Source organism: Streptopelia decaocto (assembly GCF_964273445.1).
Source record: "Streptopelia decaocto genome assembly, chromosome: 1".
Classification (NCBI taxonomy): domain Eukaryota; kingdom Metazoa; phylum Chordata; class Aves; order Columbiformes; family Columbidae; genus Streptopelia; species Streptopelia decaocto.
The window spans coordinates 192861190-192996419 of NC_138663.1; the positions used below are offsets into that span (position 1 = coordinate 192861190).

The 135230-nt window shown below is 41.5% G+C and overlaps 3 protein-coding genes across 3 annotated transcripts; 2 read left to right on the top strand and 1 right to left on the bottom strand.

Annotated features, from left to right (window-relative positions):
- Positions 1-2014: 2014 nt before the first annotated feature.
- On the top strand, positions 2015-84649 carry XPO4 (exportin 4). The gene is made up of 23 exons (XM_082047794.1): positions 2015-2419; positions 25381-25486; positions 29093-29234; positions 29484-29622; positions 41046-41162; positions 41952-42105; positions 51029-51141; positions 53533-53690; positions 53972-54146; positions 58722-58898; positions 61073-61215; positions 61332-61477; positions 63002-63179; positions 64870-65029; positions 66690-66859; positions 67756-67930; positions 68665-68958; positions 69640-69820; positions 71327-71445; positions 72270-72400; positions 73170-73287; positions 74507-74599; positions 79216-84649. The coding sequence occupies exons 1-23, from the start codon at positions 2342-2344 to the stop codon at positions 79411-79413; spliced, it is 3465 nt and encodes a 1154-aa protein (XP_081903920.1). The 5' UTR covers positions 2015-2341; the 3' UTR covers positions 79414-84649.
- A 6203-nt stretch (positions 84650-90852) lies between these two features.
- EEF1AKMT1 (EEF1A lysine methyltransferase 1) lies at positions 90853-102159 on the top strand. The gene is made up of 5 exons (XM_082076314.1): positions 90853-90978; positions 97894-98050; positions 98950-99032; positions 99611-99891; positions 101243-102159. The coding sequence occupies exons 2-5, from the start codon at positions 97898-97900 to the stop codon at positions 101368-101370; spliced, it is 645 nt and encodes a 214-aa protein (XP_081932440.1). The 5' UTR covers positions 90853-90978; positions 97894-97897; the 3' UTR covers positions 101371-102159.
- Positions 102160-102299: 140 nt separating this feature from the next.
- Positions 102300-122241, bottom strand: IL17D (interleukin 17D). The gene is made up of 3 exons (XM_082076315.1): positions 122178-122241; positions 121752-122050; positions 102300-109137 (listed from the first exon to the last, which is right to left on the bottom strand). Exons 1-3 carry the CDS (start codon positions 122190-122192, stop codon positions 108822-108824), a joined length of 630 nt encoding a protein of 209 aa, XP_081932441.1. The 5' UTR covers positions 122193-122241; the 3' UTR covers positions 102300-108821.
- Positions 122242-135230: the final 12989 nt, after the last annotated feature.

Here is a 135230-nt window from a genome sequence, read left to right on the forward strand (position 1 = left end):
CCTGAGTATGAGAAAGAAGTTCACAAATTGCAGGGAGTGCTGCTGAGGGCAATCAGGATGGTGAGGGGGTGGGAGCACATGCCTTGTGAGGAGAGGCTGAGTGAACTGTGCTCAGTCAGAAGGCCTGAAGGGAAGCCAAGGGCTTCCTTCCAGAACCTGAGATTATCGAGAAAATGGAGCAAAACTCTCTATGGGGGTGCATGGCAGCAGGATGAGAGGCAACAGTCATATGAGCAGATTCTGATTTAAGGGGCAAAAACTTCACCATGACAACTATCAAGCACTGGCACAGGTTGCCTAGATAACCTGTACACTCTCCATTCTTGGAGGTTTTCAAGACCCAGCTGAACAAAGCCCTAAGAACCTAGTCAGAAGGCTGAAAGAAACAGAAATTTGGCCTAGACAGCTCTTGAGACCCCCAACCCAAACAATACTATGCTATTTCTATTGCTCCCACGGCTATGCAAGTGTGCTGCTGAACACACAAGTCCACAGGAGAATGAAGGACCTTTGAACATGCTGAAGAAGTTGTTGAAGAATCTCATTTTGAATACGAGCTACAAGTACAGAAATACTCCACTGAAGTAGTCCTTCACCAAACACAAAATACTTTAAAATAACTTTTCTCATACTCTTCAAAGTTTTTTGACATTACCTCTTCGTACACAAACTTCTAAGTCTTCAGCTCTTGTTTTACTGTTCCTTAGAGTAAGACTCATTGTACATTGCATTGTTTGCCCAATAAACACACTTCAGGACTTAAGTGTGTTGTCACACTTTCACTACCTTTGAACTCCGCCAGCTCTGATTGTTGGTTCAGTTTTCCTTATAGTCCTCTCTCTTTTCAGCCCTGCTGATCTCCCCACATTCTCCTCCAACAGTGAAGCTGAATGTTACACTGAAATACATTTAACGTTTTGGCATGAATTACATAACCTACTAGGTAAACCACGAAATTAATCTTTTACATGGTTCCATTGCTACTTCCAATCTTGTTCAGCAGTGAGCCCACTTCAGCACTGAAAGCTCATATTTCTTGGGAGTAAAATACTTTTACTCTTGTTTCGAATAGGTAAGATGTGTCTCTTTCTGGAATCCTCTTCCTTTGATCCTTTCTTCTGCCTTTGGCTGTTACGTTGTATCACCCGCATGGAAACACCGGACACTTACACTGGAACAGCCTGTGAACATTCATGCCTCTGATCAGCCAGCTCAGCCAATACCTTCTAAACTTTGCACAACTTCAGGACCAGAGGTCAGGTAATGGCTTCTCGAGGTTGGGAGGATGGAAGAACTATGTTTGGAAACACCAGACTGTTGTAGCACCAGAGTGGTCTAGCGGGACCTGGGGAACAAAGAGCCGATGCTGCCCAGTGGTCCACGCTGCGAGGGATGTGCTCCAAAGGACCTGGAGCATGGTCCTGTGCACTGAACACTCCTCAGTGGTTGCAGATACCATGAGAAGGTATCAAAGCCTGCACACCCTCGGACTGCTCCGAAGTGCAAAATGAAGTGGAAACCATCAGGCTTGCTTAAAAAGCAAACTCCTAAACCAAAATAAAATGCCAGTGAATGCACAATCTGAGGGTTCTCTTGCTCCTACAGGTGCACAACAACGCTCTCTTCAGCATATTTTTCAGAGGTGACATTGGCTTGTAACTCACATCCAATAACCTGAGGTGAGCTCCAGATGGAGTTATGTCAGAAAAAATGCATTTTAGATCACTTTTAAACCTTGGCTGCCATCAAGCAGTTCAATTTGGGAAGATGCTGGCCACCTTCTCCACCTTCCCACACTCCCTTTCTATGCTGTATTTTAAAAACTAGTCCTCATCCCACTAAAAATCTGCAAGCACCGCTAAGCACAAGGAACCGAAGGCAAGTGATGCCCGAGGTCACTGGCGCGCACCAGGAAGCGTGACGGAACCGGGCAGCACCCAAACACGGCTCACGCTCCGGCCTCACCCGACACCACCATCCCAGCCGGCTCCCCCCGACCGGCCCGGGAGGCCTCTCTGCATTCGTCCACCCACACCCGGGCCCCGGCAGGTGCGGCGGCCTCGAGGCGGCGCCGGGCCCCGCCCCGGGGCTCCGCAGGTCCCGCCGCGTCGCCGTGCCCGCCCCGGAGGCGGGCGGGCAGCGGGAGGGGAGGGGGCGGAGGGCGGCGCGCAGGGCGGAGGTGTCTCGGCGGGCCCCTGGCTGGCGGCCGGCGGTCACGCTGCGGCGGCGCCGCCGCTTCGCCTCCGCGCCGGGGCCGAGCCGGGTCGCGCCGCGCCCGGGATTGGCTGCGCGGCCGCCTCGTCCCAGAATGCAGCGCATGGCGCGTCATTGAAGAGAGACCATGATGGCGGCGGCCGCGGCGGCGGGGGGGGCCCCCGAGGTGATCGCCCAGCTGGAGAACGCGGCCAAAGTGCTGATGGTGAGGCGGGCAGCGCCGCGCCCGGAGCGGCGCCTCGCGGCGGGAACCCCACGCCGGCCCCTTCCCCTCTCCCGCCGCCCTCGCCCCTCAGGCGCGGGGCTCGGGGTGCAGCCCGCCGGGGCGCGGCGCCTCCGCCGCCCCCTCCCCGCGTCCTCCCGCTCCCCGGTCGGTCTCCTTCTTCGCGGGCGGCCGCCGCCGCGCCGGCTCGTCCCTGTCACCCCGCAGCCGGGGTTGGCCCCGCCGCGCACGCCGCGCCGCTCCTCCATGTGCCGCCCGCTCTCCGCCGCCCCGGGCGGGCTGCCCCGAGCTTCCCGCCCCAACGGGCTGTCCCGTCCTATCCCCCAGGTTCCTAGCCCCCGCACCGCCATTGTTCGCCGGGGAAACCCGCGCCGAAGTTGCAAGTGAGCAACTCTCCCTCCCGGCGGCGGGGCCGGGGCCCGGGGCCCCTCCCGCGGCGGCGGGGCGGGCGGAGGTCGCGCCCCCTCCCCGGCCCAGCGTGGAACCCGGGGCACGGTCGGCAGCGTGGGGGCGACTCAGAGGTGCCGTGAGCGCCGCGGGCTTCCAGAGTGTTCCTTCCAGTGGCCGAGCACGGGGCAGCCGGCGGCTCCCGGTGCTGCCGCGCTGAAGCGAAGCGATTAGCGGTGGCCTAAATCGTTTTGTTGTCTGTTACCTGTTTGTGCTGACCGTGAGCATCTTGTGTGTCATCTTCCATGATTGCACGGAAAAGAAAGTCCACACGGCAAAGATCAGAACTGCAATGGGGCTGAATACCTGCAGCGACTGTTGGTGTTGGAACGTCGTAGTCGTGCATCCTTGTAAAAGTTTTTCATTCCTTTGAATGAAAAGCTTCATGTTGGCCTGTGCCGTTTACAGGTCTTACTTACAGATCTTCTAAAAATGGCTGGCTTAAAGTCTTCCCCACAAAATTTATCTTACCAAAATGTGATTCCAACAGAAATAAAGTTTGTAAGTTGTTGATACTGGAGAGATTTCAGAAGAGTCAAACAAATAACAGGAAAGTTTGCCTCATATTGATAACTGATCGACAGCCTGGATCGTTGTGAGTTTACTGCTTAGCTGAAGCAGCCTGACTGTAAAGCGACAGGCAATTAGCTTTACTTGCAGGTATCCTCATCAAAATACTTGTGTGTGAAATTGAAGCCTGAAAAACATTGACTGTGTTTCCAAACAGGAATGTAAAGCCAGATAGATTAGCAACACGCACTAATCCTTTTAGAAGAGAAATTGGAAGTATGTGAACGGTGATGCATTTTAAGCTTTGAGTTCCTTTTGATTCATTCATGCCCTTGCAAAATAGAACTGTGTTGATTATTGAAAATCCTTACAGTGTCTGTGCATCTCAGTTTTAAAAATAACCCAGTTGCTGTAATTACCAGAAGTGTTTGACTGCGTAGGGGAAATATGTAATAAGTGTTAGTATGAGGCAGAACACGTGTGTGGAAGGAAGCTGGCGGTTAGGTAGTTTTCAGTATCAAACTGATAGCACACAGTGCAGCATCTCCAAAGTTTTGCATGTGTGCTAGAAAACTTAATGTTACTTTTGTTGGCATAGTTTCCCTAGCCTAGCCCTTCTGCCATCATGAGGGAAATGCAACTTAATGTGGAGTTTAAGTAAATAAAAATGTTAATATAGTGAAAAGATGCAAGCCTTTTATGGTAATGTTTGTACTTCTGTGAAGAATAGGTAGTAAACTTGCTGGTAAAACTAAGCACGTGGTTGTTAGGATCTCTGTTGAATTTCTAGGTTCTTCTCTCCTTCTGGCCTCTGACAGTGTGAGAGCTGACTACTTGTGATTATTACCATTTTCTTGTTCTTTTTTTCTTTTCCACAGCTGCTCTTGGAATTCCCATAGACAAAGCTGAACTGACAAGAACTAGTTAGATGGCACTTCCTGAGGAAGCTGCATAAAACAGAGATATTTACTAAAGCTATTCGTGAGACTGAGGACCCAGAATCAGGCTTTGAGCTGGTTTGGCTGTAGAAGAGTTGTGAGAACTGCTTAGGGTTAGTGCTCCGTGTTTCTTCTCAAAACTCGTGAGGTTTTTGGCGTGACAAAGGAGAGCAGACCGCAGCTCGCTGTGTATGCTGCCTTACAAAGGTGGATGTGAGACCCCCGAGACTGAAAGGGTTATGCGCTCTGCTCCTCTTCTTTCTCATTAGCAACTGTGGAAAAACATGAACTGAATTGTGTATCATGACTGCACCTGCACAGTGATGATCTTAATTTAGTTTAGCCAGAGGACTGCACTGTTTGGTAAAATCTGCTAAAACATTTACTTGGCTGTGAGGGCAAGAAGTAACTGTATGTGGCAGGAGGTGTGAACTGATCAAGCAAACTGGTGGGATCACTTAGAAAGGTATTTATGTAAAAATCTGAGGACTTGCGAGAGTTTGGTGAACCTGGTGCTGGTAATGGAGGTCATGAGGTTGGCATCTTGCAGTGGAGCGATGGGGAAGGGCAGAGCTGTGAATGGTCTGACAACAGATGGCAGCAAGTTGCAGCTGCGCAGGGAGCACTGGAGGGGTTCAGCGAGATTTTCTTGCAGCAGCTGAGACGGTAGCAATCTGCACAAAGTACAGTTGGCCAGGGAGGCATCAAAGGTGCTGCAACTTATCTGAGGATGGAGCTGGGAGTGGTGGTGGTTTCTGTGGTACTTGGTCTTGATTTCAAACTGAAATGCTGAGCCTTAGGGGAGAATAATGGACTGGAGGAATCCAGGCATGCTAATAAAAAAACCCAACTGTGTTTAATTAACTTGCCCTGAGGGTAAGTATAGATTACCATGAGCTCTCTCAATCTTTGATAAGTATTTTCGTAGGTGTTATTTTTTATTGCTCTGGATTAGTTGAGTTTTAGTTGTTTATATGTCAGATAAGAGATATGTTAGTTCTGATCTCATAAATTGCTGATCTTTATGGACTGTGCAAGCCATGGTACACAGTGGATGAAAACTGGAAAGATTCCTTCTCTTCTTTCACCAGGCTCCTCTGCAGTTGTATAGAAATCATTTTCCTTTGTTACCACTAACATCTTTCAACAGATTCTAGGTAGCCCATATTGAAAAGGCTTAGTTTTGAAAATGATTGAAATTTTGTGTAAATTGAAGAGTTGTTATACAAAATGACACCTGAGTTGTCATTAGCTGCCAAATACAGCTTTGAATGCTGGTCCCCTGGCAGTTTTCTTTGGTGTATGTAAGAGTGTTTGCTATATTAAAAGTATGCGCTTTTTGGGTACTTAATGCCTTTCGAACAAATCTAATACAGTTAGCTTGAAGTAAGGTCCCCATAGCGCCTTGTAACTTCAAGTGTAAAATTCTGTGCAATCAGACAGTTCCCCAAGTTGATTTACCCCTATCTATAATATATATAATGTATTGGAAGGAAGCATGCATAAGACTGGTCAATTATTGCTGGGAGTTTATTAAAGCAGGTTGAAATTGTTTAGCACATGATATTCTGTGACACCTAAATCTAAATTCACAGGTTGTTCTCCCTGTTCACCTCCAAAAAGGGGTGCTCTGCTCCTACCTGCAGCTCCACTTTTTCCCTTGTGACCCGGTGATGAACATATTAATATTGCTGAGATGACACATGAATTAAACAAGGGAATGGATTTCTGTCAAGCCAGCAAGATGGATTGACTATCTGTGCAGCCGTTTAAGTTGCAGAGCTATAGCACAGGGTGGCTGCGATTAGATTGTTGGATGTGTACTGGTCTGGTCTGCCACGTTAGCAGTGGTGAGCTGTCAGGTTGGCTCAAGTGTATCATATACCTTCACTGTCCAATTTACTTGCTAACTCAGACTGTGTTGTTATTAGAAATGCCAGACTGTTCTCAGAGAACAGTACACAGTGAAATGACAGGAGGTTGTAAGTTTCAGAATGAGAAATTCCAGCTGGAGTAAAGGCAAAAAAAAAGCATTATGTGTGGTTGGTGAAGGCAGTGGAAGAGGCTACCTGGAGAGGCTATGGGATCTCTCATCTTTGGAGGTTCTTAAAACTTGACTGAACAAGGCCCCGAATGACATGATCTAACTTTGAAATGAGTTCTCATTTGGGCAGGGATTGAGCGAAGTGAGGTCCAGAGGTCCCTGTCACCCTAAGGTCTTCTAAACAGAATGGGTCTGGGTAGCATCAACAGGTTCAAGAACAGTTGAACAAAGGCTTTTGTGGAAGAATTCCCTTATTTAGAAGTTTGTAAATGTTCTTGTTTCATTGTGGTCTGTTTTGGGGGTGGAGGGGTTTTCACACATTACAATCATCTTGGGGTACTACTTATTTTGTGGCTTATCCTGCCATTCTGAGAGAGATTTCAGGCTAAAGGATAGTTTAACACTGGTCATACAAAATTCTCTTTCAGATATCCAAATAAGGTTATAGAATAAGAGCATAAGGGAGCATGGTAGTATCCTTAAAATCCAATAACAAATCGTTTATATTGCCTACCCCAACAATTTGTATGATTGGCTTTTTTTTTACCTGCCTTTCTTGAAGTTCAGGACCATGAAAACCCTCCCTCCAGGAGGAGGTTCAGTTTCTCATTGCAGCCCGTCTTCATTGCAGAGCAGTTTTTCAGACTGTGAAGCATGACTTTAGTGAAAGGGTCTAAAAAATAAGGATAATCCTTTCACTAACATACACTTTACCTTGTTTGAATTAGTAATTTCCTGAGCTCAGGGTAGCATTGTTGTGTTTGATTGCTGATCAACTTTTCTTCCATGAATGTGTCCAGTTATTTCCAGAATGCCTTTATATTTTTATTTTCTTTCATTTTTATATTATACTTCTCTGATAGTAATGAGTTTCACGGGTGTTTTTGGAAAAGAATTCAATATTATTTGAGAGAAGCCTGCTGTTTGATCATATAATTTGAGAATGAATGAAGAGAAATACCATTGTTCTGACTTTTCTTCTATGGTATCCCTTGTGATTTTTAGGGCTCTCTATCATATTGCATCCTCCAGACATCTCTTGGCTAAGCTGAAGGGTCTTGTCAGTTTTTCATGTGGGAGGTTCCTCATACATCTAATCATCCCTGTACTCCTCTGTAGCTTTTTAGGTTTATGATACTGTTTTTGAGATGGACTGACCAGAACTGCATTCTTTTGTGATGTGGGTACATGAGGATTTTAGGTGGTTGTAAATTTTTTGTATTCGTCTCTATTCTTTCCATAATAGTACTTAACACTCTGCTTTTCTTTATTACTTCAGAAGACCAAGATGATGTTTTCAGAGGACTATGCCCAAGCACTCCAAATGTTTTTCTGGTGCAGTGCTATGTTACTTAGAGTCTGTAATGTGTATGTAGAGTTTTTATTCCTTTTGCTTAAGAACTGGTGTGGTTGGTGCATTATACAGGCACACAGTTCACATTACAACTTGGGAGATAAGTACGTGCAGTGCACAGCACACTAATGAAACTTACCTGGGCGCTGAGAACAAACGTGCATGGAGCATACCTGAAGCACATAGTACTGAGGATGAGGAGCTGGAAATAGGAATGTGATGCTAGTTAAATCTAGTTAAATGAGATTCTTCATGCTTAGGGTTTATTTCCCCTGATTGTTTCACAGAGGGAGTATTCATCTTTGAATCAAGATGATGTTTCACGCTCATTGACATGTCACCATTGCATTGGCACATTTCTATATTTTGCTCTGAGTTGCTGATGAAAATACTTTGTGTCTGCTCCTAGGTTATTCCGCTGGGGAGCTTCATTAGTCCATAACTCCATCTGGATAATTATTCTTCAGGCACTACCTACTGCTGTCTTCCCTTTAACCTGCTTCCTAAGAGTCTTATCGTTGTTATGCTAATCTGTGTTCATTAGTTAATTAACAGCTTTCCATATGGAAGGGCAGAAGAAATCCTCTTGATTGTTGAGCTGATGCTGTCACAAGCAGCTAAGTAATATATTCCTTTTAATAAAATTCAGACACTGTCTAGGTGTGAAAAAGTCTGTCTGCATTAGGTATGCATCAGATCTCCACTTCTGTGTCCTGGCGATGTAGGGGTAGAATTCTGTTTTTTGTGGATTATGTCCTTTTCAGTTTTACCAGGGGGAAATGTGTTCTTCGTATACATCTCCTTTCCTGCTCTCCAGGTTTCCTTGGCTTCCCCAGCACAAAAGAAAAGTAGAACCGATGCCTGTGTTGGTGCAGTGACCTCGTAAAGGGAATGCGGTAACATCTGGAGCAATTTTGATGCATGGTGGGGTGTATGAGTAGCATGAAACCACTTGTGTGCTGGGAAGCACACAGCATAGAAGGGAGTGTGGTAGATCTGAGCTGTAGGAGATATTGATGTGGACTTCAGTTCTTTTTCATCCCTTTAAAGTCTGTCTAAAACGTCCTGATGAATAGGGAGTAATTGTTTGAATAGGGGGTTTGAGAAACGGAGGAGAGATATATTTTTAAAAGTCCTTCTTCTTTCCCTTCCCTGCCTCCCAAAAAGGAAAACCCCAGACTTGCCTGTTTCTGGGACTTAAGGACAAGTGGCAGCTGTACAATGCTGCCTTTGGCTCTACCAAAACACCCACCTGCCCGGCCGTGTGCTGAACTGCATTGAGAAGTGGCTGTAAGAGGGGGAGTTTTTTTAAACTCTGGTAATTTTTACTATGTTGCATTTTAAACAATTTTGCTACCTTGACTGAGATGAAAGAGCTTGCCTGTGCTCCTAAAGAAAACTTTGGTCAAATTATGCTGTTAAACCTCTTTGGATAATTTTATCTTCAGATCAAGACTGATTTTTCAGAAATGGAAAATACACTTAAAGTTATTTGGATTCATATGGGAGCAAGTGAATGAAGTTTTATTGCTTTTGCTACTCTAGAAGTCAGATAAGTTGGATTACTGGTGCCTATCAAATTCAAAATTTACAGAACTATAAAAGTGAGCATGAAGAATGACTAAAGAGATGCCATGGTTTGTGCTGAAATTATGAATTTCAGTATTTATCCTCATGTAGTCCAGCTGTGTTATATGCAGCTGTGCAAAACGGTAGAGGCACAGCTGCAGTAGTGTTGAAAGTAAGCCTTATGCCAGGGTCTGTTGAAGGCTTTGTATAGTTAATTCGTGTCTGTGAAATCAGTAAAGTGCATAAAGGTATTTTGCCGTGGAATTTTACTGTTTATGATGGTGGTCCCTGGGATTTTGAAAGGCTTGGCCGGGGTGACGAACATTGGCAGTCCCAGGCTTGTATGTGTGATGCAAACATAAGCTGTGTTTTCGCAGAAGCCTAAGCCAGCCTAACAGTGAGTGCCTGAGGAAAACTATTACTTGTCTTTTTGCTGGATTATCTGCTAGTTTAGTGAGCCAGACTGGCTTATGGAAGGACCTGCTAGTTGCTGAAACTGGCATGAGATAATGTTAATATTATGTGTCTAGAAGTCTAGAGGAGTTAGTGTGGTTGGAAGGAGAGGAGGAAGGTCTCTATCTCTGCATTGCCTCTCCAGGAACCACAGCTGTGGAGTTCTGCAGCCCCTGTTAACTTAGACTAGGATCCTGTTGTGACAAAGGAAAAGAATAATACCAGCATCCTTCACTAATATGTTTCGAAATCTGCTCATGGGAAGAGCTGCAGAAAAGTTACATGATATTTGTCTTTTTGAGTACTGAAGTATTCCGTTTTCCTGGTAAGAGTGGACTGTAATGGTTAGAGTGGTGGTGTTTGGGGGGTTTGCTGCAGTATGCCATTGAGGCTGTACTGGAGTGGGTGGTATATTCCTTGACTTTTTATTTCCAGTTTTTCAGCAATGGGTAACTCGATAGCTTTTAAGACACCAACAGGTGGTTGAACCACTTTCAATCCATTCTTCAGGCTGCTTTAGAAGGACCTTGAATTTGGCTCTTTTCACATTACAAGTGAATATCCTGGCTGTTGATGTCTTTGCTCCAACAACAGGTGAAGGAAGGCAGAGGCAGTTTGTAGAATTCACAAACCGGTTTGCAGCATCATTAACACAGTCTGAAAATCTCATAGCTGGGTGTACTCCAGAGGCCTGTGCCACAGGGTGTCTGTGGCTCTGGAAGTGAAGTGTTTCTACAGAGGTCAATCGGATGGTAACCAATACTGAGTTATACGATCCTTTATTATTATAAAACAATATTCCAGCTATTGGTAATTGTGGTATTAGTGGTGATATGCAAACACTATCAAGGTTAGCAACAGAAACAATGGCATAAACGCAAACCACAGTGGCTCGCTTATGCAGTCCTTGATGAGTTACTCCAGAAGTGCCACCTTTCTGTCACGTGGCAGCAGAAGTCATATCTCCATGCAGGGCTGGGGACAGAGGAGGATTCCCACCCTGGTGATGTAGGGGCATGTGTCATCAATCTGGGGGGTCCTCTCTGGGCCAGGATCTACATGTGTAGCTTCTCTGTCTTGGGCATGCAGCTAAGGCAGGGTCTTCTTTTTGCTGATTTTGTCTGGCTCTGCAGAGAGGTGGTCTTCAAGGTTTGGAGTGAACTTCCCCAAACTTGATCTGCCACAGCTTTGGCTTGTATCGGTGGTCGTGGCATCTTTTGGGCCCTTCAGTCAGTTCCTCATTTGTCTTGTGGTGACTTTACCTGGGCATGGTTGGCGCTGGTGGACCCTGCCTGCCTGCTGTGGGTTTCACCTTACAGCTCAGTTGGTTTCCTCTTAGGTTACATCTCTTGTCATAAAGCTATATTTTAGCTTTAGCTGGTAGATTTCATGAGGACTCCTCCACAGCACCTATATTCAAATATATGTATACAATAACTGGAGATCCCCAAATGGGACACTGGATCTGTATCTCTGTTGCAACAGGACTGCAGCCCTAAGGTGAAAAAGAATATGTTCCCCCTTGCAGCTACAGATGCTGGTTTGATATTAGGTGCCTTAAAGCTGAGTTTGTGTGGCTTTAAGGCAGTGGTTGAAAAGCATTGCTTTGAAACTTCACTGATCTTATGTGCAAACACAGCTTTGGGTGTTTTCTGCGCTGACCATAGTTGTTTTTTTCTGTTAAGCTTAGTTAGTTTTTTTCATTTAGCTGAGCTCTATCATCTCTTCGGTCACTGACTTCTACTATTTGCTTTGCTACTAATGTTGCCATTCTTTGACTTTTCTATCAACCATGCTTTTTTGGTATCTTCCCAGATGGCTGCAGTCTTGCATCTTTATTGAGAACATGTGCAAATAGGTTTACAAAACATGCACACTCCTCTCTGGTGAAGAAAACCATGAATAGCACTTTCCTTACCTGTCAACAACAGCAAAAGCCCAACTCCGAACAAGTTTCTTCCTGAGTGAACTAGGGGGCTTAGCTGAAAAACCTTTTTTTTGGTGAGGTTGGTTTAAGTGGGATTGAGAACAGATGCTGTGTAGCTTTGGGATGATGAATTGTTTAGCGGGGAATATATGAATATTAAATTCTAATATCCAGAGAAAGGGCAATATTGTTTCTGGAGCTGTTCTCCTGTTCATGTTACAATAACATCCCCTCTAACAGCACTAAGAATAAAATACGTAATTATGAACACATTTCTCCACAATTATTTTTCGGTGAGTATGTGGGGCCCTGTTACTGTTCAGAGTTTGAGACTTAGCTGATTCATGCAGGTTCTTAGAGTGAAGTCGGGCACTTTACTTGGGAGTCTTAAAAATTGCCTCTTCTAAACAAAACTCCAAATTATGGGTATGTGGAATAAAAAAAAAAATCTTAATGAGATGCTTTTAGAAGAGGATCTCTCAAAATATGTATTGTGTGTCTGCTCATTTGTATACTGGAGGATGAATACAGAGATTTGACTTTGGTAATGCGGTTCAGGCTGTATCTGCAAGAGCAGAACAGATTAGTGAAACAAGGTAAATGGCATCCTACCTTCTCAGGTCTGTACAATTTTAGATATATTTTTGCCATTTCCCACTGCTGGGCAAAATGTTGGGCAAAGGAGCTTTTTCTAGGTGTTTGGTGAAAGTCCAGAATTTTTCCTGGTTTTGAGTGAAAGAACTTATTAACTTCACAAAATATTTTCAGTTTCGTGGCTCATCTTGGCTTCTTTATCCTGCAGGCTGGCTTAGGTGCTGAGCTTCCTCCTCTGGCCTCTATCCCGTTGCTCTTTTTCTACTAAATCTTGATTTCATGTTCCCTGTAGTTACATTTTTGTTTACTTACATGATTCACTTATTGTGTTTCATGTGTATTTTACTTGTATCTGTCTGTAAGTTTCCATTAATGTGCTAACAGGTAAAAGCTCTTCATAAAGGTGGGTGTTTCATGCCATGCCATTTTGAAAGTACACTCAACCAAAGGAGGTTTCCATGTCAAATTTAGTTAAACTTTCAAAACTTAAAAAAAAAAAAAAAAAAAAAAAAAAAAAAAAAAATCCTTATCTCACTTTTAATCAGCTCCTTCCAAATAACTATGCTGGGTTTGGAAATTTTAGCAAGATTGATGGAGGAGGAAGTGCTAAAACCTGAAATTTGGCAGGGAAGCTGGCTACCCTGTGTGCCTGCCTTTCTTCATTAGCTTGTTGGGAGCAAACACTTTTGTGATAGGAGACAAAGCCTAAAACTCTCAGAAACCAAAATGCATTGTTATCTCAGTTTAAATCTTTCACGGAGTGATGACTGTTGACTTCTGTGTTGGGGGGTGTTTCTGTGGGGGGATGGGAGGTGATCCTGTTGCCCCTGTGATGTCCTACTCTATCTGCACATGCTTACTGTTGAAGGCTACCTGCAAGTAAAAGTAATGCTACCTCTGTAACAGTGGGTGGTTATAGCTTTAGTTGCAGCAAGTTTATTTTGAAATTGGACAACAGAAAAGAATAGATACTACAAGATACTTCTTCACATTCGGGTAATATTAAAGTTTCTCTTGCAGCAGGAGAGCAGTTGCTGACAATATTTGATGTACAATGAGCCTGATAAATAGGTTATATGTGAGCTACATCTGAAGTTGTGAGCTTTGGAACATGCGTACGGCCATTACCAGCATTATTGTGATCTGCTGTCTAGTAAGAGAGGAGTCACAGTGGTTCTTCTTAACTTAAAACTTTGTCTGGAAATTCACTGTCACAGTCCTGGCTAATAGGTACAGAAACTGACAGTACTGAGATCAGCTCCTTGAATCTTGTGATTGAGTTGTGCTTTCAGGGGCTGTGTGAATGGGCTAGGGTCCTGTCTCTTGCTGGAGAACAAGGATCTTTCATGGGGACAGTCTGCCCGGCAGTGCAGGCTGCAGTGTCAGTTGATGCTGAGACTCCTCTCCTTCCCACCCTCTAGAATAACAGACTCAGGACCTGAACTTAAGACCCATTTATCTTCCATGCTGCTTTGCATGGGAAAGAAAGAAGCACCTGTAATTCACAGGAGCTGAGGGAGAAGTTTGGTCCGTTTCCACCAACCCTTCTCCTTGCTGCCAGGTGAGGAGGCCAAGTTCAGTCCAGCTCCAGGAGCGTGGTCAGAGGCAGAACACAGGAGAGCACGACTCGAGGCGAGTGCAGTTGTAGTGAGGCCATTTCATTACTTTTTATATTCCTTTAGTAACATATATTTTTAGGGTTCTTGTGCTACTGTGGCAGTGATGTTTCATTCCTGCCGCAGTCAAAGCAACATGATTTATTTCTTAACATTAAATGGCTTAGAAAGTTTTAGAACAAGGAGGTTTTCCATAACTGTTCTCTGTAGTTATGATGTTTTTCTTATCTTTGCCCTTTGCCCTGTATTGAGTTGCACTTTTTCTCTCTTGGCTGGGCTCTTTCTCTGGTCTTCATGGGTTGACTTCTTGTTGCTTTATAGGGTCTTACTGACTTCAAGGGACTGTGTGTGGATTTGCCCGTTGCCATCAGCCGAGCATTTTACAGAAATCGCTTTGCTAGACGGAACTGCCTGTCGGACCTCGCTTGTGTTTTGAAATGTTACAACAGTGAATGTCGAGGTTAGGAAATAAATAACGTTATTTAAAGGTCTGAACTGCAACCTTGTGCCAGCATTCATCTTCTGGCTGCCCACAGCTAGATTACTGTAAGCTAAATGTCCATTATAGGACATTTCTCAGATTTATCTGTTGTCAGTGTGCTTCACCTGATGTCCTAACTGCAGTTATGGAGGAAACAGTTACAAATAGCTATAAAGTGCACACATAATTTTCTGAAGTGTTTTGTCTTCATTTCTGTGTTATGCTGTATCCTGGTTTTCATTTCGTAAACTTGGAGAGGTGAAAGACTGTTAAAGTTTACACCGAATTTTTGTGGAACCTATTTGAAACATTTTCTTGACCCAGAGATTATAAAGCAAGCATTAAGATTTAAAAAGAAAACCAGATCTTGACTGTGGTGTCTGTAAGGTCTGTGACAATTGCGTGTGCTGCTATCGTGATCCCTTTACATGAGGCTCTGTAAGTTGGGTCCAACACTGACAGGTTTAAACTTTTAACTCTTGGGATGTGCAGAATTTCCCATGCAGAATTCGGTCTTTTTTCTGAATTCTGCTGGAGCAATCATCTATAGGGTGGATGGAGTCTGGGCTGATCCTGTTCCCCTAATGCTTCCAGAAGGTTGGCATGAGTCAATGTACTTGTTAGTTTAGTTGAATTTGTGGATTTTGTTGTTGAGCAATGTGCACAGTTGTCAGAAAAGAGAAAGTCCTGAATGAATCCTGTAAGGAAACTGATAACTGTCAGAGCCGATAGTGAACGAACAGTTCACATAAATACACAGACCAGCTACAGTCATCTGTTTGTCAGTGTCCTACCACAGCTACTTGAGGGCTGTGCCTTCAACATCCTCTGTTCTTTTCTCTTGCTCCTCTCTGGTCCTGTTTCCTCAAAGATTCCACACCACCCTCTTCCCTTTTGCCTGTCAAGTCCTACCCGCTCTTCTTCAAGCAGCAGGTCACAGGTACTTGTTTTGATGCTGAGAAGCAGATGCGGGCAGTGGAAGCCGTATCCTCATACAGTGAGCATAGTTCATCTGCAGACTGGTTACCACGAGTCATGTATCTGAAGTGTATTGTGCAGGTAAATGAATGGTAATTTCAGTGCAGAACCTGTAGTTGACCGTCTTTGAGGGTCAAGTTTTTAGCAGAGGGGTAAAATCTTGGTAGGGTTTTTTTTTGCTTATTTCGGAGAGGAAGTCTTATCTCAGAAGAGAGTTTGATATTGATGGTAATGATTTACTTTGGCTCTCTAGTCAATTAATGTATGTATATATTATGTTATATGAGACCATGTCAAAACTGAGAATACATCTTATCACAAACCACAGTATACCTCCTGTTTTATTTGCAAAAACTTAATAAAGTACTTCAGCTCCAAAATACAAAGCAAAAACTCATATGAAGACCAAAAAAAAAATCTTTCTTTCCTATTGTTAAGCCTCTTCATGAAAGCAAGACGTGAGTAGGTGTGTAGGAGGTAATTCCTCCAGCAGTCATGCATATGTTCCAAATATATGCTGAAAAATACTGGGCACTCTGGGGTTTAAATAATTTAAATTATAATCACTTTTGAGAAAGACTTTTTTTTTTTTTTTTTAATCAAATGAAGTACTTGTTCAGAAAGTCTTAAATTTCCACCATGCTGCCTCTTTTACAAGTCTGATCAGAAGCCATTTACTGCATCTTTCCTACCTATTCAAAAATAATCTTGGGTGTCTTTTAAGTTGGGAGATGAGTTACTGCTGTCATTTAAATGATTATTCCAAAAAGCAAGTGCGAAGGAAGCAGTTGGAACACAGCTCAAGTTGTTTATTGTGCTAGTTGGGTTTTCTGCAGTAACTCAGCTCTCACTCAAGGCTGTGTTAGTCCTGCAATGACAGGTCTGAACTGGGCAGCAGAAGCTGCTCCTGATACCGTCCGGTGCCTGAGGCAGGAACGTCTGATCCCTTGTGGAGCCGTTGCCGAACGCTGCGGGGCTGAGCATCCTGCTGTAGCCTCCACTGCTGGCCGGTGGCATCTGCTGCACAAGCGTGTCAGACACCCCTGTGCCAGGTATCGGCGTCTGACAGGGACTGGGGTGAGCAGCCGAGACCAAAGTGTGGCTGGTCACCTGGTTCTCTGTGCCTGTCCCCGTGTTTGATCTCTCTGATTAGCCATTAATAAGGCAAGTGACGCTCACTGAATGTGCTGTGGTATGCTGTAGGAAGAAGCTTATTTAAAACACTTGAAAAGTGTTACTGATAAAACTAGGGTGGAAGCTTCTTATGGCTTTGACTCCACTGAAGTCATGGTCATACGTTCTTGGGGCCTGTTGCTTTATGTGACTTTGCTGGAGTTAAACTTGGAATCTGCTTATTTTGAGATTCTGAATCTTTTATTACTCACCTGTAGAGTAGAACTGTGCTAGGGAGTAATTATCTTAATGTAATTTTTGTTATTTAAGAAATAGAAATCTGTTTTTTAGGCGGGTTTGCGCATCTTGGTAGAAGAGCACAGCCAGTTCAGATTTCATGACTTTTGATTATGTAGGTATGTCGCAGCTTTAACAATTGCTTACACAGAGTAATATATTTAGCTGTCCTGAATGCAGTAGTTGCACTAGTTAAAAATCATTGCTTGCCATTGTGTTTTGGTTTTGTTTTGTTTTTTTAAATCCCTTTCTCCATCTATTTTTGCCCATACTCCTCAGCTGGGTTATCACCATCACATGGTGTTCCCCTGCACATGCTTCTCGAGTTCCCTCCTGATCTCTCCGTTGCATATGCCTCACTGTTGCCTGCCTTCCTGCCTGCTGGGAGATGCTGGGAGCCATCTGGGCTGCTTTTGTTCCTTGCTTCTCCGAGCGTGTCTCGCCTGATGGTGGCTGTCAGCAAGGTCCAGACCCAGCAGTGCCATTGCCGTCTGTGGTGGCTTTTGCTTATCCTTGTATATTCATAGAGATTCAGTTTCTTATTCTCGTGTCTGTTGGGCGTCCAGGCTTTCTGCGGCACAGAGTCTAGACACCATTCTGAAGAAAGCTAATGTGTTTAATTGGGTTTTTTGTAAGGCGGTAATGGCCCACAGACCGGAGTTCAGGATCAGTTTTATTTTATCTCTTGACTACAGGGAAGGCCAGATTCCCCTACATATTTTGGGAAGCTCAGTTTGAGAGTTTGTGGTGAATTTTATGAAGGTTCTATCCTTGTTGAATTTGTAATGTACTTCACTTGGAGACATAAACATTGCCTTTGGCAAGAAAGCTCCTTCTTGGCTCTAGTAGTAGCAGGTACAAGCAATGTGAACTTTTTTTTAAACCCAAGAAAGTTCTCTTAGTAGGTATGTTTGCCTTTCCATAATCCTACTAGTGTTTAGGCTGTACTGTTCATAGGGGACCGTTTTTGTAGGTGGGAACACTGTGGGTGTCAGCTTAAAACACTCTGCTGCACTATCTCTGTGTTCTCTTAAGCAGCAAAATCTGAAGGAGTGCGTGACTGTTCTTTGTGACATGCTAATTTGAAGATTTCCCCCAGTGTAATCACAGAAAAATGCTGAATTTGGTCGTATTCAGTGCTGTCTTGCTGTAGCAAAAGTCTGAAAAATCAGAATGTGTCCCTAGCAAACTTTTCTGTCTTCAAGGAATGAATGCTGTTCCTCCCGTCCTTTATTATACACTATCACGGACAGGACTTTTCTTAGCAAAAGTATGATGCAGAGATTATGGTGCAAACTTGGTAACTAAATAATACTTAAATAAAAAACTATTCTATTATTTATTTTTAATAATATTGTCACTTGAATATTAGAAGTTGTTGACTTTAAGATGGTCACTGTCCACAAGTGACCAGTAAGTAATATTCTCTGGCATCTAAAATCATTAAGAAAATAATGTCACTTCTAAAATATGATCAAAAATATTGTATTTTGTATGCCTATGATGATCAACATGGAACTGCCTGAGGAGAATCACTTGTGAGGGGTGGGATTTGATATATATATATATTTTTTTTTTTTAAGGCAAAAAGTGTTTTCAGAAATAAGGAGAAGGAGCTAAGAAAACAGACACACCACTTCAAATGTGGATGTGGTGTTACTGCTTCAGACTGTTACTGGAAAATACACAGTGACTTCAACTTTAGTCTTATTGCAAAAGCATCTGATATTTGCAGCCTATTTGCCACCTTTCTCATGTCTCTGTTACCTTTGTTGCTGGGCACTCTCCATCCTGACAAGTCATAATTATGTATGCATCTAACTACTTCTATTTAAAACATTCCCCTGCAGCCCCCTTATTTTTATTACATGTACCTTCACTAGATGTTTCTTGGTCATGTGTGTATTTTCCAAATGACAGCTGGTCTAACCCTTCCTCATATCTACTTCTTTCCTGTTCTGAGTGTCACCATGAATTAATATTTTAAATTATTTGTAGTATCTGTTTGTGATAATCAGTTTCTGCCTACGGTAACGTATGTCAAAGTTTTAGCCTTTTTAATTGTTCCCACTTGTGCTGTCCTTTCTTGTAGCATCAGTGAATAAGGGGATGTCATTTAAATAGATGGTGTACCATCACGGGAGGAGCAGACACCAGAGTTAGAGATGAGAAATTTGTGTTATATGAGGAAGAAATAAAGATGGGTTATTTTGGAAAGGAAAAAAGTGGCAATATATAAACTTAGGGAATTAAACGGTGCTTCTGTATCAGGTGCTGTTCTTTATTTTCCCATGGTACAAAACAATGGTCGCGGGCAGTAAGAATGGGAAAGCTGGTTAAAAACCTACCAGTGCTCTTGTGGCTGTTGAGGAACTCGTGCTGTTTGGAGGGTTTAATATTGTTAATTTGTTGTGTTTGTGATTTCTGCATTTTTTCAGGTCACTGGATTGCTTGTACTAAGATTGCCAGAGGTAAATAGTTAGGACCAACGTTGGTGCACCTCTGGTTTTGTTGGTAGGGAGGGGGTCGATGCAGCTTCTCGCAATGTTCTCCTAGTGGTAAGAAGGGGGAGAAAAAGGATTTAAAGTGGGTGCGCTGACCTTGGACTCAGTGAGGAGCAACTTTTATTTCTGATGGAAAGTCTTGTTTTTATGAGGTTCTCCACGGGAAAGAAAATGATGCATGGAAGCTATGTTTGGATTTTTGTGCAGTATCTGGTCTAATAGTCAAAGAAGGCAAAACCTGATTTGGGATTAATTTTATAAGATAGTCTGTCCTCCCAAAATAATTGTCTCATTGCAGTAATACCCATGAAAGCTGAGATAGATTATCTTCTGAGAATGGGCTGATTTTATTGTGGTGTTTGTTTTAATGTACAAAAGGTGAAAAAACAAATGTAGGGTGATTTGTGTGTCTGTGAAAGGAAACCATTAAGAATCTGATCAAGGATATAAGAGCCTAATCCTTCTCTCTTCCTGCCACTGGAGTTCGCTGCCCAACTTTTGAAACATTTGCCTGCGTCTGAGATGGAGACTGAGGGACTGACTCTTGGTAGAACTGATCTCTATGTACAGGAGGAGCTATTCCCTGTGCATTTAGTCTTCATAAAGAAAGTTGGAGCATGCTTACACCACACCAGAAAAATGTGTTTGTACGTATGGCTTGGACAGCTTTTCTGTTTGGCTGATCTGTGCCAACACATTCCTTCAAACTGCATCAGTCTGCTTGTATCCCAAGTATAAGAGAGATGCTGACTGCTGAGGACTCAGTCCTGCATTTACAATAATATGGAGAACCTCCATCTCCATCTCTTTTTTCTTCTTTTTTTTCCCATTCCTCTTTTTGACTGGGGGTTGTAAAGGAGATTTTTACACTTGATTTCACAGGCTGTTTTCTCCTAAAGGTTACAGTTTCTGCTCTTTTCAAAAACATTATTTTTTTTCCCACTGGCTGATTTACTGTCAGTGGCTTGAGGAGAATCATCACAATTGTCTGTGTTCTTCCAAGAAGAAGAGAAGGGAAGCGAAGACCTTGACTTTCCCATGTTCTTTCCGTGAACAGACAAAACACAGTAAAGGTTTTTCACAACCACACAGAGAAAGTATGGGATTTTTGTAAGCACATGCAGGATTTAGATCTTCTAACATGCTTATTTGCTTTGTTACAATTTTGTCATCAAATAATTTACCTCAATTTTTCTCTCTTATTTTTTGTTTCGTTCAGACTAGTGATAGCGGGACATAATGAAGTAGAACAAACTATGGTTTATTGTTTTGTTTGTTTGTTTTATGAACTGCTTAAAATGAAAGGGAGGAAGGAGTTACATTACTTTCTTATTAGTTGTCCAGGCTTTCAGTTAAGTTTAGTGGTCCTGAAAGTATTAGTGCTAGTCTGCCAGAGTGTTTCTAGTCTTTTGTCAGTTTCTCTTTCCCTTGCATGAATAATCGCCATTTGAGTCAGTCATAGAATCATAGAATGGTTTGGGTTGGAAGGGACCTTTAAAGCTCATCCAGTCCAACCCCCCTGCAATGAGCAGGGACATCCTCAACTAGATCAGGTTGCTCAGAGCCCCGTCCAGCCTGGCCTGGAATGTCTCCAGGGAGGGGACATCTACCACCTCTCTGGGCAATGTTCCAGTGTTTTGCCAATAGTCCTGCTGGATCTGGTCAGTAGGTGCTGCGGTTGCTGTTCCTGTTCTGTATCTAGACAGCCTGGGTAGCTGAAAAGGATGTAATTTTATTTATAATTCGTGTTATCTAGGAACTCTGTTTTTACAGGGCAGTATCTTGCTGTGCTAAAACCAGATCTTTGTCCTGTAGAACTTTTTTATAGGTTTCTCGTAAGAGAGAGCAGGTGGGCGTTGGCAGTACCATCAGGCAGTGCAGAAAGGAAGGCGGTGTAGCTGGAAATTGTTTCAGCATGCCAGGAGAATCTGACCATTATCACACTGATTTTTAATTCCCTGTAATCTGGGTGACACAGAAGAGTTTGAAGCAGACAATTAGAAAGAAAACAGTGGACGTGTAGGTACTTTGGGAGGTTCTTCCAAGTGCAATGGGCACCTAGGGTACATTTCTAACCCTGATGTGCCAAGGGGATGCTGCACGCTGTCTTCAGGGACCTCGGGCTCCCCTAAGCCAGTGTTCTTGTAATTTGAAATTTGTGCACAGAAGCCTTTGAAGCCTTAAATTAGCTGCACTTCAAAATATAGTACTTTCATTGTAGGGATAACTGCTGTTTGCATGCAGTAAAGACAGCAGGCTGTGAGCTTTAAGCTCCCTCTGGTGGCTGTATAGCACAGTTGAAAGCTTATTTGTTGCACAGGTCTGTTCTGGACAGTTTTGAGAGTCTAAATGCATAAAAATTATTGTGATTTTTAAAATCCATAGAGGAATATGATGTGCCATATGCCTTTCCAGGGTGTCAAAGGTCTTCCATAATCAGAGTTCAGAAAAGTAGAAGAGTTAAAATAATGTAAAGACAGAGGTCTCTTTTCTAGTTAATGTAAGCACAAGGGGGTATTTCCCTTAAAACCTTAAGTTTCTTTTCTCTTTTAGTGGTGCCATGATTTGCTGCTGATGTCCCTGGAAGTGCCCTTAAGTGTTACAAAACAATGTCCTGTAGAGATCATACCTGTTTTCAAACTCAAATATGCCTTGATAATGCAAAATAGGTTCAAAATCAGGTAGTCTTGATTTGCTCTTCTTGCTCTAAGAATGTGAATATAAATGACCCCAGACTTGCAAGATGTTATGCTTTGTCACTCATACCCAAAGGATTGTTTCTGGCTTGGCTGCAGTTAGTGATGCTTCCCGAGACTGCGGAGCTGGGAGCTGCAAGGTCAGCGCTGCGGGAAGGGCAGTGTCACTCCACTCCTTTTCTCCCCGTCCTTGGGCTGGCTCTGGCACTTGTCTGACTTCTTGGTATTTACTGAAGTAACAAAAGAGTGTTTATTACCTTTTTTTTTTTTTTGTGGGCTAGTTGATAGAAGGGCTAAAGCAAGGAGATCACAAGTCCATGCAGGTGAGAGTAAGAAAGGAGTGGGACCTCTCTTTTTGGTAGCAGAGAGTTACTAAAATAAGTCACTTGACTCAAGGAATTTTATTCTTAGTTCTCACAAAACTTCATGGACCAAAGCTGTGTGTTACTTGAGACTTGAGAGTATTCCGGTGGCATTGCACAATACCAGAGGCTGTAGATTAAATGTGCCTTGAATGGTGACTGGTGCTGACAAAAGCAGCGTGTCACCAGCCATTACATCCTGTGCTGTGCTGGCATAAGGTCCTGTGCAGGCTTGTGGTGAACCAGGTTGGGGGACTGGTCCAGAAGTAAAATAACCTGCCTTTGGTGGGATGCCTTTTGGTGATCACTTCCTCAGTCTGGTTCTCTGTGCATTGGCACAAATGCTTGCCCATGCAGTGTGGGGGGGGGGAAAGTGGAGGCAGCTTTTTTGTTTGCTTGTTCTGGTTTATTTGCAATAGGACTGACTGAAGTGCATGTTGGGCTGTGGCTGTATAGGTCATTCCTGTGTTTTTGATAACCTGCTCCAAATATTCTTCTGACATTCAATACAGCTGGCTCTGTTGCAGTTAGAGCCCACACAGAGAACTACTGTCCTTGAAACTGCAGAAAGCAGGGTGGCTGGGAACAGTCAAATAAGTTTTTATCACAGAAGTGTCATGTGCCCCAATTCAGTGAGGCAGCTTCTTTACAGGTTTAAATTTGCTTAAAAAGTTATTAGAAGTTTGTGTTTTTGCATTGGGAGTTCGCTGAAGCTCAGTGTCCTGGAAGGGTTTGGGTGATTAGGAGCCTAGAACACTTTTCTTATGAGGAGAGACTGAGAGAGCTGTGTCTGTTCAGCCTGGAGAAGAGAAGCCTGAGGGGGGATCTCATCAATGTTTATAAATATCTCAAAGGTGGGTGTCAAGAGGATGGACCAGACTCTCTTCAGTGGTGCCCAACGATAGGAAGAGGAGCAACGGGCACAGATTGAAGCACAGGAGGATCCATCTGAATGTGAGGAAAAACTTCTTTGAGGGTGTCAGAGCACTGGAACAGGCTGCCCAGAGAGGTGGCGGAGTCTCCTTCTCTGGAGACACTGAAGACCCGCCTGGGCACATTCCTGTATGATCTGCTCTGGTGAACCTGCTTTAGCAGGTGGGTTGGACTAGATGATCTCCAGAGGTCCCTTCCAACCCCATCCATTCTGTGATCCTGTGGGTACCACCACGGAGCTTATTTCTTTGTCAGTTGTTCAGCAGCATGTAATGCCCCAAATATGCAGAAGCGTTGCTGTGCGTGGGTCTGCATGCAGCCTGCTGTCCGAGCCCGTGGACGATGGGCTCACGCCGAAGGCACGCTGCCATCCCGGGGTGTGCACAGCCCAGCGCCATCCGCCGCCAGCCCACAACTGCGCAGGGACAAACCCTCCTTTGTCCCCAGAGCTGGTAGGTTGAGCTGTCCTGTATATGCTCAAATCGCTGTCCAGGGAGGGTCTGCCAAGAACTGGCTGTAGCAGAGCAGGTTTGTGAAAGAACAGAGCATTTATTCTGCATCCACGAGGCTTTTTTGCAGCCTTCCTCATCCACTTATTTTGCTCCCTTCCCAAGGCATTTATGACATCTGCGCTGGAAAAGTTGTGAGTGTCAGAAATTTGCTGTGTAAGGAGGAGCAGAGCTGTTTGTTAGGACCCCTTTGATCTGAGGATCAGCTATCTGCTTTCCCGTGCTTCCATTAGTCAGATTATTGAAGAAATGATTGAGGAGCAGCAGCTTTAATCTGTGGTGTTATTAGCTCGTATTTGAATCTTCTGTTGTCTGTGTTTTGTCAAGGGTGAAAGAATTAAATCAGATTTGTTATGTTTTATTTAGTGGGAAATATTTCTCCTAACTTAAAAACCTTGGTCTTTATGCTAAGGTCTTTGTGCTTTTATTCCTAAAGCAGCAGGTATAAATCAAAACCAAAAGATATGTGGCACATACATTCTCCTTGGATTGCCAGGGACAGGAGTTGAATTGGGAAGTTCAGTTGCAGTTCGGTAACCTCCTCTGTCACCTCGACCCAGCTCTGCAGTTTGTAGTCAATCTTTCTACGCGTGCACGTTGCTTTCTCAAAGACATATCAGTTCAGCTTATGCTGCCTTGTGGTATCAATCCCCTCTAAGAGTATTTTGTAATGTGGGCTTGTTCACATAAATCCCAAATAGCAGAAATTGGAGAATATTAATGGCAAAAGCAGAGATCAGCATGGTCTTGTGAAAGCTGATGTTTTCTGCAGGGTTGTTTTTACCTTGTGGGACAGCAGGGGTGATCTTGGGGTTGCTCGGTGAGGTGGGGCTGCAATACAGGCGGCAGCTCTCATCTCTGCTCTGTCAACGATATCACATCTTGCAGTGATCCAGGTTACTGCTTAGTTTTGTGCTTTACCTGTAGGTGATTTTCAGGTAGAAGCCACCACGGAGCTGCCTTTTGGCAGCAGTGGAGCAGTGGGTGCTACCTGGCAAGGTGCCCTTGCTGTAAGGGATGGGTCTGCAAGAGGATGGGTGTAGGCGGCTGGGGGAACCGCTGTAGCCATCCCCAAACAAGCTGACCCCTCTCCCAAATCGAAGCACTCACTCAGGCTTTAAGAGATCACCTTCAATGTCAAACACTAGAGGGTAGTATGTTACTACCAATGTTCTATTTTAGAAGTTATCCATAGTCATGATTTGTACTCCCATGAATTTGTTACGCAAATCAGTATTTTTAAACAAGAGTAGAACTTTGTAGTAGTACTTTGTTTCTGTGGCGGTGAGCATGGTGTGCAATGATATTTTTGGTTTGAGTAGAAAAAGGATTGGGTTGAATGTAGATCTGGCTTTTATCTTTCTTCAGAAGCGTCATTAGGAAGACAGTACTTTGAATTATTCACTCTGCCTGATGTCTCAGTTATGTGACAAAACATAAATACACAGCAGTATCTAAGAAGAGACCGTGACTGAGAAAGAACAGGCAGTTTTACCAAGAGATACTTGGTTTTGATGTTTAACGAGGCAAATATTGATAAGTTCATGACATTGTTCATATGTATTTACAATTGGGGTGAGGTTTTAATACTCAAATAGCTTTTTTTTTTCTCTTTCAGGCACCACCTTCCATGGTCAATAATGAACAACGCCAACATGCCGAGCACATATTCTTATCATTTAGAAAATCAAAATCACCATTTGCTGTTTGCAAACACATTTTGGGTAAGCTTTAATAAGTGAAGCATATACCTGTTTTTATAACTGGAACTGTGGTGCTCTTCTGCAGCTGGGAATACAAACATCAGTTTTGATACTTTTTGCTGGAGCATGAAGCCTATTGCTGCCCTTTGGTTTTGTTTCTGGTATCTTTAAAGCCTGCAATGTGCATCCTTGTGTAGTAAAGTTCCTAAACTGATTTAATAGATCCAAGTTTGCTCTGCTACATGATTATTGTAATACTGTGTAATCTGTGGAGCTTGTAGAACTGCCTGTAGTGTGATCGCTTGGCTTCATGCTTCCCATTGAGTCAACCCATGATGCAGTTTTATATACTTTTGCCAGATTTTGCACTAGAGCTAAACTTTTCCATTATGAGCATTTATTTCAGGTTGAATGTCTTAGTAAATTGCTGTTAACGGCCCAACTGTTATCTTAAAAAAGAAAAAAATAGAAAAGTTTCTGTCCACCTCTAGAAGCAATAGAGTATTGACTCATATTTTTGTGTGATTATACGGGTGGAGAAAGGGAAGAGATAATAGGTATTACCTTTTATCAGAAGTTTATTGGGTTTTGACAGAAATGCTCTAAATGTGGTTGCGTTCTAAGCCTTTAAAAAGAAATCTGTTTTTGCAGGTGCAATAGACACTTATTAGAGTTTGGCAGCTAAATAATGTGAAAATGGCAGGAGCAGTGAGCGTGTCAGATCCCGCTCAGCACCGCTGTACCCACCAGATGTGGGTGCTGGGGGACCAAGGGGCAGTTTCAGTGAAAGCTGCCTCTGAAACCTGGTGAGGAAAACCTGTACCTTTGTGGAAAAGAGCACAGGCCAAAACAACAAAAAGCAACTTTTCCTTCAAAGAATTTGCCAGAATGAACGGGGAAATATTAGAGTTATGTTTAAAATATTATTTTCTTGATTGCACAGTAACTTTTTAAAGTTATTTCTAAATTTACTGGATTAGAGACACGCAATTCATGAACAATGTGATGTTGATGTTGCAGCCCTAGGACTGTGTTATTAAATTACACTGTGATATATAGACCAGGTTGTGGTTTGTTTCCTACACCCACTCCCCAACCAAAATTTTTTCTACAAATGAGTTTCTTCTAGATTTAGTATATTATGTTAGTACTTCATCTGGTCCTGAAGACTGTAAACACACTTTTTGCCTTATGGGTTTGCAAAATTGATGCTTTCTATTTTCACATTGATTTTTAGATAATTCTAAGTGGGCGAAAGAACATCCTTAAGTAACTTTTGGTCTCTCATAAGTGATACATTTGTCACTGCTCAGAAGTAAATAACAGAAACTTATAAGTACCTGGTAGTGCTGTAGTGCTAAGGGATACATCACTGCATCTTGTTTTCAAAGAAAGGAATACAATTTAGCATTGATAATGAAATACCACTGCAGACCTTTTTTTCTCCTGAACTGTGGCTGGTTGAAAGGAATACGATCTTGTTTTTAACACCTTTTGGATGTCTAGAAATATTGCTCGTGTGCTATCCCCATTGAGAAAGCAGCATGTTTCCACGTGGCGCAGGTTTTTCCTGGCAGCGGCAGTTATGATGCTGAGACCTGGAACCAAGAGACTTTCCCTGAAACTTTGTGCTTTGTGAGTAATTGTTTGTGCAGTCTGGGCAGAAAGAACAGCTGGTCAACACTTGGGAGGTGAGAAGAGAGAGGCAATGATTATGAAATCAGGAACCGGGCAGAGAAACAAGCTGTTTGTGATGGATAAAAGAGTTAAAGTGCACTAAAGGGATATGTGCAGGTAAGGAAGGGTAGGAGCTCGAGGATCAGAGTAGATGGGTTTAAAAAGAGACAGGGAAAAAAAGTGGTCAGGACAGGAATTGGAGTGGACGTAGAGATGACAAGGATGTGGATTGTGTTTGTGGAGAGCAGAGCACACGGACAATGCAGGGAGAGCCATGGAGAGGATGAGCGTAAGTACCATGCGGCTTCTTTAGGAACCTGGCGCTGAACCCAGGAAGCATGAGGCCCAACGTTCTTCTGCTGTGAGCTTATAGCCCTTAAATGTACTGGCACAACTCGTCCTGTGTTTCTTTAGTAACTTCATGCGGAGGATAGTGGCGCTCTGACTAGTTCTAAGCTCACACTGAGCGCTGAACGTGTCTGCTGTTAATGACTGCGGTTGTGCATCTGCAGTACTTGACGCAAAGGAGAAATTGCATCCTCTTTTCTTTTTCTTGTTAATAACATTCTCTTTTTGTGTGAGCTTTGTGCAGTTTGAAAAGCCAAAGACACAGAAAATGCCACAATTAAAATTCCCATATCTGTGCGTGTTAGACATAAACGTTAATCTTTTAATTAAGTGGTTACTTAGTTTTTCAAATTAAGCCATGTAGATTTAAAGGTGCTTTATTTTGATTTAAGCATGTTTGCCTGTGTAGAGTTTAGATTTGGAGCCTGATGAAATTACCTAAAAACATTTTAGCAAATTGGCCACTATGTTTAATACAGAACTTGCATGGGAAGGAAATATATATTCTGAATTTTTGTGTATATAATCAGGGGAAGAAAGTTTATTTTGTGGTCATTTAAAGCCTGTCATCCCCTGACTGAGGCTTTCGTGAATAAACCCAGTTTTTCTAGTCCTGGCAGGCTGCCCACCGTACCTCAAACCCCGCTTCTTCTTCAGGAATTTTATTTCACCATTTAGTAATTTTATGCTTTTGCCACCCTGTGGCTGCACCTTTTCTGAATGCTCTTTCTGTGTTTCCTACAGAGCTTCGAATGTTTTCAAACTCGCTACTGAGATACTACCTGCTATTTCTAAGTTATTTTTTTTTAATAGCAAAGGAACAAAAAAAAATTCTCTGTATCTTTCTGTCATCACATAAATTAAATTCAAGTTCCAGTTTTTTTCCATAATTATATTTTTTTAGTAATGCAAACTGTCACCTTTTTCCATAACATCTTTTTCTAGTTTCTTTAGTGCATTTATATAGAAAGCAGTCAGATATTCAGATAATAAGGGCCAGCAATTCCTACACTTTGTTAGAAAGCTGTATTTTGATTATCTCAAATAAATGCAGAAGCTTGAAAATAACGTAGAAAATGTTAAACACACAAAACTTTTGCTGTAGTAATTAAACGCAAGTTTTATCTTTATGTGTTACTGGACTTGCTTCTCACTACCATCCATAAAATACACGTAATTTTATGCCCTGTTGATTGCAAAGGCAAGCACACGAATGACAGAAGAATCTTCGGTTCTGTCATGTCTGACAATTTCATCGTATCTTAATGTATTCTGATAAATCTGTCTTTTTTTACTTCATTTTTTTCCACAGTTGTGTTAGCGTTCTTGTTCTTGATTTTTGGCCAGTGTCCTCACACAGCCAACTTTTCTTCCTGAGTCTCTGACTCAAATAACATTGGACAATTTCATAATCGGGTTATTGGTTTCCTCTGCATTTTGAGGTATAAATTCTTTATCTGATTTCATAACAAAAAAAAATCCATTTAATAATAAGTTAACTAGCAGTAAATTCCATCAACTTTTTTTTTTTGTTAGAAATATATACAAGCTAAACACATCTATGTCTTCTGATACTCAAGTTGCCTTTCTTTTTCCCCACAGAAACTAGTAAAGTGGACTATGTCCTTTTTCAAGCTGCCACAGCGATAATGGAAGCAGTTGTAAGAGAATGGATTCTCTTGGAAAAAACTAGCATTGAGTCACTGCGAACATTCCTTCTAACCTATGTCTTACAAAGGCCTAAGTAAGTATAGAAAAACCACCTCTGAACATGTGGCAATCTGTATAAAGTCCAGGTTACCCTTTTGTTTCCACGGGTAGCAGCGGAAGACCATTTCAACGATAATTTATCTGCCATTCTTAACACCTAGTTGACTTCTGTAGAGTTGTCAGCTTTCTCTTAGGAATTCACACAAAACGTTTGAAAAATAAATGAGTTTAAAATTTTCTTGAGCACTGATTTGCAAACATATTTTTGCAATGTTGTTTACAGCCTTCAAAAGTACGTTCGGGAGCAGATTCTCTTAGCAGTAGCGGTGATAGTGAAACGGGGATCATTAGACAAATCAATTGACTGCAAAAGCATTTTTCATGAAGTCAGCCAGCTGATCAGCAGTGGTAACCCCACTGTGGTAAGTATTTTATTTTCTTCTCCAAATTTAAGCAATCTGTATCAGCAGCATAAGCTACATACTTAGTGACTATAAAATCTTGTCTACTTCTTTTATCTAAAAATAAAAATCAATAATAAAGTTGATAGCTATTCAAGCAATCAGTTACTGAGTTGGAGATTTTTGAATAAGAATGTTTCGGAACTAATAGTAGTTTGTGTAGTTCTTTGGCACACAATTACACCATATTTTTTAGGGAGTAGGTTTCTCTTAATAGCTGTCGCTAATGCGATGGTTTGGGTTTTTGTCCGCTTTTCTAATTAAATAGCGTGACCCAGAATGGATTTTCTGGCAGGTCCTCCACACGCTCCGCTCCCCTCGTGTCTGTGCTCAGCTGTCGGAACAGGCCCCGCCGCAGGCACAGGCCTCTGCTGTTCTCGGGGGGACGGGTAGGGGGAGAGAAAGGGGCGCGAGGAAGCGAAACGTGGAATGGAAATACAAAACTTACTCTAGATTTAATGTCACACTACTAGGGGTAAGTGTTACCTTCCATACGGAGCTCAAAGTGGAAACAAGGTGTCCAATATCTATCTGTGCATTTAGTCAAATTCCGTTTGCTATGCCAGGAGATAAGTTTAGAATAGGTCATAATAGAGGCATGTAACTAGAGATTAAAGAGAGGTGATTTTTCTCCTACCAAATGCAAATCAAGATTATGTAGATTCCATGCTGAAACTTTTAACCAAAGCTTTTCTTGAACAAAAGAAACCTTGAGGGAATGGACTCCTAACATTGCCGAGCATTTAGAGCGGCAGTTGTAGTGGATGTGAGCGGCAAATGTTTAACTCTGAAAATTCGATCAAAGTGTGCTAGAAGTAATGCAGCTCATGTCATGGTCCTAAAAATAGTGTGTCACCTCTGAGCACAAGTGATATCCCTCCAGGGTATGGAAATTTCAGTTACACTTCTAAACTTTAATTTCACTCTTATTTAGCTTAAGGAGAACATTTCGGCCATTTTTGGTTGTGCATAATTGGGATAGGAATGGGTATTTTTTTAGGAGAACAATGTTAAGTTTATGCTTTTTTTCCAGGGAACATAGCCTTGTTATTAAAACAGAATTAAAACTGAAGATTTCAATGTTTTTTTGCATGCTGGTGTGCATGCTTATGTAGTTCGTACGATCTTTATAGAAAGACGCAAAAGTGAAGTGACTAGAAACCTGGCTGTTGGCAGAGAAGTCCCCTCTGAACGAACTTTTGCACAGCGCAGCCTCTGCAGTATATTCTGTACGTGCACGCTGCCCCGCACACAGCGCACAGCGAGCGGGGGCCGCCAGCTGCAAGGCCGTCACCCTGGGCTGCTGCACAGGAGCTCTGCCGGGGAAGGGACAGTATTTCACTCTTTCACTCGCTGCCACCGTACAGAGACCAAATTTGGCTCAGCTTTTTGTTTCCCTTTATCCACCCCTCTTCACAAGTATTACTTTCTCCATAGTTTTTCCAAAGTATTTGTGTTCAGGTTTTAAACGGCATATTTAAAACCTCTTTAGTATATAAAGATATTTTCTATTCCAGTATGCTAATACAATATACTAGCAAAAAATGACACCGAGTGCTGCTGGAACATCTTTTCTGTAAGACACAGTATATGTTTGTTAGTCTTTGGCAAGCTTGTTTTAGACACATGCTCCCATGTACTTATGAAGTTTTAAATTATGAAATATTTCTCATCCATAGTAATGTTCTTGTAATCTTCTGAGACTTTGCTGCGAGAGAAACTCTGGTACTGGCACAGCTTCATGTGACCAAGGACTTGGCATATGAAATAATAAGCAGTAATAAAATTGTTTGTTAGCGCAGTACCAGCCACAGCTGAGCTCTCGGTGGGTTCAGGGCACGCCTCTTGCCTAAATATATAGTAAGTTTGAGAGGCTGTGTGAAATTATTCACACAATGAGTTATCCAGTTCTCAAATATGAGTGGATGTTTTTATTGGTGTCCCTGTAGCATTCAGCCGTGCCAATCAGGCTGCCCCACTGCCCGGCAGGGTCTCAGCTGTGGGCGCTCAGGGTACGGTGTGGAGCCAAGGGGTGGTACTGCCATCCAGACCCAACATCCCCTGTCAGGACAGTGTCACAGAGGTGTCTGCACTTCACTGGACAGGTGTTTACATTAGTTATTTATAAAAACATGCCTCCACCCAAGTCAGGGAGGAGGCCAGGACATGGGCAATGGGAGAGATCAGCAGATGTTTTCCAGCACTCTGTGCCTCCCTGGCTTCTTCCACATTTTTTATCAAGTCTTTCCTGTGATGTACTGTGCACTCTTGACTCCAGCGTTGTGCTCCCAAGTTTCAGGAGTCTGTCACACCTTTGTGACTCCCAGTTCTCTATTGAGTCCCTTGGTTCCTTTCCATGTCCTTCCCAGACTTCTGCTTTATGTTCTCTTCTCATCTACTGCCCACCTGCTTGTGTTCTCCTACCTGAGGTTCACTCCAGCAGCTGCAGAAGAAACATGTGGCATCAGCAGCAGGTCGCTTCTTATTTAAATATGCTTAAAGCTTTCAACATGACTCTTAGCCATTGGTAATGGGTTTCTATGTGTGTTAAGCTGAGTCAGGCCCATGAGGTAACAGGGAAAGAGTGGATGGAAAACTCTTAAAAAGAATGCATTTTGTCACCACAGTAGGGAAAAGACACTTTTTGGCCTGTTTGGAAAGGGAATGTAAAGAACTGGAGGCTGTATATGATTGAAAGGGCTGGCTTAAGCTGCAGGTTTAGCTGGATAATTTACGTAACAGTTTGTAATTGAAAGTAATTTTTAAAAAAGCAAAGTGGTCTCTTACCTGCTTGCCGTTTGCTTTCTCCTCTCTGCTGGCTCTGAAGCTTCTTGGCCCTCCTTTATCTTACAAGAAGAAAGTAGGTACTTAATCTTTTCCATTCTCTGCAACCCTACACCCAGTTCCTGTCAAACATCTGTACTGGTTTTGTGTTTGTTACACTGATGATCCATAAAATCTTTGGGACTTTTCAGTTATGTGTTGTGTTAGATAGGTGTAACGAGGAGAACAGTGAATGTCGATAGTACTAGGTCTTTTGCGTGTGTCCTTTTGCAGGATTTGGTATGCTTGATATCTTGAGTATTAGTTAAAAATACTTCTTGGATATTAGCTTAAAATATCTTTAGAAATGGATACATTTTGAGGATGGAACTTGAAAGTATGTTGAGTAATGTGCCAAACTGACATGGGAGCAAGACTGGTGGATGAACTGTTGAGAATGAAAATACGGAAAGGAGTTTGAAAGGAAGAGAAGGAGAGGAATCATGATGAGAGGAAAAAAACAGAGGTTCTGGTTTTGTTTTTCCTGGCTCCTCCTGTAACATCAATACAAGCCATCTTCCTGCTCATGAAGGAGAGTCTGTGATCTCCCTCCAATAGCAATTTCAGGATCTCTTTTTAAAATCTTTATCTCTGGGGTACAGAGCTTCTGGCAGCAGACACAGTGTCACGGGCCAATCTTAAAACGCTAAATACATGGTTTCTATCACTCATTTCAAGATTTTGGAGAAATGTCTGGGCCAAGTTCTTCTCAGCTATAAATGCCTTCAATTTCTTGGCCTTTTCTTTTTTGTTTAGAATACTTGGCTTTTCATAGCTGAAGGATTTTGCATGTCCTTCATCCCTGCCAGAAGGACAGGGATCCTGGCAGCTAAGGTGACTGATTCCCAGGAGGAGGAACCAGTCTGCATGTGAACACAATCTGATGGACTTTGTTTAAAACTGGACTGGGATATGGGTCGCACCTAGATTTCTTCCAGAATATGAGTAGCCAGATGCAGAGGGGTCCATCTGCTGTAGTTTTTTAAGAACTACAACACATACAGGGGAATGTATTATAATATACCATATATATACCATACCTGAAGCCCAAATTTTCCTGTATGACTTGTCAAGACTTACTGGAAAGGCTCTGGGATCCTAACAGTTCCTTCCCTCTTGAAAGTCTGTTGGTCTGTTCCCCAATGTTGATGGTTGGGCTAGAGAGGAGAATTCAGATGCTTCAGGTTACCCAAAAATTGCTCAGGGATGTGCCGTGGGTGGATCCATATGAACAGTGGGAAGTTTTCATAAGCAGAACTCTAGGCATTCATCTTCATTGAAATTAATCTATCAGTAATAATGGCTGCATAGATAAGTAGTTACATTTATTTAGCATGTATGGTTTTTATTTCTATCCTTTAAGATGAATTTTACTTCTGCATCCCTGTCCAGCTTTTTCTCTCTCATGTGGTAGGGTAGGAGTTGGAGAGGCTGTCATGGCTTTGTATTTTGACAAAAACATGTATTATTTTCACCCCTCTACCCTCAGCTGTATCTCCTGGTGTAATAAAATTATTACCTTGTCCCATGAACCTTACTGCCCTTGAGACAAGCTGAGTATAAAAACCAGATGGTAAACCAGGATATTTAAGCTGTTTCCTTTATTCTGACAAGTGCTTTATAAACGCTTCAGTTAATGCGTTAAAGATTGGTTTGGGAATTTTAGGGATCCAGAAACTACTCCAAATATGAGGTTAAAACTTGGTAATAGAAATGTAAGAGAACTTTAGAACATAAGTATTTTTAGTAGTTGCATTAACCAGGGTGCCTTTTAGAGTTTTCCGATTTTTCTTTTGAATAAGAGCCTACTTTACCAGAGATGCAGTTGATCAAAACCACAACTTAGTTGCTTAATAATGTTAATATTAGAAATTGATAGCTCCCAGTTTCCTCATTTATAATAGAGCTACAGTTTCAAAGACTGAGCTGGGAAGTGAGAAGAGACGATCCAGAAGAGAGATGCGTGTCCCATTTTCTATGTACAGCATCCCGGACTCTTCCTTAATTCTGCTGTCTCGTGAGGTGTGCAGACATGCACACCTGTACACATCAGGGACTCACTGGGAAGAAAGAAATTATGCCTTTCTATGTGTTATAGGTATATTTCTCTTATTACTCTGGTAACACACAAATAAACAGGCTTGAGGGGAAAAGCCTCTTTAAGAAGTGCAGTGACCATAGCTGCTCATTCTTTAGTGTGTCTTCCTCTCAGAGGTACCGCCCTTCTGAGTAGATAGAATCAGTAATAAACTGGATCTGTGTGGGAGTTTACTTGAAAACAATGAGCCTTTTCCCTTTTAACCCTTTCTTTTGGCAGATGAGCTGTGGAGCACAGCCATGGAACGCAGCTCAGTTGGTGTATCTGGCAGGATGGTGGGCAAGAACAACCAGGAGAAGTGGGGGGATAGGGGTCCCCTTGCCCACCAAAAAGCACTCGCCAGGGTGATGTACGTTTAGAGCTGGGTGATACTGATGTTGAGCTGCATGGCTAGTCTTACTATTCATTATTTTGAACTTAATTGAAAGTCTTGGATTTGTTCATGCAATTACCATAGGATTGGAGATTCAACTGGTACTTTTCAGACCTAGAGAAAGGATATGTTACCTCTAGATAAATGGTTTTCAGACCTTTTTTTTTCTTGAGGTTACTTTTTCTCCTCTTCTTGATTTCTGCTTCACAACTTTCCCTGTCCCCAGAGGAAATAAAAAAAAAAAAAAATAAAAGCATGTTTTGCACCCAAAGCTTCAGCAAACTCTGCCTGGACCTTTTCCACTATTAGTAGACGCTGCTACTTCCCTTCTCCCTTTGGCCAAAGCCTGCATGCTTCACATGCCACAAGATCATCTTCCTGTGGCCCCCAGTGATTCACAGAGGAATTGGTTTTCTCTTTCTCCAGTTGATTTCCCTTGCTTGGTTTGCCTGGTTCTCCCCAAGGAAGGATCAGGGTCTCCCCGTTGTGCCGCTGTAGCTGCGGTGTGTTAACCTGGTGCTGCTCATCCGTCTTTGCCCGGTGGCAGAATGGGAATGGGAGGAAAGGGGTGCGCTGCCCAGCCAGCTCCTTACTGCTGACAGCACAAAACTGCAGCTGTGGGTCCTATTCCTATCATCCTGTCCCTGCTCTACAGCTTTTTTCCATCAGTTGGCTCATTTGGGAAGGATCAAGTGGATAAAATCCAGTGGGTTCTTCCTGCTGCTTGCTTATATTTCTTCAGAATATATTCTGGTTTTCTTTGGTTGGAAACTACTACTGCAGCTCCTGGGCTCCCTTCCCACTCCCCCTCCATTGCAATACTCACAAATTGAAAAGCTGGAGTGGTCCCAGTTACTCTGTGTACATAATGGTGTTTCTTTTGGTCCTGTGGCCATCCTGTTAACCTTTCCATTTGGAGTTGCAGCTTACGTTCTGGGGATTTAGATACTCTGAAAATGTAGTAAGTACAGCTGTGCTTATTCAAGGAAGAAGTATATTACTGCCTCTAGAAAGGAAGTCTTGCATTAAACAATTTCTTCAGTAAAATTGCTTTTGACACATTCTCACTGGGGAATTTTACCACCTATGAACAGCACAGCAAATTCTGCCTCTGATAGATTTACTCTTTGATTCTTCCTGCTCTTGTGCAACCTAAAATTAGGTGGTTTAGGGATATTATTAAATGCTTCTTGTGGCTTCCCTTTGGTTTCAGTAGCAGAGTTGATGTTACATGAATGGAAGCAGAAAGTCATCTAAATGAATACTGAGGCTGGCAGTGATTTAATGTGACAGGGTAGATGTTATTACTTGCCCTGTTTGGGTGAAACCTTTGTTCCTTTAGATATACCCATATGATTCTGTTTTCTATAGGTATAAATGATACTTGCAGAAGGTGGGGGGTGGTGCTTGATAGTTTAGGTTTTGTAAAATGAATTATTTAATCAAGCCTCTGACAACCTGGCTGTATCTCTGCTCTGAATTTCAGAAAGAAGGAAACACTTTTGGTGTTGTAGGTCATTCTGCTTTGTCTGTTGGCTTTTCTGCCTTGGAGCTGGTGAACCACATGTCCATTTTTTCCTAAGCTGTATTTGAACTCTTCTGCCTTTCAGATGCTTTGTAACCCAACTACCCTCAAATGAAGCTGTTCACTTATTCCATGGGCAGTCCAGGCACAAGTGTGAAATCCCCTCAAACATTATGGCTTTAACTTTTGTTGTAGGGGACATTCCATTTGGAGGAATAAGTTGCATTTACCTTCTGTGTCTGAGTTTTGTGAATGATATATAAATGTTTACTGTTGAAATGTTGCATGATCTTTCTGTACTGTCTGTGTTTTATTAGAGTGATTTTAAAAAGAAAACCACTAAACCGATGTTAGTACCGGGTGTCTGATTGCCAAGTTAATCTCTTATCACAAGTCCCATTGATCTTCTGTTTGAGCAGCTGAGACTCTATTTTATGTATAGCCATCTTTCATAAAGTTTATTCCTGGTAATAAAGCTAACTGGGGTGAATGCCAAGCTATTCTCAGAGGCAGTCTGCTCTCAACAAGAGAAGTATTTTATTTTGTTAGATGGGGTTATTGTTTGGGTATGTACTTGTGGCAGAACTAGTGAAATTGCTAGCGAGTGAGTCAAACTAGGTTCAGAGGTTTACTCTTACTGGTATGAAGTTAATAGCATTACTGCGTAATAGACACTCAGAGCTGACTTTTAATATGATGCCCAGAATCACATGCATTTTCTACTTATTACTGTATGGTATTATTAAATCGGATTCTTAATCTCTTCTGTGGCATGGTAAAAACTTTTAAAAGAAACACACTACCAAACAAACAAAACTTACACCCTCAAACTTTACCTGTATTAAGTGCTTTCAATTTTTTTATGTATAAGAGGAAGTAATTTCATTTCGCAGAGCACAACCGTATTGGTTTAAATGAAATGATCTTGTTTTTCAGATTTTTGAAATCTTTGTTCTAATAGCCTGCATTTGTATTGAGGATACTTAAAGTGTCTTCATACCAAACATACTTGTAAATTAAGAAAATATATTTCAAAATATTAGTAGTTAACCTTCAGTAGAGTTACTTTGCATAAAGTAAAATTTTACATTTATCCAAGTTCACTTAAGCTTTATTCCAGAGTTTCTGACATACTGTTTTTTTCAGAACAGTTCAAGAGGTGGCAGGGCACATGTTATTTTATGTTAATTAGTTTGTTAATATTCATATGAAAATGGCATTCTTAGTGCTATGCTCAATGATCTATATAAATTCCTATAGTCTTATGGCAGTTTTGTGAAGCAGCGGTGGTTTTGTATACAGGTCTATGCAAAGGCTTGAGATTGCAAGGACAAGTTATAGGTCTCAATCTGTTCCTCTGCTCCTGTCTGTGAGCCAGACTCTGGGGGTTGGCACCTGCCTTCTAGGAAACCCGTCTCAAGCAATCTCCTCTCAGCCTGTTGCAGGGAATTTGTTGTTCTCATGCTTTGTTGACCTGGATACACTGGTGCACTTACCCCTCGTGGATGCAGGGGGTAAGCGCAGATGAGTGATGGGAGGGCATGGATGTGCACCTTTCTGATGGTGAGGGAATGGGGCAGGATTTGCACCCCAGATATCCAAATACCAAGATGAGGGAGCTGGGGGGATGCTGGGAATCCGGTGGGAGGGAGGAGAGTAGAGGGCTGTGCCCCAGTGTTTGCTGTGAGCAGGGCTGCTGGGGGGGAATACAGTAAATCTCAAGTAAATTCCTTTCATGCTCAAAGCAGGTACTGATGTCAGAACTACCTCACATAGCTCGTACTGAAATCAAGGGGCCGGCCGCTGCTCACACTGCCTTATCAGGCTCTTAGCAGATTCACTCGGCCTAGCTGCATCCATTGTTCTTTATATCTTTGAAGAGATTTCTTTATAATTAATCATCTAATCCTCCTTTTAAATTTCTCCTTGAAATCAGGAGAAAAGCGCAGACACACAAAAAAGCACACACTTCTGTCATGCAATAGCACATTACTATCCAAACAGAAAGGATAAATTATTATATACCACATAAACAAACTGGAGAAAATGGAAGGAGAAAGTGTCTATTATTTCAGCTAATATTAACTGTTTGTAACCACAGTGGGAACAAACATTATTTTCCTACTGCTCCTTACCTGTCATTCAAACTTACTGATTTGTTTTCCAGTAATTGGCAACCAGCTGCAAATGATGGTGGACTTCATTGCTGCCCTGCTTGTCCCATGTTGGGCTGGATGGTGGCGTGGTCTGAAGGTCTTTGCACGATAAAGCAGAAGCAGTGTAGATTTAGCCAGGCTCTTGTAGTGTTGTAATCATCAATGACGTATGGTGATCATGGGGTGTTATAGAGCATCAAACTGTAGGGATTTGTAATTGTAACTACTGATGTCTTTACATTGTGGCTTCTCCAAGCTGAAAAGTATCAGTGTGTCAGTAATTCACGCATAGAAGCCTGAATTTTAAAGTCTTTAGAGAGCCTTGTGAGAGACCTCTGCATCTCCTGGCACATGATGAAACTGGCCAGTGTTCTCTGGCTACTTTGCTTTATTCCTCTCTAAACATGTATTTTTGTCTGAAGCATTGTTCTAGAGTCAAGCTTGGGGGTGGGTGTGCAGAGGAGGGTGTTTGGTTTTGGTTGGATTTGGTGGTGTTTTGTTTTGGTTTTTTGTCTCCAGATTCTTTACATATGGAACTTCTAATGTCGGATTAAAAACTTAGTGTTAGCCTACACTATTTCTTTTTAATATTGGATCAAATCTGGACTTTCTCTAAATAAAAAATTCTGCTTACACAGAAATTCAGAAATGAAAGACTGAAATGTTTGAGCCAATTTGAGATATTTCTAAGTCTAGTATAGAACTGTCAAACTGTTTTTGTTGAAGTAGTTTAAAATGTAATGCTGTTTTTCACCAGCTAAATGTTGCTTTTATCATGTGTGATGTGTGACAGTGGTGACTGTAGATGAAAAATAGTCCACTTGAAGTAAACAGTTATTTCTTTAAAATGGGAAAACTTTGATTTAGCCAACTGATCAGCAATATTCAAGCCCACTGTACAACTTTATTGTACAGTGTAAGAGAAAACCCATCTGTTATCACAAAGCCACTATGTTTGATCTATCTGGGACTTACTTAGCAAGTAAGAATGTTAATTTAGTGTATAGTGGCGAAGATAACTAGTTGTCTGGAGGGTCAAGGTACTGACTTCAGAGGCATTTCTGAACAAAGATGTTGCAGTTGGTGGGTGGATGGCACTGGTCTCAGCTGTTGTATGAGCTTGCATAAATAGTATCATCTCCACTTTAATCTTTCGGGTGTTCAGAGGTAGTGTGCATATTTCTGTTTAACCCCTGGACACTTGCTGGCATGCATGACCCTTTAACAATTCCTATCCCTCTGTCCATCCCTGGCACCTTGGCTCCAAACAGTCTGGGAGGATAGTCAGTAATTTTGAAGGTTTTCGTTAAGAGCGTCTCTTTAACAAAAAGTGTTTTCGTCTTATCAGTATACAGTTTCTATTGTGCTGGTTACAGCAGCGTGTGGCACGCTTCTGAAGTACTCTTTGCATCTCCATCATACAATAGTTACTCCCCTTTGTGTGTAACGATCAGTTAAAAAAATATATTAAAACTGGTGATGATGGTTACTGGACTTTGGCATCAGGAAAAAAAGCTTTTTTTTATTTCAGAAAACAGCAACAAAGGCTGGAGCAGTGTGTTCCATAAAGGAAGGCTGGTTTTGAAGTGGTTTTTTAGGATAAGCATTTGATTTACCTTACCTTCATTTCTGAGAATGAAAGAGATACTTAAAGCTTCACTCTTCGTGGATCTCTTCTTTAAAAATTAACATCCCTTTTTATCACCAATTTTTATATAGCTTCAGAGACATCATTCTAATAGTGTAGTTGAAAGGTAATTTCTGAGGCTAGTGGATGTTGTCCTTTGAAAGGAATTATCCGAAAGCTTTAAAGCATCAGAGCTTTCTGTGTATTTCTCTCTTCTTTTTTTTTTCATGGGGGTAGAGGGAAAAGATGTAGTAGATGGTGTATTGCAGGTGTTGTTTTTCATCAGCTTTTATTGCTTTCAGTGGTATAAATTTAATCACAATCTGATACCAAGCCGGTAAGTGTAGCAAATGCAAAGAAGGGCCAAAACAAACTTCAGAGTGATCTGAACTATTAGATCAATAGCAATAAGTGGAAACTAAATCTTCCCTGAAATTAATACTTGTAAAGCCTGGTGTACAGGGAGAGGAAGTAAACGGCAAGGCTGGGACATGGATTGCAATAAGTGGTTTTCCATTTTGTAGTGATGATCATACAGTTTCTAGCTTACATGTTGCTCAAATACTTGAATTTCTTTTGTGAGGATGGAGCCTGGATGATTCCAGAGGTGGCTCACCCAAGGATCTATCCTCCTGAAAGTTCAAGTTGTTCTAGTTTGTGTTAGAAGAAACTGAACTAACAGTCATAGAAAGATGCCAGTAAAATAATTTAAGGACAATGGAGGTGGTATTGTGTTATTAGACATCTTTTAGTTATGTTATTCCCCCTTATTTTTTTTATAGCAAACTTTGGCCTGTTCCATTTTAACGGCGTTGTTGAGCGAGTTCTCAAGTTCAAGTAAAACCAGCAACATTGGACTAAGCATGGAGTTCCATGGTAACTGTAAACGTATATTTCAGGTAAACTAGTTCTGTATCAATATATGCTACCTGTCTTTTCTAAAATTTAAATATTGAAAGCAGAAGTACTTCCTTGTTCCAGGTGCATTCATTTACAGTATGAATCTAACAGCATTTAATAGCACAAATATTATATTATGAATGCAGATACTGGATATTTCAAGAAAGTTGATCATGTATTTTAAAAAAACCAACCTCATATCAAAAAGGTGCAATCCCTTTTGCCCATTTTATGAATGCAGAGCTACAGATCTTTATGCTGGACTCTTTAATTCCTTGGCTACCAATTGCAAACAAAACTAATACTCTGTGGAACAATGATAGTCTTAAATATAGCTTTGGTTTAAAGCCAAGGAGAGCTATGTATTTAAAAATATTATTGCAGATGGTGTAGTCTGGTTGTCTCAGATGTATTGTTTGGCCAGGCAGAAATGTTTTTGTGAAGGCATTGCTTTAAACTGACTGTTGTGGAACAACTTACCAACTTTTTTTTCATGCCAAAGACCAACCCTCTCCTCCACCAGTTGTTAAAAAACGTATTAAGTTTTTCTTTTAATGACTAGCATTTATAAGAAGATTTTTGTTCTTATTCTTTACAAACACAATCTATTAATTTTGGCGAAAATGTGTGGAGGTTCTGACTGACAGCTTCCGAATATTTTCTATATTTTAATGAAAAGTAGGGTGAAACCAGAAAATTATTTTCTCTTTGGAAAAGTATTTCTTTTTAATCAACATTTTAATTGATGACTGAGAGGCTCTAATATATTGTGTTCATCCTGACTATAGGAGGACAATCTGCGGCAGATCTTCATGCTCACAGTAGAGGTACTTCAGGAATTCAGCAGACGGGAAAACCTCAGTGCTCAGATGTCTTCAGTGTTTCAGCGTTATCTTGCACTAGCCAATCAGGTCTTAAGCTGGAACTTCCTTCCTCCAAATTATATCCTTTTAATGGCAGGCCCTTTATTTCAGCTGACATGGGTCATTTCCACCAGGTGATAAGTCTTTATGAGGAGAAAAAATTGTAAAACATACAAGCCTTATATTTGGCCCCTGATTGACGTTTTTTTTCCATTAGTGTTCTGGGTCACCCCCATGCTTGCTAACAGATGCTTACATGCAGAAGCTGCTCTTGCTCTTCATTAAAGTTTTAAAGTATTTTATATAAAAGGCAAAACTAGTTCAGCAGACCAGCCCCCAGTTACAGGTTGGTGATCTCTCTGTTTGGTGCAGGGGAGAGGAAAAGTGTAATGGTGCAATCATGGAATGGTTTGGGTTGGAAGGGACCTTAAAGATCATCTAGTTCCAACCCCGCTGCCATAGGCAGGAACACCTGTCATTAGGCCAGGTTGCTCAAAGCCCCGTTCAACCTGGCCTTGAACACTTCCAGGGATGGAGCATCCACAGCTTCTCTGGGCAGCCTGTTCCAGTGCCTCACCACCCTCATGGGGAAGAATTTCTTCACTGCGTCTAATCTAAATCTACACTCTTTCAGTTTAAAGATTTTACCCCATGCTGCTTTAGTGCAGAACCAAATGGTGAAGAAGTCTAAGCTCTGTTGAATTTTTATGCAGAGGTCTGATCTGTCCTACTTTTCTCCTTCAGAGAAGAGGAGAGGGCAGGTAAATGCCCTGTGATCTAGGAGTGCGCCTGCTCAACTGACTCCCCATAAAAGAGCATGGTCATATACTATAACATGTAATAGGTTCTCCTGGGTCTGAAGAAAAAGTATTTGCTAGCTGAGAGCAGAAATGACATCTACTTTTTTGGCAATACACAGGTACCATTGCTTCCATTTTGACATCTTTGTGATGTGTGCTGATAATGGAAGTCCAGAGAAAGACAGAGATGGAAAGTAGAGGAGGAAATAGGAATCAGAAAGAGTCTGAGTGAGGGAGAGAAGAAAAAAAGATAAAAATATGCTCAGCCCAAAAAACAGGCTAGAAGAATTTTGTAGAAATAATCACATTCTGTATTTAATAGAGGGTTAAGGCACTACTTGCAGTAGTACTTTTACTAGCTAGACTGGCTTTAAGATGCTCAGCAAACTTTCCAAGAGCCAAATTTTTAGACTTAAAAAACCTTTTTTTTTCTTTTAAACTTATATAAGCTTTTTTCTTAAAACCTTTTGAAATTGCTACTAAGTTATACATACTGCAAGAATCTGGATGTTGCCCTCAAATCCACTGTAAATTATTCTGTTTGCTTTCCAGACGGCGATATCTGTTGTCTTTGATTCTGTTCCTTATGCAGTGGGCAGCAAAAGTGAAATTTATTTGAAACTGGATATACACATCTGCAAAGCAGAATGCCAGTTATACTGTCTTTATATAAGATGCCATGGATTAAAAGTAAATATCTGACTCCTATTAATCACTGAAATGATTTGGTAGGAGTCCAGAGAGGTTTTAGTGCATGTACGTACAGGACTGAGACTGGTGTTAAATTATTCCATCTTATAAAAGTTTTAGAAGTGGACTTGGGATTTGTGAGAAATCAAATAATCTGTGAACAGTGGTTTTTTTTCCTCAGTTGTAATCTTAAATAGAGAGGAAATGCTCTTGTGGTGTGATGGGTAGAGGTGGTTCCTTCTGAATTGTAGTCTTGCTCTCTGCAAACCTCTGACGTAGTCCCAAATACTTATGTTGTTACGGCTTGAAAGTGAAGGCTCTAGTTCTTCATGAGCACTTTATCCTAGGCTAAGGTTTGCAGTGGCAGAGTTGGATACATACAAGCAAGATGCGAAGTCTTGGGAGTTCCAGCTTTTGTTTGTAACTGTATAATAAGTGGTTTAGTCTATAGATGCTAGTAAATAAGTGTTAACTGAAATAGCTATGCAAGCCATACTGCTGCTTAAGGTTACGGGTGGTTTCTGCTATTTGGCCTACTTGAGGTACTACAGCTCTTAAACAAATTCTGGCCCTTCTGGAGATCAGATGCACATTTAGTCTGAACCAGCACAAGCGCTCTTACGTGACTCTATTTCAAATCTTTTCATGACTTCTGCTCCACTTGATACCATCTTTTTGTTTTCTACTGCTGGACATTTATTTTTGCTGTAAGAATTATAGCACCAGCTTGGGTCTCTCCCCTCTATAATATTAATAGCAACCAGTTTCCACAGAAGCTGGAATGGCTTTAATCATCCTTATAGAAGTATTGGGGTTTACAGCACCATGTTGATTATATCGTGGCATAAATATCTTCCCTCAGAAGACTGGTTTTAAAGTAACTGTTGATTGCTGGCCCATGAACAGTGGAACTTAACTTGGTTACAGTTTCTAAATAGGTAGCACATTACATGAGAACATAGGAATTGCTGTGTTGATTGATCAGTTGGTGTCCTTTTGGTATCCTCTTTCTAAACCTTGACAGTACATATGCTAAAACAATGGGCATAAATTTAATACTTGAAGCATGGAGTAAAACGATCCATTGTATCCACAGATGTGTGGTTTTTTTCCTTTAGTTGGTATTTCCCCTGGCAAGATAGTATTGTTTCTCAGTATTCCCTACAGCATAACAGTAGCTGCAGTATTTGTATATAATGTTTAGCAAGATTCTTCTATCTCCAAAAAAAGGCAGTGGCATAAATGTGCATTAACTCTACAGAGACCATCACCAAGAGGCACACTATTTAAATCACTAAGTTGCAAGAATTACATCAAAACATATAACTTCTCAAGAGTCCTAGTGCTGTTACAGGATACCAGTATATGTTGCATTGTTAAATGAACAGTGCTGGCACCCATTATAACAGAAGAGTTGTATTAAGTCTCTGTCTATTGCTAGCAAGAAGAGCTGGCATGAAAGATGCGTTCTGGAATAGTGGTTTCATCGGAGCAACAAAAGAAGAGAGGCTGGGACATATGCACTTTTGGGTTTGGACTCAGTTTTTTAATGTCTTGGGATGTGGTGCCTGCAGTAGGAAGGGCTTCCTTTCAGTCATGTGCAGTTTCTTCCATTTCATTTTCTAACACACAGGCCATGATCTATTGTTATTTTTATCTGTTGCCTCAAGGTTATTAGTTCATCTGGTGTTTGCGGATGCTTCAGAGGTTTTTGGCAGAACTGTTGGAAATGACAATAACATAGGATACCTATGGCAGTCTGTTTTGGCATGTTGACTTCTGTAGTTTCTTTTTTCAGTGCTGTTACAGCACTATTAAATATTGCTTACTTGGATGGAACTAGCTTTAACTGAATTTTTTCTTACATTAATGTTTTTACTAATTAAGAAGGTGCGAGTGATCAGTATTAAGAGGTACAGCTCTCTCCTTTACAAGAGCGCGGGCAGGGATCTCACTCCTAGTACACTGTCAGTGTCCAAAGTCTCCAGTTAAGGAGCTGAATGTTGTTGGGCTTTACTGCAGCTTGATATGGACATATATTACATCCTGTGGAGTCAGGATGTAATTATAATTTATATTCTTTTACTTCCAGAGATGTTTCTCACTTCTTCTTGACTTTGGGGTTTATCTGTTCTTGGCAGCCACATTCTAATGGACTTTGAATGAATGTCCTCAGATGCAAAAGTTCTTAAACAGAACACAATATTTTTGTCCAGCTGTCTCCCATCTACAAAAAGGTGTCTATTATCTGTCATTACGAGCTGTCATTGAACTATTTATCCCTTATTCATTAGTATATAGAGTATCATATGAGAATAAAGAGGAACTTGAGCTTTAGTTCTTGTTTTGGATTTGGTGCCTCTGCTTGCTTCGAGGCAAGCTGGCAAATGTTCAAGTGAATGTAGCATAGGGAATTGGATTTAAAATACAGGTTACGTAAACCTAGCGGGATGCACTCCACAAATGTGCATTGTTGGTGTTCCATTGAAATAATGGTGTGATGGCAATTGGATGAACTGACTGAAGATTTTGTCTGATCTGAAAACTTTTCTTTTAGGTATGTGTGTTCCTTGGCCACACAGTTAGAGGAACAAGCTCTTCATATCTGTTTTGAAAATGTCTTTTAAACCTCAAGCCAGAATGAGACACCTTTCTGGGAGATCCTGTGAACCATATAGTTCAGCAGACTTTCAAGATCTGAACTTGGTCCAGCCCAGATTGGTAGCATCTGTTCTGTGTAGTGGAAGTGCATGAAAAACATACAGAATGCTCCAGAAAACTTGAGGTTTGTTTTGAGGAATGATTTGAGTTGGAGTTGCTGCTGAATAAGCATCCTGCCTTAGCACCTCCCGTGAGCATAATACTGAGCAGGGAACCACCTGGCTGAAAACTTATAGTCAGTAGACTGAGGTCCCCAGTTCAGTTTGTTCGCAGCTACAGAAATGATTGAAACTGTACCAAGGACCAACAGCACAGGTTTCCTTCAGCAGCAAGGCTGCTCTCCTTAGGCCCTATGTTTGTTAGCAGCCTGGGATTATCCTGAATTTACTACAGCAATCTGACCTTATCTGAAAGATGAAGGGTTGAGGTACTATCTTGGCTATTTTTGGGATATAAAGAAAAATTCAGTGTAACTAAAATAGCTGTATTTAAGAGAGAGCTGCGTTTTACTTGTCACTCTTAAGTGAAAACTAACCTGACTTGGAAATCCCTTATGTTTAGAAATTACTTCTAGGGTGCTGTGTGTTTTCTTGACAATCCTTTCTTGCAACTTTGTTCTTAAAAAGTTGAGCAAAACCCAGATTGACAGAATGAAGATTGATAGAACACCTGAATTTGGTCATAATTGCACTAAAGATGTTTGTATTGATATTGAACTTTTTAACAATTAGTGTTTCATCATTCAGGTTTTCCTGAGTGATTTTTGAAATCAGTTTGCAATGTAAGGACATCTCAAAAGCATTAATATCAGAAGAGGAAAAAAGACTAGTAGTGACCCTTTTTATGAAGGAGAACTGATGAAATATGTAGGTTTTTTCCTCTTCTGCTCTCTTGCCCCAATGGCTTTTAGTTTCCAGTTTTGCAGTGCTTTGTCATCAGCTTCCCAGATGGCAGCCAGTGTAGTGGAAAGGAGGGACTCTTGGCCTGCATCTGCATGGTGGTCTCTTCTGCATAGGTGCTTTAAGTGTAAGTTGGGCTTAAAGCGATTAGCTTGGTGCTATTAGCTGTAGAACCATGGCAGCAAAATGTAGCAGGAGCTGCAGAATCTACTTGAGTGGTCAACATGAGGCTTGGCACTGGCCTGGCTGCACTGCCGGCGGCTCCGGAACAGGACAGGTTTAAAATTAGGTTGGGTCTTCCTACACTTCCTATGCTTTTTGCTGCAATCTGAGTCCAGTGTCTCCAACACAAAATAGTTGTTTCATTCTTGTGACAGTTAAGAATACTTGTGTTTCATAATTAAATATTTAAGCTACGTACCTTCTCCTGAAAGCTGGGCATGTTTGCTGAGAGTGTAGGTTATAGAAGGGCTTGTGGAGCATTTCTCCATAGGGGGCAGCAAGCCTCTGCATCAGTTCCGGACAGTTGCTCCTAGACTCATGGCATGTGCTAGGCTGATTAGCTAGCAAGCCACAGGAGGTCTTAAAAATGCAAAAAAAACCAGTATGTTAGCATTATAACACTGGACGGCAGATTTACAAGCAGTTACTTTTCTAATGCAGTTTTTTGTTAGTAAAATAGAAGTCTAAGACTGACACAAAGCTCTCTAGAAGTGTTCCAAACAGCAAAGGTAGAGTGGTTAAAATAACTTTTGAGGAAGATATTTGAGCCTTAGCATTCTAGGAGTTTTCCCACCATTTCAGAGTTGTTCTTCACTCCTGTAGACAAATTTGTGAATTAGGGGCCTGGCAGAAGAAATCTCAGCTTTGATTTTTGAGTTCCTAGTTTACTGCTTTGTGGAAGAGCAAACCTTGCCTTGTAAGAAAAAGACTGTGGGATCTATTCTCAGACACTGGACTTTGTGGGAAGTCCTAAAGTGAAATGTTATAATCCCTTGTGGCTGCCTTAGGATATGAAATATTTTGATACTCATCTTGACCCATCAGTCCCTTCCTGGAACAGAGGCAAAGAGTGGGAGGAAAACTAGACATTTATTTATCTTTAATTTTCTTGGTTTAATATATTCCTCCAAGAAGCATCTCTCTCTCTCTCTCTCTCTCTCCCTCTCTCTCTATATATATATATATAAATGTATATTTTTTTTTTACAAATAACAATTTTAAAATTCCAAATTTATAATTTAAAAAAAGATTACTCTTATTTCTCCAGCTCATGAAACAAAAACAAGCGTGGAGCTACGTACGTAAATTTAGGCAGAGATATAAGAAAATCTGTCTTAAACATTATGGTATTTTCCTCTTCCTCACCAGGCACTAATTAGTGAATGTATGATCCTTGTCATACATGGAGGCATCTAGTTATATTCTTATGCTTCTCAGCAGAGTTTGGTACATGTTATTGAATAATCTGTTCTGCTTCAAGCAGAAGTTTCTGGTCTGTGTAGGAGTCAGTTTCCCAAGTTTTGTGAGCTGGATGAAGTGTTGCTCTGTTTCTGGTAGCTGTTTCCTACCTTGGATTTCTGTGTCATTCAAAGTGAACTGTAATAAGAGTTACTCATTCTTCAGTAAAATTGGAAACAAACAAAAACAAACCCTCCGGGATGTCACAGTGGATGGATCTATGCTTATCAAAGCTCTACATTGTGCTAGTCCCGTTTTGTTCCCCCATAAGTATTGATGAATAAATTAATTTTGATGATGAAGACTGCATTTGTCCTATGTGCACCCATGTCCTAGATAATTTAGTGCCATTTTTTTCAGATCTGGCATAACTGGGCTGCTGCTAATAAGGCTGAACCACAGCACAGGATAAGTTGAGGTATTTCATGGCAGCAAGCATCTCCACAGCCAACTTCCACTAAATTTTGCATACATCTAGTATGTGACGGAAAACCGGTGTAAGATCTCCATGATAGGTTCAGGCATAATTTGTATTGTCCAGCTAACAAATATTTTACCCACAAATCTGCTATAGTCAGATGTGTCATCAGTCCATTAGTGTGAGAAAGAGTACTAAAAATAACAGGATAGGGCTGCTAAATACTGAGGCTTGTTAAAATAGTGACAGCAAACTAGCCCTTCTTTCATTCCATGTGAAAAGTGTTATGGAGCTGGTCCTATCTGTAGACTCCACCTAGTGAACAGCAAATTGATTTTCAGAGATTGATAATGTATCTATGATCATCTTTCACACATATTTCCAAGCCAATTGTTTATTGGAGAGTTATAGCAAAGCACACTCTTGTCAAGGACAATTTTTAAATACCATTTTTTCTAAAACATTCCAAATGAAAAGGAAAAAAAATATAGTTTAATTTGTCAGATAAAGTTAGTTTTTATTTGTAATATTACTCCTGATAAAGTGTGTTTGCATGTGATAATTCCATGCCTGTATTTTTTTTTTTTTAATCTGGGAGAACTGAAGGATTTTTGATCATTTAAATGACAACTGTATTTCAGATGGAACTAAAACGGACAATTTGTGATTTTTAGTTTTTCCCCATCTGAAATAATGCACATCTAGTATGGTTCAGCACACATGGATAATTTTGAAAATGGTGAAACTGGTTTTGTTTTGCACTAATGTGAAAATCCCTGGTTGTTCTTATGCATGATAATGTGCTGACACCAGTTCTGGACACATACCACCAGTGAAGGTCCACATGGTACTTTGCTCTGGAAAATGTTGCTTTTTTGGAATGCGGTTCTGCACAGCGGTGTTAGGAATTTCTGGTTTTGGCAGAACTCAGAAGGCAAGTGTAAATAAACTAAAATTGTGTGTTCTGCCTTGTGCCACAGTCGTTCTTATTAAGCTAGATATTTGCTTCAGAAGTTAAGGGATCTGCTTTCAAATGATACCATTGTGAAATTTATTTTCTCTAGACATACAAATACTTTGTGACACATGTTTTTTATAATACCTGATGACTTACAGTGCAACAGTTAATGCAGTTCATTACAAATAAGTCAGTTACATGCAGCTGAGCATGCTGTTACTTATTCTGGTGGTTGGGTTAGAAAGAGATCAGAGAGGATACAAAGGGTTTAAAAGAGACAAATGAAAATGCAAGTTGCTGAGTTAACACGGTTTTACTACTACTACTTGGATTGGGGGGTGTCGTAGAAAAAAGCACATTCAAAAATGTTTGATAAACACTCTTCTGCATGATCAGACTGAAGAGGAATGTAACCTGCCTCTTTAAATGTTTTTGCTCATGTGTCTGTTCTTTCTGTACTAGAGCATTTGCCGAATTTTGTAAATTAAGTTACACCAAAACAAGTGGTAAGAATTGAGTGCAGCAATATCCTGGCTTCATGGTGTGCGCATTCTTCTTGTGCGTCTCCTACACATGTGTTTAATGTGACGATGCTTTGTGGTGCCTTATGCTTTTGTTCTTCACAGTGCGATTAAAAAATGTAGATTAATGCAGGGATAACATATCTGCATTCTGTGATGCATATCTGGCTATTTAGAAAAATAGGATATAGATTTCAATGAGCTATCTTTAGCTATCGTAAGGCCTTTTTAAAAGCTGCCAGGAAAATTTTTTAGGAAATGATTTCCCATTTTGCATAAATTTTAACACCTGTTAATTGCGGTTGCTTTTTTCCCTTCTCGCTGTGTCACATTAGACACCCTGGTTATCAAAGTGATCGTATCACTATGGTATGTCTCATAATTATGATCAAACTGTTATCTAACATTCCTGGAGCATTCTTTTTTTCAATACTTAATACCTTTTATTCCTTGGCCTCATGCATGAATTATGCTGTGTATGTGAAGAGGCTTAAAGTTTGTTTCCATTACATTCTTTCTGAATGGATCCTGTTGTATCTAGGATTTTTTTAAAGCCAAGTAGGAATGTTATTGTTGACCTTGACACCAGATAACTGGGCAGACATTATATAGCTATGTTTGAATCCTCACAAAATGTGATGCTAAAGCCAACAGAATCCTGGCGTGAGACCCTCCTGGACAGCAGAGTTATGGAGCTTTTCTTTACAGTAAGTTTCTTTCTTCAACTTTCGTAGTCCAGACCACAGGGAAAGCAGCTCCTTCCTGTTCTAAAACTGTGTTCTTGGACTCTTCCTTTGCATCAGGTAGGACTGATTCTGTTACCTTCAGCTAGCTTATCAAAGCAAACAGAAATATTTTTCCTAGGTTTCTGAATATGTATTTTGCCTACAAATTGCCTCAAATTGATGACCATTAACAAAAGAAGAAAGGTGTGTAGTTATCTAAACTTTTATGCATTTAATACTGTTGGACCATGTATTCATCAAATGAAAACGAATGTGGTGAGCAGTAGCAGAATGTTTCAGATACGGTGTGATGGCTCTTGAAAAAGATCAAATGAACAGTGTGGGTTTGCTGATCTTAAAGCATTTGCTCAACAGAACAGCTGAAAATAAGTAACGTAATTGCAGTTTTCTAGCCAGTTTCAGCCTAGAGAATCCTGCATTTCTTTTCTCAGCAGAAGGTAAATCCAAACAAGTTAAAATAGATGAAGTTAGGAGGGATGGGAAAGAGGTAGAGTTGGGTTAGGAGAATATAATATTCAATTTCTGTAGCTTAAAAACCTCATTATATTAAGAGTGGATAAAATTAGTATTGTTTTCTTTCTGCCACTGTTGGAGGGAGAAGTTAGTGGTCTTTGCTCAGCTAGAAGTTACTGCAGCAACAACATATATTGGCTTATAAATTTGTTTACTATGTTTATCTTATGTTGCATCTCTTGGGACCTGAAAATTCAGCATTATCAGGCTATTTTCATTTTTGCAAAGCAAAGAGATAATGTGCTCAAAACTTGGATAAAGTCTCTACTACACAAAGTAAATATAACTCTGCAGTGCTGCTTGAGAGTAACCTGATATGTGCTTGGATACATGTCCTTCCTTTATAGGATTTTTTGATACATTAGATTTTTTTTTTTTTTACTGCAAGTTTGTCTGTTCCAGCAGTTTTGAAAAGGCGAAAAAAAATCACTGCCAGAACTCTTAGCAGCTACACACAATCTGAACAGCTGTCTAGACTATCCAGACAGTTGCTACTGTCAGCTGTGAACCTCTACATGCAAATAACTTTTTGGCTTACATATTAACCCTTCCTCGTTTTATAGCATGAAGTTCTCCGAGTCAGATATCTGTTTCTTTAGTTGGTTTATAATTCTTCTTCATTGTAAGAATAATGTTTTGAATAACATGCAGAATTATCTTAATACTTTTGCATTTTATTTAATACTAACCAAAACCTGCCTGTGTTGGATTATTTTTGAGTGAGAGCTTGCCAGGGCAGCATACTGTCAGCTTTGGTTTTAGATGCCCGATTTGCAATGGTTGAGGCTTGTAGTATTAGTTTACTATTTGAAGTAATGTAAGTGAACGGTAGCAATTTATTTTCATTTATCCGATGTGAGAAATTTTAAGAACCTTGCAGAAGTTGGCAGGACTGCCATGTTAATCTCAGCCTAGTGTGGGACGTCTATTAGGAGGGGCATTTCTGTTGAGGGGTTTGTTTCTTCTGCGAGTTTGGTCTTTCAGAGATTAACTGTGCAGCTAATCCAACTAGTTATGAGTTGGGTGAAATTGCACCTGTAACGCCACAGAGAAACGGTCAGTGTTTTGACTGTGTAATAACTTTATAATATTGCTGAAATAATTTAACTAAGTTTGCTTCTGGATGAAAAAGCTACCCTGTATTTATTTATTCAGCAAATATTATGTGAAAAATAGGTGGCATTAGCATAAGAAAATTCTTTATATCCATACTTGATAAATAAGTATGTGAGAATATGATTCCTGAAATAGTAAGATTTGACTCTAGAAAGTCTCAGCAGCAGAAGTAATGACATAGCAGTTCACAGAAATGCAGGAAGATTATTGTTGGCCTTGTATAATGTAAGGTGTTGCCAAGGAAGTGATGCATTCCTTTTTGTATATGCCTTCAGTGTTTACCTCTGCTAAAGAAGCTTCTATATAATCTTGATTGAACTTGTTGACTAACTTTAGCAAGACTCCATAGCCTAGGCATAGTTAGCATAATAGAGATGACTGTCATTATTGCTGTTTTTAGAAGGAGCAGTATGTCTGACTGGCTGGCATCTGTTTCTCTCTTTAAGACATAACGTTCAGTATACAGTTCAATTTCAACATGTAGGTGAGACTTAACTAAATGTTAGTTTCAGTGAGTTAATTCCAGGCTTGCGTCTTCTTGAGCTGAGACACGATCTTGACATTTGCTATGGTTTAGAGAGTTGTAGAAACCCTTGCGTTTCAGACTGAATGGAAGTTATAGTAAGCTTTTTTTGGTGTGTGCTCTTTTGGATTGAGAGCCATGTGACTGTTATAAGAACACCCTATTTTCCTTGTATTATTAACTATCTCACGTCCTGAAAGGTACATCGAAAAATCAGAGAAGATACAGATATGGCCCAAGATTCATTACAGTGTCTGGCACAGCTGGCGTCTTTGCACGGGCCAGTCTTTCCTGACGAAGGTTCACAAGTTGATTACCTGGCACACTTCATTGAGGGATTACTGAATACGATCAATGGGTATGTATGCCTGCTCTCTAAATTTAGATGGCATCTTTTAATCTTTCGTTTGGAGTGCAGCGTGTCTGTGTGGAGACCTGGTATGGCTTGCTTATTTCTGGGTATAATTTGTGCTTACTGTTGGATTACTGAAATTAAGAAAAGACAGTTTAAAGTAGTTGCTTCTTCAGTAATATGAAATAGATATATTGATTGAAAAATGTATCAACAAAATCAATAAATCAATTCACTTTTACAATTTTTCTTAATGGCAAAAAACTAACTGCTATTTCTATCTATAGAATTGAAATAGAAGACTCTGAAGCAGTGGGAATTTCCAGTATTATCAGCAACCTGATAACTGTATTTCCTCGCAATATTTTAACTGCCATTCCAAATGAACTTTTCTCTTCATTTGTTAACTGCCTTGCGCACCTCACGTGTTCTTTTGGAAGAAGTGCTGCCTTGGAAGAAGTGGTAAGTATCCACTTTCAAATAGTAGGTAGTCTATTTTTGTTTCTATTTGGGATAAGCATAAGCGACGTGAGATTTTGGCTGTTTTAGTAGTAACTGTTGTGAATTCAGTGGTTTTCTTCTAGATATTTCTGAAAGCTCATCTGAGAGGATTTTCTTTTTGTTTCAAGCAGCATAATGAACATAATTAACACCATGTGTATCTTTCAGATTTGTTTTGTTTTAAAGCATCCGTTTCATATTTGCATTTTTAAAAGAACAAATTAATTTTAAAATACTAAAGTCTTTAAATATTGCTGACTTGCTCTTGTAGGACTTCTCTGAAAACTGTTGTAGGTAACGAACGAGCTACAGTCCTGAAAGCTTAATGGTTATAAGAACATATGCACTCACTGAAAATTAACTGCTCTCAGGAGTTGTGAGTCAGGAGCTTCTGTTTTGAGGGAATGTCTCTGTTAAGGTCTGGTGTTAACCCCATGCTTCTAAGCTGTTCAAATCATCCCTTCGTTGCTGACACAATTCAAATGGTAATTCTATATACAAATCTAGCACACAAATTCAGAGGATTTTCTTTTGTTTGTTTACTTCTTTCAAACTTTGGTTGTAACATTAAAGAGCAATTGGGATAGTCAGTAAATCTTCTGCTTCTAAATGAAGGACACCTAGTTTAAAGAAAGATGACCATAAGAATTAAGGCAAATAATGTTGCACTTGAGCTATGTAGGTGCAGTAGCTATTGGTTTAAAATGATACTATCAAGATATTAGCCAGTATTTCCCCATTATCATTAAAAAGTATGAGATTTTGCCAGTCTTGTTATCTTGACTGGGCTTAATTACCTGAGTTGGAAAATAATTATCAAAGTATTTAGCTAAAAAGTTGATGGGTGTGTTTCTTTGAGATCACAAGTATGTTTAATGAGCGTTCATTGCAGAGGATTAGATCATGGCTTTGCAATGTTAAAATGTATTACATTCAGCCCAGTGCTCACTTAAACTTTCAAGTGTGTTCATGTCTTAATCGAGAAATTGATGATTAAATATAGAATCTAAAATACAGCTGCTTTCCAAACCCTATTGGTCAAAACTTGTCCTGCTTTTTAGGTTATTTAGTAGAACATTGAACAGATGTTCTGGTGCTCACCATGACATTTAGGAGAATGTTCCTGAAGCCTTTATAGAAAAGATTCAGCAAAACCATAGATACTTATCATTTAAATTAAAGGGACTAAAGGGATGTTTTTTCCTTGATTACCTTCTTGTTACTTGAGATCTAGAATATATAACCGTGTTTAATGAAAGCAGTGCTCAACATAACACTATTCAAAACACTTAATCTCTCAGCAAAAGCTTATGGGAGCTTGTACCACTGTCTGGTACAAAGAGGTTTTTTTGGAAATGATGGGCTAAGTTATGCCTATTAAACTGTAGCTGCCTATACTTGTATAATCCCATAGTTTTTGGTGAAGAAAGTATTTTCAGTATTAAACTTAAATGTTCTCAGATTCAGCAACATCAGAAAGAGTGCAAGATTTTTTTTCTTTTAAGAATTTTCTCACTGTCCTTGTAACTTTAAATCATTCTGTGGAAAGAGAAACATCACACTTTCACCACTTCCATTCTGTCACAGCTCTTACAGATATCTCAACTTCACACTGTTTCCCCAGTTTCCAGAATCATACAGGATTCTGTGGTGGTGGGCATTCAAAAAAAATTTCTTACACCTTGAGAGTGTGTCAGCAGTAAGGCGTGCTGCTGAGACTTAACCTATGGCTGACAATCCAGATGGCATAAACACACAGTGTGCTGTGCCTGTAGAAATATTACTTTGCATCCCTGAAGACAATCTTTTGGCTTAGCAGTGTCCCAGCCATGGATAATGCCTTCCCCAAGCTGCTTGCTTAGACTGGTTGTAGTGATGCCTTCGGGGAGCTCATGTGCTGGCTGTCATTAAGAGGTTTTGATAGATGAAATACTGTTTGCATTAGACTCGGTGGAGTCCTGAGATAATATTCCTGCGTTTCAGAAATCTGAAGTGCAGGAGAACGCAGGCAGGCATACTCCATAAGCTTTGTTTTCCCCATATTTCTGCCAATTCATATGCCAGCAGAATGGCTCATGTGAACATTGCACAAGGGATCTACTTAGCTGAAGACCTGCTATGGAAACTGTCAAAATCGGGAGGTTCTGAACCATAATACACAAACCACTTCAAAGCAGCTAATAATGATTTTCAACCAAGGATGGAAATCCCACAATCCAAACATCCTGTTCAAACCTGCCGGTTGGGGTTGGGGAGATTGGCTGAATTGTTGGGGCATATTCCTGAATGGCTGCACTGGTGGAGGGCAGCAAGCTTCAGCAATGCTGGGGGTTAGTTCATGGTGCAAGTCGGACCACTGATCTCTTCCTTTAATAGCACTGGATGGGAGAGAAGGTGATTGTCCAACCCTTCTGCAGAAGTAGAAATCAAGTAGTCCATCTGAATTAGTGAAGAGTATGAACAAGATGTTGGATGAAGAGTCACATAGAAATATATCAATTATATCAAAGTGAATCTTAATGCACTGTTCCTGTTTCATGGTATTTTTAAAAAATATGTGATGGGAGAGATCACTGAATTTAGTCCTCTCTGCTGTGCTTCCAGCTCTTACCAGCTTGTTGCTGCTTGCCAGGGTTTCAAAGTGTTCTGTCTTCAGAGGCTCAGCAGACTGTGAAGGAAGAAGTACCAATTTTCTTTTTGTTTCCCATACTAGAGAAATTCAGCATTTTTTCTTTGACTTCACTGGTTGTATTTTGCCTCCCCATAAGATCTGAGTGCTGAACCGGGCTCTGCTGTTGCTTCTGCTGAATCCACCAGAAGGATTCAGCTCCCCAGTCTGCAGCATGTCACTTTACATGTGTGACATCTCGGGTAGCCCAGCTGTAGCTAATCTGAAATAAGGATTGGGGATTTTTATTAAGGTTCTTTTGTAACCCAATTTGTTCAGGACAAACTCTTTCTACTATTTGGGCACATACTTTATGAAGTACTTATTAATCCTAGCTTCTTTATGAGAATATCATAAAGTGTTGAAAACTTTTTTTTCATGGCATTAGCTTCTCTATTAGCTCCTCAAATAAATGAATTTGATAGATTTGAGTTCATAAGAACACATCTGTTTATTGGTTTATGCTCTGGATTCCTGTCAAAATATTTCAGGATTGAATGACTGTCTATGAATTTGCATGTCCTTTAGCCAAGTTTTAAAAAGACCTTGCGGTGTCCATCCTGAATTTGTGGCTTATGTTAGTGTTGAATACAATTTTCCCTCTCTCCTTCAGCTTTTGTTTTCACACTTGCATCAGTGTGTCCCATATTTTAGCTTCTGTAAATATGACCACTTTGCAGTTATAAAATGATTCTGTGATGCTATCTTGAAATGCTTCCAATGTGATATCAGTTTTCCCTGTTCATCAGTCATCCAGCCAGTGTTTTCTTTTCCTTGGCTGTTCATCCAGCCGTGTTTGTAACTTCACTGAAAGTCAGGAATTTTTCTGTCTGGAACATGATTAAGGCCTTAATATCTCTTTATTTCATTAAGGAATCATTTTACTAAGATCTGCTATCTCAAAGTAACTTTTGTGATCAATCCTCTTGGTTAAAACTTGAGAAGGCTTCTTAGAAGAAACAAACATCCTGCTTTAGGAGCATGTTTATCCTTCCAGTCACAAAATCATTTGAAGTTGGATATGTTTACTAAAGTTCAATTTTTGCATCAAATCAAAAAGGTGATAGGTGCATTATAATACTTTTAAAAAGAAATGTCCTCTTTGCTATCTGTGTTCTTTAGTTTGCCTGTAACCCCAGACTTTGTATTTTTTCAGGTATGTTATTTCCTTTTGCAATGTTATATGCTGTGTAGAAACACATATGAATAACCAAAACCAGGAAGCATCAGTTAAAATGCACTAAGCAATTGGACGTGCAAGCTTATTCTGTGGAATTCTCCTCAGTTTTTATTTGTTCATAGAATGAGAAGTTGCATATCATCAGAACTGGCTGCCTGTAATAGGGTTTCTTGAACACGTGCAATCTTACAATAGTTTCCTCTGGAAGACAGAGTCATCATACTTTCTCTCTTTATTTCAGAAATTGTGGAATACATATAAATCTAATGCATATGTTCTATATTTGTCTAATTAAAAAGAAAAGGCTCAATTCTTTGTGTTACTAATAAGACCTGAGATGCTTGCTATCTTTGCGGTAAAAGCTCAGTAGCTCCTGTATTTAGGTAATTATGCATTAAAGCCTTAATGTAACACTTGTTTTAGTTTTGAACATCACATGAAGAGAAATAACTAAATGCTTTGACTGGTTTTTAAAGCAAACATGAAAGCTGCATTTACGCTTTGGATGCATTGCTTCAGTTCATTCTGGTATTTTCTTGGCTATCCTTACATGGGGTTTGTGACTGATGCTTTTGTTTGTTTTCTTCAACATTAGAAGAACATCTGTTAAATAATAATGAATATAAGTATGCTCTTCTGATTTAGTTTAGGATTAAGGTTTTTGTTGTGTTTCTTTTATCTCTTTCAGCTTGACAAAGATGACATGGTATATATGGAAGCATATGATAAGTTGCTGGAATCTTGGCTTACTTTGGTACAAGATGACAAACATTTCCATAAAGGTTTCTTTACCCAACATGCTGTTCAGGTCTTTAATTCCTACATTCAGTGCCATCTAGCTGCTCCTGATGGTACAAGGAATTTGGTAAGCCTTCATTCTAGTAGCTCTTGATGATGATATATAGTAACTAGCCCATGTGTTTTAGGGTGTACTATTTTAGGTAGCTCAAGGGAGCTAGTGTAGAATTACTATTTATGATTTTGGAAGTGAAAAACTTTCTGAATTTGTTACTCGGATGTCGTTTTTCCAGTCTGTTTCTCTTAATCTGAAGAGGAAATAAAATAATACAAAGTTGGAAATCACTTTATTGAAGTAGGAAAAAAAAAAAGGAAAGGTGTTGCTCAGATCAATGTGCATTTTACTGTTATTCCCACAGTTGCAGTGACTAAACTTTTAGCCATCTTCTCTGGTCTAGGGTCCTAGTTAAAATTCCCAATTAAACTGCAAGCCTTTTATATGGTTACCTCTCATACATTACGTTCAAAGTACACTCTCAAAGTACAATTGACATGCATAAATACCTAAAAAATGTAGAATGACTATGCTCAGACTAGAAGAAACTTGCAATAGTATGTGGTTCTTTTGTATAAAATGATACATGAATTCCCAATTGAATTTTTGAGGTGACTGTTGTAAAGAAAACCTAAAAGTACCTCAGGTATCTCTTGAACTATTGAGAAAGAAAGCAGTTTAGTCTCTTGCCCGGGAGTGTTGATCTTACTAAAATAGATTCTTATACAGAAAGTTGGATGTAGATGTTGGATGAATTAATTATTACATAGATCAATAACTGTATAAAATCTCTGTTTAATTTGATGCTGTGCAAAGATCTCAAAGATACTGCATTCTAAAAAGTACCATATAAAACTTAATTCTGCTATCTCAGTATGTAACAGATGGTAATAACAGTGCCCAAACAGTGCGAAATATTTCACCAGAGGACTTTGAATTCGTGTCAAGCGGTCTTGACATAACTTGTATACAGAGGTTAATTCATGTCATTCTGTGAGATAAGTCGTTTATCCCATGGGTAACCTTTTAAAAGCCACAGCTGGCATTTTAGAATGCTGCTTGTTCAATATCAAAGCAGTAGCAGGAACTTTCAGTCTCCGCTTTGAGAGCAGAGGCTCACTCCTCAGTAAGCAGCTGCAACTTTGAAGTTGCCAAAAAAGAATGATTTGCTGGGTTACTTAAAGAAAAGATGGGTTAAAAGCACTTTGGATAAGGAATTGTGTGAGGATTCAGTTTTCCAGAGCCTTTGTAGAAACAAAGTAGACTGATAGCTTCCTCTGTCACTTGCATTTTACTTTGTTAATTGTGTAAATTTTATGATTCTTTAAGAGATTTTTTTAAAAAACATTTTAACATTGATACTTAGTTTCTACATATGGTTCATCTCTTCAAGGAATAATGTCTGACTACTATTTTAGTTTTATAATGCAGCCAATTGAGAAAGCTTTGAGAAATCAAACATGGCAACTTCTGCATCAGCAGGAAATAAAACTGAGATGATGACAATGATGATTTGTATTAGCGTTCTGTTTTCGTGTGGTTATAACATTGACTTTCTAAAGCTTTTTCCCCATGAACAATGGGTTATGGAAAATCATTAATGAAAGAGATTATTTTCATTTTACCATGGAAAATACTACTTGTTCTGTGATTTATGTAAGCTGTCAGACAACTGAGAATATCTTCGACTAATGAATAGGGAAAGCGTGGAAGTTCCAGTGTTTAAAATGGTTCTTGGTCTGCTCCGTGATTTGCAATGCAAATGTACTTCAGCAATTTTCTGACCACTGGGTTTGCAGCCAGTCTGTGAGCCAGTAATTCAGTACCTTGTATTGCACTTCTAGCAGTGGGTGCTCGACAGAGCAGATTTATACCCCCTCTCGTATAAGAAGTTGGTTTGCTATTGTCCAGCCTGTGCTTATCCTACTAATAACAATTATCAATTTTCATAACTCTTATCCTTGTCCTCTTATCCTCTTATCCAGTGAATATTTTTACTTGTTAAATCTACAATTAACTGAATGTGGCATTTTGCTAATGAGTGTGTGAAAGGTTGATTTCTAAATGACATGAAGCCGTGTTTACTCCTGTTTAACTCTTGTGCCTAATTTAGTGTAAGTCTGTTGTTCATTCATGCAAAACAACTTGACAGAAGAAACCAAAATCATGTAGAAAATTATGGTGATGACAATTTAACAAGCATAACCATAACTGATTGCTTCTAATTTTGTTGAAATATAACCAAGACTGCCAATGGTGTGGCCTCTCGGGAAGAAGAAGAAATAAGTGAACTGCAGGAAGATGACAGAGACCAGTTCTGTGACCAGCTGGCCAGCGTAGGCATGCTGGGGAGAATTGCTGCAGAACACTGTATACCTCTTCTTACAAGGTATAAAAAACCCCAGTCATTAATGCAAGTCAGTAAAACCATTCAAATATGAAAAGCCTGACTTTGCCAAGACAATTTAAAAACAGTGAAGTTATTTTATTATTATTTATCCACAGTTTATTAGAAGACCGAGTGACGAGGCTCCATGGGCAGTTGCAAAGACACCAGCAGCAGTTACTCGCCTCACCGGCATCAGGCACAATTGACAATAAAGTGCTTGATGATTTGTATGAGGATATTCATTGGCTTATTTTAGTCACAGGTTAGTGAACAGCTTTAAATGGTGTTTATTGTGTTATTCTTATTGCAGCTGGTACACCTCAGGGGAAAAAAAAAATCCCTGTATATCAACTACTCTTAATTGACTATAAATTGTATCCTTTATGATGCTTTCATCTTAAAGACTTTGCGAATAGCATATGTGTTTTACTTCATCTGCCTTGATTAACATGAACATTATCTTTAAAAGATTGATGGAACGTTTACATGAGGTTTGTCCTTTGGAAATTCCTGCAACTGATTTTGTTAGAGATTTTTTGAGATGTGTTAGCAGTCAACCTATTCAAGAAATTAGTCTGTTCATGGTATCAGTTGTATTGTCTGGGGGCACATGACTTTATAAGGGAATCAACATGAGATCAGGATAATGGTATTACTCAGAATCAAATAAGTTCCACAGTCTCTCAGTGCTGATGAGATCCATGTCCTTCCATTTTGTTCACGTCTCAGGCAACTTGAATTTTGAACCTTTTTGGTTTTGATTTTTAGATAGAACTGTTTTGCACCTGTTTGCAAAACATAATAACAACAAAGACAGTGTCTGTACTTTGTTAGGAGAAATGTATACTTTATGAAATATTTTGTGGGATCTTCTTGAACATCTGAATGTTTTAGTCACTCTCAGATGTTGACATGAATGTGTTTGTAATATTTTTGTATCACTGTGGGATGGAGTTTGTATAAGTAGTGCACAGATGGCTGTGAGATCAGACACTGAAGACTGTGACTAAAGCTGGGATTAATATTAATTATCTGGACACCAGAGTATGGTATCAAAACCCATGCTTCACCTGATCTGCAGTTGCTATGCAAGGAAAACTGTATTATAGCACATGTGCTTGGTGTCTGAAAGCCTCTGACAGACATGAAATGTTAGCAGAGCAGAAGTCCCAAATGAGAGGGACTTGGTGGAGAAGCTGTAAAACCAAGGCCTTTTAGTCACATAACAGAAGGAGAAAAAACTGACAAAATGATTGGTTGGTTGGTTTTCCCCTCAATAGTTCAACTGACTGTAGTACTTCTATATGAAGCAAAGCTTATCTCATTTTATCTCATTTTATCTCATTTTATCTCATTTTATCTCATTTTATCTCATTTTATCTCATTTTATCTCATTTTATCTCATTTTATCTCATTTTATCTCATTTTATCTCATTTTATCTCATTTTATCTCATTTTATCTCATTTTATCTCATTTTATCTCATTTTATCTCATTTTATTTTATTTTTTTTATTTTTTTTATTTTTATTTTTATTTTTATTTTTAATTTTATTTTTAATTTTTTTTTTTAATTTGGTGGTTTCTTTTCCAGACTTAGTTTCTTGTTGCTTTGGCTTTAAAGATTCTAAAGTTAACTTACATGTATTTAAACAGGCTAGTCACGGTTTGTATAAACGTTTGATTCTGGTGTGGTGTCTGCAGTTAAGCCAATCGATTCTCTAATCAAAAAGCCATAAGTTAATATAGGGTAGAAAGTTGTGATCACTCTTTCTTTTTTAATGTAAGGCTACCTCTTGGCTAATGATACTCAGGGAGAGACTCCGCTAATACCTCCAGAAGTAATGGAATACTCCATTAAACATTCAACTGAGGTTGACATCAATACAACACTTCAGATTCTGGGATCTCCAGGAGAAAAGGCCTCTTCCATCCCAGGGTACAACAGAACTGATTCTGTAATTAGGTAAGGATGCATCTTGTGCTACTAAGTGTGTTACATACTTTTTCAGGGAAAAAAAAAATGTGAGAACGTGAGTGGACTTCTGTGAATTTGAAAAGTAAATAAGCAATTTGTAAATACTGAACACTGGAAAATAAATCTCTCTCCTAACTAGTATTAAAATAAGGGCAAGTAATTTATAAGAATGGTTTTATAACAGACATATTAAGACAATGCTATAAAAGAGAGATTAAGAAAGGATGAAGTGTTGTGGGTTTGGGGTTTGTTGTTTGGTTTTGTTTTTAGCTTAAAGAAAGGCAGGATAAATACATATGGTATTTCAAGCCAAGGTGATCCAGGGGAGGACTGAGAAGAAAAATGAGACTAAGGCATCAAAACAGATAAAACTGAGCCAAGATGGGAAGGCTGAAATTAGTAGATTGATGACCTAATAGTCTTAACAGGGGACATGAGCAAAAGACTTGGAGATAAACAAACGGTTTTGTATCTCTACTGAAAACCCATCTTTGATCTACTTATTACAGAAAGTCCTTAAAATTACTTCAGTTGTAAATTACCAGTATATCAAATTATTTAGATAATATCCTATGCGTTCTATAATTCATTCAGCTCGTGTACAGTTTAAGCAAGCGCCTTCCGGAGCATCAGTGAGCTTGTCTACTTGGCACATGAGTTACTGCCCCAGCCTGGCAGTAGCAGCTCAATTGATTCTTGGTGCAGGAGGAATTGTTGTCACTTGTGTGCATCTGTCACTCACTATTAGACTATACAAGAAGCAGGAGAGGGGATCTCTGTTCTCGTTTCACAAGAAGGCTGATGCCCACAATACCTCAATTTGAATCCTCACACTTCAGAAGGTTGAATTCCACTTTTAATTGACATGGAAGATTCTTCACCCAAGATTAGTTGTTCTGTACTTAACGTTTTCTTCTTCTGGAAGAGGCTAGAAAAAAAGGTTCTTCATTAGCAATTATGTGCCAGATATTATTGGCAGCTTCAGGCAGTGGCCAACAAACAGGATTTCTTGATGCAGTGTCCCAGTGGTGACAGGAAAAAAAACTAAACAAGGTGCTCTGGCAATAGCTCTGAAATGTCTTCAAGAACTAGACTGTCAGCTCCTGAATTCCTTGTGCACTATCACATTCTTACCAAATTGGATTGATATACCACAAACCTAATATTTAATGTAGTGTTATGGACTGATGGTATTAATAGGATCACCTGGTTAGCTGCTATTTCACGCTGTTTCTCTGCAGTAATGCAAATGAAATAACTGGTCCTTTCTGTATTTGTTGTTTGATGTGCATCACACTGCAAAAGCTGCACCATTAGGCCCCACTTGGTCACCAAGCTTGATGATGCAAGGAAGGAAGAATCCATTTGTCCTCATTCCCTCAATGTCAGAATGCTCGTGAGGATTCTTTGTTGCAGTGATTTTGATGACAGAAATAATCACCTTATCTTTTCATGCATATTCTGACTTTTTAAAAGATATTTGCCAGCCTATCCTGTCTCTGTCTCCTTGCATTTAAAGAAACACGAAATTCAGGTGCTTTTTACTTCCTTAGAGTTGAACTATTCTGTGTTATCCTGTTCTTTCTGTCATATTTCCTGAAAAATTACAGTGTGTGGTAGTTGCATTCCTTCTCCAAAAACCCATTTTCAGTGTCCTCATTGTATTCTAAATCTGCAGGTTGTTGTCTGCTATTTTAAGAGTGTCAGAAGTAGAATCCAGAGCAATAAGGGCAAATCTCACACACCTCCTGAGCCCCCAGATGGGCAAAGACATTGTATGGTTCCTCAAGCGCTGGGCAAAGACTTACCTCCTAGTAGATGAAAAGCTGTATGATCAGGTAAGGATATAAATTTTATGAATTAATTGGTCTGTTTTAGCAGTAATATTATCCTGTGGATGCAGAAATCAGTGTAGCTATTTTAAAGTGCAATGATAAAGGATTTTTAATGCTAAATGGGTTATGATTTATTTTTGAATTTGTTCAAAAGTTGTTGGTTTTTGCAACTTTTTATTTAGAAATATAAGTTGTATGGGGACCCTTCTTGCACATTTTGGTGTAAATGTGATCGATGGTTTTTTTTGTGCCTATTGCCAAAGCAGAATAGCATAGTGCACTCTGAGACTGCATAGTGGGTGAAACTCACTGTCTTCAGCAATTTTATAAGCTACTTCTCACCATCCATCAGATCTTACAGCCCATCTCTAACACCGTGGTTGCCCTAGATGGATGATGTAGTGAGTAACCTAGTCATGATTCTGAATTAGATATTTAACACCATCACAAAGTAGTATGCATTAGCTAATGTCATGCTACTTTCTCTCCTCTCCCAGTTCTCATATGTTCTCATTGTATATATCATGATTTCAACAGTGCATTTTTTGTAAACAGCAACTTCTTATTGTGTTTGAACAGCACTAATCATGATTAGACCTCAGTCCTGATTTTGCTTCTAGAACTAACTGTAATCCAGCCAGCTGACAGAGGCCACTCATCCTGAGGAGGTCTGTTGGCTCTAACTTTTGAGAAGGAAGCCTCCTCCTTCCCTTTATTTCCACTACTGAAGCAACTAAGAATACTAACGTTTCAGGAGACCCCTCCTTAATGAAAATAGGTATACCATAGACTTGTAAATATTTAGAATCATATTCAGCTCGTAGTTACAGCAAAGCTAAGAATTTGTAAAGGTACTAGTTGGGGAAGAACTGGAGGACATACAAGGAGGAGATCCACATGAAAAACTATGTGAAAACCAAAGTAAAGTATATAGGAAATGCACACATTTAGTTTGTGTTGACATGTGAAAGTGATTGAAACCTCTGTTTAAACCTCATGCCCAGTCACGTATATATCATGGGTTCCAAAGTTAGAAGTGTTAGTGGTGTGCTGGCAGGAAGCCCCCTGTACAATTATTACAAAATCCTTGGATTTCACTCTTGAGGATTTTTTTTTAAAGATAGGAGAACAGGCAATTTCGAGGAAGCATATTTTATTGTGCCAGGCCCAGAATGTGACATCTTTCCTAAAAGATATATAGATTGAACCATTTGCAGAAAGCAGATGCAGAAAAATTGCGATGAAAATAAGTTTTTACAGGTTCAATCTAGACCAACAGCTGGGCTTTATTTCTAGTAACTTATATCACTGAATTTTGAGGAATTTCATTGGAAATTCACAGAAACACTTACAGGAGATGGTTTTGGGGTCTTTCTTTTAGTTTTGGAGCTTTCAAATTTTAATTGGTGTTAAAAGCTAGACATACTTAAACCTGATTTCGTAATGAGGTCTAAACTTTTGGTTTAGGTGTTGTGCTTAAAGTTGCAAGATAAATTTGGCAAAGATTTTTCTATTCCAGGTATTCTCTGCCTTTGATGTAACATTTGTGTATTTTAAGTAGGAAAGAAGTGACACTCTGAAAGGAATTTGCTGACAATGATTACCATACACTTTGGGGTTCTGGCTTCTGTAAAACTCACTCATTTTAATGCTTTTCTTATAGATAAGTCTGCCATTTAGTACAGCATTTGGTGCTGATACAGAGGGTTCCCAGTGGATTGTGGGTTACCTTTTAGAAAAAGTGATCAGTAACCTGGCAGTGTGGAGTTCAGAGCAGGACCTTGCAAATGATACTGTACAACTGCTAGTAACATTAGTGGAAAGGAGAGAGCGGTAAGTTGCTATACCTCTGGAAGTCAAAAAATTTCTTTTGCTTCCTTTTAAATTTTTTTGGCCAAGGTAATCCAGATATAGGGCACTTCATGTCTCTGTAAGTCAAATTACTTTAACATACTGTAAATGGGAAAAAAAAAAAGTCTGACTAAGTGAGGAGTGAGACCTATATTTGACAAAACAACCTAATTTTTATTATTGTTTAGAAGTGCACTCTCCTTCCCCTACCTTTGTGCCCCACTCTTAAACAGTGAGAAAGGAAAACTCTCCTGGTCTCCACTCTTATTGCAAGGATTTTTCATTGTTGTTTATTTTTGTTGAACACGTTCTTCCGGATTAAGAGTTCAGATACTGGCTAAGCCAGTATAAAATGTGTTTCGTAAACATTTTTTTAAATCCAGGATTTGGTGGATTCAGACAATTTTAAAAGTTACCTTTAGTATTACAAACTGTGAAGCAGGAAATTCTTAAATGTTTTACTTTTGTGAATTGACACACTATTATATATGCAGTCATGAATTCAGTCTGCTGAGAGACTTCTGAAGTTCAAGGAGTTAAACGCTTGAGGAGTGGAATAAACTGCTTATTTTATCATGACATAATGAGACTAAGCTTTTAATCCATGCAATATGTCCATTAACTCTGTGTGTATGTGTGTAAAACTAAAGCACTTCCCTGCTTTTCTCCTGTATGGACTGAGCTATTTTCAAAGTATATACTTTAGAAAACTTAGAGGTGGGGCATTAAAAAGGTGAAAATCAAAAGGCAATTTAGCCTTAGTATAAAGGAATTAAAATAATAGTTTAAAAAAATCTTCTGACAGCTGCTAGCAACCTGATGTGCTCTGTTCAACAATTTTGTGAAGTCTTTAATTAAACTGTTTTTCCCTCTTCTAGGGCAAATTTAGTTATTCAGTGTGAAAACTGGTGGAATTTAGCTAAACAATTTGCAAGGCGAAGCCCTCCTCTTCACTATTTGTCCAGTTCTGTGCAGAGAACACTAATGAAAGCTTTAGTTTTAGGAGGTTTTGCTCATATGGATACAGAAACAAAGCAACAATACTGGACAGAGGTAAGCTATCTTGATACTTCTATTACCTTCATTTAGCAAGTAGTACAAACAAGTTAGTTTAGGGAATTTTATGGTGACATGAAATCAACCCCTACACAATCTTTTGGTTTTGAACGTCTAATGTTGATAATTTTTTAAATTATTCTCTCTTTGAAAGTCAGTAGTTGTATGGCACCCATAAGCTGCCAAAAATTATATCTAAAACACCACAACCTAAACTCAACCAACCAATAACTACCTGGAGGATTAGTGAAAGAGCCAGTATAGCAGTATGCTTGACAGAGGCTAGTACAAAAGGTTAAGAATTTCCCTTGAAACTGTGTAATTTCTTTCTTTTATTTTAATTTGGTAGTGTTACAAATTATTTAATTATTCACTTAATGACAGTAAGTAAAAAGCTAATGTGGGACATAATGAAGAGCCTTGACCAGCTTTTTATGCCCTGGCTCCATTAAAATTCCGATATTTAATACCAGAAAGGTTGGTGCTAAAAGTAGCTGAAATGTGATCAGGAAGCACTGCATGAGTTTGTAAAGCACTGGACTTCTGAAAGAAAGTTTTTATTAAAAAAGCTATGAAAATAGCGATTGAAGGTAATACTAGAATGCACTGGAAGTGATTGATTCTTGTATTGCCATGCCAAAAGCAACCCATGAGCTCGCTAAATTACTTAAACCTCACATCTCCTGTAGTAATGTGCTTATCTTAATGTGACTTTTCTAAAAAATTTTAAGGTTCTTCAGCCACTTCAGCAGCGATTCTTGAATGTGATAAACCAGGAAAACTTTCAACAGATCTGTCAGGAGGAGGAAGTGAAACAGGAAATCACGGCTACATTAGAAGCACTCTGTGGCATTGCTGAGGCTACCCAGATCGATAACGTAGCAATTCTCTTCAATTTCCTAATGGACTTCCTTAATAATTGCATTGGATTGATGGAAGTATACAAAAACACACCAGAGACTGTTAATCTCATAATAGAAGTCTTTGTTGAAGTTGCACATAAACAAATTTGCTATCTTGGAGAGGTAAATACAGCCAGAGGGGGAAGAAGAGGAAGAGTGCGTGTGTGTGCGCATGTATATACAGGGATATCCCTTAAACAAAATAAGTGTAGTGATTTTTAGATTCTATAAAGGAAGAAGTGCTATATGGTCACATCTGTTAAAGGAGTTCCTTTGTTTAAAAACATACACTTGCAAAGATTAAAAGCAGGACATCTAGACTATTCTTACACCAATAAACTTAACCACAATTCATCACTGATCTAGCTGTATGCATGGGTAGCAAAAGAGTGCAAACCACGTTAAGTACTTTTTGGAACCATTTCCAGCTTCTCTGAAGGGTAGGCTGGGTTTGCACAGTGTGTTGTGGCTGCAAATGTCGATAGCTGAGGCGAGTCCCCAGGGCATTTTCTTGGTAATCTAGTTTGTGTGGTTAGTGAAATGTGTCAGCCTGTCTCAAGCCACTCTTGTCTTTTTTTGCTAAGACTGTTTTAATCAGTACCACATCAATATCTGGCTGTAATTGTTCTTATTGTTTAAGGTGGCTGTGTCCTTGATGATTTTTGTGTTCAGTTGTTACAGAAAGTGGTTACGTAACTGCAATTAAAATCTTGAGGTATCATCAACCAAGTAACACCATCTTAGAGCAAAGTGTGTCACTTTCAGCATACAGAAGTTTTCTTATTATCTAACATTGTCTTATAGGCCAAAGCCATGAACTTGTACGAGGCCTGCCTCACTCTGCTTCAGGTGTATTCCAAGAATAATCTAGGCCGACAACGGATAGATGTTACAGCAGAAGAAGATCAGTACCAGGATCTCCTTCTTATTATGGAGCTTCTCACTAATCTTCTATCAAAAGAATTCATAGATTTCAGTGATACAGGTATGAAGAAATTGGTAACTGCTGAACCATAACTTGTGCTCTAAACTGTAAAAACCATTGTGGGGCATGTGTTCAATCCAGGTAAAATGAAAACCGAAGTTTAGACTTTGATTAGATCAGGAAATGGAAATTGCTATTTAATGTGCCAGTAGCAAAGGAAGGACTTTTCACAGTATTCTAGCATCTGAAATGTTGCTCTCGTAAAATAAATAGGGTGTGTATGAAACATGTTGAAATATGAATGTTGGAATTCTGAACATGTAGTAGCAGCAGTTATATAACAAAAAACCCACAGGGAAGTCAGAATAGTAAATTTAACTGCAAGAGGGCAGGTGGGTTATCTTCTTAGTACAAGATGCAACTTTTGTGAAATGCTGAATTCATTAAAATTCCACCAGGTTTGAAGGTTTTCTGTATTCCTCATTCATAGAACATGCTTTATGGTGTGTGGCTGTGGTAAAGGGTTCTGTTTTGCATCCCAGCCTGTTACTTTCTTCTGTATATTTGCCACTTCAAATTGCAGTAGTCCTGAATATGATCTGCCATTTCTAGCTTGGCTGTGCCACGCTGCTTTTGAATAAGTTGAAAGGCACTTGCGTGATTCATGTTTTGCCATGTCCTGTACAGTTGGCACAGAAAACGCTCAGTAACAAACTGAATCTGCCTATGTTTTTGTTCATGGCTTTTCTGAGGTACCTCTTGAAAGAGAGAACCTTGTACTCCAAAATTCAGTGCCTCGGTTTATTTTTTTGTCATTCATGCACAACACTAATTCAGAATCAGATTTAGATTTTGTCCGTTGAATGGACAACTCAATGCCATGTCACATATTCTGTTTGAGGTCAGGTATTGGAAGTTAGTTGCATGGAAAACACTGTAAAATACTTCCATGAAACTAAGGAATCTGAGCACAAATGTAATGGCCAGAGATCAAATGTATTGCAAGCTGTGTGGATACTGTCGCTGACTCAATGCAGGAATTATTAAAGTAAAGTTGTGAGTTGATGGGAAATGTAAGTCTTACTGGAACTGGAGAAAACTTGGCAACTACTAAACTACAGTATTTTCTGCATTAACTCTCCTTTTTTTTTCTTCTCCTTGTATTTAAAAATATATTAAAATATATCTAAACAGATATATAAAATATTAAAATGCAGTAATATTTTGTTTACTGTCTGTTTATGTGTGCAGGCATGAAGCAGCTATCACTAGAAACAAATGCAATGTTCTGTAATGGAAGGGAGCCCTCAGAGTGTCTGAAGTGTTCTGGTTTAGCGTGCCATCTGGTACACGTGACTGTGAAATGCTTCATCCTAATGAATATAAATATAGAGTGATGTGGCAGCCTCCACTTACTAAGTTTCTATTTTAATGCAGTGCCTCGTGTTTTGGGGGAAAGGGGAATAGCCCTATTTTTAAAAATGTCTTTATTGTAAAGAAATTGGACTCTTGCTTCAAAATGTTTAATCCTCCTTTTATACAAAACATTTTCTGTCTTTTCTACAGATGAAGTATTCAGAGGACATGAGCCTGGACAAGCTACAAATAGATCTGTATCAGCAGCAGATGTTGTCTTGTATGGGGTTAATCTAGTTCTACCTCTGATGTCCCAGGATCTGCTGAAAGTAAGTATATTTTTTGCACATAGTTGCTTGAATACAAAAGCTTTATAGTAATGAAATCCAAGAATTCATTCCTATATGCATTCCATAAGTTGAGTTTTCTAGGTTTTTTAAAATGCAAATAACTGTTCTATAGTTCTTGATACTGTTTGAAAAGCAATATTATAAGCTAAGTATGTAATTGAAGGGCCTAAACAAAACTTTTTTCTTCTAGAAGTGAGTCCATGCTGGTCAACAATTAGCCAAACCTGAAATGTGGCCCATGGAATCCTTTTTACGATAGTGTCAGAAATGTGATAGGAAGCATAAGAAGTGATATTATTAAAAAAAAATCTAGGAGCAAGTAGTAACTATTTAACAATTTTCATAATACAGCTGCGTTTCATATCATAGCAGCTTGTCAGCAGAACATGAAGCAATGGAAGGGCAGTGTCACCTGGTATCGCTCGCTGAGCATGAGACCCACATCCATTTCAGATGAAACTGAGTCCAAGGATGTACCCTAGGAGCCCTCTGTGTTCCAAGTGCTCATGAGGCCTTTACCCCACCGGACTACACTTGCTTATGTCAGAACTAGAACTCCTTGAGTTTGTATAGAACAGATACCAGACTCCCACCATCAACTGTTTGGCTTTAGCAATCTTTTTTTCTTGTACCACAGTGTTTGCCAATAAAGTTGTAGCCATTCTAAAGACGCTGAAGTTGTCTACTAAAAATTGTCTTCTTCAGTGGAAAGCGTCAGTCCTGTCTCTTTGTACAAATGGAAATTATGTCAGGACAGAGTTATGTGATTAATTCTAAAATTGCCATTTTTTTTCTTTTGACAGTTTCCATCCCTGTGTAATCAATATTACAAATTAATCACTTTCATCTGTGAGATATTCCCTGAGAAAATTCCACAACTTCCAGAGGACCTCTTTAAGAGCTTAATGTACTCACTGGAGTTAGGAATGTCATCGTATCCTTTATAGAGCTTGGGACTGTTTAAAAATCGGAGTTGCTTTTATAAGCATGTGTTAAAAGTCTGATGTTTTTTCTTCACTTTTTTCCCTTTTCTATCTATCTCTGTATCTATAATGATATCAGTAATGGACTCTTCCTCTCTGCTCTCTGGTGATGGAGAGTTTCACTGTAGTGTCTGAGATTCAAGTATTAGCTGAATTTCCTCTGACTCGTGTTGCTTGAACACAGCCTTTAAGTGGTTTAGTGTGTAAGTTTTTTCTGGCAGCCATTCCTGCCTCCTCCATTACTTCACTTGAGAGTGTGTAACTTCATAAGCCTTCAGCTGGTTTCCCCAAGCCATTCCTGAATTAGTTTCTCAGCTGGTAACACAAACCACCGCTGCTGTTCTACTGGGCCGGTTCCAGAGCATTTCCTGTCAGGGTGCCAATGGGCTCTCCCGCTCCGAGCGGGAGCACCGTTCTCACTAATCTGCGGCACGTGTCAGAAACAGATGAGCTTGACCATAAGGGACTCTTTCTGAAAATGTTATGTCAGAGAGGGTTATGTTACCTTAGAGCATGTAGTTAATAAAAGGAGGCGACAAAGTTGGAATTCTTTTTTTCCCTCCGCTTTGCTATTTTATTTTTAATTTAATTTTTATAAACAGATTTATAACGAAATCTTGGAAAATGCAATCATTTAAAATACTCTCTAGTAACACTACTGGGAAGTTTTACCACAATTTAATTGAAATCTGACTTTGATTCTTTAATGCCCATTATCAGAATGAGTTCAGACGTTTGTCAGCTCTGCCTGGAGGCTGTAACACCATTAGCAGAACAGTGTGCAAAAGCACAAGAAACAGATTCAACCCTTTTTCTAGCAACAAGGCACTTTCTTAAGGTAAGGCATCAACGTTTTGTGTTACATTGGGTTTTTGCATACAGGTAGTGTCAAGAGGCCAGCAATCATATCTGACTGGGTTAATCAGGATCACACATACCCGTTCCCTAAAACCCTGCCAGTTTAGGAAGAAAGATAGCATGGAGGACTGGAGACATTGGACTAGAGTACAAAGGAGAATGGAGGCATAGATGGAAGAAATTACTTGTCACGTATTAACAAAAGAGCTGAGCCTCTCAGAATGTAATTTATATTTATCCATGCTCTGCACACAGGCTCTAGAATGAACCTGATTGACAATTTTAGCAGTTATGTTTACTGTAAAAGCTGTGAAATAGAACGCTTCCAGAGTTGTGTGAACCGGAGGCTGGGTAGAATACTGAAACAAGAGGCAGAAAAAAGGTCATTGTTGGGAACTAGAAAGAAAATGCTGTCATTTACTCAATGTATCAAATGAATTATGCCTCTTTGTAATCCAGTATCATATTTAGTACTTCCCTTTTAGGACCATCCTCTCTGTCTCATCAAATTTTGGAGTGGCCTGGTACCAACCAGGTTCTTGCTAACTGGGAACAAAGTAATTGGGGAACTTGTGTGCTTGTCTTCTGATTTTGTAAAGACTTTGGTTTTCCTTAAGACATCTTTTCCTAACAAACTGACATCGAAACTTCTGGGAATTGCTCATTAAAAGCATGTATCAGCCAAGCTGAGAGAATGAGAAACACCTTAAATAATTTTGTCTTGACATTTTTTCTAAGTTAACGTAGCTTTCTGCCTTTTCTCTAAGTTTCCACTTTAAATTACAATAAAATTATTTTAAATCTGTTCCCTATTTAGCTTTCTGTAAGCTGTAAGAGTGTCCAAAACTTGAGGGGAAAAGTCCCCTGTTTTATTCTGGAAGATCAAAGACTTTTTTTGTTATTTCTCTGGCATATCTGTAGCTTTTGGAGAAAAATACAAGAGATGACATTTCTCTCTGAAGAACACACATAAATCAACAACAGGTTTCAGTGCTTTGAGATGTGAGTTCGTGCTGCTAAGCCAAGACTCTCCTTCTAAAAGAACTTGGCTTTCCAAAACAAGCAACAAACTTGGATCTTTGTAAATAGATGTTCATTATTATTATTATCAGAAGTGAAGATGAGGTTCAGCAGCAAATGTTCGTAAAGTAGAAAGTTAAGTTTACACTTCTGTAACTACTTCTGTTTTGTGATTTCAGATGGTCTTTGATATGCTGGTACTTCAGAAGCACAACACAGAAATGACAACTGCAGCAGGTGAAGCATTCTACACATTAGTGTGTTTGCATCAGGTATGGCATTTAGACACTTACACCCTGAAAAACAGTCATTTGTGAAAGGAGAGTGGTTAGTTACTGTGCGTCTGGCAAATCACAGACTCGTTCAGGTTGGAAGGGACCCTCAGGAGGTCTGTAGTCCAGCCTCTTGCTCAAAGTGAAGTCAACACTGAATTCAGATCAGGTTGCTCAGGACTTTTTCCAACTGTCTCGAAAACTTGCAAGATGGATATTCCAAAGCCTCTCTGAGCAGCCTGTTGAATGCTTTACTATCCTTATAATTCATGTGCTTTCAGCACCTGCCAGTGTTCAAATTCATCAATATCCTTCTTGTATTAAGGAATTCAAGACTGGACACAAGTACTCCACATCTGATCTAACAAGTGCTGTGTAAAGACATACAATAAATACAGCCCAGTATGCTGCCAGAGTTCACAGTCTTAGTCTGCTGCCCACTGGGACTTTCAGCTCCTTTATTCAGCAGAACTGCTGCTCCCCAGACTGACCATGTGTTTCTGAATGTCAGTCCTGCCCCTGAATGCACTGGTTGCACTCTCCGGTTTGGTTTCATCCACAGATCTGAGGAAAGTGCATTTCCTCTCCTCCTGCAGTCACTGCCTGAAGTATTTAATGGGACAATGGCCAGATGAGAGCTCTCAGTGCCACTTGTAGCCAGCTTGCAGGTGGAATATAAGCCATTAACCATAATGCTTTAGAGCAGGGGTGTCAGACTCATTTTCCCTGGGGGCCACATCAGCCTTGCGGTTGCTTTCAAGGTGCTGAATGTAATTTTAGGACTGTATAAATGTAGGCTAATGATACAGGTGTGTTTTCACCCATGTAGTATTTCACCCATCTAGACAGTAAAAAACAGCTTGGTTATAAGGATGCTGTGTAAGACTGCTAAAGACTTTCTAACATCAGGCATCACTGCTCTCCCCTCATTTCATCACAGAAGACAGTCAGGTTAGTAAAGCATGAGTTACCCTTGATAAATCCACAGTGGCTGTTCTCCATCCCTTTTTCTTTCAAGTGCCCAGAGAGTTTCCATGAGTACTTGCTTCATGATTTTCTTAGCCGTTCAAAGATGACAGAGGGCAGGGTTGTAATGACATGAACCAGGTTTCTGAACCCTTGGATGGATTCTGTCAAGTCTCATGAGCTTGTAGGCATCAAGAACTCTCAGGAGATCATAGAATCATAGAATAATTTGGGTTGGAAAGGACCTTCAAAGGTCATCATGTCTAGTTCAACCCCCCTGCAATAAGCAGGGACATCTTCAACTAGATCAGGTTGCTCACAGCCCTGTCCAGCCTGGCCTTGAATGTTTTCAGGGAGATCCCTGTGTTGATCTTCCTTATTACTCATAGTTCCTCTCCTCCTTGAACTCAGTCTCTAGTCATAAAGATCTGCGAAAGCCTGTCAGTGAAGATCAAGGCAAAGAAACCACTGAGTATTTCAGCTGTATCTTTTGTCTGTTACCACTAAGTCACCTGCTCCATACAGCAGCAGGACCCACATTTTCCCTGCTTCTTCTTTTACTGTTAATGTACTGGTAGAAGCTGCTCTTGTTGTCCTTGATGTCCCTTGCCAAATTCAGCTTTAGCTGGACCTTGCTTTTCTGTCATTGCTATTGTCCAGACAGTGTTTCTGGTTTCTTCCTTTGTAGCTGTCCCTGCTTCTGTCTCCTGCATGTGTCCTCCTTGCACTGGAGTTCTGTCATGAAGTGCCAGCTTAGCTGGGTCAGTGCCCTGATGTGTTCCTATTGTTTTCCTCCGTATCTGGACAGGCCATTCTTGTGCTTTGCAGAGGCTGTCCTTAAAGACCTGTCAGCTCTCCTAAGCTCGTTTTGTCTTCAGAGCTCTCTCACACAGGTTCCCCACCCCAGTCTCCTGAATAAGCTGAAATCTGCTCTTGTGATGTCCAGGGTCTGTACTCAGCTGCCCTTTTTCCTCACTCTCCTGAGTATCCTGAACTCCACTATTTCATGATCACTGTAATCAAGGCTGCCATTAATTGCTACATCCCCGACAACCTCTTCCTAGTTGTGAGTAGCAGATATGAAGTCTCCCCTGTGTGGCCCATCTGGCATGTAAAGCAAATGTCAGGAAGATAATTTTGTAAAACTGATCTGGAGACTTCCTCAAGTTGCTTAAGATAACTTCAGTCCACCACTTACTCCATTTTGGTGATTTGTAACAACCTCCCACCACGATGCCATCTTTGCCACCTCCCCTGATCATGACTCATAAGCCTTCAACTAGATTGCTGCCTAGTCCATAGAAAAGCATCCTTAATTTGAGGTGCCGTTTCACATAAATGGCAATTCTCTGCCCTCTTCTTCCCAAAGAACTCTTAAGAGCTGTCCTTTGGAGTGCTCCAGTCATGCCACCTGTCCCACCTCATCTCGGTGCCTGAAGTGATGTTGGAGCTCTGATTCTGCACAGGGAGCTCCAGCTCCTCCTGTTTCCAAAGCTGAATGCATTTCTGCACAGACATTTGAGGTTTCAATCTCTTTCATCCTTCCTTCATGAGCACTCTTAAGCCCATCATACTTACTTGTGTTCTTGCTCTTCTCTTGCTCTCTGTCTCCTCGCTCATCTACAAGCTGTTAACACCATCCCCCAACATGCCCTTCCTGCCAGTTTGGCAAGCATTTGGCAAAGATGTTCCCAAGCCACTTCATCATATGGATCCTCTCTTTTGTTAGCATCACTCATCCCTCAAAGACTCCTGATCATGTAAGACAAAAAGACTCTGTGACACCAGCCAGAGGTGGCAACTTCATGTTATGTCTACCACCACCCAAGTCCTTCACCAGCAGAACTGAGGGGTCTGCCATTCTGGCTCCTGTGTCCCTCACCCTTGCTCCCAGAGCTCAGAAGCCACTCTGCACTTGCTCCAAGTGCACCTTGACAGTGTCATTGGTGGCTGTGTGGCTGAACAAGTGGTGATAGACTGAGGGCTGAGGATGACCCTCAGCAATCTGTCTGTAATAACAGCCCAGATCCTGACCCCCAGTAGAACTTTTAGGTCCCCATCTCATCCATTGTTGCACAAGTGTCCATAGTCTCTGCAAAGTCATAGAATCATAGAATTGTTTCAGTTGGAAGAGACTCTTAGGGTCATCAAGTCCAACCATAACCTAACTCTATCACTAAACCATGTCCCTAAGAACCTCATCTAAACACCTTTTAAACACCTCCAGGGATGATGACTCCATCACTTCCCTGGGCAGCCTGTTCCAATGCCTGACAACCCTTTCCGAGATTTTTTTCCTAATATGCAATCTAAACCTCTCCTGGCACAACTTAAGGCCATTTCCTCGTGTCCCATCATTTGCTACTTGGGAGAAGAGACCAACACCCTCCATGCTACAACCTCTTTTCAGGTAGCTGTAGACAGTGATAAGGTCTTCCCTCAGCCTCCTTTTCTCCAGGCTGAACAGCCCTAGTTCCCTCAGCCACTTCTCATCACACTTGTGCTCCAGAGCCCTCACCAGATCCGTTGCCCTTCTCTGAACTCTCTCCAGCACCTCAATGTCTTTCCTGTAGTGAGGGGCCCAAAACTGAACGCAGGATTCGAGGTGCAGCCTCACCAGTGCTGAGTACAGGAGAACAGTGTGGTCCTGCTGGCCACACTATTCCTGATACAAGCCAGGATGCTGTTGGCCTTTTTGGCCACCTGGGCACACTGCTGGCTCATGTTCATCCAGCTGTCAATCAACACCCCCAGATCCTTTTCCACCAGGCACTTTCCAGCCACTCTTCCCCGAGCCTGTAGCGCTGCCTGGGGTTGTTGTGATCCAAGTGCAGGACCCGGCACTTGGCCTTGTTAAACCTCATACAATTGGCCTCAGCCCAACAATCCAGCCTTTCCAGATCCCTCTGTATGGCCTTCCTACTCTCCAGCAGCTCAACACTCCCAGTGGCACAATTGCTTCTCTAGTGCTGCTGGCCACATTATTCCTGATACAAGCCAGGACGCTGTTGGCCTTTTTGGCCACCCAAGGAGCTGTGCTGCTGTGTACCATTTAGCTGGGTGTTCCCCATAGTGACTGAGCCTGTTACAGTCAGTTTGCTGCTTTTCTCAGAACTCTCAATGATCCTTTTGGTGTCATGTTTGACATGTTTCTTTCTCTTCTGTTTCTGTATAAGTAAGCAGGAGAGTAAGTGGGAAACCCTTAGAAAGGAATCTAAGCTCTCTGTCCCAGGGAGAACCTGTGGGAGGAGACAGTTGGCACAGCATGCTGAACATGGGGCAGGTGTGGAGAAAGAGAAGTGTGGTTTGCAGGAGTAAACCTGTGCTAAGGAAGAGCCAGATAACACTTTGAAGGGTGTGCCTTAAACTTTTCTTCTTGCTCTTCCCTGCAGAGCACTGACGTAGCTCTAAGCACTTCTGTAGCCTTACTAAAAATCTGGTCTGATGGACAGGCTTTATCTGCTTTAGAGGTAAAGGCTGCAGGGCCACAGTCATGTCTGGTACCCTGTCAGTGAAACTGGGTGACAGGTGAAGTACTGACAGTTCTCTGTCACAGCCCTGATTCTGGATTTTGTCCTGATGAGAGAAGTTGTATATATTGTATTTTTTTTTAATTTATTAAGTTAGTAATATTCTTGTTTATTTAACAGGCTGAATATTCAGAGCTAGTTGAAACATTGCTATCAACTCAACAAGACCCAGTAATTTACCAGAGGTTAGCAGATGCCTTCAACAAGCTTACTGCAAGCAGCACTCCTCCTACACTGGACCGTAAGCAGAAGATGGCCTTCTTAAAGAGTTTAGAAGAATTTATGGCAAATGTTGGTGGACTTCTCTGTGTAAAATAAGCAACAAAACTCTATGCCTAATTTAGACCCTTTCTGCAAAATGCACTGAGAAATGCTGAATGCTGACTAAATCTTGTACCTGTCTCTGGGTTCTTTGCAGCCATCTCAGATTCTAGAGAGCCTGGAAGTTCGAACATAACACAACGGAATAGGAGAGGTCAACTTTGAATCAGCTTCTGCTATTACATGTTAGCTGCAATCTGTCGTATGTGGGAGAGAATGAACAGAAAATTTGAATTTATTTTTTTTCCATATATGTGCAAACAGATATGGGCACAATGAAAAATAATTTTAGTGCCTTCCCCCCCGCACTGGTTTAAGATATGAGTGGCCAGATAAGCATACAAATTTCTACCCAAAATCATGTTAGAGCGTGATGCAGATACATACAAAGCTCTAAACAGTTTAGCTGATTTTAAGCTTTATTTTTCCTTTCTTAAAGTTTGAGTTTGTGTTCCAATGGGGAAGAAAAACCAAATGGTATTTTAACTTGTGTTTAGTTCTGGTTTTCTACATCAACCTGACATTGCAGATTCAGTGCAATGCAGGTTTTTACTTCATATTCTGCTGCCTAAAGTTCAGAAGAAAAAAGGTGTATATTTTTGTTTACCTAAAATGAACTTTAGGAACTGTAGCCATTTCATTGCCTTAATTTAAAAGGAAAAAAAAAAAAGCTCATATACTTTTAGGTAAGAAATTTAAGGCAAGATTTGACTCTGCAGAGTTGGTTTAGGATGTTGGCATTAAGCTGCTGTGTACCTGTTGCAGCCCTTCATGTTGATGTGTCATTTTGGAATGAGTGTCTAATGCAAGGTTCATGTGTAGTTTTACTTTCAGTATCTGCTTTGATTCATACCTGGATTGCATGCAACTGCAATGTGTTTCTACACTGAACTGTTTGCTTAAGCAATAACAACTCAAAAGGTGTAAATTACTGGCAAACTTTTAAAAGTTGGGGCATTAGCTAAAACAATTATGCTAGAACAGGGGCGTCAAACCCTTTTACTTTTCTGACTCCAGTTGAGAAAGGTAATTGGGATGTGCAGTGCTGTGGAGGAATTTGGGTTTGCTGAATCGAGCTCCAATTCTGCAGAACCCTCCCAGCTGCTCTTGCTCAGTTTTTTATATCAGCACTTTAGCTATTAGGACAGCAGAATATAGTGCCCTGAGTATAGTGGACGAACAAGGGAGAGCAGCACACGAATACAAAAGCAAGACTTGCTTTGTCTTTAGTCGTGAGCCAGAGAAAACTGAAGCGAACACAAATGCTGCATGTCTAGTAAAATTGATTTTTGTGGAAATACATGGAGGCAGAAGTAAGCCCTTTTGTTTAAGGCCTCTGCTAGATTATGCTGTTGAATATTTCCCATGTATTTTGAAAATCTATATAAAATTTACAGTATACACCGTTACATGGCTACGTATAGCATCATGTTTGCAACTCTGTGCCGTTCTTCAGCTATTCATCTCAAAATGAGTCACTATAGGCAGAATTTTACACAATTGTGTAATACTGTGCTATAAGTGACCTAAGGCTTTTTTATTTTTTTTGTTAAATCCATACCTGTCTCAAGCATGGATCCACAAGGCCAAAAATGCTATCTCTTCATTATACTTTTCTCTTTTAATTTATGTGGAAACTGGGCTAGGACAGATTTAAATGTTAAAAAGTGACCATGAAACGTGTTAGATAATGTACCTTCCCAGCTAGTATTTTATTTCTAAGATAATTTGCATAGTATTTTAGAACAGGGGTATTGCTCTCAGTTGTTTTCTTAGAACTGCAACACTTTTCTTTAAAAGATTTCTTGGCTGTGCACTTGCACAGAGATAATGATCCTGATCTCTCTGTTTTTAAACTATTCTGATGGCTGATTTTTTTTAAAAAATTGTCTGGGTTTTGCTATGCTTTTGAAACTGCTGCTGGAGTCTCTTGAGTTTGTACATTGGATAGGGCAGCAGTTCTGAAACCTCATTTCTTCAGATGAAGGGCATTAAAGCCTGGGAACATAAGCAGCAGTCGGAGCTGCCAGTTTGTCATTATGCGCTCGATGTCAAAAATCTAGGCCAAAGTCTTGAAAGCAATCATAGCAAATACCTTCAGTTTTTTTGGATCTGACTGAATAACTGATATTCTCAGTCATAATTTCTTTTATAACTAGCTCTGTCACTATCATTTTTTTTAATCTTAAAGCTGGCTCACTATTTAAAAAATATTTATTAACTTTAAAATTTTGAAATCCTCTTGCATGTCGTGATTGATGAGTGGGAGCACAAACTGAGTTAGTATTCAGGACAAAGTAATGTGTGTACCCGTTACTTTTGTAATCGGGCCCATTGTGTTGTAACAAGCAGAGACACACAGCATCTTTGGCTCTTAAGACTTGCTGAAGTATGAACACTTACTTTCAAAGACTAATTTTGAAAGTTGCTTAAAACTTTGCCCTTCATTTAAAATTAATAGTATTTGTTAAAGGGAAACTGTCCTACTAAAGGATTTTTTTGTAATTTTCCTGCTTGATGTTATTCTAGACAACATTCTTCCCTTCTTTTTTCTTATTTTTTTTCCCATTCTCATATATTGAACAAGCTTTTTTCCATGCCATTTTCTTTCTTTTAGAGCAAATGCTAAGATGTCTCTGCTTAGTGACATCCATGAAATTGTTGCAAAAGGTTCTGGCAATAAGTTTTATTAATTCATACTCCTGCTGGCTAGGTGGCTGCTTCTACCTAAACTATTTGGTTTCTATATCCCTTTTAAAAAAAAAAAAAAAAAAAAATCCTTCAGTGATCTTCTACACATCCAGTTGCTGTAAATCTAGATGCAAAAGCTTATTCAATCCATAGGAAAGAATCACAGACCATTTTTAGTGAACATTAAGAGTTGACTCCTCATAAGTGTCCTGAAATGTTCATGACATCACTGCATTGATTTTTCCATTCACTGTGCAAAGTGAATAATGGCTCTAAAAAAGCACCTGTTTATTGACGGGGGAAAAAAGGCAACTCAGACTGAATTATAAATGCTGCATTATATAATTGTCACCAATATATTTCTCTAGAATTTTTTTGCTAAAGCAGATTATTGCGTCAGTGTTTTCTTTCTGAGACTAGAAATCAAGTAGCTTCTTTCCCATTTTGCCAGCTCCTTCCCCATTGTAGCAGCTGGCTCTAATGCTGGCATAATTTTCTGTTGTTCAGCCTATAATTTTTGATGGTGGTCATGAAAATTCAAGACCTTCTTGGAAGCACAGATACACATGGACAGGGAGAAGTTGCCTACTTCCACTTTCACGTGCATTTCTGCCTTAATTATCTTCACTGAATTACTGTCAGAATCTGCTACTTATTGCCCAGAGGTTTGTGTTTCACTGTTTAGTGATAAAGGGCTCACCGTTTTCCTCAGGAACGAGAAACTTGTTTTCTCAGCGTGTCCAAATCCTACTAGTTGAAAGAGAGGGGTTGCAATCAGTCATCTCTTTGATAGTGCATAGCACTCATTGAAGCCCCAGTGTTTACTTGGGTAAATCCCTTTATATCTAAGCCATGTAGTTCTAGAAAATAAGCTTGCTCAGAGCAGTCAGTTGTCCATTTAAAGTCTAATTCTTTAAAAAGGTAAAGCAAATTCTAATCTGTGATCTGTAAAACTATTCAAAAATATAAATTGCAGCATTTCTCTTGTAAAACACTTCAAGTAATTTCAGTTTGGGTTAGTTACATAAGAATGGGTGTTTTTTATGGAAGTAGCTTGATGAATATAAGCGCAGGAGTAGGAGCCAGGCTCTAATTTTTGTATCAGTTTTTCCACTGGATCCTCCGTGGCCATTGGCAAGTTGCTAGAACTGTGTTGTTAAAATAGCAGTTATACCTACCTACCTCACAGGGATGTTGTGAGGATTAGCTTATGCCTATAAAATGCATTGAAGATCTGAGATGCTATGTAAATATTAAATATTCTAATTTTAGTTTTGTGAGGTGTAAGTTTTACCGTAATGAAAACAGAAGATTTTCGTAACTATAAAGCCCAGTAGAGGCAGCAGTGGTACAGTATTCCCCAAGACTGGTCTACTGCAGTACAGCAATCCTTGGTGTAAATTGTAGTTATTTCAATTACAGCCAATTGAAATGGTGGCTTCTTAAACAAGATTCCCCACCAGTGTGCCTCAGTTCTGGTCTAAATGGTGAGAGGACAGTTGCTAGTTATTCAGGCTTTGTTGCCTCTACTTGTGACAAGTGCCACTTATGGTGGTAGGGGGTTTGGTCTGGGGTTTTTTACACTTTTCTGCAAGGAGTAAACACCACTTATTTCTCCCATATCTGCTCTAGTCACTCAGTATAACCAAAGCCTAAGGATATCAATAAAGAGCCACCTCACCCCCCCATAAATTTGCTTTTAATATGAGCAGATTGTGCCCTCTTTGCAGTAAATGAGATTAATGCTTTCCAGCACTGATCATGAAGCAAATCATGAAGTGTGATTTGCTCTAGAGCCTTAAGCTCTCGGCTGTCTTAAAAAACCCTTTTTTCAACATGAGATTTCTTGGGGCCCTAGCAACTGAGAAATAAGATATCCCTGGCTTTCCCTCCTCAGTAAATTAGAGTAGATTCTGCTTTTCTATTTCTTCCTTTTCCCTATCCTGCTTTTCCTGTCTTTTTAAGCCATTCTTGTAAAAGATTTGGAAGACCCTTCCAACCTCAAGGGAAAGATACTACCCGTGTAATTTTTTCCAATCTATTGCAGCTTGATACTTGAAATGGATAAAAACCTTTCTAATAGTATTCCCCAGCACATTTCAGGCTCCCATTGAACCATTCTAGAGTTTATAATTAGGAAAAAAAGGTTATCCTCTTTTATGTGTTCCCTTTGTGCAAAATAAGGAACCTCCATGCAGTGAACATGCAGCTTTAAGGCAATAAATGCTAATACTGCTGTTGGTCAAGTGTGTAAATATTTTAAATGTATAATTCAGTACCATGTTGAGTTTATATATTAAAAATGCAGGGATTGAAGTGCTAGTTGATTTCAAGTATTGTTTTATCTGTACAGTTGAAGAAATGAAGTTGCATAGAACTATTTCACAATTTGTTGCAATAAGACTTGGGAAATGGTTGTGTGATCAAGCCTTATCACAACTGAATTTTCAATTTTGAAATGAACACTTTCTGTATTTTTAAGATCCATAAGCAGGAGGAGGATAAAATTGTTTTCCACTAAAGACTTATTTTGTTTTGGCCATGTGTGATTTGTGTGCATTCTTGTTTAATATTTTTCTAAAATCTCGCCTGTGTTGAATCCCTGAAATAGCATTTGTTATACCTCCTTACGGTAGAAACAAAAATAGGAATGTTACAAAACCTCAGGCTACACGTTGTGCTCTTTGGCTACAGTGAATGTGCAGTCATTCAGTTAAAGTTGATTGGGTAACTTTAATTTATATCAGCACTTAAGGCATGAGTTTGTCCATCAACAGGAAAAAAAAATTATGAGGTTGGGACCAGAGTATCTTCCACTGGACTAGAATTACCAGAAGTGACATTTTAGGTTGCTATTATTGGAAGGAGTACTAATTTCTGGGCCTTGAAATTTTTTTTTGTAGACTTAATCTAAACAGCTTCTGATGCTATCTGGCATGGAAATGTTCTCCAGGCTTGTAATCTATTCCCACATAAGCGACATCCAACAGCATGTCACTTCATGTATATCAGAAAAGTTCAGTTAAAGGCAGCAGTTTCTAATATGCTATAATACATTTGGATAAACTACAGCTATTTTCTATTGCTCCCCTCCTATTTTCATGCACTCACATCTTTGGGAAAATAAAAAAGGAATAAAAAAAAGCTTCACAAATCATCAAAGTTAAAACTACGCAACAACTATGGTGGTCACAACTTGCTATACATCTTGGCTGTATGTATCACTAGAATTTTACTGGTTTCAGAAGTAAAATTATTGCAGTTATATATTTATATTGGCCTGGTTTAGTTCAGTGAGTGTTTTGGTGAACGACAGAAACACTTAAGGTAATTTTCAGCACATCCTGAAAGCAGCTGGCAAGATTAACAGCAACAGCGTATCCAAGAGCCTTTCATATAGAAAATTGAACTATTCTGCTTTACCTTAAATATGAGGTCTGGAATAAACTTGAATGATTTGGTGACAAAGCCGTTATTCACACTTGTTTGTGTAAGTGTATGCAGAACCCATGGATCTTTGCTTTTACGAAACTTATTCTTGCTTCAGTCCCGAGTGGTGGAGTTGGTGGTGGTTTTTTTTCTTCGTTGATTTGCCATGTATTACAAGCAGAAAAGTAGGAAAGCCCAACCTTCCCAAGTGAAATTTGTCTGGCATGTCAGCCACGGAGGAGGTCATACATGAACTGGAAGAGGCGAGGAGGAGGAGAAGAAAGTAAGAAGTTTGCAACCTTATGTGCAGAAAAAAAAAGAAACTGAGCTAATGCACATGAAGAAATCCGTAACACAGGTGTTATCCCATAACTTGGTAACCCATGTCATTCTGACAAGGATTAGTACAAGCCTGCCATTTCATCAACACATTTTTTGGGGAAAAGATAAAGTGCTATTTGGGAATTGCATGTTGGTGTGAGTTTTGTTATTTAAATAATAAAATCTTCTTTATTTTGGGAAACATTCCAAACAAATTTACATCTCTGAAGAGAATACTGAAGTTACCCACTGTGACTGACAAATAATTCGTTACTAATTTTTCTCCCGTCTATATTTGAATCTCATGGAACAACTATTTTCACCTTAACATCTATCAGATGTTATGAGATTTGATTTTTCTGACACTGTGTTGCCTTTGCAAGTGAGAGTACAGCAGAGCTTTGGGTGTGATTTCTTCTCTTCTCCTTCCCACTGTGTCTGGCTACTGTTCCTGGCTGCGAAGGCGTGTATGTTTGATTTGCTTTAAACTTATTGTTTTCAGTGATGCAGTTTGGGTTTGTGGTATATTCAAACCACTTCCAGTCTCTGGTGTTTACTGAATGGAAGTCATCACTAGACTTCGACACAAGTATTGACTTGAAAGCCTCATTTGTAACTTGGTTTAATAAGTTTTCACGACATTTGCTTTAATTTTAGAACTGCACTGATACTTCTAATGGTCTTTTGTTCATTCAAATGATGATTGTAACTCAGAAAAAAAAAAAACAAAAAACAAAACCAAACTGCACCACCACAGGTGGAGTCTTTAGGAAGATCCCTGATGTCCTCACACAGATCAACACCGCTTTGGGGAAGGCTTAACGTTCTTCTGCCACTTTAAGGAGAGACTGTTCTTCTGAAGTACTTTGTGCCTGCTTTTAGGCTGTTATGCACTTTCATGATTTCTTAACAAGCTACTGTTAAAAATGTACTGTAACGTGGATTTTGATAAGCGCACATGTATTTAAACAATTCACTCAGCCTCAGGAAAGCTGGAAAAATCAGATACCTGTTTTGTATCTTGGTTAAAATGCTTGTTAACTGCATCCCTTAAGATGGCCAGATAATAGCTAGATCCTGTAACTATTTAAGACACGAGTATAGTCTGTAAAAGGACAGTGCCATTTTACTCTAGGGACTGAGAAAATGGTGTCTATCTCTTATTTTTCTTAGCAGTATATATAGTCTGAATTGGAGTTCCAAAAGTAAAAAACAATTATAAACCCCATTTACTGTTCAGGAAAAAAACAAACAAACAAAACACCAAAAAAAACCAAACCTGTTTGCTTTCTTTCACTAGCTTATTTCTATTTTCTTCTTCCTCCTTAAAAAGTGTGTGTGAAATAAGTGCAGAGGTGTGTGTAGGAAAAACTGTAAAGTCTGCTGCTGTACATAACATTTGCTACTTGACTGTGTTTTCTGTTTCACTTTAATTTTACTGGTTTTGCTAAATATATTTTATATTTTTTCCTTCCTGCTTCTTGTGATGGCAGAGTGATTACATCTTTGGGGGGAAAAGGCAAAAAAAACTGTGAGAAGGCTCTGGCCAGAAAACTCCATGAAGTTTGCATGTCAACATGGATATCTGGGCATTTTTTGAGAAAACAGGGGCAATATGGCATAGGAAAATCAATGGGGATATTAAAATGTATGAAGGTATAGGTACTGGTAATTCTGGTTTAGGGTTCTTTGTTGTTGTTGTTGTGTTTTGTTGTTGTTTCAGTTTTTTAATTACTTCTAAAATAAAAAACTTTTAAAACAGCAATACCACTAGATGGTATTGACTAATAGTCACTTAAGAAGAGCATTTTTCAATCTAATCTGTAGCCCTTGCTGTGGTCCCTGAATCACTTCCAAGGGATCCACAAAGCCTGGCCAAATACAAAGAAGTTGTGATCATGTATCACCATAATGCTTCTAAGAAGATTTGCATCTCCAACAGAGAGCTGGGAGTCCATAAGCTGTTTAAGGTTGAAAACTTCCTACTGTACTTGAATGCAGCATGACTGCAAGCTTGTAAAAGGCTGATGCTCTGTCCTACTGCGTGACCCAAGGTCTCGGGAAGCTGTGGTGCGCCTGGCTCATGGGGCTCTAACACACATTTAACCCGCATCTGTAGGAGAACAGCTCGGTATTGAAAGAAAATACAGTAAAGCCTTTCTTAGAAGGATGAGATGTTGCAGGTTGCTCTGCAAGTAGAGTATTTCCACTTCTATTGTTTTCTGTCTTCAGAAGAAGGATTATGTTGACTTTAACTAGAAGCAATCCTGTATGGTTGTAAAGCATCATGTGCTTGGCTGCTTTCCAAATGAAAGGTGCAGTTGGTTTGCCAGCCCTGACAATGTTGAGATTTTGTGGGGAAAGCAAGCTGTTAAGAAATTTTTTACACTTAGTGGCAACGGCAGAGATTCTACAATTGGGATTTAACAATCTATTTTCATATTAGTTAAGGTTCTGCTTTTTCATATGGCAATGGTTTGTGCTTCAGCAAGAGGACTCGAATAGGCTTTTCATTACAATAGCCTTATGAGTAACAGGATGCTATTACTTACCAGGATAGAACTGTGTTTTTAAAAACTCAAGTTTCATGTTCTGTTCCTGATCTGGTCCAACACAGAGTACTAGTAAATGTGTTAGCAAAGTAGCAGTGATCTATATCATCGGGTTCAAGTTTCGGAGATGTCGGTGTCACTGCTGTGTGACATGGGTCTGTTGGTGAAAAGAACAGGGGAGATAGCTTAACTAGAAGCACCTTTCTAAAAACAAAACAAACCCAAAACAAAACACCTAAGTATTAAGACATTTCTTGCAGGGAACACTTTAAAGGTGTTCCCATATTTGTGTTTTATTTGTCCTCACATCCTCAAGAAGTTGTATTGCAAGATGTAACCTGTTTTCCTTCCTACAGGGTCACTCCAGCTCCTCCTGAGCTTTCCTTCTAGAACCATCCTGTAATGCGGATTCAAGCAAAGTCTTGAGCTGTGTGTTTGCTGCCAAGTAGGATCTGATATAAAAACCTAGATAATATCACCCTATGCACAGCCATGTGCCATTAGATGATCTGTGCAACCCTTCTGGTGAGGAGGAATCGCTCATCACGGGTGGACTGTTGCTCCAGAAAATATGGACTGAGAGTATTTGTCTGCCCAGTCTCCTCTGTCCTTTCATTACCAACCCTGTGCAGAACACTTTTCACATAAAATGCTTTACAAACATGTATGAAATAAGAAAATTAATCAAGTACCACTTTTTTGTAGAATCTAAACCAGATTTCGTACTGTACTCACTAATGCAGGTGTCGGATAACTGTCACTTTGCAGCAATGCAAGGAAAAGGGGTTTTTGGTTTGTTTTGAATTGCAGCAGTGGTGCTAGCATCAATGGATATGGGTGCACTCCATGTAGGACAGGTCTTCTGTGCTAGGATGAAGACCTTTATTGACAAGACCTTGCAAAGAAGCCAAAGGAGGTAATGCACTGAATGCTATATCCAGGCTACTGGGAATTCATTTAAAACCTAATGAAAGGCCCACAGTTCTCTGCTGTCCTGCAAAACTTTCTTTATAAATGGGAGAGTCAGGTGAAAAGTATGCGCATCTGAAGGAAAAAGCAGCCTGCCCCTGTGACCTGCTCTGGCAAGAAAGTTTAGGTTTCTGCTGCCTATATAAGCTGTGCTGCAACACTATTTAATCAGAATTTAGTGGGTTTGTCTTCTAAATTAGCTGATTTTACAGTAACAGAAGGAAATAATTCTGTTCTGTCCAGGTGCTGAGCATAGACTTTCCATTCAGACACAATGAGGGTCTTGCAGCAAACAGAGATTCTCAACAGGTTGTACATAGAGCAGCAGTTTCATACTCATTGTTGATAGGAACATCTAGCGCTGGAGACTGACGAGTCTGCTGTTGTGTTCATTACAAACGATCTCATAGGCCACCTTCTGTGAGTTGGTTTATAAGAAAGTCACTGAACAAATGAAAGACAATGTAATGAAAATTATTTTTACAAATTATCAGAGTAAGATCAGATTTTATAAAGGAATGAAAAAAAAACAAAACACAGCTGTGAGGAAGTTCTTAAGTTTTTGTTTTGGGGTAATATGAGCTGACAAGAAGTAGCAGATGAGTGCATTGTGCCTGCTCAACGTGAGGAACACAGAGTTTGCCTACAGGGAAAGATGCGGTGAATTAATTGAAACAAAGAATGAACTGACAACTTCTTATCTTCTGAAACTCTAGGAAGTGGCTCAACTTCTGTCTGTATGCAAGAAAAGGAGCTTGTTCAAACTTTAAATTGTTCAATGCAAACAGAGCGACTGGAGAGCCAGACCAGGAAAATCAGCGTGGAGAGCCAGGCTGCTATTGAAGGCAAAAGCTTGTGGCTTTTGAACACTTGCCATCTAACGCGAGATATATCTGTGATTTCTAAGTCTACATTATTACGTTGACTGGCTACACTTGAGGTGTTTCCTGTCTATCGCTAATGTACCTGTGGAAATCGCTGCTTCAGACAGGCGTTCCCCGGCCTGGCCCCGCAGAGCCGCGGGCAGGATGGACCCGCCCAGAGCCGGCCGGAGGAACCCGCGGCCGCGCTGAGGCAGCCCCGGCGGTGCCGCCCTGCACAGGCCCACGTTTTCACGAAGCTCCCTGTGAAGCTGGAAAGCTCTCTGCAGATCGCTGTCAAGCCGCCAGACCCGCGCAGTGCTGGAGGGCGCAGCGAAGCGGCAGCTCCCCACCGGCCGCCCCGCGCCCCGCCAGCTCCCTCAGGCGGCTGCGCCTCGGGCCAGCGCCTCCAGGCCTGGTCTGACGAGACACCGGCGCAGGCGGACACTCGCGGGCAGGGCGAGGACAGCGGGGCAGCCGTTCCGCAGCCCCGCGCAGACACTCGCGCACGAGCCCGCTCAGCGCGGGCGCCCCGTCAGTGCGTGAGGGACGGGGGAGGAGCAGCGCCTGGTCCCGCCCCGCCCGCAGCTGTTCCAGCCAATGGGAGAGCAGCCACTGGGACCACCGCTCCGCCCGAAGTCACCGGCAGGGGGCGCGCGCCCCTTGGCTGGCACCGCTGCGCGCGGCGCAGGGGGGGCGGGGCGGGGGAGGCCCGCGTGCGCGGAGGGATCTGTTGGCCGGTGAGTGAAACGAGAAGGCGGGTTCGCTCTGGGGGTTGAGATCTTGGGACGCAGCGTGTCCGTCCGCTCGGCTTTCCTCCCGTGAGGGCGGGGGCGCGGGGCCGCTCTGCCCCGGCCGGGGACTCCGCAGCGGAGGTGCGCGCGAGTGGCGTTTGCGGGCCGGGGGCCCCTTCTGTCACTGGGGCGGCCTTTGGCGCCCCGGGCCTTGGGGCGGGCGCACGGGGTGGCGGCGCCGCCGGCTCGGAAGGGGCTGCTGAGGCGGGGCCCGGAGGGTGGCCCCGCAGCGCTGGGGCGGCGCGGAGCGGAACGTCCCGCCGGCCGGTGCCTCCCGCTGCCGCCGCTGGGGCGCGGCCCGGGGTCTGCGGTGCGGAGCGCGCTGCGCAGGCCGGGCCCGGCCCCGGCGGGGGGGGCTGCGCACAGTGCGCGCTCGGAGCGATTGAGCACAAGAGGGAACAGAAAAAGGGCCTTCTTGCTCAGAAACTGCCGGTGTTCGGCTGTTCCCGTGCAGGAGGGCAGCGGCGGTTCTGAGCCCAGCCAACTCCCTCTCTCTGTACTTACTGAAAAATATGAGAATTCGGTTCGAAAGATAACACTTTTCTTCTCCTACAAGTAGCCACGTGGTCTCCAGACTTTATTTTTCGTAATGCAAAGCAGTTTTTACGTATTTAGTCATCTGCTGAGAGTTTTTCTTCCACAAACATTTTTGTGTCACTTCGAAGGTCTATCAGGTTTCGTCGCTGATGGGGATTCTGTAGCTCAGCAACACCTTGTGTCAAGAACCAGCTCCTTTGGGCCTTTTCAAACCAGTTTCTTGCAGCGCACACTTGCTGCCTTCTAGTTTTTGCCTCGGAAAACAGCAGCTGATTTCTGCCTGCACTGTCCATGCTGCTCCTCATTACAGGCTCTGTTACACCCCTTCACAGTTAGTTCCTCCTCCTACTCTTTCCCCTGCAAAAGCTATTATTCTCATCTTTGGATATCTCACTACCCTTCTTGAAACTTTTCTAGTTTCAATATTTTCTCTGCTTTTTGTTGAGATGATGGGACCAGAACTCCCGTTTAGGTTCGTTCTGTATGTGCTGGTATCTTGCAGCTCTTTGGCATTTCCTTTTAGAATTCCCTGTAAATTCTATTTAATCATGTTCTCATTAGACTTTGAGACTATGATATATGATTCTCCAAAAACATCCTACCAGTGTTTGGTGGTAGCCAGAAAAACACATCAAATGTAGAATTTTATAGGAAAATAAATAGACTGTAACAGAAAAAAAACACATACAATGACAGCATAAATCAGTATAAATGTGTGATCACCCCATCTTAGATTTTGTGTACAGTTCTAGTCGCCTTATCTCGAAAAAAGGGCATATTAGAAGCATGTAACAAGGATGAACAAATGTATAGAGAGACTTTTGTCAGCCAGTCAGTGGAGTGGATGAAGACCTTTCAGCCTGGAAAAAAGCCACCTTAGGGAGTGAGGGAAGGGGGGTGACATACAGGTGTCTGAGAAATGACATTTGGAAAGAACAAATTTCCTTGTCTTCTGACACATGAAGTATTTGCATCGCGTGAGGCTAAGTTCTCAGCAAGAAGTAGGTATTTGTAAAATTTCTTAGTAGCTGACATTATGGATTACAAAACTTCATGTGAATTTAAGTGATCCTGGACAAGTGTCTCTAAGAGAACTGCATTCATAGAATAAATCACTTCAGCTGCAGAAATAGCTCCCTTAGTGGAAAAAGGTTAAAGTTGGGAAGAGTATAGAGTGGGCAGGTATTGCTTTATCTCACTCCTCTGAGACAGCTGCTTTTGGCCACCTTCAAGATAGAAGAATGACCAGTGTCAACCCTTTGTCTGAACTAGTTCACAGCTTCCTCTTGAACCATTTGCTGTGGCTGTTAACAAAAAGTTCTCCAGGCTTAATCCTGAAACTGAGCCATTCCCAGATCAATGGCAGGTGAGCTGCTTCTGCCCCACAAACCCTGCCCTGTCCCCCTTTCCCTGCTCCACAAAACCATTAGTACATAAGAAAAGGACTTCATGTGCATGTGCAGATTTGTTAGTTCTGCTTTTCTGACATTCCCTGGCTTGGCCATCCTGTTTCGTGGCACCTGGGCCCCAAAAACTTGAGCCTTTGAGTTTTTGCAGTTGAGTGCGAGGGAACAAGCTGGCTGCCTGGGCCTGAGGGTGACCTCTCAGATGTCTGAGAAGTTTTAATTTGTATTAGAAGACTCTTAAGAAACAGATGTAGGTATGGCATAGTATTTCTCTGTTTCTTCTGGCTAGGCCACACAAGCTAGCAGAAGGATTTTTTTTGCCTAAATTGTTTTAGACTTTTGCATTTTATATGCTTTGTCTTGTCAGTCATTCCTGGGAAAGTGCATTGGGTGATACTCCCAGTATCTTGTCAAATAATTGACAATCAACTCTTTGTGGCATTTAAAGACCTGAAAAAATGTTTCTAGTAGGAGAGATCCTTTTCCTGTCTGGACTTTTACTGTGGTTGGGACAGACCCGTACAGCACCTGTGTGTGGGTGTTATTTTGGCCACCCCTCTGCTGTCTGTCTGGGGATGGGGGATTTGGATCCCTGTACACATTAAGGAGCAGGAGCTTGAGCAGAACGCTGTACCTGCTGGTTTGAAGGTAGTAGGGCATGTGTCCAGCCTTTTCATAACTTTTCAGTCCCTCCAGTCAGGTGGTTGCAGCCCCTTCCAGGTGATTTTCATTATGGTGGCACGACATTGTCCAGCTTTTATTGATACGTGTTGCAAACACCATATGTGATGAGCTGTTTGTCTCAAATACTGACTGGGAAAGATACAACTATATTTAACTCCATTTCATGCTATCTGTCTTTAGATCCAAGTTATGATAGAATAAAATATTTTCTGAAATTGCACCTGCGCTTCTTGTATTCTTGGAGAAAGATCTAAGGGGTTAACATCATCCTCTTCCTTCCCCTCTCGCAGTGATGAACAGGGTGGCCATCCTGTTGTATTCCTATTCTGTGGCCTTTCAGTTGTCTTCCCTTTCCCCCTTCAGCTAAGGGACATCTGTTATTAATACAATAAGATTACATCTTTAGGGTACCATAAAAGAACGAGTGTTGGAAACTGGCAGAGCAGCAATGTGTCCTCCTGCTTGTACACTTGCAGTTGGTGTTTCTAAGTGCTGTGGGCATTGGGAAGCCTGACTTACAGAGATGAGTTAGGTCTCTCTTTGGCAAAGACATGGTAGCCAGTCACCTCTGCTGCAGAGTATTGGTAAAAGCTCTGAAGAAGCTGTTGCATGCTTTACAATGAGAGTATTTTTGAGGTGGCTTTGTAAATATGGGTCTTACCTCCTGCCTGCCTTACCCCACAGGAGTGGAGCTTCCTCCCAAGTAGTGCTGTGGATCTAGAAGGATCTGACCTCTGGAGCAGACTACGTGTTCTGTCTTTATGGGGTGAGCCACGGTGCAGGGGCACACGGGCACTTTCCTCAGCTGACCTGGTGACTGCAGTTTTGCAGACTTCTCTGGATAGGGGCACACAGTTACATTTGGGCATAGAAGCTGCACCCTATCTCTAAGAGTACTGGATTCCAGATTATCATAACTGCATAATTATGGATGGACCAAATGTATTGGGGGACAGAAAGACTGTAGGAATTTTTGAGTTAATTTTTCCATAATGTTCCTTCTAACTTGTCATTTGTTCTCCATTTTAGGACTGAGCTATATGTTCATACATGACAGGTGGAAACTACTTATAAATTGATATTCTTGTGTAGACAAGGCCCCAGAGTATCTTGTGCTACTATTTTCACTTGATATTATCTCTTTTATTTTTTGTTTTCTTTGGACTACAGAGCTTTCACTCTGTATTGATGAAATGTACCTGAACAGTTCATCAGCTAATGATTAAGCCTGACAGTGTTCAATAAGAGACTGGACAACACCCTCAGACACACAGTGTGAACTGTGGGGTTGTCATGTGCAGGGACGGGAGTTGGACTCAATGAACCGTGTGAGTCCCTTCCAACTCAGGACATTCTGTGAGTCTGTAAAGTGATTGAGCTGTGCACGGGGAAGAGGATTAAGGATTCTGCAGGCACCTCTTCCTCCTGCCTGTTCCACTGTGTGGGCTGTAGGCCATATGGTGTAGTTGGAGTCATCTTGCTTTGCCTGTTCTGTGGGGAGATTTGGCACTTTAGAGGTCAGTAGCGTCCAAAGTTGCCATTTTACCCTATGAAAACAACCCTGCCTGTTCATGTTCCACTGTATCTGTGGGACCTCACCCCCTTTTTTTGTCCTGCTTTCCTTTAGATGAACATTGACTTCACCACGAGTCCTGTTTTTCCAAACTCTGTTTAAGTGTCCTTGAGGTATTCTTGGAGATCTGAGGTCTTTATTGTTTTGCTTTTTAATTAGGTGCAAATCCGACATTTCAGCTAAGACTTAATAGTAAAGACTTGTCATTTTGCTAGTTTGAAACCTTGTATTCCTCTTAGTGCAAGGAACTACTGTGGGCAATATGGTTGTATCAGCGCTGTATGTGTTCTGAGCACTCTGAATCCCAGAGCATTCCTAAAATGCAGCCCCGTCCCCCCAGGTGGCTCCCGTGGAGGGTCTGCATGGGGACCGAGAAGTGGCAGCTCCTGGGGGACCCTGGGCCTGGGCCATGCGCGGGTGGGCCAGCTGGTGCCTCAGGACCGTGCGGGTTAGTAAGAGTTTCAAGGCACCACAGGTTCCTTTGCTTCCTCCCACCCCAGCCAAAAACTTTCAGGGTTGCTTCTGGACTTGCGAGCGGTGAACTTTCTGAAAAGGGGTATAGAGGAGCTTTCAAATGGTAGAACTTTCTGCTCCCTTGAAGCCAAAGGAATTTTAAAGTCTTGTTCACACAAACTCACTTTAATAGTTTTCTGATGCATTTTTTTGAGCATGAAAATGTCTTCTTGATATTTACCTAAGTCAGTATATGTAGACAACAGATGTGTGTTCAGAAAAATATCTTGGATTCTTAATAGATGTACATAATATTTCTACCATATGTTCAGCGTTACTTCTCCTTGCAACCTGACAGTTAATTGCTGCTTGGATCCTAAAGCTTCAATTTACAAACCGAAAGGAAGACTCTAAAAAAATCAACTAAAATAGTTTTTATAGGAAAAATATGTCTGTGGCTGTATTTTTATTTACTGAAACAATGGGTGATTGCTTAATCAGCAATTTTATCCGTGAAGGTTTCATTTCATGGGTATGGATTTAGTCCTTGCAAATGCCTATATGGGCTCACTGAACACAGAGTCAAAATTTCAACTTTTGACTTAAGAACTAAAAGTTTGCATCTGTTTCAGTTTGTGTCAAAACATAGATGTATCCTTGCCTAGGGGATGATAGCAAACCAGATTACTACATGTATGATGCACTTAATAAAAAAGAAAGTTGTGAGATGAGGAGTGATTTCAAACTGCTAACATCTGTCCTAATGAAAAAAGTTATTGGACAGGGCCTAAGATGCATTTCACGTTGTTAGAGGATTGTTGCTAGAAACTGAATGATCTGTGTGAGCTTGCAGTCATTCTCATAGTAAATACTTTAAATTGAAATACACAATTTAATAATATAAATAACCTTAAAGCATATAAGTTTTATGCAAAAAAAAGCTAGGGACAAAATTAGCTGTTTTTTTTTTACAGGTAGCTTGACTCCAGAATTCAGTGAGGCTGATGAACAGGTGGGTCTTCAGGCTCTGAAGGATTCCCTCATTGTAATGCAGGGAATGGGGAGAAGAAGAACCGTGAGCAGCTGTACCTGAAATTATAGTGAACTTTGGAAGTTGCACGCAGCTCAGATGGCATGTGGCTCTGCTGGTGACTGCTGCACAGAGGCGAGCATGTGCCCGTTTCCAGGTTCTGTTAAAGTCACTGCTCGTGTATTACTAGTGCTTAGATCAGACACGGAGAAAATGGGTTTCTTGAGAGAACAATCTTTTTGCAGTTTTCTCCGGTACTTGTGACACTCTGGGTTCCTGTTTCTGTCCCTCATTCCAGAAGGTGGCACGGTCTCTTCTGGGAAGGACACACTGCAGCTTCCCCTGGGGCAGATGCTGCTGGGGTGAGCAGGTCTGAGGACCCCTGCAGCATCACCCACTTCCAGAGTTTTCTGAAAACAGCTGTACTTTTCCAATAGTACACACTGTGTCTTTTTGATATGAGAGTTATGTTAGTGCTCTTATGCACAAAATATACAGATTTTTGGTCAAGTAGTGTTATCGTAGAAAAACATCTTGAGCTTCTTGCCTGGTTTTGTGTGTAGGTTTCTGGCATTGAATCTTTTTATGGAGTGGAAGTTAAAGCCAGATAATGCTAATCCTAGAATACTAGTTCACTTCATTCTGAGTCAGAATTGTGTGACTTTTGAACATGGGAAGGAATGACCAGTAGCTATCATTATTTCTAGGAGGAAATGGAAAAATTTCTATAGGATTTGCCAAATCTATCAAAGCAGTGTGTGTTTGTTGGTTTTGGTTTTGTGTGTGTGTGTTTTGTTTGTTTGATTGATTGATTGTAGTGTTTTGCTTTTGTTTTCTGCAAGGTGATAGAAAAAAAGGTGTATGGATTTGTGAAATCAAGAACTGCAACAACTGACAACTTCCCTGTAGGAATACAAACCAAATCTCTGTTGCATAGAAAGTGATCAGTGTTGCTGCTGTTCCTGAATTCTCCCTGGAGACGTGTTATTTCCAATGTGCCTCTCACTGGTTTAAGAGCTCCTAAATAGAGGGAATATGTTTTCTCTTCTAAGGAGGTTTTCCTAGAGACTAATTCTGCAGTGTTGGTGGGGGTTGCTTTACCTCAGCAGAGTATGTCATTATTAAAAGTGTTCACTGTTGAAAAGGGTTAATTTTTTTCCCCTCTGGTTGACATCTAGAAAAATGGATGATGATGATGATGATGACATTCCCCAGCTTTCATCCCACGCCTTGGCTGCCCTCCAGGAGTTCTATTTGGAACAGCAGCAGAGAGAGGGCATGAAGACCTCCCAAGGGTTTAATCAATATTCCATTGGCTCAATAGAGGAAGACTGGGTAAGAAACTATAAACTTCAGTGAATGAAGTGCTGTTGGTTGTTACTGACTTTCTTTTGTGGATGGATAATGAAATGAAATTAAAAAGGGGAACATTCAAGATGTTCCTAGAGTAGTAACATCAAACTATTCATGGACAATAATACTGTAGGGATATTTGCTTTAATATTAAATCTGGGTATAGTTGTCTGTTCTACATGTGTGGGGGGTATAAACTGAAATTACATGGAGAGGGAATTAAGCGGCCAACAGAAGCATCTGTCCCTTCTGGAAACTGGAACTCCAGCTTGGCATGTGAAGGTAGTAAAGATTCTTCCCTGAGTTTGAGACAAACACAGTGCAACAAGATCAAGTGATCTTTCCTTTCACATCATATTTCTTTCTGTGTTTTATTTCTTTGGTTTTATGGATGGCTGCTTTGATGCTTTTTTCCTTCTGACAGACTGATTTTTGATTTGACTGTTTGTTTACTCTTCCTTTTTCTAATCTCTTCTGATTTAGTATTTTTACCCTTCATTTCCTTCTGTACCATCGCTTTTCAAGTTCCTTTTTCCTCTTCTGCTAAAGTAACCCAATTTCAAAGCACTTATGTATTCTGCATCTGCACAATGGGTTTGAACTAACTTCATTTGTGATTTTGCATTACTTGGTTTTCTTGATACTGCAGTAAATGCTTTGGAAACACACCGTGTAACCTACCTGCTGCGTGGTGGTGCTGGGTTGCAAAAGTAAAAAGACTGTCAAGAAAATAGTCAGCTTTGTAGCTTTAGAGTTTGTGAACGGAGAAGTTGCTGTGGAATTTGGTTTTCTTTAAGTATGACTCACCACACCTCACTGTATGTAGCACAGTCAGAAGATTTGATATTGTTTTTAAAATAATTGTGCGCTATCTTTCCCAGCAACTGAGCCAGTTTTGGTACAGCGATGACACTGCCTCATGCCTGGCTAAGGAAGCAGTTGTGGCAGCTGGAAAAGGTGGCAGGTAGGTTTTCATAATTAAGTTATAGATTTAACATCTTTTCTGTAAATATTTAGTTTCTACTATGTAGACAGGGCATGCAGTTTAATTCATTACTCGTTATACTTTATTCCATTGAGATATTGCAGAAACACTTTGCTGTTATATAATAGTTCATACTGATCTTAGCATTTAGCATTTCATTGAATGTTGTAGGCTCTGTCTTATAAAAGTTTACTATGAACCTTTTTATTTTTTGAGGAACGTAAATAGCTTCAGAGCATATTAAAGACTTGTAATTCTTCTATCTGTTTTCATACAAGGTTTCTGTAGAACAGATGGAAAAATTTGGTTTTCTTCCTATTTCTGTAAGAAGTAATGTTTAATTTTAAGTTTTCAAGTATATTTCCTTGCTGTTCTGACATAAGATTTTCTTTGTAGTTAAGCTTAAGGTCTTCATGCAGCATGGAGGTTGAATAGGCAATGGCTTTAATACTTAAAACTCTGGTATTAAGCTAGTTATTTCTTAGAATGGAGAAAGAATAGTTTACATTTTCGTTTGCCTTTTAAGTTAATATTCTAAGTTATTATCTCTTTTTCAGGATAGCATGTATTAGTGCACCAAGTGTGTACCAGAAACTGAAAGAACAGGATGGTAAAGATTTTTCAGTGTGTATACTGGAGTATGACAGAAGGTTTTCTGTATATGGAGAAGAATTTATCTTCTATGACTACAACCACCCTTTGAACTTACCCGAAAATCTCCTGCCACACAGTTTTGACATTGTAATAGCAGATCCACCCTATCTGTCGGAGGAATGTCTTCAAAAAACTGCGGAGACCATCAAGTACTTAACAAAAGGAAAGATTCTGCTTTGCACAGGTATAGTTAATAAAAATATTAGGTCGCCATTAAAGATCTTTTTCTCAAAAGACAAACCTACTCAAGTGAGAAAAATACTAGCTCAGTAACACTCATCATTAATTCAAGGGGGAATATGTATCCTAAGCTTTTTATTGGAATACTGTAGTTCCACCTTTATTTTGAACTGAAGGCATGTGTTTCTTAATAGTTGAAGTCAGAACCCTGTAGATGTGGCATTATGAATGTTACAAAATTATTGAAGAAGGTCATCCTGCAAAGTTCCAGAAACATTTTTTCCTGTAAAAGGGCCACTCTCTATTATTGCAGTCATTGAAAACTGGATGTGACAGACATTGTTAATGTCTTGTTGAATAACCTTAGAATTTTGCTGAGTAAAGTGGGATGATTTTAGCTAAGTCTTGAAAACAAGAACAAAGTTAACTTTTCTCTTTTTCATATTGCCTGTCCGTACTGGTAAACAGAGAAATTGTAATGTGAATGAATGGATGAGGGAATTCTGTCACTGTGATTCAAGTTAGGAAATCTTAGGCACTGAAATGCAGCAGGAAGAATTAAAAACCAGTGATAAGAGCAGTGAAACTGGAAAATTACCAACTGTACTTGCAGTTCCTTCTTCATGAAGATGCACTTGCTGGTTTAAGAAGCAATGAGTATCTGCTTTAGTCATAGTGCTCCTTAAACTGTAATCTTATTACAAGATATCCAAAGACATCAAGGAAACTTTTGCAAACAAACAGTTGACAAAACCCCTCTCTACCTACCATTCAAGGGAATCCAGGCATGCACGCAAAATAGAAATGGCTATAGAAAGTCTGCTTCTTTGTTTAATTACACATGGCAGTCATTCACAGGGATGGTTTTCAGAGCTTGTCTTCCCTAAAATGGATAGGTGGCCCTTCAGTTTACAAAGTTTGAGAAATACTGCTCAAAGAAGTGATTTCTCAAGTGCGTAGCTATAAATATCGCACTATGGTTTATTTAAGTGGAAGAGTATATGTAGTTTGTTTGCATTTCCCATGGCTCCCTACCATGTCATTTCTTTGGCATATAGCAAGAAGATTGAGTTCAAGTGTCTGTTTTCTCTAAAAGGGGCACTGATCTTACCCTCTCCCTGTTTTTATGAAACTTCTCCGACATTCTTTTTCTTGGGGCATCTTCAGTTCTTTCAGATTTATTTTAATTTCCCAATAGATTCAGTTGTTAAGGAAGGCTGACAGTGTAGCTACTTTAAGCCTTGCTTCTTTAAAAAAAGCAGGCTCTACATAGATGCGTTTGGGAGGGGCTACTAAAAAAGCCCACACATTCTGTTACTGTTTTTCTTATTGAATGCTAATTACTTTTGCTGCAGGTGCAATCATGGAGGAACAGGCAGCAAAGCATCTTGGTGTGAAGATATGCAAGTTTATTCCAAAACACTCGCGAAATTTAGCCAATGAATTTCGATGTTACGTGAACTATGCTTCTGGACTGGACTGATTCTCCTTAGAAGATCTATAACTTTTTCAGTCAAGCTCTTTTCTGTTTTTTTTTTATCAGTGACTTCATATTTCTCAGTGCTGAAATACTCAGTTCCAAGTACCTTTTTCTGGGCTAGCTTTGATCAACATGGTGCGATAGCCTCTCCCTTTTAAATGCCTAATCATTTGCAATTACTGTGGTTTGTATCTTACCTACTGGGTAAATGGGGACCAAACAATGCAGGTGCTGGATAATGGGAAATTCTCTGTTAGAGTTTCATTCTAGCTGGTAGTTTTTACCATTCAAGGACTCTTCAGTGACCTCTCTGAAGTGATTTTAGCTGATTGGCTTATAACAACACATAGGTGCTTGCTTCACAGACATCAGAACCGTCATTGCGTCAGAAGTGATGACTTGGTAGCTATGGAATGGTTGTCAAGAGCATGAATAGTGGTCTCCTTTCAATCCTGAGAGACGTTTGTTCTGAACATGTCATGTGTTTTCAGCAGACTGCTGTTTTTATTAAAGGTAACCAGAAAATAGGTCTCCTTCTGGAGAGGCCTCTCCAGTTGCTTTTAATCAGAATCAGAACTACCTACCAGTTGCCAAGTAAGATAAGACCCACTGTTGTTGCCAGACTTGTGTTTTTAAAAACTTGTGGTTATTATTTCACCTTTTCTCTAAAATCTTGTCACAAACCCAGACTTTCTTTTTGAAAAAGATGAGATCTATTTCGTCGTTGTTTACCACCATATAAACTTGTGTATGTATGTATGCTGTACTAGAGAAAAAGTAATTTGTTACGTCTCTTTGCACAAGTATCGTGCATTTATTTTGCAATGTTTATTTGTTAGAGCAACAATAAGTCACGAGCTTTTAAAATCCCACACAGCTAGGCTCTTCTATTTACTAGTTAAGCTAATCTCCAGAGGTGGTATAAACCTGATGTTTCCTTGAAAGAAGCACAATAAGGATTTCCCCATTAGCGAGAACTTTACCTTCACGCAAATCCTATATATTAGTGAGGCCAAATCACCTGAAATACAAAGTAATTACTGAATAAAAATGCAACACATCAGCCAGCCCTTGCCTTAGTGCTTCAGACTGCTCATGGGTTCTCCCTTCGAGTCACTCTTACTCTTGGTTATGAGACACTTGTGTGGTAATGTGACCCATACATGTTGGTCCCTTAAATCTTGATTCATAATGGATCTGATTAAATATAGTGCTTGCTCTTTAACAGATTTCAATATCAAGCTAGAGCTGACTTACAGGTATGTCCATTTTGTGATTACAAGAACAGTCCTTTTTTCCAGTTGCCCGGTTTTATCCTTACCTCCTGTTCCACTGACAGCAGCAGAGCAGTAGAATAGAAGTGTCTTAGAAATCATTGAACTTTACAAGGCCACTGAGGCATAACATAATGTATTGATAAACTCCTACCGTTTCTAATAGACGAATGTTAAATTTTATATACCAGGCTTGGGCTATATTTCAATCAATTTCAATCAAAACAGATGATACATTAGAAAAACTTTTGCTTTGGGGTAGTAGAGATTTTTGTTACTGGGAATTTTTAAAGCTGGTTTTGACTAACCTTTGGCTACACTACTAATGTATTTTTGGGTGAAAGCTGGTTCATAAATTCCAAGGTACTAATCAGTTTTATCAGCTATAAGTACTATACAAAACGTAAGTACTTGTATTTATATGCCATATTTATATAGAGAGATTTTGTAAAAGGCTAACAGAAATGCTGTGTCTGCAAAATGAAGTATTAAATTTATTTTGCAATGGGGATAAACCTAAGCAAGCTTGTGAGACAAGGCTTTTAATGAGGTAGAGATAATACTCATGTTTATGTGCATTTCTGCTGTTTTGATGCACATCTTGCCATCTGGTAAACACATGAGCTGAAATAATGCAGATGAACTATAATCCTCTCTCAGTGCTCAGAGATCGCGCTTCCTGAGCTGGACACGATGCTGCCTCAGAAATACCCACCCAAGCCACTGTTGCTCTCTTCCCCACTTTCCCAGAGATGTGTTCGCTTCCTAAGCCTTTTTACCTGCCTGACATTTTGTATCTGCTGCTTTCTCCTCTGCCTCCCCCCATATCACGTTCCTGAGTTTCATGGTACCAGTTTTCCCTTTCACACACCGTGGTTTCTGTCAGAGCAGTAACAGGTACTGTGAGAACGAGCACAGCGCAGGGGAAGAGCTCATGGGGAGGCTGCTTCAGTTTTGCCTTTCAAACCAGAAGCCGTCACTGCTGCGGAGCCCAATAAAGCCAGAATCTCCCTGAAAATGGGTGCCCCCAGGTGACACACAGCTGGGGCTGGCTGTGTTCCCAGAGGCTATGCCATTACTTTCACATGGTCAGTTTCAAAATAAAGCAAACCAGAATGTTAGATGCACAGGTATCTTCACATTGTAAACTGCTTTATGTTTGTTACCCTAATGTCTTGCACACCAAGCACATGGAGACAATGAAGTATCTCCTGAAACTTTATTTTTAACTACATGGAGGCTTCATGTGGGATGGGTATGATTGCCAGAAGGGATGATATTCATCCCCCTGCCACCCACCTAAACTAAAACATGCTGTTCAAATACAAGCTTCACCTATGTTGCTGCTTTGCTACAAATTCCTTCAGATGTCTGCTTGTTTTTGCTTGAATGTGTGCAGTTGGGCTCTCTATGTCAGAAGTCAAAGAAAACTTTGCTAACTTTCTTAAAAAAAAAAAAGGACACCATTTGTTTGTACTAAGAAATGCAGTTCACCAAGAAAATAACTGCTACTTCTTGCATGTAGGTCAGACAGCTTTGAAAAGGGGCACTGTGCAGATGCTCAGTTATGAAAACGAGGGTAAATTTTTGTAGATGCACTCAACAGAGCAGCCTGTTGTCCACTGGCTTCACTCTTAAAAGCCAGGGGAGCACAGGGAGCTGCCCAAGCAGAGCCTGACTAGTGGCATTCACAGCCTTTAATGATAGGAGAGAAACTATTTTTGTCATACTTATTTCTGAAGAAGGAGCTGTGTTTCTGAGAAAGCTGGGAGTCAGAAAAATTTGTAGTGAATTCGTACTTTGTGCCATTGCAGTAACTTTAAGAAATATTATGTGACAGCAATTTTTTTTTTTCTGTAATAGGATTATGAAAAAACCCTCAGTGTTGAGTAGCAATTGGCTTTATTGTGGGTGTGTCATGGATTAACTTTCTATTGAACAGACTGTGGTGAAGTGTTACCAGCATGTTGCTTTTCCAGAGGCATTTCAGACTGCAGAGGTGTGTGCACCACAGCCTCTTGGCTGCAGTGACAGGCGCTGTGCAGCAGCACGACACTGCAGTGCCTGCTCGCAGTATGAATGGGACACTTGGCAGAGGAAACATGGGCTCTTGTGCACAGCCTGACGGCTGTAGGTGGAAGGGAATATACCACAGCTGTCAGCATCTCCTCCCCCAGGATGAGAAATCGAACATTTCTAGAAATGCTGTTGCATGAAGTCCAAGGTACTGCTGCCGTTAAAAACTAATCTGTACTTTTCATTAAAAATGGTGTTGCTCTCCGCTCATGGTGCACAGCTGATCCCTTGCTGTACCACACAACTGCCCTCACCCCTCTGCCCGCACCCCTCAGCACCAGAGGAAGAGGGACCATCTCTGGCGGTTGTGTTTGTCGCTCCCGCGGTGGGCAGCGAGGTGGGAAGCTGGGCAGCAGGGTTTGGGTTGCACAAACCCCTCGCCAGCCGGTGTCAGTGGTGCTGCTGCTCTGGGTCTGCTCATATTCTGCAGCCTCCATAGATGAGCGTACAGCAAAAACTAGTGGCAGCTCATGCCACTACTCAGCAAAACACGTAGGATTTATTAGATCTCCCTCATGTGCCCTAGTCGAGGTAGTTACGGCTGTTTCCATAATCCCAGCAAGATGAATGGGTGTTTATAGTTTCAGAGCATATAAGAGCCTTTTTCCCTTGCTGCTCTCATGTTCCCCCATGCGAGTTCATGTTTAGTCATGGCTGCAGACCTGCACCTTCATGTAATGACTGGCTAGTAAATGAAAACTAGTATCTCAGTCTCTTCTCAATCTTCCTGCATGATGTGAATTTTCCAACCTATCTTAAGTGATACTACAGAGAAGAAAATAATCTCTTTACCAGGATATTTTTCTGTGTTTTGTGGCTTCTAATGTATTCCAGGGACAACCTCATTGAAGGAAAAGATTTTCCTGGCACAACAAAAATTTTCTCAAATCAGCTGCAGCTGCCAGATAGCTTCAGCTTTGAATTGTTTGCATTTATTGAGCCTGGACTTGGTTCAAGGAGGCATTTCATGTCTGCCTTGTGTCAACAGTTTGTGAGCCTTGAAGCAACTCCAATGAACCCCCCCTCCCCTCATGCAAATTAAAGGCAAGGCTGCAGCAGCTGCAACCAGAAAGTTAGAAGCTGGAAAATGTCACACCACAGTTGAAGTGAAACTGATATAAATCCATGATGTAATGACCTCTTAAAAAAATCCAAACAAATGCAAACTAGATTTAATACTCAACCTTTTCCACATGAGTAATGTGGAGAGGATATTTTGAAGGTTAACAAATGTTTGTGTAGCTAATAGTTCTTGATGTTAAGCATTAACAAACAGTTGTTCACTAACAAATTACTATCAAACAGTTGCTCACACTAAAGCATAAATGCAGCTTTTAAGAGACGCCTAACCGATGATCTGGATCAGGAAGCAAATTGGCTGAGCTAAAAAGTCTGTCACATAAGAGGGTGAGGATTAAAAAAGGAAAATGGGCTTCTGAGTTAAGATACCATGAGGTTGCCTGTAACCACAGGAAACCTTCTGCACTTGTTGCAGAATGACAAGGAGGCCACCAACATACATAATCTATTGATCCACTGGAGTTTTGCAGTTCTGCATCACTTTCCTCTCAGTTATCCAATGTATGTAAAACTAAGGCATCTGTTGGCGAAAATGACTGTGTTCCATTTACCTGACCTTCGCCTGTGACTCCCAGGAATTCCCAGAACATGCTCTAGTTACTTGAAAACCTCAAACTGACTCCATAATTCATGCCTACAGGACAAGAGAGTTGCAACAAAAAGTGAGATATTTTTCTCCACATCATGCAAATAAATTCATGTGCTCTAGTAACTAATTTGTTGCAGGCAAATTTGTAGAATATAAGTGTGTTGGCAGACAGATGAGTTTTGCTGGAGGGCAGTGATTAACCAGTGCTTTAGCTGGTATGTCTTCTGGGTATTTACTAAATATTAAGGGCTGTGCAATTTGGGATTTTTTTGTTGTTGGGGCTTTTTACTGCCTTTCACTGTGGAGACTTTGCTTTCCACGCTGCAGAGTCTGAAGGTCCAACTTGACCCTGTCTGGTGTGGGGGTGTGTGTGCAGAAAAGAACCATAATTTAGTAGTGAAACCATAAGAGGTTAGATTGCTGCAGCATTATTCTAACGCAGTGTTTCTCCAGTTTTGTGGTAGTGCTTCCCTTTTGAGCCCTTCTGTCTTTGATTAACTATTTCCCTTTTCTCTGAGGGTGCGAAGTTCTTCCACATTAGGAGGAAGGAAAAGTGGATGTAATTGCTGCAACTTACTTACAATCTCCAGGGAACAGGTAACTGTTTAATTGCTGGCAGCATCTATGCAATTAGCTGTTGTCTGAGCAGTATAAACACTTAATGACCTTTGAAGCCTCCTCTGAGAAACCCCTTGAGATAGAAGCATCACAATTTGAGGAAACACAGATCTAAAGACAAGTAGAATGATGGAAAAGCATCTGCACAAGAAACACTCTTGTAAACTTAAATCTGACATTGTGATAGGAATTGTTTATTGGTTTCTGGCATTCTTAAGGTGGTTTTAGGCTTCTTAAGAAACTATACAGATTGCACTATAAACATAGTATACTAGACTGAGTCATAAGGAGCAGTCAATAATTATGCACCAAGACAAAGACTTGTCATATGATTTTTATTCTCCATTGACCTTGTTCATTCTGTTTAGCTCAGTCTTTGCATTCTTCATCCAATGACACTCCAAAGGAGCATGTCTGTGTAGTGTAGGGACTTTCTCCACTATGAAGTAAGCCCGATTTTGAGATTCTTGATGTAGCAAATACGTTGCTGCATATGGCATTTATTTTTTGTAACGATATTGCAGTCATGATCCTTCTGCTATAAACGGCATTCTCTGCTGTGCGTTCAGCGATTTATCAGCTTTGGTGATTGATGTTTGTGCAAGGTATACCTGGTTATTCCTGATTATCATTCACTCAGCTGAGTCAGCTTTCAGTCCCATTTTCTTGAAATGCAAGTTCTTGTGTGTCTAGGGTTTGTTGTTAGGGCTTGCCATCAAGTTCCTGCAAGCTGCAAAGACGGAACACTGCACTTTTGCAGGTGATTGTCTGTTACATAGGGAAAAATGAGTGACACTAATTGTATAGCTGGATATAACACTAGTTAGATTTAACACGTTTGGATTGGCTGAGACTCACCTCAATGACCTCTATAGCACCTAGAAGTTAAGGCCTACCCTGCTTACTCATCTGCAGTGTACCTGAGATGAACCCTACCCTTCATACTTTTTTTTTTTAAATGAGGAATCTCCTCTACTAACTTGGAAAAGATTTTTGTCCTTTCAACTGTACAGAATACAGCTTTGTCACAAGGAACAGTTAAGCAGTTCATGATGAAGGAAATCTAATACAGAATTATTGGAACTCAAAATGTGGGTTTTTTTCAAATTGGTATTTTCTGTGCAATTAGACTTAGTCCACATCAGAAAAGCTCAATGCAGTTTTAAAATATTCTAGCATGCTTCTTCTCAACACTTTGGTACCCTCAGCCATTTGGCAAGCTTAAAAATAGCAAACTCATAGAAAATTGTTTAATGAAAATCAAACTGAGCAAACGTTTCCTTGCTGTGGTGTATAAACAGCCAAAGATGTAACAGCCAAGCACGCTGCTTGGAGTTGAGATATGCAATATAAAGAAAGGGTCTCCCAGCCTAAGAAAATATCCTTGTAACTAAGTGCTGATTTGGCACATGTACAGCAGCTATGCGATTTTTATATGAGTATTGAGAGTATAAGACACTCCTTAAAAATATCTACAACCAGTAGTCTGCTATAGTAATAGCTAGCTAGCGTGTCTTAGAATTGCATCATCTTCTAAAATTTACTGTGAATAAGCAAGGATAAAATGTTCTGCTCTAAGAAAAAAAAAGATACGCTGGAATTTGCAACCAATACTTACACGAACTAAAGAAGTTCTTAATATGAATTGTCATCTCTAATGATATGAGAGACTGGACAAAACTTTCCATCTCATAACTGAAATAACTGTAAGTACAGAAAGAGGGTAAGTCAATGTGTTTGCTGCTGTGGTGCAGTTTCCGGAGGCGGTGAAACGATGACGTGAGACCAATACTGTAACACAACTCTTTATATATTCTTCATTCTGATGACGGCTTGTTCTGACTTACCAGCAACTTCATTTCTTGCTTATCTATGCTGGAATTTACGCTTTCCGCCTCTTTCTCTTGCTCGGGCACACAAGTGCAGCCCACTGGGATAGTGACATAATCTTCCGTGTAGACGTAGCGGCCGCCAGCGCAGGAGGAGGTGCGGCGCAGGATGACGGCGGGCATGTACACCGGGGTGCTGCGGAAGTGGAAGTTCTCCTCGCCAAAGATCCCCATGAGGCAGCCTTTGCACAGGCAGTATGCTTCAGGAATGTACTTCGGATATCTTGTGGGATCATATGAAATTCTACAGGGAAGTAAATAATAAAGATGCATTAATATATCTAAAAATACAAATATTCATCTAGAAAATATTATTATAATGTGATTTGACCGTAAACAGTTATATAATGTAGGCCCACTGATGAATGGGGTGGGTGCCCTGGTGGCAGAAGATACAGAGAAGGCAGAATTACTGAATGCCTTCTTTGTCTCTGTCTGCTCTGCCGGAGGCTGTCCTGGGGAGCCCTGTACCCCTGAGACCCGGATGAAGCCAGGTCAATGGAGGAGTTTGCTTTAGTTGATGAGGACTGGGTTAGGGAGCAATTAAATAGCCTGGACATCCATAAATCCATGGGTCCAGATGGGATGCATCCACGAGTGCTGAGGGAGCTGGCTGAAGTCATTGCTAGACTGCTCTCCATCATCTTTGCCAAGTCTTGGGAAACGGGAGAGGTGCCCGAGGACTGGAGGAACGCAAATGTTACTCCAGTCTTCAAAAAGGGCAAGAAGGAGGACCCGGGTAATTATAGACCGGTCAGCCTCACCTCTGTCCCTGGGAAAGTAATGGAACAGCTTGTCCTTGGTGCCATCTCAAGGCATATCAAGGAGAAGGGGGTTATTAGGGGCAGTCAGCATGGCTTTACCAAGGGTACGTCATGCTTGACCAACCTCATAGCCTTTTATGAGAATGTAACAAGGTGGATGGATGATGGCAGAGCGGTGGATGTGGTCTACCTTGACTTCAGTAAAGCCTTTGACACAGTCTCCCACAGCATCCTCACAGCTAAATTGAGGAGGTGTGGTCTAGACAACAGAGTAGTGAGGTGGGTTGCAAACTGGCTTAAGGAGAGAAGCCAGAGAGTGGTAGTCAATGGTGCGGAGTCTAGTTGGAGGCCAGTATCTAGTGGAGTGCCTCAGGGGTCAGTACTGGGGCCAATATTATTCAATATATTCATTAACGATTTGGATGAGGGAATAGCGTGTACTATCAGCAAGTTTGCTGATGACACTAAGCTGGGAGGAGTGGCTGACACGCCGGAGGGCTGTGCTGCCATCCAGAGACCTGGACAGGCTGGAGAGTTGGGCGGGGAATAAACTGATGAAATTTAACAAGGGCAAGTGTAGAGTCCTGCATCTGGGCAGGAACAACCCCAGGTTCCAGTATAGGTTGGGAAATTACATATTAGAGAGCAGTGTAGGGGAAAGGGACCTGGGGGTCCTGGTGGACAGCAGGATGACCACGAGCCAGCACTGTGCCCTTGTGGCCAGGAAGGCCAATGGCATCCTGGGGTGTATTAGAAGGGGGGTGGTTAGTAGGTCGAGAGAGGTTCTCCTTCCCCTCTACTCTGCCCTCGTGAGACCACATCTGGAATATTGTGTCCAGTTCTGGGCCCCTCAGTTCAAGAAGGACAGGGAACTGCTGGAGAGGGTCCAGTGTAGGGCAACAAAGATGATTAAGGGAGTGGGGCACCTCCCTTATGAAGAAAGGCTGAGGGAGCTGGGTCTCTTTAGTTTGGAGAAGAGGAGACTGAGGGGTGACCTTATTAATATTTATAAATATATAAAGGGTGAGTGTCACGAAGATGGAGCCAGGCTCTTCTCAGTGACAACCAATGGTAGGACAAGGGGTAATGGGATCAAGCTGGAACACAAGAGGTTCCACTTAAATTTGAGAAAAAACTTCTTCTCAGTGAGGGTGACAGACACTGGAACAGGCTGCCCAGGGAGGTTGTGGAGTCTCCTTCTCTGGAGACATTCGAACCCCACCTGGACATGTTCCTGTGCAACCTCACCTAGGTGTTCCTGCTCCAGCAGGGGGATTGGACTAGATGATCTTTTGAGGTCCCTTCCAATCCCAAACATACTGTGATACTGTGATAATGTTTGTTTTCTTCGCCAGTAAAAACAGCTGTAGCTGTTGCTGCCTGGCTTCTTATTTGTAAAGAAAAAACATGAAGAGCTTATAGAACTGATCAGGTCCTACAGTACAAGCTGGAGTATGAAGTGACTGGCTTTCTGAAATGTGAGATTCAGGGGTTTAAGCAGAGTAAATTTTGCTTTTTGAACTGAATGGATAAACAGAGCATTTAAAAGGACACTTGAGCGTTTCCAAACTTTTGATCTGCCTTAAGTTCTTAAAAAAAATGGTATAAATCCTTATTAACATTACTATTGTTAAAGTTATGGCATGATGTTTTAAAAATTTATATTTTAAATATAATTTAATTGTACTATTATTTCTGCAATAGTTTTTGCTCCCTAGTATACTTGGGGTTATAAAGGTACCTTCCTCTTGAAAGCAAAACATTGTTTTGCTTTCTGTAATTCACCTCCACTGTTTCTTCCCATAACGAGAGCAGCGTAACATTTCCATTGCCCACACTGAGATAAACTGCAAACTTAATGTTTTTTCCTGCCCTCTCCTGCTACATTTTGAAGTAAAGCATTGCCTCATTATTATCTTACAGTTTATTGTTTGAGCCTTTCTTTTTACTTATTAATGCCCTGCTTCTGGAAATTCCCGATGAGCAGGAGCTGGAAAGCTTGTAACCTAAGTACAGCTTGGACCAACAAAGCCCAAGTTCCAGCGTTCCTCTCTGGATGCTGGAGGCAGAAACAAAGATGTGATACTGTGGTCTCAAGTCACACAGATCACAGTATCACAGTATCACAGTATGTTTGGGATTGGAAGGGACCTCAAAAGATCATCTAGTCCAATCCCCCTGCTGGAGCAGGAACACCTAGGTGAGGTCGCACAGGAACATGTCCAGGCGGGTTTTGAATGTCTCCAGAGAAGGAGACTCCACCACTTCCCTGGGCAGCCTGTTCCAGTGCTCTGTCACCCTCACTGAGAAGAAGTTTCTTCTCAAATTTAAGTGGAACCTCTTGTGTTCCAGCTTGATCCCATTACCCCTTGTCCTATCATTGTTTGCCACCGAGAAGAGCCTGGCTCCATCCCCATGGCACTCACCCTTTATATATTTATAAACATTAATAAGGTCACCCCTCAGTCTCCTCTTCTCCAAACTAAAGAGACCCAGCTCCCTCAGCCTTTCTTCATAAGGGAGGTGCTCCACTCCCTTAATCATCTTGGTTGCCCTACGCTGGACCCTCTCCAGCAGTTCCCTGTCCTTCTTGAACTGAGGGGCCCAGAACTGGACACAATATTCCAGGTGTGGTCTCACCAGGGTGGAGTAGAGGGGAAGGAGGACCTCTCTCGATCTACTAACCACCCCCCTTCTAATACACCCCAGGATGCCATTGGCCTTCCTGGCCACAAGGGCACAGTGCTGGCTCATGGTCATCCTGTTGTCCACCAGGACCCCCAGGTCCCTTTCCCCTACACTGCTCTCTAATATGTAATCTCCCAACCTATACTGGAACCTGGGGTTGTTCCTGCCCAGATGCAGGACTCTACACTTGCCCTTGTTAAATTTCATTAGATTATTCCCCGCCCAACTCTCCAGCCTGTCCAGGTCTCGCTGGATGGCAGCACAGCCCTCCGGCGTGTCAGCCACTCCTCCCAGCTTGGTGTCATCAGCAAACTTGCTGATAGTACACTCAATTCCCTCGTCCAAATCGTTAATGAATATATTGAATAATATTGGCCCCAGCACTGACCCCTGAGGCACTCCACTAGATACTGGCCTCCAACTAGACTCCGCACCATTGACTACCACTCTCTGGCTTCTCTCCCTAAGCCAGTTTGCAACCCATCTCACTACTCTATTGTCTAGACCACACCTCCTCAACTTAGCTGTGAGGATGCTGTGGGAGACTGTGTCAAAGGCTGTACTGAAGTCAAGGTAGACCACATCCACCGCTCTGCCATCATCCATCCACCTTGTTACATTCTCATAAAAGGCTATGAGGTTGGTCAAGCATGACCTACCCTTGGTAAAGCCATGCTGACTGCCCCTAATAACCCTCTTATCCTTGATATGCCTTGAGATGGCACCAAGGACAAGCTGTTCCATTACTTTCCCAGGGACAGAGGTGAGGCTGACCGGTCTATAATTACCCGGGTCCTCCTTCTTGCCCTTTTTGAAGACTGGAGTGACATTTGCTTTCCTCCAATCCTCGGGCCTCCTGGCTGGCCTATTGCCATTGTTTTTAGCAAAGAGAGTAAAAGCTGATAAAGTCTGTTTTTTGAAATAAAAGACTAAGTACACAGCGGAGTACATGTACAGGAGTGTGTAGCCACACTGCTTACTGTGCTGGTGATGTACAGGGTGTTTCAAAAAGATGGACCCAATTTCAAATGGGTAGTGAATTCAAATTGGGTCCATCGTTTTGGAACACCCTGCATTTGTTGCTTAGTTCTTTATGTGCTTTTCCTGCTGATACAGGAAGCAATTGCTAGACATGGCTGTAACTTGTACATAAATGCAACTGCTTGTCATTATTCTAGAAAAGGTGTTTGCACCTCCAGAAAACGAGGATTTTAAAATATGTTTAACCTCCCATGCCAGCTGCCCTCTTGGTACCTGTAAGGTTCCCCCAGACCACCCCCTGCTCTCGCACTGTCACAGAACCAGCAGCGGTTGCCCTGCACAGCTGCAATGAGACGACTTCTCAGTCGAGCTGGAGAAGCTTGAGCCCAGCAGCACCGCCAGCCTCTCGGTGCCCCTTGCACAGAGCCCAGCCCCGCTCTGGGAGGATGCTGACCCCCAGAATGTTATCAGAGGCACTTACCCACCTGTCAGCTAACAGAAAATCCTCTTCTGCCCTTTGTCCCTGCTCCTTCTCTCACACAGCAGACAGTCACACCTACACATGGTGCACAGCAGAAATATCCCATAGGCTGCTGCTGGCACACGAGTGTGAGGATACACAGGTTCAGATCTATTTGCCTGAGCTTGCTCAGCCTGTTCTTAAAAACCTCCAGAGGAGCTCCCCAGCCTGCCGAGAGGCCCTGTATTTCACCACCTCTTTACTTGCTAAGTTTTCCTAACAGTGAAGTGCAGCATTTTTTTCTTGCAAACTAAATCCATCATTTCCCAATGTTTGGTCAGGAAATCACAGCAACTGAGGCTAAAAAACTGAGTAACAGCAGAGGATTTAGTATGGGAATGTTCAAGCCTCTAATGTTTACTGTGAAGTACTGTAAAACCAGTAAAAATTCTTGCACTGAGTTTTAAACCATCCTCTACGTGGGATCAGGATGGGACCATCACACAGTGCTGCAATCACATAAGAAAAATGAATAAATACCCGTCATCAATATAATTATTTATGGAGTGATGCAAACTGGATATACAATGCCTCCCTTCCCACAGCAGTTTTCAAAGTAACAAATTTTGAAAAATATAATGGACTTAAAGTGTGGACTAAATTGTGTTTCCCAGAACTCCACCAGAGTTTTCACCATGTCCCTGGGTATCAAAGCATTAGCCTTTTGTCTTTCAATGTGGTCTCTGAGATGAGTAGAGATGGAAGCTCTTATTCCAGCTGTGGCAGAGGCAGTGTCAGGCTGCCTCGAGCTGTGATTACGGAGTTAACTTCTAGTCAACACAAGCGGCACTTGCCAACACAGGCAGCCCAGCTCTCCCCCTCACCTCTGCCCCTGGGTTGGTGCTGATGTTCTTCTGGTCACAGGATGGACCAGTGAATTCATCCAACTGAAAAGTAACCTCATCAACAGCTGAATTTTGGTCCTTCAGCTGTTTTGCCACTTTTACACACAGAACCCTAGACAAACAAGCCAGGGTGAACAAACATCAGGGAGGCAGAAGGGACCTGTCCTTTCAGAAGTAACACCAGTTTATTATATGAAAACAAATCTGGAATCACAGCTTTAGGCAAAAACAAATTTGAGTATCCTGTCACCAAAGGGACTTTTGGTTTTTGCAATGGCCATATAATCTGGATTTGTTGTCTATTTAAGGAATCTGTTTTCCTCACAGAAAAATCTGACCATTTCTCTCACAGGCAGACGTGTGATGTTTCAGATAGTTTCTGCAAAGCTTCTCTGTCCCATTTATACTTGCTTACTTTCCCCAGGAAATACCTTCATGTTACAGGATCTCACACCAATGTGAAATAAAATGTCTGGTAGCCAGCAGAAGGGAAGAAAGTGGAATACAGACTTTTCTCCCATGATACATTTCCATTTCAAACTCAAGTGTGAATAATTTCAGTGGTGGATTGTTAAACACACCATATGTCAAGTCACTGGTATTTCCTCCACTGTATTATCTCTAGCACCTGGGTTACGATGTTACTGGAAAGCATTAACATGCTTCTGGATGTAAACACCAGAATTTTCACTAATAACAAGAGAACACTGTCACTGGAATTGTGAACTACAACAAGCTTCCCCTCCGGATTCCCATGTGGCAAAAAACAAGTATAAATGAGGGGCTTTTTAGAAGCATGGCGTGGTTTTCTATATCCTACAGAAAACTCTCCTGTATTGCTAAGTTTGCTGTAGATACCTCCACTCCATCATGTGATGGATAGAATCGGAGAAGATACAAACCCAAAGACAGATCCAAAATATGGATGTGGTTTTGCATCCAGACCAGAACTTTAAGGCTGAAGACTCTAAGTATTGCCTCCTGAAATTAAACACCCAACTCAAATATCATTAAACTTTGGAGCCATATCCAAGGTTCTGCATCTTCATCTCACCTCTGTTAAGAAGGCCACATAACTAAAGCCTCATTTTCATGTTTCTAGGGAACCCAGCCTGATCTGTGTCCGAAACGCTAACAAACACCAGTAACCTAGCTGGATAAATGCAGTTGTGTGACCTGCTTTCTCTGTTTTCATGTACTGAACATCATCACTCTGTGCATGTAATGACAACAGACTCAGCTGCTGTAGTTTGATGCATCCCCATTTCTCTAAGCACTACAGGTCATGTTATTATGACTTCTCCTAGAGCAGGGCAAACATGTTTTAACTTAACAAAACACATACTCCAAGTTCCTCCTGACTCTTTCCTGTAAGTAAAGAAAGAGGCACCTAACCGAGGTGGACACAACAGAAGCGTCTGGGAAGAGTGGGGGAGAACCAGAGAAGTGCAACTTTCCACTGGCACCCAAGTGTTCCCTGCACCCCTGTGACATTTGCTGTGGCCACTGCTGCAAACTGGACAGCCCAGGCATTTCGAGGAGGGTCGCCCTTGTCCTGTGACCGTGGGACACTGGTACATCAGGCCCAGCCAGCGCTCCTGGTCTACAAATGGCAGGAGCAGTGAGTGATGCTGGGCTGCGGTGTTTTGATCTGCTGGAACAAGACACAGGTTTGTACTGAGCTGGAACTGCTCATGAGGTGTGACTGGTTCTAAGCTGCTTTTCTTTACGACCCTACGAGCGCTTTGAGAGCTCACGGTGAAAAACAAACTTCCTGCCGTTTATGTACTAAGGTTGGAAACTCAAGAGAAAAGTTTCTGTGAGAAGTAAAACTCTTGCAAAGACTTCATCTGGCTTGTCCTGTACTGCTACTTTTGTATGTAGTATTTTAAACAATATTATCACTTCATAGTTTCCAAGCTTCTAAACCCAGTGGGTCAGATGCTGTGCTGGGGCAGGCAGATTGAGCTGACTCTTCAGAAAATCACTGTCAGCACTAGGCTAACAGCTGGATGCTATCAGAAGACTAATAAGCAGATCATCATCCCTTTACTTCGCACTCTGAAATACTTACGGGATTAAGAGCTAACAACATTTTTTTTCCCCTCTTGGCAAGGCATTTATTTCTCTATGGCAGATGTTCTTTTGTTCACATTATGCTTGGTTTGTTTTATATACAGGTAGTAAGTACAGTGCTTTCATAAAACAGCCTAGTGCTAACAGCGGTTTTCTGAAGAGTTGTACAAACATGTACTCAAAAAGGATGGCAGTTCTGCGTCCCCGTGTATTCTTTCCCTCTGCTGCATCTTCGGGATACGCTCACTGTGCCACATGATAATGATAAATCCTGGAAAATGTTTTTGATAAGGTACTTGAAAATCATTTGACTATTATTTAAAGGAAAGCCTCTCTTGTATTACTTTCTTTAAAAGCATTGCAGACAGGCTTGGCTTTTACCAGTAAAGACAGACTTGCCTGTAGTACTTTTATTAAGATTTTATGTAGATGAGCACTAAACCAAGGATGCTTATAAACTGAAACTGGTTTTTGAAAAGCAGGAAAAACAAGCTGGGTAATGTCTGAGAAAGGGACTGGCTAACATGGGATTTCATGTTCAGATGAATGCTGGTAATAAAATATCTCTCCTACTAAATGTTGATTCCTAGGAACTCTACAGGAAAAGAGTCTACAAAGGAATTCTATTAATAAAAAGATGCTGAGAAATGTTGCAGATTATTTCTCCATACTGTACAGCAGTAAATAATCTCCCACCAAAATCATTAACTCTATGCAGACTGTATGATGTTCTGGGGGTGTTGATTGACAGCTGGATGAACATGAACCAGCAGTGTGCCCAGGTGGCCAAAAAGGCCAACAGCATCCTGGCTTGTATCAGGAACAGTGTGGCCAGCAGGACCAGGGCAGTGATCGTTCCCCTGTACTTGGCACTGGTGAGGCTGCACCTCGAATCCTGTGTTCAGTTTTGGGCCCCTCATCATAAGAAGGACATTGAAATACTATACAGAGTGCAGAGGAGGGCGACGATTCTGCTGAGGGATCTAGACCACAAGTCTGATGAGGAACAGCTGAGGGAACTGGGGCTGTTCAGCCTGGAGAAAAGGAGGCTGAGGGGAGACCTTATCACTGTCTACAACTACCTGAAAGGAGGCTGTAGCATGGAGGGTGTTGGTCTCTTCTCCCAAGTAGCAAGCAATAGGACACAGGGAAATGGCCTCAAGTTGTGCCAGGGGAGGTTTAGATTGAATACTGGAAAATATTTCTTCACGGAAAGGGTTGTCAGGCATTGGAGCAGGCTGCCCTGGGAAGTGGTTGAGTCACCATCCCTGGAGGTGTTTAAAAGGTGTTTAGATGAGGTTCTTAGAGACATGGTTTAGTGATGGAGTTAGGTTATGGTTGGACTTGACGACCCTGAGGGTCTCTGCCAACTGAAATGATTCTATGATTCTATTCCAACCACACTGTGCTGTCGCCAGGGGTCCCTGGGTGGTAAGACAACCCCTAGCACTAATTCTTGTGATGCAACTGTGAGCCATAGCGATGGCCGAGGACCACAGCACGTGACGGTACCTCCTTGTAAGGGCAGGCTTTCTGGCTTTCTTGGCTGTCCATGTAATGCTACTAAAAATGACAAGCAACTCCTGGATCGATGTCACAAGCTGGCACACGGTTGGCCTGATGACTTCACAGCCTGATGACTTCAGAGCTGAGCTTCTGATGGCTCTGTATTTTTTAAACCTGGATAATTCTCAGATCAACTTCCTGAAGTACTGAGCAAATCCAGTACACTCAAGATTTCACTCAACTGACTCCAGGGAATTTTGCTGTCTCTTTATAGCTCTGTGGGGTGAAGAGCAATTTGGGTGACTAAGCCCTGTGCTCTGAGTTATATACTGATCTCCTGTGGCCATCACGGAGTTTCAGTAGCAGGCAGATGACCTAACATTTTTCCTCTAACTTCTGCCTCCAATACCAACTGCTGGTTGCTTCCAGCATCAGGATTGTGCCACAGATGGATCTGTGGTGCAATCCACATGCAACTCCTGTATCTGTAGGTTGTAGCAAGCCAAAAATGTTTTAAGTCTTGATTTTTGCATAACCAAACTGACGACCAAGTAATAGAAAATAAATAGTAAGCACAGAACAAAAACGAGGAAAGAAACCACACAAAGATCGCCTGTACTTTGAGCAAATCAAACCTAATTCTTCCACAGTAAATAGAATTACAAACTTGGATGTACATGATGCAGTAGAGTGAATGTTATACACACATCCCTAAGTAATACATGTGTTTCTTTCTCACAAATGCTTATATGCAAAAATTTCAGTTGACTTGAAGTGAACTGTCGTGTGAGCAGAAGAATTACAAGAAGTGTTAAACAGCTGGGAACAGGTGCCTAGGGAGATATGCAGGGGAAGGTAAGTAGAGCCAGACTTAATATCATTATTATTAATGCCCTGGAACAGGGAGTATAAACAGCATGTTAATGAAATCCGCAGATGGTAACAACGGGAACTGCTGCAACACCGATGAAGACAGAGAAACAGCACGAGATATCTCAGACATTAAATGCAGGTCCAAAAGGAAAAAGACCCTTTGTGTACAGAGAAGAAGTCAATCGCACTGTAACTCTTTAAGGGCAGAAAATAAGTTGGAGCACAGGATGTCTGTGAGACACACTGAAACAGGGCAGGAATTTTGATGCAAGTTCTAAATAGTCAAACTTGTGCTTTGAGGGGTGTCCCATCAGGGTGGACAAGAGGGAGCTGCCTACAGTGAATTAATTTCTGCGTGTTCGCTACTAGAACAATGCTGACGATTCAGGACGCAGTTCAGGAGACAGCAACAAATGAGTGAAGGGGAGCAATTTATGAGAAAACATTAAAATGCAAGTAGGTTTGTCAAGAAAGTTCTGTACTACAGAAGAGAGCTGTGTGTACTTTTTCAGTTTAACACCCCAGCCACAGAGAAGAAATTGTTGGGATCATACCACTGAAGTTGGTTAACCATTGACAAGATGTAATGTGCTGTTACTTGCAATCTTTAATGGAGAGACATATGTCCTTTTTAAAGATATGCAGTAGCTTTACTGGGATTTGGGAGCTTGCTTCCAGAGTAACCAGGTGGACACCAGAGATCGGACCAGTCTTCACAATGCTTTTATCTGGCTTCAAAATCTGTGAAGTAGCAGATTGTAATAGCAAATACACACTACTGTTCATAATGAGCATTTTTACATTTTACAGTTTCATTACACATCTTGCAATGTCTGTTGCTGTCTCACTGCACACTAATGATACAGTAAAAATGGGATTGAGAAAAAAGCTATAAATGAGATCTGTCAACTAGACAGCATACTCAGGTCTCTGTACCCAAGAGAAACCAAGTTTCCCCTAAATACAATTTTAGATTTTGCTTTTGATGGTGTAATATTTTTTTGCACTATCTTTTAAAATTTCTAGCTTGGAGATGTCATCAAGTTGCTCCTATGTGAATGGTTAGCGGTCTGTTTGAAAACATTTTCATGAAAAGTATAGTAGATTTATGGTTTCTTAATAAACTTTTTGTAAGACAGGCTCCAAACAGCAGCTGGTTCTCTGTTAAGAAGCCTATATAGAGCTCCAACTGAAAATAAATACCTGCCCAACAAGATGTGAGCATGGCAGTCACTGTTTTCAGACCAGAACAATTTTCTGATAGCACTATTATGTGGCAAAACCCACATTACAAATACCCGAACCTAATGGTAGGTGTTCCATTCATCATACTTGGTTTTTCTGCACGCTTAGGTAACTTAAAAAAAATCCTCAGTCTGCTTACAGAAAATGTATTACTAAAAATACTAATTCTAAAAATACTTTGTTTATGAAAGGCTTATTGAGCAAATAAACCATTTTTCTCTCAGTAGGATTACTTTTTAAACTGAAAGCGAGCAAAAAAACATGCCACAAAATGAATGTTTATTGGAGATCACTAACAAGGAGATATTTAAGTTTGCCAAATACACAGTAACTGCATCAAGGTATATACGAAGGATAGTGTCCAGAAAGTAAGAGAAAAGTCAGTTCCTTTTAAGTTTGTGCATGTTTTAGCTTCCTGTTGTCTGCAGTGTCTTAACAGAAAGCCGAGAACAGAGAACCCAACTCTGTCAGTCTCATTCAGACAAAACTACCAGAGGTCTTGATGGTGAGAATGTGATCACATGCTGGTTTTAGTGTTCTAGATCTGTGATTTCCAAGCTTTTCCAGAGTTCCCTGCAGAAGTGCAGACCCTTGTTTTGTGTATCAACCAGCCTAACAACAGATTTACTTTACCTAGTTACTTTTATGCCCCGTTAAAACCAGTCTGTCAGCCCGTGTTCTGCCCCAGGGGAGGCAGGTTTGCAAAGCATCAATTGAAAACGCAGATCTGGGAAGCGGCAGCACTCGTTGCTTGCCTCCGCTCCTACAGCAGCTTGACAGCAAGCCGTGTTGGCAGCGGGTCCGTGAAGGCACAGCTCTGTCGGTGTGCACCCAGAACACACGCTGTACTCTGATATATTTTAGAAACCGGCACAGTGGCTGGAATCACATCTCAGGAAAAACATCTGAGCCCCCTTGGGTCAGATACAAAGTCAGGAGAGACTTTCTTGGTGATGCTGATTTGCTGAGGGCCTTCTGAGTGAAGTTCACATGCAACAACTTGCAGAAGTGACTTTTTGAGTTGGGGTCTGTGCTCCCGGGCGGGGAGGGTTGTGAGCTCCATCTCACAGCTTTGCTCCACCGCATTCATTTTTCATGCCTCCTTCTGCCCATTAGACGCACTTCTCACACAAGCTGTTTTTACGTATCTACCTTACATCTGCCAGCTTACCCGTCTGCTCTCACACCTTTCCGCGGGCTGCTGCCCGGGTCCCTCAGGAGCGGCGCCTCCCGCACCGCTCGGGGCACCGCGCGGGAAAGGCGCGAAACTGCGGGCGGGTACCGCACAGCAGAACCGGCCCCTCATCCCGCCGGGACCTCGGCACCGCTTCGCCCCGTTCCCCCCGCGCCCTGGAGTCACCTGTAAGCCCACGGCGAGGCGCTCCGCAGGTTGACGGGGAGCCGGAACCTCTTGTCGGCGGCCGGCCGAGCCCCGGCCGGGCAGCTGGCGTTGTGCTGCCGGCCCGGCGGCTCGGGCTGCAGGGTGTGGTGGAAGGCGCTGAGCATGCCGGCCGCCAGCCGCCCGTACAGCTGCTCCAGCAGCTCCTCGGGCCGCTCGCCGCAGGTTCGGGTCCGCGCCGGCCGCTTGGGCGCCTTGCCGGCCTCCGGGCGGAGCGGGAGCAGCGCCGCGCACAGCAGCGCCGCCAGCGCCGCCCGCACCTGCAACGACGCTGCCGTCAGCGGGGCTGGGACCGGGCGCGCCCCCCCACACCCCGGAGCCCCCCGCCCGGGGATCGAGGTGCTCCCCCCGGGCAGCCCTGTCCGTCCCCGGCCCGCGGCCCCTTACCCTGCCTCGCTGCATGGCGGTCGGGCTGCTCGGGGAAGCCGAGGGGAGCGGCGGGGTGCGGAGCCGCGCCGTGCCACTGGCTCTCTCGGCGGAGGAGCTGTTGGAAAAGTGCCCCGCTCCTCACTGCATCTCCCCTGGCCTTGCATGCCAGGAACATTTTAGGCGCTCACAGAGCAGGCGAGCGCTCAGCGGCGGGATCCGGCCGGTCCCGCACTCGTACACGGACCCGCCACCCTGTCCCGCCGCCCACGGGGACAGCCCCACAGCACGGGCGGGCTCGGTCAGCCACCGGCCGCCCTCCTGCCCCGGGGACCGGTCGCAGCAATCCCGCGGGTCGCCCCGCCCGGTTGTCCCTGCAGCTCGGGGGGGTGTCACGGCCCCTCACGGGCTGCGCGGACCCCATCCCCTCCTCTGCTCTGCGAGGAGCCGGGCGCTCCCTTCCACAGCATCCGTGCCATGGAGATGAGCTGCGCTCTCCTCCAGCCTGCTGGACCTCTGAGCCCTGAGCTGGACCCACCAGGTCAGGGCATGAGATTGAGCCTGAGCCAGGATGGCTTGGGCCCAGTGGGAGCCCAGGTGTCAAGGCTCATTAGAAAAAATGTGGAGTTTTATGGCTGAAAATAGCAAAACTCTGGCCATATAACTGCAGCCGAGGAGGGGATTTCTGCAGTCCAGACCCTTTCAGTCACTTTGGAGCAACTGGCACTGTTCCTTGCAGGGGTTTGGGATCTCCAACATGCCCAGCTCCAGGTAGCACCTCTGGTTTGCTTCTCCAGAAACAGCCTGGCTGTGTAGATCCTCCAGCAGACACTGGGGTGGTTGAAGTCCCACAGGAGGACCAGGGCTGGCAAACACAAGGCTTCATGGAGCTCTCTGTAGACCTCATCCACTTGTTCCTCCTGCTGAGGTGAGCTACAGCAGACACCCACTACAATGTCACTCTCCTCTGGCTAAAAAGCCTGCTTCAGAAGGTGAGAAACTTGCATCATACGTTGTCTAAATGAGACTGAGGTGAGTTACCTCTAATGACTTCTCCATCCATTCTGTGCTGGTTTACCGGTACTTTTAACAGACACATAATACAATGTAGTCAGGGTCTCTGGCACAACTCACAAAAATAAGTATCTGTAGTACTCCAGGTCATGAAAGATGAGGTCCGCTGAAATGGTTTCCCTAAAAACAGCCTTTTAGGATTTATCACTTGAATCAAATATTGGCACCACAGATATAAAAAACAGCAGCCTCACAGTCCAGGCTGGAATTGAAACAGAATGACCTGGCATTCCTAATATGATGAAGTGACTTGATTTCATGGTTTCTGAAAAGTGATTGAGTCAAAGTGTGATTTTTAGTGTTGTTGGTACCTTATCTGTCACAGATCAGTTTCACTAATGAGCAGTATCTTAATCTTGAACTGTGTGGGATTTAAATCATGTTTTTACTCTGAGGAAGGACTTAGTTTCAAGTTGAATTCAAAACTCTCTTTTGCAGTTTTATTCTCAGGTGACAGATGGGAGCAAGGCAGCTGTCCATTTAGCCCAGTCCAGTCTAACCCCGAGCTCTATGCTCATGTGTTGTGTCACTTCAACACCTTTGAGTGATATGTGTGGCAACATGACTAATATTTATCATGACAGATCTTTTTATATTACTCTTCCTGTATCACACTTTCTGAGTAGTGTGAGGATGTCACACTTTGCTTTGCAAAACGTGACCTTCATGCACTACCTTGATATACATTGACATTTCTTGGAGAGGTCTGCCTCAAAAAATCAGAGCAGAAGGAGAGCAAACAACAGCACAAACATTAAATTGCCAGTGAGTTTAAGGCTTTGAGTCTTTTCTAGGCAATATCCCAATTGTGTACATTAGTTTGATTGTATTGCCTGGTTAGCAATCTCACTGATTCAAATAATAATAAGAAGAATAACAGAAGGGCAGCAAATGATATTCCACTACATGGGAATTGAAATAGCACTATGCTGGCTCTCATGGCATAGTTTACCCCAGAGACATCTGAATCATTGGAAAATCACTTACTTTGGCAAAACTTAGGTTCTACTATGACTTTGAGAAGTGTCCTGGTTTTGTTAAAAACAAGTTTCTCTTTCAGTGAATTTTGCCTGTCAGCTAAAGCCTTCATATTAACTGCATTTTCCTGGAGAACCAGACCCATGTTTTGGTAAACCTAGCAATGGAATGCAAACATATTGATAAGCATGGATGGACATCTCGCGAGAGGGGCGATGAGAAACAAGTGACCAAGAAACTGACCAACTGTGTATAACATTCCATTCACGTGAATACTTCATATAAAAGTGGGAGATCACGAGGATCTCGTCCCTTTTTCCTTATGGCCGACCTTAGGAGAGGATCTGGCTGGTCGTCCCTGAGAACTGAGGCCTAGTGAGAGACTGAATCCAGCTCCGGTTGGCTGCAGAGTCTAATCCAGGACTTTGGTGGCCGGCTCTGCAGTTGCTGAGACTTTCAAGATTGGTTTTGTATATTTTGTATTATTTTCTCTATTCTTATTAGTAGCATTAGTAAAACATCTTTAATTTTTCCAACTCTCTTCTCTCTGTTCTTCTTTCCCTCCCGATCGCCTGTCCTTAGTGGGAAGGGGGGAGAGGGAGGGGCAAAACGGGGGAAGTGGGGGGGAGAGGAGGTTAACAAAATATCTGTCAGGGTTTTATTGTCACCCCGCAATCTTAACCCTCGACAAGAAGTTACTAAGATATTACTAACGTACCAGTATCATTGTCACTGATTTTGATTAATAATTTTCTGAGAATTTGAGGGGCTATAACATACCTATATAATGAAGTATTGGGAAAAAATCTTTAGTAATATAAAGTCTTTCCTGGATTTGATACAATGTGTGATAACATTTCAATCAATAAATTCAGAATAGCAGCCATAAGCACATTTATATGAATCTATAGGGAATTCCATGGCTCATGGCTATTTTCTAAAAGTGAGATATCTTCCTTCAATGGCCTCAGGCGAAAATTCCCAGTGACTGAGCACAGAACAACCTGCCTGTGCCCTTGACAACAGCTGACTCAGTGGTGAAATCTGTATGGAACCCACTGACTGTGTCCTGCCTCATCCCGCTGGCCAAGGGACATGACTCTTGGCTCTCTGTAATGGCACCGAGCTGCCAGATTGGAAAACATGAGCCGCTTGTTTTCATACAGCAATGTGGTTCACTCACAGCCATTTCCTGACACCAGCCACCCCGTCCTGACAGCCCAAGAAGGGACTCAGAGTGGGGAGTCCCCTCCTACAACGTGCACAGGGGACACTGTGCTGTTTAGAATGCCATTTTATGGCAGGTATTGTCCATTTCTGACAGTGTCATGGCACACATGCTCTTATCTTGGCCTGTGGCTGGCTGGCAGGTCCAGCCACCCCTTACAGCATTCCCAGCAATACACTACAACAGGAAGCTCTTGCCCACTGTGTACATAGAATCATAGAATGTCCTGAGTTGGAAGGGACCCACAAGGCTCATCGAGTCCAACTCCTGTCCCTGCACATGACAACCCCACAGTTCACACCATGTGTCTGAGGGTGTTGTCCAGGCTCTTCTTGAACACTGTCAGGCTTGGGGCTGTGACACCTCCCTGGGGAGCCTGTTCCAGTGCTTCAGCACCCTCTGGGGGAAGAACCTTTTCCTAATGTCCAACCTAAACCTCCCCTGGCACATCTTCCTGCTATGCACTTGGGTCTGTCTTTGGTCACTAAAGAGTTCAGTGCCTGCTCCTCCTCCTCCCCTTGTGAGGAAGCTGTAGCCACCATGAGGTCTCCTCTCAGTCTCCTCTCCTCCAGGCTGAACAAACCAAGTGACTTTAGCTTCTCCTCATACAGCTTCCTCTCCAAACCCCTCACCAACGTTGTGTCCTTCTTCTGGACACTCTCCAGTAGCTTGATATCCCATTTCTCCTGTGGGACCCAGCACTGCACACAGTGCTCCAGGTGAGGCCGCACCAGTGCAGAGCAGAGCGGGACAATCACCTCCCTGCCTGGCTGGCAATGCTGTGCTGGATGCGCCCAGGACACGGGTGGCCTCTTGGCTGCCAGGACACTGTGATGTCACACCTTCATGTGTTTCATACTGTTTCCAACTGTGATCAGACAGCTGTGATGTTTTGAAACCATCATACCGACATGATGTCAGAGCACCCTCTGATTGGCTCCCCACTTCTATTATGTCAGGAAATGTTCCTGTAAAATATACAGATTTAAAGATAAAGATTTCTGTACATATATATAGAATCATAGATAAGTTTTGGTTGGAAAAGACCTTTAAGATCGTTGAGTCCAACCATTAACCTAACACTGTTAAGTCCACCTCTAAACCATGTCCCAAGAACCTCATCTACCTGTCTTTTAAATACCTCCAGGTGTCTGAACACCTCCAGGTGACTCAATCACTTCCAGCCTGTTCCAATATCCAATCTAAACCTCCCTGGTGCAACTTGAGGCCATTTCCTCTCGACCTATTGCTTGTTACTTGGGAGAAGAGACCAACACCCTCCGTGCTACAACCTCCTTTCAGGTAGTTGTAGACAGTGATAAGGTCTCCCCTCAGCCTCCTTTTCTCCAGGCTGAACAGCCCCAGTTCCCTCAGCTGCTCCTCATCAGACTTGTGCTCCAGACCCCTCACCAGCTTCGTTGCTCTTCTATGAACTTGCTCTAGCACCTCATTTTCCCCTGGTGCAAACTGAGGCCATTTGCTCTTGTCATATCACTTGCTACTTGGGAAAAGAGATGGACAAGTTTCCCCAAAAAGACCACACAAACAGGAACCAGCCGATAGGTTTATAAATCAGAAAATTTTATTTTGAGAGAAGTTTCACACAGAGAGGATGGGTGATGCAGGGTTCCCCTTGTCCGCGGGTGTGGGAGATTCCAGCTGCCTGTGAGACTGTGCTGCAGTGCAGACTGCAGCAGTAAAAGGCAGGGCAATGTCAACAACCAGAGCAGCCACCCTGCAACGCCATGGGGAACCCCTCCTTCTGCCCAGGGCTCTCACAGCCTCAGGCCAAGGCTGCCAGTCCCACATCTCCCAGGCAGACAGGAGACACCCATCACCAGCCCCACGGTGACATGGGCCACTGCCACCCTGCTGCCCACCATAGTGTGGCACCACTGGGGTTGGTGCCAGAAGTTGGTGTCATTTTTGATTCCTTATCTTTATGTCAGTGTCCTTGCAGAAAGTAACAAATCTCTCTGTCTGACTGGCTGAGGACAGGAGTGTGCCATGGTCTGGTCACGTCCTTGTCTGAGACTTCAGTTCTAAAAGACAAAAGAGGAAGAGCCACCATCTGTTGTGCTGGGGGCAGCCCCTGCCTGGGCCCAGGCCTCCCCGCCCTGCCCTCTCGCCTCAGCCCTCTCTCACCCGCCTGCCTCCAGTCTGGACCCCCACCATGCAGCTCTTTTTATACCTGTCTTGGGGGCCATGTCACCAGTCCTCTGTGACATGGCCACCACCAGTGTTCTGCTTGCTGTGACACAGCCACTTCATCACCAGGGGTTCCAGGGCTCATGGACAGCCCAGCTCTTGGTGGCCCAGGGAAGAAGGGCCGTTGTTCTTCTGCCTTGTTCAAACACAGTGGGATGGACAAGCCCCATAACTCAGGCCCGTGGGAGGAGCAGCCAAGACAGAGCTGTTTTCCCCATGTGTCAGATATTTATCTGTTAGGAACTGAACACTCTCTGCACAGAATAATTCAAGTGCTTAAAGCTGGGTCTATAGTGCATTTCAGATACCTTAGAGTATCTATCCCAGTCCCCAGGGGCCACTTCAGGGACGCCCCATAGATCGTGTGTCATACATGGCAGCTTCATGTGAATGTCCTGGCCAGTCTGAGATATGGCTCTACATAAATATGTTTAGGCATTTTCAATGCATTCCAACATTTAGAGTTCTAAGTTTGTAAACGATACATTGCTGACAGATACCATGAGAGACTTGAGTCTGTGCTCTGGTGATTGTGATCATCTGAACTGTTTCAGAACTCTGTCAGAATGGAGGAACCCACCCCTAGGAATGCTTCTTTTCTTCTCTGCTTTACCACTAGAAATGACCCTTTATTTTGCTAAATAGAGCATTTTATCTCACACGTTATAATTATATGAATGGGTGTTGAATTGTTTATTGTAGAATTCCTATCTTTTAGTAAATCCTGAAAACATAACGACCGCAGAAATACATTTTACAGCACTAAAGCGACAACATAGCTCCATGTGGTATCTCATAGTAAGGAAATACTAATTTATGTTAAAACACAACTGATTCCAGCCCCTAACACACTTTTGTCCATACAAGCACCAAGATGCATGTAGGCAGTCCACCAAGCAGTCTGGCACTGACACCTGTATCCAGGGAGTCTGTCTAGCATGGCTTGCAGTGACATGGAGGACAAGGAGTACCAGTTTACGGGCCTATTCCCTAGACTTACTGAGTTCTTTTTAGGAGGGTGCCGTTTTTGGATGCCACTCATTGTACATCAGGAACTGACAGTGATTAATCTCTTGATCCTGACCCACTTCTGTGAGTCATCAGGAGTTAGTCAATGCCTCTGTTTCAGATCTGGTTGTCCTGAGGTAGATGTGTGCTAGGATCTTGATGACCTGCTGCCGTGGATGCCAGCAGCTCATGCTGTTTTTATAGCCCTCCTCCTGCGTGTATTTTGCACCCATGTGTTCACGTTTCCTTACCATTCACACCAATACAAACATTTTTATTACAATATTCTACATCCTTAGAAGATTCCTAGGCTTCTGTTCTCTGATACATTGTAGGCACTTTTGTACTTGCTGGCAAAAGATGACATCTATTTTTTATTATTTGAAAGTGTTCTTATCAACCAAACCCAAGCTTCTGGTGTTCCCCTTTAGTGTTTCAACAATATGTTATTGTAAATTTTCCACTTTCCTGGCCCAAAATTACAAATGAAGATAACACTTCACCTCCTTCTATGCAATCATTTCATATATGAATTGTAATATGATCCAATCTTCATGTTGTTTTTAACTGGATTCTGGTGAGCTTCATGGTGTGCCTTACCATTTCTTATCCTCCCTTATTCACATTACATTATCTCTTTTTAGCAAAAACAAGCAGGAAAAGTTTGAGAAAAAGGGGAAGAGAAACTTGCTGCTGATAGGACAGACAGAAGAAAGTCCACTGAGTAATGGAAAAAGTCTTTATTTCACTTTTACGTAAGATTTTAACTGCTCCTTGTGGGGGTTGTCGTGCAGCATTTATACCTGGGAGTGGCAGCTGCCTTTTCCTGAGATTATCACTTACGGTGATCAATGCCAGATAGTTAATAAGAAGCTCAGTTCCCCAAACCCCTGCTCTGAGAAAGTCAGGATGTTCAAAAGAGAACTGAGCTGTGCAAGAATAAGGCAGACATTTTTAGTGAGTTCATATTAATAAGAAAAAACATTTTCTGCACAATTCCATCAGGGAGCATGGTTCATGCGATGTTAAACACTGACATGTACAAAAAACAGACAAGGTTTCTATCTTCAGTCTTACATTGCTACTAACAGCTGGAGAAAAAATATGTCATAGGAGGAGAAGAAAAATCCTATTCAAGTATTTTATCATCAGATGATTAGGATAATTTGGAAAGTTGTTTCAGAACTATTAGAATGATCATGAAAACCTGCCAGAACGTATAAGAATGTAGCCCTTCCCAGACACATCAAATCAGCAACGAGCAACTTCATCAGGAGTTTCTCTTGGTTGGGATAATTGTCTTCCACAGCAGCTGGTTCCATATACTGTGGTTCACACATAAATTAAGCACACTATTGTAACAAGCATTATTAATGATGCTGTAGTAATGTGCTTGTCACAGCAATGATACAATCGCCCTAAACTGACATTTTCCAAAAGCTCATCCCCATCCTGCTGCAGCAGGATGTACATTAACGACATCCCATCTCTATCTGAAATAATGATCTGAAAAACATTTTGAAAAATCATCATGTAGACTTTCAAGTTGAACAACTCATATTGTTGTATACAACAAACATTCAGCTGGCATCACCAGCAGGTATAAATCTTCATACAGAGAAATAAATTACTCCCCAAAGATGTTCTTCTCCTTTACATTCTCTTTGCAGATACCTGTCACCCAGACTGCTGATTTTGTTCCTGTTCCTTCTTCACTGCATTTATAACCATTATCACACCACTTTGCAGCTTCCATGGCGTAACATCTTCTACAGCAGGACCTCAGTGTATTTTACAGTTGTTAGGCAAGTTAGCTTTGCAAAACCGAATTCTTGCAAAGTGGAGAATCCTTAATGGCCTTCATTCTGAGGAGCAAACAGGTTAAAAATAGCTCTTCTACTGAAACGCTGAGAAACTGTGCCTTTGAAATCAGGAACAATCAAAGCTTAGCAAATGAGATTAATTTCTTATGGTCTCATACTACTCTTGCAAAGGAACCAAGAAGAGAAACAGCTTTTCATCATAAGACTCGCACAACTGTTTATACTTTCTTTGTACAGCTTTCAAGTCCCACATTCCTCTAGAATAGCTTTGCTTTAAAAGTAATGAGTTAGGCAATCTGTAGTGAAGGATGTTCAGGGCAAAACATTAAATATCTGAATAAGAATACATTGATATTGTGGAGTTAGGCTTGTTTAGGGAAAAACAACAACAACAACAACAACAACAACAAACAATTATTACCTGGATAGTATTTTAATTTGGCTGTTTATACTGCCAAGATGCTCATCACCAAGGTAACCGACTAGTGTCCACAGCCTTTACTCTAAGAGCTATTCTCAAATGATTTTTTCCTCTGGCCACTTTTGAAGCAGTAATATATATAGGAGACTCTCGAGACAATCAAGGAGGCAAATTCAGAGGATAGAACTGCTGTGATTAATTCCTGCCTTTATCCAAGGAAACTGAATTTCTGTGTGTTTTGTAAACTGTCAGTGATTCATAGGGTCATTACCAGAGTGCCTACTGTACAGAGACATTTTTCATACCTGTAAAGAGAAAGGTAACTTGTATCTAACTGAATCCAGCACATCCTGAATACAACTTAAAGAGTATCTCAGGCCCAAGAAGTCAACTGAGAATTGTTTAATATTGTGACCAATGCCTTTCTCGTGATAATACAAGCTAAAATAGCGCATGAGTCAGTTCTTCCAGAGGATTAACATTTTCCTAGGTTTAGTACTGCTGCCTTCCAAAGATTAAAAAACTAAATAAACTAATATACCAGCAGTGCTATCACATTTATCAAAACTTTATTCAGGAATTTTAAATGATCTGATAATTCTAAAATGATAAACACAAAATCAGGGCTTAAATGGTACTGGAAGCACATAGCTGCAGTGTGGCTTGTGGAGATGGAGTCTGGTTTGCACAACTGAACCTGACTAAATGCTTTTGCTTGAATTTCTGGGATCAAGGTAGAATTATTTAGCTCATGCAGTGTTTCCACTCCTGCAGTTTCTGAGACCTACCGCAGGACTGAGGGCATCCTACATGGCAGCAGGGAACTCAGCTCACGCTGTACCTGAGATTAATGCTAACCGGCTAGCTCTGGGACAGGGGCAGAGTCATCACATCAAGGTAGCACGATAATCACGTCTAACCCAGGCAATTAATTTAGACACAGCACCCCACTAGCATGGCCACACTTCCTTCAAGACAAGGAACTCATGTGGGATGTCACATCTTCTGTTCCCTCACACAGAATATCTCACCCAGCAGAAGGAGGCGGCTGCACCTAAGCTGCTAATGGAGAATGGTTCCTGGCCCAGGCCAACCTTGGGGTCATGCAAGGGCATTGTCTGGGAGGCTGCTAATAGTCACAGTACTGGGGAATGTGCTGCTGGTCTTGCAATATGGAAGGTTCTACATGAGCTCCTCTGCTTTGGGCCTGCTCTGGCAGTGCTGCAGTTCTGGTAGAGAGGTAGGCAGCCATCCTTGACATGGTTTTGAAGGAAATGAACCTGGGCTAAATCGTTTTGACTGTGAGCGGGACTTGTTATTCCAGTATTGGAGCTGGATCACATGGCTTTCTGTCAGTTCAGAGCAAGCTAAACAGTGCTTGCAAAATAATATGCAAATACATCATAACCCAGAGTATTATATAATCAGATCGTCACACTATAGGAAATAACATGTTCTGGAAGTTCCTGGAAGTTTTTGCGGGGGCAGAACAAAAGTAAAATTCTGTTTGTAAAACACAGAATAGAATTAGAATAGACTATTTCAGGTGGAACCTACAATGATTATCTAGTTCAGCTGCCTCTTAAACACTGACAAGCTTGGGACATCAACCACCTCTCTAGGAAGCCTGTTCCAGTGTTTGACCAACTTCTTGGTAAAGAAATGCTTCCTAATGTCCTGTCTAAACCTCCCCTGGTGCAGCTTTGCACCATTCCCATGTGTCCTGTCACTGGGTCCTAGGCAGAAGAGCTCAGCACCTCCCTCTCCACCTCCCCTCCTCAGGAAGCTGTAGAGAGCAATGAGGTGGCTCCTCAGCCTCCTGTTGTCCAGACTAGACAAGCCCAAAGTCCTCAGCTGCTCCTCACAGGACATTCCTTCCAGCCCTGTCACCAGCTTTGCTGCCCTCTTCAGGGTGCACCATAGACCACACTGAATGTGCTTTGCTTATAGCACCAAGGGGAAGCTGGTGTGCTCTTAGACCAAGTACTACAGCACTTGGGAAACACGTTACATATAAAGTAGTTTGTTAACTACCATAAACCTCACAAGATCACATTCCTACAACTGTGCCATTAAAGCAGTGTTTCTGACCACATCAAAGATGGACTTGGGGGCCCTGTAGCCCTGGGCTAGAAAACCAGGCTGCAAGAACAATAAACTCCCAATCAATCTGGAACTTGTACAGGATTTGCTACTCCAGCTAGATCCCTACGTTGATGTGGCCTAATAGGATTGATCCTAGGATGCTTAAAGAGCTGATTGACGTCAAGCGAGACCTCTCTCTGTGATTTTTCAATGCTCCTGGGAACCTTGGGAGGTCCTGGAAGGCTACAAGAAGGGCAACAGGGATGATCCCGGCAACAACAGGCCTGTCAGCCTCACTCCTGTGCCTGGCAAAATCATGTGGAAGACTGTTCTGGGAGTTATTGAGAAACATCTGAATGACAACGCAATCATTGGTCCCAGCCAGCACAGGTTCATGAGGGGAAAGTCCTGCTTAACAAACTTGATTTTTTCTATGACAAGATTACTCACCTAGTTGACCAAGGGAAGTCTGTTGATATGATCTTTTTGTATTTCAACAAAGCCTTTGCTACTGTGTCTCACAGTATCCTCCTGGACAAGATGTCCAGCACACAGCTGGGTAAACACACAATGCAGTAGATGAGCAATTGGCTGATATATCGGGCTCAAAGGGTTCTTGTAAATGGGTTTATGTTGGGCTGGTGACCAGTCACTAGCGGGTCCCACAGGGATCCATCTTAGGGCCAGTGCTCTTTAATGTCTTCATAAATGACTTAGACTTGGGACTTGAGGGAATACTAAGTTTGCCAATGACACAAAACTGGGAGGAGCTGTTGACACTCTGGAGGGCAGAGAGGCCCTGCAGAGAGATATGGACAAACTGGAGAACCGGGCAATCACCAAACACATGAAGTTCAACAAGGGCGAGTGCTGGGACATGGCAACTCTGGCTGTACACACAGACTGGGGGACAAGATACTGGAGAGGAGCTCTGTGGAGAGGAATCTGGGGGTTCTGGTCAATGGCAAGTTGAACATAAGCCAACAGTGTGTCCTGGCAGCCAAGAGGCCACCCATGTCCTGGGCGCATCCAGCACAGCATTGCCAGCCGGGCAGGGAGGTGATTGTCCCGCTCTGCTCTGCGCTGGTGCGGCCTCACCTGGAGCACTGTGTGCAGTGCTGGGTGACACAGGATGAAAAGGATATAAAGCTACTGGAGAGTGTCCAGAAGAGGGACACGAAGTTGGTGAAGGGTTTGGAGAGGAAGCTGTATGAGGAGCAGCTAACGTCACTTGGTTTGTTCAGCCTGGAGAAGAGGAGACTGAGAGGAGACCTCATGGTGGCTACAGCTTCCTCAAAAGGGGAGGAGGAGGGGCAGGCACCAAACTCTTCAGTGACCAATGACAGAACCCAAGGGAATGGCAGGAAGATGTGCCAGGGGAGGTTTAGGTTGGACATTAGGAAAAGGTTCTTCCCCCAGAGGGTGGTGAAGCACTGGAACAGGCTCCCCAGGGAGGTGTCACAGTCCCAAGCCTGACAGTGTTCAAGAAGAGACTGGACAACACCCTCAGACACATGGTGTGAAATGCGGGGTTGTCATGTGCAGGGACGGGAGTTGAACTCAGTGATCCTTGTGAGTCCCTTCCAACTCTAGACATTATATCATTCTCTGACTTGCAGAGGTATCTTATGAGACTGGGCAGATGTTTTTAAAACCTGAAAAGAACGTTTCCTGAAGATATGAAGAAAACTTTCCAGTGGCACTTCTCAGGAAGCAGTTAAGCACCAACACTGGGAATCAGCATTGGAAATTTGAGAAGACTGAATCCTTGCATTTCAAAGTGTAATAACTAAGTCTAACTGTTACACCAAACTCACACCAATGTTTCAAAAACAAGTCCCTGCCACCCTACTGCAGTAGTTTTGTAAGTATTTATTAGGAAATTCTGACTATCTAATATTTTTACCTTCAAAAAGTGATAGAAATTAGGAACCCCATGTTCCTGTTTAACGTGCCTCAGTGACTCTGGATCAAACTTGTTCAGTTCATAAGCAAAATGATGATTTCTGTAACAACTTTGCACATATTCAACCAAGGCTGTAGAAAGCTACCTCTGTGTAGGCAGTGCCACAGTCCCCAACATGAGATTCAAAAGCTGAAATCTCATTAGCAATTCTGAACAAACTAGATTGAAATCCTGCCTGCTCTGACCATTCAAAATAAAACTCCCTCATCTTTGTGATTGCAAAAATACCTAGGAGATTGCCAAGAGACTGCAAAATGGCCCTAGCTCAGCTAAGCGTACACTA

Coding starts and splice junctions, on each gene's coding strand:
- XPO4 (XM_082047794.1), top strand. CDS start 2,342: ATGATGGCGGCGGCCGCGGCGGCGGGGGGGGCCCCCGAGGTGATCGCC. Junction 61,478..63,001: donor TTGGCTTATTTTAGTCACAG/GTTAGTGAACAG, acceptor TTTTAATGTAAG/GCTACCTCTTGGCTAATGAT. Junction 65,030..66,689: donor ATGAAAAGCTGTATGATCAG/GTAAGGATATAA, acceptor CTTTTCTTATAG/ATAAGTCTGCCATTTAGTAC.
- EEF1AKMT1 (XM_082076314.1), top strand. CDS start 97,898: ATGGATGATGATGATGATGATGACATTCCCCAGCTTTCATCCCACGCC. Junction 98,051..98,949: donor GCTCAATAGAGGAAGACTGG/GTAAGAAACTAT, acceptor TATCTTTCCCAG/CAACTGAGCCAGTTTTGGTA. Junction 99,892..101,242: donor AAAGATTCTGCTTTGCACAG/GTATAGTTAATA, acceptor CTTTTGCTGCAG/GTGCAATCATGGAGGAACAG.
- IL17D (XM_082076315.1), bottom strand. Junction 109,138..121,751: donor GCCTCGCCGTGGGCTTACAG/GTGACTCCAGGG, acceptor ACTTCCCTGTAG/AATTTCATATGATCCCACAA.